The sequence below is a fragment of the Hoplias malabaricus genome, chromosome 12, assembly GCF_029633855.1.
Source record: "Hoplias malabaricus isolate fHopMal1 chromosome 12, fHopMal1.hap1, whole genome shotgun sequence".
In the NCBI taxonomy this organism is placed as follows: Eukaryota; Metazoa; Chordata; class Actinopteri; order Characiformes; family Erythrinidae; genus Hoplias; species Hoplias malabaricus.
Window position 1 is genome coordinate 4,440,733 of NC_089811.1, and position 134,274 is coordinate 4,575,006.

The window sequence follows — 134,274 nt, forward strand, 5'->3', positions numbered from 1 at the left end:
TCAGAAATGGGATTCACTCTTAGACACTCAGTCTGTAAGTCAATCCGTCAGTAACTCGGTAAGTCATTCACTCAGAGTGTACTCACTCTAGGTGATCCGTACCATGCCCGGGCACATCTGAGCCCCAACGTCCAGTTTGTTCGACTAGTGAGAGCGCTCAGTTTATCCACAGGCACGGATTGTGTCAGGTTGAGCGCTAACTGTGCCAGGGCATGGTGCATGAATGTGATCTGAGTGGTCATATGTGCAGGGACTACTGCTGATAGATATATGGTCACATATGCCTCAATATGTAGCTTCATGGGTTTCCTGCGGGTGACTGTCTGTGAGGAGTGTGGTGTGTTCTCCCTGTGTCTGCGTGGGTTTCCTCCGGGTGACTGTCTGTGAGGAGTGTGGTGTGTTCTCTCTGTGTCCGCGTGGGTTTCCTCCGGGTGACTGTCTGTGAGGAGTGTGGTGTGTTCTCTCTGTGTCCGCGTGGGTTTCCTCCGGGTGACTGTCTGTGAGGAGTGTGGTGTGTTCTCCCTGTGTCTGCGTGGGTTTCCTCCGGGTGACTGTCTGTGAGGAGTGTGGTGTGTTCTCTCTGTGTCCGCGTGGGTTTCCTCCGGGTGACTGTCTGTGAGGAGTGTGGTGTGTTCTCCCTGTGTCTGCGTGGGTTTCCTCCGGGTGACTGTCTGTGAGGAGTGTGGTGTGTTCTCTCTGTGTCCGCGTGGGTTTCCTCCGGGTGACTGTCTGTGAGGAGTCTGGTGTGTTCTCCCTGTGTCTGCGTGGGTTTCCTCCGGGTGACTGTCTGTGAGGAGTGTGGTGTGTTCTCTCTGTGTCCGCGTGGGTTTCCTCCGGGTGACTGTCTGTGAGGAGTGTGGTGTGTTCTCTCTGTGTCCGCGTGGGTTTCCTCCGGGTGACTGTCTGTGAGGAGTGTGGTGTGTTCTCTCTGTTTCTGCGTGGGTTTCCTCCGGGTGACTGTCTGTGAGGAGTGTGGTGTGTTCTCCCTGTGTCTGCGTGGGTTTCCTCCGGGTGCTCCGGTTTCCCCCCACAGTCCAAAAACACACGTTGGTAGGTGGATTGGCGACTCAAAAGTGTCCGTAGGTGTGAGTGTGTGAGTGAATGTGAGAGTGTGTGCCGCCCTTTGAAGGACCAGAGCCCCCTCCAGGGTGTATTCCCGCCTTGCCCCCGGTGATTCCGGGTAGGCTCCAGACCCACCGCGACCCTGAACTGGATAAGGGTTACAGACAATGAATGAATGAATGAATAAATGAAGCTTCTTATATCTGCAGTTATAATTTAAAAAAAAAACTTTGCAAAAGTGCAGTGTGATCGCAGACCAGTGGAGAGGGGTGACAACTGTATTCCAGCACGGTTCAATTCAATCGGGACAAGTGTGATCACACCCTCAATCAGTCAGTAACTCAGCACATCATTCATTCATTCATTCAATAACTCAGCACATAATTTATTCATTCAGTCACTCAGTAAGTAACTCAGCACATTATTCATTCATTCATTCATTCATTCATTCATTCATTCAGTAACTCAGCACATCATCTGTTCATTCATTCATTCATTCATCCATTCATTCATTCAGTAACTCCGCACATCATTCATTCATTCAGTCAGTAACTCAGCACATAATTCATTCATTCATTCATTCATTCAGTCAGTCAGTCAGTCAGTCAATAACTCAGCACATAATTAATTCATTCATTCATTCAGTCAGTAACTCAGCACATAATTCATTCAGTCAGTCAGTAACTCAGCACATAATTCATTTATTCAGTCAGTCAGTAACTCAGCACATAATTCATTCATTCATTCAGTCAGTAACTCAGCACATAATTCATTCCATCATTCATTCAGTCAGTCAGTAACTCAGCACAATTAATTCATTCAGTCAGTCAGTCAGTAACTCAGCACATAATTCATTCATTCAGTCAGTCAGTAACTCAGCACATAATTCATTCATTCAGTCAGTCAGTAACTCAGCACATAATTCATTCATTCATTCAGTCAGTAACTCAGCACATAATTCATTCCGTCATTCATTCAGTCAGTCAGTAACTCAGCACAATTAATTCATTCAGTCAGTCAGTCAGTAACTCAGCACATAATTCATTCATTCATTCAGTCAGTAACTCAGCACATAATTCATTCAGTCATTCATTCAGTAACTCAGCACAATTCATTCATTCATTTATTCAGTCAGTCAGTCAATAACTCAGCACATAATTAATTCATCCATTCAGTCAGTCAGTAACTCAGCACAATTCATTCAGTCAGTCAGTAACTCAGCACATAATTCATTCATTCATTCAGGCAGTCAGTCAATAACTCAGCACATAATTAATTCATTCATTCAGTCAGTAACTCAGCACATAATTCATTCATTCAGTCAGTCAGTAACTCAGCACATAATTCATTCATTCATTCAGTCAGTCAATAAATAACTCAGCACATAATTAATTCATTCATTCAGTCAGTAACTCAGCACATAATTAATTCATTCAGTCAGTCAGTAACTCAGCACAATTCATTCAGTCAGTCAGTAACTCAGCACATAATTCATTCATTCATTCAGTCAGTCAGTCAGTAACTCAGCACATCATTCATTCAGTCAGTCAATAACTCAGCACATCATTCATTCAGTCAGTCAGTAACTCAGCACATAATTCATTCATTCATTCAGTCAGTCAGTCAATAACTCAGCACATAATTAATTCATTCATTCAGTCAGTAACTCAGCACATAATTAATTCATTCAGTCAGTCAGTAACTCAGCACAATTCATTCAGTCAGTCAGTAACTCAGCACATAATTCATTCATTCATTCAGTCAGTCAGTCAGTAACTCAGCACATAATTCATTCATTCAGTCAGTCAGTCAATAACTCAGCACATAATTAATTCATTCATTGATTCAGTCAGTAACTCAGCACATAATTTATTCAGTCATTCATTCATTCAGTCAGTAACTCAGCACATAATTTATTCAGTCATTCAGTCAGTCAGTCAATAACTCAGCACATAATTCAGTCACTGACTCACTCATTCACATCCTCCTAGTGTGTGTGAAAGTGTGTGGGTGTGTTCAGGAGGAAGCTCGTACCTGATCCTGGGGTCCTTGGCGATGTTACCTGGTGCTCGGTTTCCCACGGTGCGGACCCTGTTCTGGATGAGACGGGTTCTTGGCTGCAGAACCGGCATGGGGCCCAGAGAGTCACCTGCAGAGAGACAGGCTGCTCTAAATATGTCTCAGAGTAGAAACAACCATGTGGCCACCCGGTTTGCGTGACCTGTCTGATTTGGACTGTGCATGTGCAGACCTTCACACTTGTAGCTTTTTTTCCAAAGCAGAGAGGAGCTTTATCTTGAAGAGTGAGTAACTTTAAACACACACAAACATGACTTAGTCTTTCCTCACTGACCTTTACAGTTTTAAACCACTACTGGCAAAGTGTGTTTATTTACAGCAATTACAGGTAGTCTTCTTTTAAACCAAACATGACGAATTACAATGTGGAACACACACGCTGTCTCTTTAAAATTATGCTCAAATAATAAATTAATAAAGCATCAGAGCTATCAGCACAATGTACAGACACATGATGTTCTGCGAATGCACAGTCCAAACTGGGCAGAAGTACCAAAGAACCATCAACACACCAACACACACAAGTTCATGATTGATGGAGTATAATGTTGCCAAAGCACACCATTCAGAATATTATTACTAACCAGAAGCACCGCTGGTCTGTCTGTGTGACCAAGTGGGACCATGTGGGAATAATGTGAAGACTTTGTATTTGTTTCTTTCCTAGCACCTCATCACGTTAAGGACACTATTTTGGACACTCCCTAAACAGTGTTCTTAAAATACATATAAAACTAATTCTACTACACCACTACATTGGTTACTACATAGTGTGGAAGAAGACGTTTACGATTCTGCCCTAGTGGTGTGGCGGTGTAATTGCAGAGTGACGCAGACACTGCAGAAATACAAAGGCCCACAACGTCTCTACGTTGAGTCAATGCAGAACTTTAAAAGTAGAAACCCACGCAGACACAGAGAGAACACACCAACTCCTCATAGACAGTCACCCAGAGGAAACCCACGCGGACACAGAGAGAACACACCAACTCCTCACAGACAGTCACACGGAGGAAACCCACGCGGACACAGAGAGAACACACCACACTCCTCACAGACAGTCACTCGGAGGAAACCCACGCTGACACAAAGAGAACACACCAACGCCTCACAGACAGTCACCCAGAGGAAACCCACGCGGACACAGAGAGAACACACCAACTCCTCACAGACAGTCACTCGGAGGAAACCCACGCGGACACAGAGAGAACACACCACACTCCTCACAGACAGTCACCCGGAGCGGGAATCGACCCCACAACCTCCAGGCCCCTGGACACTACCTGCTGCGCCACCGTGCCGCCCTTAACCCAACAGTTTTACCCTAAAAATCATGGAGTATGCCCCGTCCTCTGTGTACTGACATTTATAGAAATGTCTGCTGTTAACAATCAAAGAAAAACCATTCAGCCTTTGGCTCCGCCCCTCGACAATGACACACACCTGCAGCTACTCAAGGACACACTGACTCTCAATGAATCTGTGTATCTTTTTCCTAAGTTCTGAGCATTACTCACAGGTGTTGTCCACACACACAGACATTTTTTAAACAAACAATCTTCTGTGCATTTTGTCCTTTTGTCCACATCCACCTTGAAATCTGTTCTTTTGGAAAACTTCACTGACTCAGAAGCATTGTCAGTAATGTAATGTAAACCACTAATAGTGCGGCATTGTCTTCTTTGTTTATATGCGGTGTTATGTTGCGCAATGGTGGACACTGGACACTGAAGGACAGTTCAGTGTGTTTTCAGGTTTCCATGTGAACAGGCTTTAAATAAAAACGCAGGAGGCTGTAAATGTGGACGAGGCCGTAGTGTCTGTGTTCCTGGGTTCCTGACCTTAGCTTTGTGTTGTGATTATGGATTTGCCTGATTTGAGTTTAAAGGCCTGTTTTCTGACCCCTGTGTTCCTCCTGAGACCGTGGAACACAGCTCTAAAGCCTGGTGTCTCTAGGCAGAGCAGGTGAAATGGAGAGTAATTGCTCAGGTGGGTGTCCAGGTGGGAGTGGGAAAGCTCTCATAGCTGCAGTGTCTTAAAAAGCTTTTTTTTTTCCCTTTGCCGGAGAAGACGTGCCATGATCTGACATTCCATTAGGATTTTGAGTGTATTATCACCACGCAGAGGTTTCTAATTCCTGCCCTCCGCTGGTGTTTAGCTGTGGAATTCATTAACCTGCCTCAGCCGTCTCAGCAAGTCCAGAGGCTCCGGAAGAACCCATTCAGAAAAGTGGAGAAAAAAGATACATTTTTTGATTAAATGCTGTCATATATTAATAATCTCTCTCTCTCTCTCTCTCTCTCAAAATTCTACAAATTGTGCTCATTCACTCTTTCTGTGCAGTATTGTTTTAGTCTGTAAGTTGTTTACATCCATCTATCTTTCTGTCAGTGAGAGAGAGAGAGAGAGAGAGAGAGAGTTAAAAAAACAAAGTGTTAAAAAGGGCAACGGGAAAAAGCAGAGGGCTAGACAGTGTGAGAGATAGACAGAGAGAGAGAGAGAGAGAGAGAGAGACAGGAGGAGAGAATATGAGCCAGAGATAGACAGAATAAGAGAGGATGAGAGATGTGGAGAAAGAGCACAGCCAATAGGTAAAAAGAAGAAACAGAAAAAGGCAAAGCCAGCGGATGAGCAGAGCAGAAAAGAGAGAAAGAGAGAGGGAAGAGAAACTGAGCAAAAGTGAGAGAATGATGGGAGAGAGGAGAGATGGACATCATGAAAACGATGAAGTGATTTATGATTCAGCATTGGTGATTGGCTCTGATTGGTCGCCATAGAGACACAGTTCACTAACTCTCCCTGAGAGAGAGAGAGAGAGAGAGAGAGAGAGAGAGAGAGAGAGAGAGAGAGAGTGTGGAGTCATGCTTCACTAAGGCTCCTGAGATTTCTACAAATAAATGGTTTTTAGGAGGAGATAAACCTGAGTAAACCTACAAAAACGATCACTAAAGCAAATTAAAAGAAGATATCCAACTTTTTTTGAGAGGAAAAGAAGTCAGTAAGAAAGGAAAACAAGGAAAAGAAATTCTGGCTAAAGATTAGCTAAAACGGCTAACAGAACCAGAGAGAGATCACCAAAAGAAAGACTTCAAACCTCAGAGACTTTTAATTTATTGAAACTACACTCCAGGAAAATCCAAGGTAGGAACCCTCAACTAAACCTACAACCCAACACAACAGAAAGTGGGGAAATAGTGCTTTTCTATAAGTTAGCTACTACTCTAACAGCACAGTGTGTGTAATGGCTAATGAGACTGAGGGAAAACTCCACCCCCTCACCATAACATTCCCCTCAGACCTGAAAACTGCACAGGCCAAAAAAACATACAAACAAAACCTACTCAGAGAAAACCCAGAGACACTCAGAGCTGACTGCACCCAGACAGAGAGCAGGACCGTCTTTACCAACCTCCTGCTCTACACAGACCGCCCTGACGCCTGGCACAGAGCACTCTGTGCCCACTACACACACCACAGAAAGAAGGGGATCTGCAACGGGAGGCAGTTAGTTATAGAGAGCGAGGACGGAGACAGTACCGTCCTCACTGTCAATCTGTACCACAACGGAACCATCATGTTCCAGGGCAGTGAGTCCAGCCTTAACTCCGTCCAGGAAGATTTCAGCTTTATCAGAGCCCTGGCAGTGTCTGAGTGAGATGGGGGGAAACGGCAGGGGAGGGGAACAGCAGCTGCAGCAAAAGTACAGTTCAGGGGTCGGGGGAGGGGCGTGGAGCACACACACACCCCTCACAGCACAGTACAGTACAGGAGGAAAAAGTACAGGACAACACAGCACAGGACAACAGGGCTAAGCTCAGACAACTGGAGAACACAGTGTCCCAGCTGAGAGAGAGCCTTTCCCTACAGGAAGTAGAGCTGGTAGAATTTAAACAACACATTCTCTCCAACCTGTCTTCCAACGAGCCCTCCCAACAAATAAAAGACCCTCTGAACCATCTGGAGAACTCAGTACTACACCTACAAGGAGAAGTAAAGGAGCTCCAGCGAGACAGAGAGTCACTGAGAAGGGAACTGGCTGCATTAAGAGAAGAGTTAGACATGAGAGACAGGGCCATTAACAATCTCAGAGAAGAGCTGCAAAGACTCAAAACCAGCCAAGAAACACATGGCAAACCACACACCCCTTCAGAAACTAGACCCGCCCACCCTGGACCTGGACCCGCCCACCCTGGACCTGGACCCGCCCACCCTGAACATGGACCCGGCCACCCTGAACCTGGACCCGCTGAAATGGAGAGGGGAAACACAACAGAGTCCAAGCCCAATCACACCCAACCACAGCCTGACCACTGTGAATTAGGACCCTCCTCTTCCAAAAGCAGACCCAGCCTTTCTGGCCCAGAATTCCCCTTCCTCGATACACAACCCACCCACTCAGAAATACAACCCTCCCACTCCAATCCAGAGGCAGACGACAAACTGAATCCCATCCCCACAGACATGGATGTAGTCATACTAAAAGACTCTAATGGAAAATTCCTAAATGCAGAACAGCTCTTCCCAGGATATAAAACTGCCAAAGTTTGGTGCCCCAGAACAAAAGATGCTTTCCGGCTTCTCACCCATGCCATCACAAGTGAGCCACGCCATATCATCATCCACACCGGCACGAATGATCTGAGGGCACAGCAGGAGAGAGTAGCAGAGAGCGTAAGGAGAGTGGCAGAGACTGCCACCCAGACCTTCCCCTCCACCAAAATCACAGTCTCCACCCTCCTGCCCCGGAGAGACTTCCACCCTGCAACCATCCACCGAATAAACGCAGAAATCTCCCGTGGATGTGCCCTAATGGCCAATGTACATCTGGCACATCATCCCAACCTCAGCATCCACTGCCTCCACGACAATGTCCATCTGCTCAAAGACATGGTAGGAACATTTGCTAAAAACTTAAAAGACGTGACCCTCGGACGCAACCCAGGCACCCCACCGAGAAGCAGCAGACCACTCCACCTGACACCACCCAGGATAAGTGGCACCCACCCAATCCTCCATCACTACTACCCCCTACCTCCACCCGGCTATCCCCCACCCAGAGCACCCCCAACAAGCCGGACCAGCACTCCATACAGACACTTTAAAAAACCAGCCCAGCACCCAGCAGAACCCACCCAGCTACACCACTCCTCCCAGCACCCAGCAGACTATACCCAGCAACACCACACCGTCCAGTAACCAACCGACGACACCCAGCAACACCCCAAAAACCAGCACCCAACCCCCCGAGACAGCCACAGAAACAGACCTACGCCAGTGCAGTGAAGGGTCCAGCCCCCACCAGCTCCACAGAACTGGGAGAAATCAGACAGCTGCTCATGCTCATATGCAGCAGACTGCAGAGCTAAGTGTGACTCTGACCATCCATCCACTCACTCATCAATAAATAAATAAATACATAGATAAATAAATAGTTTATATATATACACACACACACACACATGATTGCACATAGTTTGTTATTAATTCATTTAAAAATAAATTAGTTTAAAAGAAAAAATTAAACATTACTTACTTCCTCAAACTACGCAGGTTTATCTCCTTTCTAAAAACCATTGTTATTTTATTATATTTTATTTTACATACCACTCTACACATCAAAGAAATGAAACCCTTCTCTATTTCTATGTGGAACATTCAGGGCATGAAATCCTCTCTGATTGGATACAAAAGTAAAAACATTGATTTCATTAATAACACAAAAAACACTGACATCATCATCCTGCAAGAAACATGGTGTAAATCCGACTCGGTCACTCACTGTCCCGCTAACTACAGAGAAATTATAATCCCATCAGTTAAACACCCCAGTATTAAAAGAGGTAGAGATTCTGGAGGAATCATTATTTGGTACAAATCAGAATTATCAAAATTCATAATTCCACTAAAATATGAAAAATCTCTAATTTGGCTTAAAATGAAAAAAGAAATCACAGGCACCGCAAAAGATATCTTCCTATGCACCATTTACGTCCCTCCCAGTGAATCCCCTTACTACAGCGAGGAGACGTTCCCCAGCCTCCACGACCAGATCAGCAGCTTCCAGGCCCAGGGCAGTGTGCTGATCTGCGGAGACCTGAACGCCCGCACAGGATCTCTACCTGACCTCAGTACAGAGCACGGTAACAATTATATATTTGGACATAATTACCCAAGAAACTTAACTAACCTCCCCCGAAATAACTCTGATTCACAGGTGAACAGAAACGGAAAGGACCTTCTGCAGCTCTGTCAGAGTCTGGGTCTGTACCTGGTCAATGGTAGGACACGAGGGGACTCTTTGGGAAGATACACAATTTGCGCACCTCTTGGCAACAGCACTGTCGACTACATGATCACAGATTTAGACCCTTTCTCTCTCAGTGCGTTCACTGTTAAACCACTAACCCCTCTGTCTGACCACAGCCAAATCACTGTGTTCCTCAGAAGGACAGAGACTAACAGCACTGCACACACACGGCCCAGTGAGCTGTACACCATCCGGAGACCTTACAGATGGGCCCCAAACAGCACCCAAGAGTTCCAGAAAGCAATCGGGCACCAGCAAATTCAAACACTTTTAGACAACTTTCTGGACGCCACCTACACTCACAGTAACGAAGGCGTCAATCTGGCCGTTAGAAACATAAACCACATCTTTAATAAAACTGCCCAAATATGCAAATTAAAACAACAAAAGAACAAACCCAAAAAACCAAAGGACGATCAGTGGTTTGACACAGAATGTCAAAAAATCAGAAAAGAATTAAGAAACCTATCAAATCAGAAACATAGAAAGCCAAATAACTCAGATTTACGCCTTCAGTACTGTGAGACACTAAGACTGTACAAACGCACACTCAGAATCAAAAAAGCACAATACACACACACACAACTGACACTAATTGAGGAGTCCATAAATACAAATCGGTTTTGGGAACACTGGAGCAGTCTCAATAAATCTACAACAGAAGAATTGGTCATTCAAAACGGAGAGATATGGATCACACATTTCAGATCCCTCTACAGTGATATAACCCAAAATTTAACACCAGATCAAAAGAACATTACTGAAAAATTAAACTTGATAGAATTGGCCATAAAAGACTTCCAGAATCCCCTGGACTCCCCCATTACTGCGCAGGAACTTCAAAACAAAATATCCACCCTAAAACCCAAAAAAGCAAGCGGCACCGACCGCATCCTGAATGAAATGATCCGGCACACGAGTGAAAAATTCCAATTGGCCATTCTCAAGTTATTCAACATGATTCTGAGTGTGGGTCACTTCCCTGACGTCTGGAGTCAAGGTCTGATAACGCCCATCTTCAAAAGCGGAGACAAATTCGACCCTAATAACTACAGAGGCATCTGTGTGAACAGTAACCTGGGGAAGTTACTGTGTAGTGTTTTAAACTCCAGATTATTACACTTCCTTATGAAGCACAGTGTCCTGAGCAAGAGTCAGATTGGATTCATACCAAATCACCGCACGTCTGATCATATTTACACCCTACACGCCCTGATTGACTTACATGTTAAAAACAATAAAAACAAAATATTCGCATGTTTTATTGACTTCAAAAAAGCATTTGATTCCATTTGGCACCAAGGTCTATTCTACAAACTTATAGAGAGTGGTGTAGGGGGTAAAACATATGACATTATTAAATCCATGTACACAAACAATAAGTGCGGTATAAAGATTGGCAACAAAAGGACGGGGCTGTTCTCTCAGGAGCGCGGAGTGAGACAGGGCTGCTGCTTAAGCCCAACACTATTTAACATTTATATAAACGAATTGGCCACGATTCTGGAGCGTTCTGCAGCGCAGGGTCTCACTCTGCACGACTCAGAGATTAAACTCCTGCTCTACTCAGACGACCTGGTTCTGCTGTCCCCCACAGAGCAGGGTCTACAGCAGAACCTGGACCTGCTGGAGCAGTACTGTCAGAACTGGGCCCTGACTGTCAACCTGAAAAAGACCAAAACCATCATTTTCCCAAAGAGACCCAGATCTCAGGGACACTCCCCCTGTTTCACACTAGGGACACACAGGTTAGACTCCGGTACAGAGTATAACTATTTAGGGCTGAAGATCAGTTCAACAGGAAGCCTCAGTCCCGCAGTCAAAGAACTGAGAGAGAAAACACGCAGGGCCTTTTACGCCATCAAACACCAAATTCCCATTCAAATTCCAATTCGGATCTGGCTCAAATTATTCCAATCAATTCTGGAACCCATTCTCCTGTACGGCAGCGAGGTGTGGGGGGCTCCGAAACCACACATTTGACCAATGGGACAAACACCCAGCAGAAATGATGCACACAGAATTTTGTAAAAGCATCCTGAAAGTACACAGGACGACACCAAACAACGGCTGCAGAGCGGAATTAGGCCAGTACCCTCTGTTACTGAGAATACAGAAACGAATGATTAAATATTGGCTACATCTAAAACACAGTGACCCCCACTCCTATCACTACAAAGCCCTGCAAAGCCAAGAGTTGAGCAAAGAGAAGAGTTCCCTCACACAGCTGGTCCTGACCCTGACCTCACTAACACACACTAACCCCCAGGACCAGTCTGAAACACCCCCAATCAGAGTCAACCAAATTATAACACTCCAAAAACACAACTACATCACCCACTGGAACACACACACACAGGCACAAAGCAGAATGCAGTGCTATCTGGCCCTAAATCGACAGTACACTGTAGCGGAGTACCTCAGCACAGTGACTGACCCCACACACAGAGCCACACTGACCAGGTACAGACTCAGCGCCCACAGCCTGGCCGTACAGACTGGCCGCTACCGACAGACCTGGCTCCCCAGAGCGGAGAGACACTGCCGGCAGTGCCAGAGCGGCGCTGTAGAGACAGAGCTGCACTTTATCACAGAGTGTGATAAATACAAAAGATTAAGACAAATTTATTTCCCAAAATTTGAAAAACTTCACCCACAATTCAACAGCTTCTCTAACGAAGCCAAACTGAGCGTCCTGCTCGGAGACACGGGGGAGAGCAGCGCCCTGGCAGCGAGATATATATCTGCCTGCCACACACTCAGGGACAGTGAGTGACCAACACACACACACACACACACTCAAACACACATATATACACACACACGCACACACACACACACTATTGCCCTGTCTGTTACCATTCTCACCATTCCTACCATTTATTTTTGTTATAATTTTATTTACTTATGTATTTATTTATAATTATTATTATTATTATTATTATTATTATTTATCTTTATATTATTTATTTATTATTATGTATATATATATATATATATGTATATGTATGTATGTATATATATATATAACATTATTATTTATTTATTACATAGATTGTTTTAACTGGTTCTTTTTATTATTACAGTTCTATAAGATTGTTAATTATTATATTAATAATAACAGAAAAAAAAAAAATTGTGATACTCATGTTCCATGTTATCGTATTAATGCTTTGGCAATACTATGTATGAATATAGTCATGCCAATAAAGCTTATTGAAATTGAAATTGAAATTGAGAGAGAGAGAGAGAGAGAGAGAGAGAGAGAGAGAGAGAGACTGAGAATAATAGTGAGGACAAAAAGGGAACAGGGTTTTTAAAAGAGTGAGCAAAAGTAAGAGAGAAATGAAGAATGTATGTGTGTGTGTGTGTGTGTGTGTGAGAGAGAGAGAGAGAGAGAGAGAGAGAGAGAGAACCAGGTGTGTGTTGTAATCTAACACCATCTTCAAACCACAGACAGGAATGAAGCAGCAGGTGTGAGTGAGATGGTCTCCATTAAAATTTCACTTCCAATCCACACACACAACTGTGTCCAGGCGGGTCGGTCCGGGGGGGTCGGTCCGGGGGGGGTCAGTCCGGAGGAGGTCAGTCTGGAGGAGGTCAGCAGAGGGAAACACACCTTAACACACCGGCGCAAAGCCGTGTCTCCTTCAGGAGTCAAACCACAGCAAAACTGCAACTGATATAAACCAATAATAATCCAAAATAATCATATTCAGTAAAATCTAAATTTGTAAACATCATACAAAAGGTTTGGTCAACCGCTGACCTCCGAACAGGAGTTTGTCTTAAAGGGGACATGTGTTTAGTGCCTGTGTACATTAATGTGTGAATCTGGAGACCACTGATCCACACACTGTGAAACAAGACCCCGGCAGTCTGTCTGAAAACACGGGATTAAACGAGTCGTTCTGATACTGCTCTGCTTCTGTCGTCAAGTGCAGAGACTTTAGAATGGCCCCGCCCCCTCGTCGGAGTCTGTCCAATCGGAGTCTGTGACCGACGCCGCTGTTTTCATGTGGACGGGAGGCAAACAAAAACCCCTCCCTCTGATTGTGCTAATGACTAATACAACACACAGGTGAGGCGGAGTGATACGTGTAGAGTTAAAAGTCCCAGTGCTGCTCTAACATGTAAAACAGAGGAGTGTAGATGAAGATGAGAGGATGAGGGATGTAAGAATAAGTTTAATTAAGCACAGTGAACGAGTGAAGCAGAGAGAATGAGAGGATGAGGTGATGGAGGGAGGAATGTACTGCAGAACAGAAGAGTGTATAAAAGGATGACCAGATAACGGAGGAGTGTCCTGGTAATGCTGCGTCTGAGCTGAAATGTGATTTGCTGCCAAGGGCCTGCAGGAAAAATGCTGCGGTTGCCGTGGAGACGAGGGGAAGCAGATCTGGCTGGATGCTGTAAGTCCCTTCGGGAGGAAAAATAAAGAACGCTGGATATCTGCTCCGGACTCGAAAGCCCACACACTCACCCAGTCACTCACACACTCACCCAGTCACTCACACACTCACTCACACACACCTATGGACAGTTTCACACACTCACTCACACCTGTGGACAGTTTCACACACTCACCCAGTCACTCACACACTCACCCAGTCACTCACACGCTCACTCACACTGTGGGAGGAAACCGCTCACATCACACCACAGCGCCCCCTTGCTGGCACTAAACCTAAGTTCAGGACAAAGTTTCAAAGCAAAATATTAATCACAGAAAAAATGAAGCCTTGACATGTCTCCTTTAAAAAACACCACCTTCAAGTCTGCAGCACAAAGCTTCTTAATCCAGTCATTCGCTGCACTTTAACGGAGCGGAAAATTCAAACAAACGTGTGGTAAATACAAACCAACTTCAGCTTTGGCAGTTTATTCTCTCCTCGTAAAAAAAGCAGAGACACACTCAACCAGTCACTCACACATTTACCCAGTCACTCACACACTCACATCTGTGGACAGTTTCACACACTCACCCAGTCATTCACACACTCACCCCTGTGGACAGTTTCACACACTCACCCAGTCATTCACACACTCACCCCTGTGGACAGTTTCACACACTCACCCAGTCATTCACACACTCACCCCTGTGGACAGTTTCACACACTCACCCAGTCACTCACTCACACACACCTGTGGACAGTTTCACACACTCACCCAGTCATTCACACACTCACCCCTGTGGACAGTTTCACACACTCACCCAGTCATTCACACACTCACCCCTGTGGACAGTTTCACACACTCACCCAGTCACTCACTCACACACACCTGTGGACAGTTTCACACACTCACCCAGTCATTCACACACTCACCCCTGTGGACAGTTTCACACACTCACCCAGTCACTCACTCACACACACCTGTGGACAGTTTCACACACTCACCCAGTCATTCACACACTCACCCCTGTGGACAGTTTCACACACTCACCCAGTCACTCACTCACACACACCTGTGGACAGTTTCACACATTCACCCAGTCACTCACACGCTCAGACCTGTGGACAGTTTCACACACTCAACCAGTCACTCACTCACACACACCTTTGGACAGTTTCACATACTCACCCAGTCACTCACTCACACACACCTGTGGACAGTTTCACACACTCACCCAGTCACTCACACACTCACCCAGTCACTCACACCTGTGGACAGTTTCACACACTCACCCAGTCACTCACTCACACACACCTGTGGACAGTTTCACACACTCACTCAGTCACTCACTCACACACACCTGTGGACAGTTTCACACACTCACCCAGTCACTCACACACTCACCCCTGTGGACAGTTTCACACACTCACCCAGTCACTCACTCACACACACCTGTGGACAGTTTCACACACTCACCCAGTCACTCACACACTCACCCAGTCACTCACACCTGTGGACAGTTTCACACACTCACCCAGTCACTCACTCACACACACCTGTGGACAGTTTCACACACTCACTCAGTCACTCACTCACACACACCTGTGGACAGTTTCACACACTCACCCAGTCACTCACACACTCACCCCTGTGGACAGTTTCACACACTCACCCAGTCATTCACACACTCACCCCTGTGGACAGTTTCACACACTCACCCAGTCACTCACTCACACACACCTGTGGACAGTTTCACACACTCACCCAGTCATTCACACACTCACCCCTGTGGACAGTTTCACACACTCACCCAGTCACTCACTCACACACACCTGTGGACAGTTTCACACATTAACCCAGTCACTCACACGCTCAGACCTGTGGACAGTTTCACACACTCAACCAGTCACTCACTCACACACACCTTTGGACAGTTTCACATATTCACCCAGTCACTCACTCACACACACCTGTGGACAGTTTCACACACTCACCCAGTCACTCACACACTCACCCAGTCACTCACACCTGTGGACAGTTTCACACACTCACCCAGTCACTCACTCACACACACCTGTGGACAGTTTCACACACTCACTCAGTCACTCACTCACACACACCTGTGGACAGTTTCACACACTCACCCAGTCACTCACACACTCACCCCTGTGGACAGTTTCACACACTTACCCAGTCACTCACTCACACACACACCTGTGGACAGTTTCACACACTCACCCAGTCACTCACACACTCACCCAGTCACTCACTCACACACACCTGTGGACAGTTTCACACACTCACCCAGTCACTCACTCACACACACCTGTGGACAGTTTCACACACTCACCCAGTCACTCACACCTGTGGACAGTTTCACACACTCACCCAGTCACTCACTCACACACACCTGTGTACAGTTTCACACACTCACCCAGTCACTCACTCACACACACCTGTGGACAGTTTCACACACTCACCCAGTCACTCACTCACACACACCTATGGACAGTTTCACACACTCACTCACACCTGTGGACAGTTTCACACACTCACCCAGTCACTCACACACTCATCCAGTCACTCACACACTCACCCAGTCACTCACACGCTCACTCACACTGTGGGAGGAAACCGCTCACATCACACCACAGCGCCCCCTTGCTGGCACTAAACCTAAGTTCAGGACAAAGTTTCAAAGCAAAATATTAATCACAGAAAAAATGAAGCCTTGACATGTCTCCTTTAAAAAACACCACCTTCAAGTCTGCAGCACAAAGCTTCTTAATCCAGTCATTCGCTGCACTTTAACGGAGCGGAAAATTCAAACAAACGTGTGGTAAATACAAACCAACTTCAGCTTTGGTAGTTTATTCTGCAGAGACACACTCAACCAGTCACTCACACATTTACCCAGTCACTTACACACTCACATCTGTGGACAGTTTCACACACTCCCCCAGTCACTCACTCACTCACCCAGTCACTCACACACTCACCCAGTCACTCACACACTCACCCAGTCACTCACACACTCACATCTGTGGACAGTTTCACACACTCCCCCAGTCACTCACTCACTCACCCAGTCACTCACACACTCACCCAGTCACTCAAAAACGCACCCAGTCACTCAAAAACGCACCCAGTCACTCACACCTGTGGACAGTTTCACACACTCACCCAGTCACTCACACACTCACCCCTGTGGACAGTTTCACACACTCACCCAGTCACTCACACACTCACATCTGTGGACAGTTTCACACACTCACCCAGTCACTCACACACTCACATCTGTGGACAGTTTCACACACTCACCCAGTCACTCACACACTCACATCTGTGGACAGTTTCACACACTCACCCAGTCACTCACACACTCACATCTGTGGACAGTTTCACACACTCACCCAGTCATGTATATCTTCACCCAGTCACTCAAACCTGTGGACAGTTTCACACACTCACCAAGTCACTCACACACTCAGACCTGTGGACAGTTTCACACACTCACCCAGTCATTCACACACTCACCCCTGTGGACAGTTTCACACACTCACCCAGTCACTCACTCACACACACCTGTGGACCGTTTCACACATTCACCCAGTCACTCACACGCTCAGACCTGTGGACAGTTTCACACACTATACCAGTCACTCACTCACACACACCTGTGGACCGTTTCACACATTCACCCAGTCACTCACACGCTCAGACCTGTGGACAGTTTCACACACTATACCAGTCACTCACTCACACACACCTGTGGACAGTTTCACACACTCACCCAGTCACTCACACACTCACCCAGTCACACACACCTGTGGACAGTTTCACACACTCACCCAGTCACTCACTCACACACACCTGTGGACAGTTTCATACACTCACTAACACCTGTGGACAGTTTCACACACTCACTCAGTCACTCACACACTCACCCAGTCACTCACACCTGTGGACAGTTTCACACACTCACTCAGTCACTCACACACTCACCCAGTCACTCACACCTGTGGACAGTTTCACACACTCACCCAGTCACTCACTCACACACACCTGTGGACAGTTTCACACACTCAACCAGTCACTCACACACTCACCCAGTCACTCACACCTGTGGACAGTTTCACACACTCACCCAGTCACTCACTCACACACACCTGTGGACAGTTTCACACACTCACCCAGTCACTCACTCACACACACCTGTGGACAGTTTCACACACTCAACCAGTCACTCACTCACACACACCTGTGGACAGTTTCACACACTCACCCAGTCACTCACACACTCACCCCTGTGGACAGTTTCACACACTCACCCAGTCACTCACTCACACACACCTGTGGACAGTTTCACACACTCACCCAGTCACTCACACACTCACCCAGTCACTCACTCACACACACCTGTGGACAGTTTCACACACTCACTCAGTCACTCACACACTCACCCAGTCACTCACACCTGTGGACAGTTTCACACACTCACCCAGTCACTCACTCACACACACCTGTGGACAGTTTCACACACTCACCCAGTCACTCACTCACACACACCTGTGGACAGTTTCACACACTCACCCAGTCACTCACACCTGTGGACAGTTTCACACACTCACCCAGTCACTCACTCACACACACACCTGTGTACAGTTTCACACACTCACCCAGTCACTCACTCACACACACCTGTGGACAGTTTCACACACTCACCCAGTCACTCACTCACACACACCTGTGGACAGTTTCACACACTCACCCAGTCACTCACACACTCACCCAGTCACTCACACGCTCACTCACACTGTGGGAGGAAACCGCTCACATCACACCACAGCGCCCCCTTGTTGGCACTAAACCTAAGTTCAGGACAAAGTTTCAAAGCAAAATATTAATCACAGAAAAAATGAAGCCTTGACATGTCTCCTTTAAAAAACACCACCTTCAAGTCTGCAGCACAAAGCTTCTTAATCCAGTCATTCGCTGCACTTTAACGGAGCGGAAAATTCAAACAAACGTGTGGTAAATACAAACCAACTTCAGCTTTGGTAGTTTATTCTGCAGAGACACACTCAACCAGTCACTCACACATTTACCCAGTCACTTACACACTCACATCTGTGGACAGTTTCACACACTCCCCCAGTCACTCACTCACTCACCCAGTCACTCACACACTCACCCAGTCACTCACACACTCACCCAGTCACTCACACACTCACCCAGTCACTCAAAAACGCACCCAGTCACTCAAAAACGCACCCAGTCACTCACACCTGTGGACAGTTTCACACACTCACCCAGTCACTCACACACTCACCCCTGTGGACAATTTCACACACTCACCCAGTCACTCACACACTCACCCAGTCACTCCCTCACTCAAACCCAATGCCAAAAGTTAATTAATGACCTTTAACCTCCCCATTATTGGGGGACTGGGTCCTCTCCAGTGACAGAGCTCTTTGGAGTATTACTGGGACTACTTGGAGTGGTGAAACCAACTCTGGCACCTGACCTCACTAATGCTCCTATAGCTGCCATCAGATCCTCACAGCAATGTTCCAAAATCTAGTAGATCTACGTTACTGCAGCACCTTGTTTCAGAAGAAGTATTTGATGAGCCGGCATGTGTGGTACCCTCCTGGTCATCGTAACTCTAATTAACAAGGCTGGAGACAGAGAGAGATAGAGATGGGGTTGGCTCTCCAGCCTCTGTCCTGTCCTACCCCTGACACCCCCCCACCCCCCTCTACTCAACCCCCTCAGGGTCAGGTGTGGTACCTCAGTGCTTAGGAATCAAGACCCCAAGCAACAAGTTAAAACTCCCCCTCCCCTGCCCATCCAGAGGCTTTCATTTTTAAGATGGAGTGCAGGGTTTGCTCAGAGGCGAGCTGATCAACATGCAAATCGCAAGACACCAACGATAAAAAGCAATTAGAGCGCATTATGCAGGATCATGATGATTAATATGGCAGTTTGAGAAAACAGAGCGTGGGAGAGTGGGACACCAGAGAAATCAAGGCTTTACAGCCTTCACACAAAACATCGCTCTGAACCCGTCAGCGAAGAGTAGAAAGTACATTAGTGTGATGTATTCCACCTTAAAAAAAAAACATCGGTTTCTCCAGACAACATTGACTCTTCAGATATATTCACTGATTCCCTCCTTGTTTCTACAACCACCACTCATCCTCTCAACTCCACTGACCACTGACACAACGGAGAAAACAAGAATGGAGAAGGAAGAGAACCGAGCCAAAACGGCTAAAAAGCTGAGAGAAAAAGCCGGCAATTTTACTCTGAAAAAATGGTACATTTAATCCCCACACCTCTTCAGTGACTGGTATGAGTTGCTTTGATATGTGCCTCGTCGTATTTGTCCCTTTGGACATTGTGGCTTGAGAAAACTCATCATCTGCTGCACGTTTAGCTCTCGCAAACGTGTCCATCTTTTGCTAGCAGTGCGTAGCCTTTGGCTAATTTGGGAACCACTGCATTAACATAGTCATTCACAGTCCTTTAACAAATGATGGTCATGATCCACCTCAAATCACCTCCAAAATGTGGGGTGTGTTCTTGTCACTCAGGTGTGTTTACACCTGGCTTTCCATGCAGTCAATTGAAATTTGAATGTGTTCCAATCCTCACAAACCTATAAAGGCTCAGACATTATGTTAAACAGGTAGGGGACCCACTCTATGGAGCATAAACTGGGTCATTCACGGACTAAACTAAATCATAGATACTTCATCTTACGTGAGCGGCACGTAAATAAATAATAAACAACCCCTTGAATAAAAAAAAGTTAAAATAAATGGCCGTTTCAGATAATTTCACGATGACGTGGGTGAAGAAAACAACAGAAGCCCAGCAGTGTTCGGTAGAGGAGGAGGATGAGGAGGAGAAGGAGAACAGGAGGAAGAAGAGGTATTATCCAGCATCTCAAGCAGCCCCAGGCCTCACAAAGCCGTCAGTCAAACCTCAGCCATGCCCTATTTATCTCTGAGAGATCTACGCCCACTTCAGGAGAGCAGAGCGGTGGAAAACAGTGGAGAAACGGACTGAAAACGAGGAGGAAATTCACAGGCATCAGCTGCTCCTCCAAAGTTTGTCACATTCTTCTTTTTTCAATTAACCACAGTGTCTTCATTTGATGTTATACATATGACTTTACAAAAGTGGCCAGACCGCTTTAAAACTAATTAATTGTAATAAGAAGCCGAGCGAATGGGAGTCTCTGCTTTTTGCCCCACGGGTGTGGTTAGGTAGTGTGTGTGGTGTGGTTTGCTTACTGTGAATTGGTTGGTTTCACTTTGCGGCCCGTTTCCATGGTTACGACATAAACTAACCTTCAGATGAGTCCCAGTTTATGACAGTAATATCGTTTACAATAATACACCCAAAAATAATGCCTCCTACGTTATTACAAAACCCACAGTGACTGCCGTATCCCCCTGGTATGAGATAACGAGTCGTCAGAATTTTGAGATAGTAAGTCATTAATATGAGATACTTAATCATTACGAGGAGACAGTCATCACTTAAGTGTAAGTCGTTATTATGAGAAGATAAGTCCACTGTTGGTTATTAGTTTGTTTATGAACGCTAGGTAAAATAGTTGTGACATTCTCTTACACAGTCCGATTTTGCCCTTTTCAACAAACTCTGGATCTTCAACTGGTTCCGTACAGGACTCGTGAACCTTGGTTCTCTCCAGTGAGTCGGCCCGCATTTCCATCAGTTTTCCATCCGCAACCAAGGCTGCGTTATTCAGAGCTGCTCTCGGTCTAAATCAGGACAGAGCCAGAGACAAACCTTAATAAAATGTCATGGTTTAACCACTGTTTACAGCAGGTTTGGATGATAGTGATGTATCACACACTAAACGACACTCTGTAAGGTGAATAAGGTGCACGAACGGAAACCGAACCCATTCCTCGTTGGTTGAAACCATCCAGGCACCCCACGTCTCCTGTAAGCTGGCATTGTCGCTAAGTACTTCGTGGAGTGAAACCAGAAGAGCTTTGCTTAGAATGCCATTACACTGAATTATATCAGCCAATCGCACTGTGGGGTCAGGACATCCATTCATTGTTGGTAAGCACTTATCCAGTTATAGGAACAGGGCGGGAACACACACTGGAGAGGGTGGCATTTCATCGCAAGGCAATACACACTCACACATTCACACCTACGGACAATTTTAAGTCTCCAGTCCAGCTACCAATGTGTGTTTTAGGAGCGTGGGAGGAAACACACCACACTCCTCACAGACAGACACCCGGAGGAAACCCACGCAAACACAGAGAGAACACACCACGCTCCTCACAGACAGTCACCCGGAGGAAACCCACACGGGCACAGAGAGAACACACCACACTCCTCACAGACAGTCACCCGGAGGAAACCCACACGGACACAGGGAGAACACACCACACTCCTCACAGACAGTCACCTGGAGGAAACCCACGCGGACACAGGGAGAACGCATCACACTCCTCACAGACAGTCACCCGGAGGAAACCCACACGGGCACAGGGAGAACACAGCACACTCCTCACAGACAGTCACCCGGAGGAAACCCACGCGGACACAGGGAGAACACAGCACACTCCTCACAGACAGTCACCCGGAGGAAACCCACGCGGACAAAGGGACAACACACCACACTCCTCACAGACAGTCACCCGGAGAAAACCCACACGGGCACAGGGAGAACACAGCACACTCCTCACAGACAGTCACCCAGAGGAAACCCACGCGGACACAGGGAGAACACACCACACTCCTCACAGACAGTCACCCGGAGGAAACCCACGCGGACACAGGGAGAACACACCACACTCCTCACAGACAGTCACCCGAAGGAAACCCACACAGACACAGGGAGAACACATCCCACTGTCTGTGAGGAGTCACCCGGGAGACAGAGAGAACACACCACACTCCTCACAGACACTCACCCGGAGCAGCACTCGAACCCACAACCTCCAGCTGCTGCACCATCATGTCACTCTAATATTATTATTATTATTATTATTATAATTTTTCAACTCATTTTGTACCATATAATTGGGTCACTTCACCTCAAATGTTCACACACTGTAAACAGCAGCTGCTGTGCTCAAAAGACAAACCAGAGTCGCTCACAACATCTGTCACATGGAATCAGTGTGAGACGAACGTGAGATGAATATGGAGATTAACAGCCTAGAATTTCAGCTGCATCTGGAATCAAACAGCCACAAACCCCTGGCCATCTCTGTGGACTCTGATCCACGGGGAGTAAACTGACAGCCCCTAACATCAACACTGTCAAAGACTCCAGCCATGTGTGTCCGAACCCAGCTGTCACCGGAGCTCTGGATTTACTGGATGACCAACATCTACCAGAGCAGCCTTGTCAGCGGCGCTAGAGGACGACAACGTCACACAGCTCCTGAAGACACCGAGATACACACGGACAACTTTGTGTGACTGTTATATCTGCAGATACAAACTGTAGAGTCACCTTCACACACGTCATCTTACACAGCTCTGTGAATTCACGTGGTGCAAATGTGTCTGTCAGTTTCACACAAACACAACACGTTACATCAGCACAGCTTCTGTCTTCAGAGTCGCCGCTTTTGGACGGAAGCCTGTTGATGCAAAACAACACAAAACACCAGACAACTGCCGGAGGATCACTAGAGACAAGCCAGAGAAGTGCAGGGTGAATTTCTGGAGCTGTGCTGGAGCTGTTAAACACTGGGAGACACAGGAGAAATGCAGATACATGCTGAGGAAAAGTGGCTCAATGGAGAAACTATGGAGAAAAGGTGGAGAAACGGCAGAGAACCAGACAATCTGAGAGAAAACTGATCAAATGCTGGAGCAACGTTGGAGAAACTTAAAAGGAATTTGGACAACTGTTGGAGAAACACTGGACAACATTTAGAGGAAAGCTGGAAAACATTGAGAAACATTGGAAATGATTTGGAGAAAAGCTGGAAAAATGTAGTAAAATTTGTAGGAGAATCGTTGGGAGAAATACTGGAGAATGATTGGAGACACATTTGAGGAAGAGTGTGAGAAACGTTATGGTGGAATGGTGGAAGAACATTGCAGGAGTGTTGAAAACCTGAAAGGAATTTGGAGAACTGTTGGAGAAACTGATAAATGTTGGAGAAACATTGGACAACATTTAGAGAAAAGCTGGAAAATGCTGGAGAACAATTAAAGAACATTTAAAGAAAAGCTGGAAAACATTGAGAAACATTGGAAATGAAAAAAGATGGAAAAATTTTGTAAAATTTGTAGGAGAATCGTTGGGAGAAATTCTGGAGAACGGTTGGAGACATATTTGAGGAAGAGTGTGAGAAACATTGCAGAAGTGTTGGGGGGAAAAAGTTCAAAAAGTTTGGAGAAATCTCTAGAGAAAACCTGGAAAAATGCAAGAGAAATGAAGAAATTTTGGAAACATCTGGAAATAATTTGGAGAAAACCTGCAAAATTGTGTTGAGGTGTTGAACGTTAAAGAAATATTTGGGGAGAAAGGTTGAAGAATGGAGGGAGAAATGTTTTCCACGGATCTGTGCGTCTATACGGAGACTACACACCGACAGCCAGCGTCTCGGGGGTCCTCCACTCTCCGACCTCAGTCCCATCCTCTGTTTACTGTGGTGTGAAGGCTAGTATCACAGTGACAGACACAACACACAACCCAGTGCTTCCCAGTTGAACCCTACAGCACCGTAAGACCCTGATCAGACCAATCTGAGTGGAGCAGACGGTGGGAAACACTTCCCGATCACATTCCATCCGCACGTGGAGAGGGTCTCAGACTTGACTCAGCTCTGATCTCTGAACCTCTCAGAGCATTAATGTGGGTTTACATTTGATCATTTGGGGGCGCAGCCTCTTGCTTTCCCTTCCTCAGTGTATTGCTGTGTTGTTGCTATGACAACCAATGTTTCCATGGCAAATGTAAATACATTAAAATAGTGTGTTGCAAAAAAGTACGAAAGAATTTCCATATTCAAGCCATCCATAGCAGAGAAAACACATACACACACACACACAGGGGAACTGAACATACACCCACACAGTCTCTCCCTCACACACACACACACTTTCACTAGTCATTGATGCAGGTGATTTATGTAGTCACTGATGGAGGTGTGATGGAGGTGACCTACAGTACTGTGTTATTATAATTTCTGTGCGTGGGACGGATGTTTTTTACACAGTAGTAAAATGTTTTTTGGTCCAGTGCCCACCTGCACCGCGCTGAAGGAGACGCTGAGCCTGCCTCTCACTACAGAGGTCCTTATAAACCTTAATGGAGCTCTAGCCTCCTGCTGGGATGGAGCTGACCAGGTGCTGGGGCTCATCCTCGCCCCCTGCTGCTGTCTCTGGGTGAGGACGGCTGAGTGAGTCGGTTTCATTTGGCTGTGACTGATGGAGAAAACCACTTCCAGTCATTCCTGCATAGGCTCAAAGTCTGACGCTGTTTCTCTGGGGCTACACACATTCCACACACACACACACACACACACGCACACATCTCTGGAGCAGCAGAACACAAGCAACAACTCACCATGAGCTCACACTCATATCACTAATATTTCACCTTCACATTACTATAACCCACTGGTACTTCCGTTCTCTGTTGTGTCTCCGGTGTCGACCCGAGGAGGATGGGTTCCCCGTACGAGTCTTGGTTCCTTCCGAGGTCTCTTCCTTGTGCCCCGAGGGAGGTTTTCCCTGCCACTGTTGCTCATAGGAGGCTAGCGCCCAGATCTCTGTGAAGCTGCTTTGTGACGACTTTTTGTTGTTTAAAGTGCTATATAAACGAAGTTTGATTGATTGATTGACCATGCTCAGTGCCATGAGTGGGCAGCACCGTGCTCCGGACTGACGTAGCACCACCCAGTGCCTTTAGGACGTGTTGGAGAGGTGTTTATGATCCGGAAAAACAATCACCTGACATCACTAATGCTCTCACAGCTTCAAAATCACCTGGAAAGCTTTCTCCGAAGAGTGGAAACAACAACAAAGACGGCACGCACTCCAGATTAATGCCCATCCGTTTAGAATGAAGAGCAGAATGTGGGAATAAAGGTACGGTTGAAGGTACAGGGATAACTGTGCCCTACAGAGTACAGTTATCACTTCTACATCATAAGCGTGGTTCAGGAATTGAATGGGAATATTTCTGGAAGTATTTCATGAGCCAAAAACGACGTGCGAAGGCCAGCAGACGACACAGAAGATGTTCAGACATTCAGAAATGATTAAAATATGTGTACAGTGTGATATAATGTCAACATGTTCTATTTAAATCATCTTAAACATAGCATTTCTTTTTTTAAAGTTAGAAGTCATCATTTCCAGGCTGATTTTCCCAGATGGGGAAGGTGATTATACGCACATGGATGTGCACAGGTTAACACTCACTTATTTTGCCTCATTCCTTTTTCAGCAAAGTTAAAGCAATATCAGCCAAACCCTTTGCCTCAGTTACGGACTAAAGCCCTGGTGCGTGGACAGTCGGCCCACTGTGTTGAGCGGAAATGCCCTGGAGGCTGATGATTTGTTTTGTTTCGGAGTCCCTGGGCAGTGCGGCAGGTGCAGGAAGCTCTCTGTTCATTTCTGAAAACAACACAAAGGTCAATCTCATCAGGTCGAACTGACCAGCGGCCAGCAGCCTAAGAGGATCAGGACTACAGGGCAAGCCTCTGTGTGTGTGTGTGTGTGTGTGTGTGTCTGTGGAAACAGGGTAATATTTATCCCTTAAAGCAACACTAGGTAGTAGTTTTACCTTAAAATTACAGCTTCAAATTCACTGTGATGCTCCACTGAGCTCTAACAGGGAGAATACCGCATCTGTTCTTACTGCTCCAAGCTCAGCACTAGAGAAACTGCACTATGTAACTTTTGGAGGAGGGTAGGTGTGTCACTAATTCAATCCCAACAAACAGGAGGAAAAACTGGGGGTGGGGTAGTGAAGGAACGGTGGAATTATTGGGTTAATAACAAAATATAAACTCAACAAAGAAGTCGTAGTGTGTTCGTGGTGTGTTACTCTTCGCTGATAAACGGCGCTGGTTAAAGTGCTGTGTAAAGCAGCTGTCGTGATGTTACCCTGCGTTCGAACTGAGAGCGGCGTGACGTGACGCAGCAGCGAGATGTCATTCACATTTAATGAGAGTCGGTGATTTCCAGCGACAGGAGGCAGAGAGAACATTGAGCTTTAACTGAGTCAGTGACACGACAAAACGGAGCAAACTTTATCTTTATGCAAATTAGGAACAACGTGAGGTGGCGATTACCAACGGCTAATTGATGAGGGTGGTACGGGCTTATCCTACTATAAAACAACACTGTGTGTCAGTGAAACCATGGCAACTGAAGGTCAGCTCGGGTTCGGATACGGCCTCCGACAATGAGCGATGAGTGAGTTGGGCAGAGAGAGAGAGAGAGAGAGAGAGAGAGAGAGAGAGAGAGAGAGAGAGCTAAAGTGACTGCTGTTGTGACAGGGGAGCTGCCTGAGATTGTGGACCCCATAAAAGATATCACAGCGGAGCCTCCATCCATGTTGTAATGGGGGGAGTTAAGGGGTGGGGGGGGTAGAGGGTCACTGAGCTGGCGATGGACCTGTTGCAGCTCCTGATTCATTTAGTTCCTTATTCGCCAACAACTGAGATCTCAAACAAAATGGAAAACAGCAGTCAACAGCACCTGAACGAGTCCAGGTTTTCTTTAAATTAGGAGCGGAGAATGAGTAGGATCTATTCAAACCCAACATGGGTAAGTTCTTCAAAAAGTCCCTCTGGAATCATTGGGCGCAAGGCGAGAATACACCCTGGAGGGGGCGCCAGTCCTTCACAGGGCAACACACACACCTCCGGACACTTTTGAGTTGCCAATCCACCTACCAACGTGTGTTTTTGGACTGTGGGAGAAACCGGAGCACCTGGAGGAAACCCACGCAGACACAGAGAGAACACACCACACTCCTCACAGACAGTCACCCGGAGGAAACCCACACAGACACAGAGAGAACATACCACACTCCTCACAGACAGTCACCCGGAGGAAACCCACGTAGACACAGAGAGAACACACCACACTCCTCACAGACAGTCAACCGGAGGAAACCCACGCAGACACAGAGAGAACACACCACACTCCTCACAGACAGTCACCCGGAGGAAACCCACGCAGACACAGAGAGAACACACCACACTCCTCACAGACAGTCACTCGGAGGAAACCCACGCAGACACAGAGAGAACACACCACACTCCTCACAGACAGTCACCCAGAGCGGGAATCGAACCCACAACCTCCAGATCCCTGGAGCTGTGTGACTGCGACACCTACCTGCTGCGCCCTGTGAGAAACAGAGCTAAGAAAATTAAACGTTTTTGTAGGTTTTGTTTTACACTCCTCACAGACAGTCTAAGGAATCAGTGGATGTGAATAAGTAACTTCAGCGTTGTCCTGTTGGGGCGGGTAAACAGTGGGGAATAGGCTCGTGTTCAGCGTTTCTTATGTTTCTTATTTTTTGGCCCTTAGAATCGTCTTAACCCCCACCTCAACCCACCCCCATACGGTGCCCCTGCATTACTTCAAATATCAGCACCGATGATGTAAGCAGTGACTAATCAAACAGCTCTCTGAGACACACTCGATGGTTAAGCGGTGGTCTCCTTTGGTGTTTAGTAGTTGTCTTGTGTTGGACAGGGGCCTGGTGCCATGTTTAGTTGGGCTCCTTCTTAATCAGGGTCTTTCTTAATAGGGTCCCTGTTTCAGTAGGAGCCTTGTTTATCAGAGGAGGTCTTCTTATATAAGGGTCTTTTTTTATTAGGGGTCTAGTTTAATAGTCATATTCTGACTGTGCCTTGCTTAAAAAAACATAAAACACACACAAACACACACTAGTGAACACACACTCAGAAGAGCAGGTGGCCACCACAGCACCCAGGGAGCATTTGGGTGTGAGGTGCCTTGCCTGAATTGCACTTCAGCTGTGGATGTTGAGGGAGGAGACAGTGCTTAGGCCACAGCTGCCCCTACTACTTTAGTAAGAGTCTTGTTTAAACTCTATGTTCTGATAAAATCAACTGTGTTTGATATTACCACGTTTTTAGTCTTTGTTCATACAAGTAGTGACATGGACACTGTAAACAACCAATAAACATCACAAAGGACTGTGTTTAATGTAGAAAAACTGCTTATATTTGGACGTACGTTTATGTGATTGATCTTTTAGTAAGTTTTACGGATTAGATTTTTTTACAGTGAACTGAATGTAACCTTAAGTGACACTTTGTTCTGAGAGTGTATCAGAAATCAATGGCGCAGGTAGTGTCGCAGTCACACAGCTCTAGGGGCCTGGAGGTTGTGAGTTCGATTCCCACTCCGGGTGACTGTCTGTGAGGAGTGTGGTGTGTTCTCCCTGTGTCTGTGTGGGTATCCTCCGGGTGACTGTCTGTGACGAGTGTGATGTGTTCTCTCTGTGTCTGCGTGGGTTTCCTCCAGGTGACTGTCTGTGAGGAGTGTGGTGTGTTCTCCGTGTCTGTGTGTTGCCCTGTGAAGGACTGGCGCCCCCTCCAGGGTGTATTCCCGCCTTGCGCCCAAAGATTCCAGGTAGGCTCTGGATGAATGAATATATAAAGTGTATATAAATGAATTCAGAACAGCAGACTTGATGGTGGTAACAATTAAATCAGAGAAAAAAAAAAGTCCATTGAAATGTCACAGCACGAATCGTCAGTGATTAGGTGGCGATTTGCATATTTTAAGTTGAACCGGCTCTCTTAAGGAACAGAGCCTGATGGACACCAGCGTTTAAATATGCGCTCAGTGCTGCTTAGTGTTATGGAACGTTTGAAAGGCAATTCATGCTTTATTATTCTCCAGTTAAGAGCATTACTCTATAATTAATACAGCGACAGTCCGGATTGACGAGCTTTTGTTTGACGTTGACGACTTCGGCTTCATTGTGCCGCTCCCAGCCGCCGCTGATCACGGCACAGCGCAGGCAGGACGCAGAGGAGCAGCTGCACATGCTTCAAACACCAGGAATATGTAACCATCATCTGTTAGAGTTACAGAGAAGTAGACATCAGCCGGACTCGGACACCTCTGACAAATGATGTGATTATGTCTGGGATTACATTCGAGGGAAGAGTGAGACGGAGCAGTTTTCCTCATACGCCAGGAAAACTAAACAAGCGAAATTAAGGAATGGCGGGAGAAATGAGAGCCGGTGATGATAGGCAAGATTGATTCTCACCCCTCAGCCTTTTATTTTGTCCTTCGGTGCATCGACTTTCACAGCGACAGCTGAAAGCTGCGGTCAGCAATCATCAAACGCTGCAGTTACACATCAGAACTCCTACTAAAATAGACTGAACGATTACTATATTGTACTGTACCTACACTCTGTCCATTCTCTCAGCTCCACTGACCACACAGGAGCCCTTTGTAGTTCTACAGTTACAGCCTGTTCTGTTGCTCTGCATACTTCCTCCCTGTTCTTCAATGGTCAGGACCCCCACAGAGGTGTGATTTGGTTGGTGACACTGACTGTGTGTGTTGTGCTGGTACGAGGGGACTCACAACAGTAACATTCCCCTGAGGGGTTTTGAAGAGGTTCAAACGCTCCTTGGGACGGTGGCTGATGAAAATCTCCAGCGAAAGATGAACATTAGACAAGGAAAACTGATCTGTGAGAACCGGGGCGCAGAGCCGTGTTCAGTCCAATAAACAAAAACAACAGGCAAATACACGAGTAAATGGCGTCTAACTTTGTTGTGGTGGTTTTCAAAGCCTGCGGTTCTCGTTAGAGAAGGGGGTGTTGTGACATCCCCAGCTCTATTTTGCGGGGAAGCTGCGCTAGTGGAAAAACAGAGTTGATCCTACGCAGTGGAAAACACCATCACAGAGTGGACAGTGAGTGGTTTTAAAAACTCCAGCAGCAACTGTTGTGTCTGATCCACTCGCAGCAGTGCAAGCCAGATACAAGGCAGGTGTTCTTAACATCCCTACAATGTGAGTGTCGCACCAGACAAGACCCCATTATACAGCTCTCCTGACCCCCTCACACTAAACGAGCGAGATGATGGGAGAATGCAGTAACTCCAGCAAGACTCGTGTGATTGAACTGACTTTATTCAGACTTTGGCAATGTGTCTGCGAGAGTGAAATCGCTTGAGAAGCATTATTTAGAAGTCTCCTAGCTCAAGAGTCTTGATGGGACTTTGTTTAGAACGGGTTGAGTGCTGTGGGACCACTGTGTAAGGTGTTGTTTGTTTAGTGGGGGTTATGTTTGGTTGAAAGGCCTCTACTGGGCCTTCAGAGTAGCACTGAGATACAGAATGCAGTCTTCAACCTCTGGACACTTTCCAGATCCTACGACGAAGACCAGATGAAACTGGAATAAAATTGTCTAAATATAAAACGTGTTGCCAAATGAGCTCTGATTAATCGCATCCGCTCTCGTACCCAAGCTACACCCTGTTTCTGAGGAGCTGCAGCTCGCTATCTATCAGAGATGATACAGGTTGTGAATAAAATATGACACATTAGGAGGTAATATCTCACTTCTGCCAGTGCAAAAATAGCGTCTAATTGAGGAGGCCATATATTGTCAGCAGAAGCATGAGAGTCATTTCTCAGTGACACATTCTTCCTCCCACCATGCATCACTGTCACGTCACACACCGTCCTTCCACTTTTAGATCCACCTGCCCAGGTGGCTGCAGAATCAATCTGAAATGCCAAGTGGAGCACACAGAGCCTTCTGCGTTCACTCCTCGCTCTGAGGTGGAAGCTCTGAAGCTTAGCGTCTATTCATTCTCATACTTTCCTTCTCCTGAATGTTACCTGTGAGTTTGGTAGTGAATGAGCTCTGAAGATGCTTTCCTCTGCTGGATTATAGTGGGCGGGGATAATACGTCTTACTCTGTGTTTACTTTTTCACTGCAGGGGCATCCAAACCCAGGCAGACCACAGGTTATTTTTCCCCCCTCAGGTTCTCGCTAGTGCTAGCGCTCCGCTACTGATAACGCATTGTTTATATTACCACGGGGATGCCACTGTCAATTATTCTGAGCTCTGACTCACCCTCAGAGCTCAGATCAGCAGCAGAGAGGGATTCTGAAGCTTTTAACTACGGTCTAAAGTCAAGGTCTATTGTCTTTTAAGGTGGAATGGTATATTTCAGAAAATAAACAACAGTTGTTTGTGTGTAACTTGTCTGTAAGTTATTATTCACTGTTTGAATTACCACAGAAACTCAATTGTAGCTCCATTGCAACTCGAGTTGTTTAGTTTTGTAGCACATTCGCACAATGTTGCCCACCTGTGGAGCAGGAATAGAGCAACATCCATGTTTTTCATGCTTTTCAGTGTTTGGAGGTCTCTTTGTCGAGAGCAGAGAAAGAGAGAGAGAGAGAGAGAGTAATCCCAGCGTACCGAACAGAGACACTGTTTTTATACCTTTCTACAGACACTGGGGCTTTGTAATCACATTAGAGGTGTTTCCAGTGTAAACCAACTGCAGAGCAGCACATGGAGAGGATACACACTCAGAATTTTATAAAAAGTATTTTTTTGATTAAATACAAACTGAACACCAGTAAACACTGTGAGGAACTGTAAAACCACACGAGTCAACTTCCACCCACCTACCCTCTCTCAGGACACGGGTCACACAACAAGATCAGTAGACTGGGGCCATCCAACATTTCTTCTGACACAAGTGAGTGACTGGGCGAGTGTGAGAATGACTGGGTAAATGTGTGAGTGTGTGAGTGACTGGGTGAATGTGTGAAACTGTCCACAGGTGAGAGTGACTGGGTAAGTGTGTGAGTGACTGGGTGAGTGTGTGAAACTGTCCACAGGTGAGAGTGACTGGGTAAGTGTGTGAGTGACTGGGTGAGTGTGTGAAACTGTCCACAAGTGAGAGTGACTAGGTGAGTGTGTGAGTGACTGGGTGAGTGTATGAGTGACTGGGTGAGTGTGTGAAACTGTCCACAAGTGAGAGTGACTGGGTGAGTCTGTGAGTGACTGGGTGAGTGTGAGAATGACTGGGTAAATGTGTGAGTGTGTGAGTGACTGGGTGAATGTGTGAAACTGTCCACAGGTGAGAGTGACTGGGTAAGTGTGTGAGTGACTGGGTGAGTGTGTGAAACTGTCCACAAGTGAGAGTGACTGGGTGAGTGTGTGAGTGACTGGGTGAGTGTATGAGTGACTGGGTGAGTGTGAGAATGACTGGGTAAATGTGTGAGTGTGTGAGTGACTGGGTGAGTGTGTGAAACTGTCCACAGGTGAGAGTGACTGGGTAAGTGTGTGAGTGACTGGGTGAGTGTGTGAAACTGTCCACAAGTGAGAGTGACTGGGTGAGTGTGTGAGTGACTGGGTGAGTGTATGAGTGACTGGGTGAGTGTGTGAAACTGTCCACAAGTGAGAGTGACTGGGTGAGTCTGTGAGTGACTGGGTGAGTGTGAGAATGACTGGGTAAATGTGTGAGTGTGTGAGTGACTGGGTGAATGTGTGAAACTGTCCACAGGTGAGAGTGACTGGGTAAGTGTGTGAGTGACTGGGCGAGTGTGTGAGTGACTGGGCGAGTGTGTGAGTGACTGGGTACATGTGTGAGCGACTGAGTGAGTGTGAGAATGACTGGGTAAATGTGTGAGTGTGTAAGTGACTGGGTGAGTGTGTGAGTGACTGGGTGAGTGTGTGAGTGACTAGGTACATGTGAGAGTGACTGGGTGAGTGTGTGAGTGACTGGGTACATGTTTGAGTGACTGAGTGAGTGTGTGAGTGACTGGGCGAGTGTGTGAGTGACTAGGTACATGTTTGAGTGACTGGGTGAGTGTGTGAGTGACTGGGTGAGTGTGTGAGTGACTAGGTACATGTTTGAGTGACTGGGTGAGTGTGTGAGTGACTGGATGAGTGTGTGAGTGAGTGTGTCTCTCTGATGTTGATCCACACAGAGTTTGATGGAGAGGAGACATAGAACATTTCTGGTGTATTTTCAGCATTAATTCCACTTTGTATTTTAACGGTGCATCTACTGCACTCTAAACTGGAACGAATGCACATGTATCACGCATTAGGATCTGTTCAGCCGCTGAAAAACCTCACAATGAGGAGCAGAGTTCAGTGCCATTGACTTTTAAAGCCGCTGTGTAAAGAAAACAATAGCAGGGGAATGAAAAGTGGCTTCAAACAGAGGGAGAGAGAACAATGATGCACCGCTACTCTACACCAGCCCTTGGATGGAGGGTTTGAATTATATAATAAAAACAGAGCACGGTTATAGGAGCCATTTTCCCCCAAAGTTCTCAAAGAATAAACATAAGCTTTGATAACATTCACGTACCTGTGTTCATAGCGCAGACACAGAGGAGAGGAGGAGTAGTTCCTGCTGTTAGATCTCCTCAGTGTTAAACACAGTGTAGCTCTAACCCTGCTTCCCTCCCTCTGTCTGAGTGAACAAAACTAACAATCCACACCTCAGCGTCTGACAGTCAATCCACAAACATTCCCCAAATTACAACAACGCTCCTGAGATTAAAGCGGATTTGTGGAGGGGACAACCCACCGGATTCTGTCTCCTGAACAGATCAGAGTTCACGTCACCAGAACGCAGATCTAGCTTTAAAAATAGAAAAATATCCTGCTGCTGCTTATAATATTAATATTCACATACAATAACCCTGAGTGTTTTGCAGTAATAAAACCTTAAAAGGGTACTTATTATATGTAGAAAAAATCCCTTATTCAGTGCTTTTGTACAAGTAGAGATCAGGAGCCCTCCAACCCACACACTGTGAAACAGGACTACCCAGTAGACTCAAACAAAACTACCCTCTCTGTGGTCTGCCTAAGTCTTAAAACAGGACATGACGAGTCATTCTTACCCAGTAAACACTTAGCCGTTGATTCAACGTTGAAATGACGTAATGACTGCCGTCTAATCAACGTTCTCTTAAGGTTGAAAATGAAAGTTGAAAAGACGTCCAAACACAAACATTGAAAAGACGACTATTAGACGTATTTTGGACGTCCATTGACGTTATTAATTGGTCCCAAAATAAATTACTTGTATAAAACGCGTCTTGGACGTCCACTGTCGTTATCGATTGGTCACCACTTAACTAACTTATTAAGATGGATTTTTAACGTTTAAACGTCCATTGACGTTTAAAATATGTCCTTGACGGACAGACTACTTTTAGACCTATTTTGAACGTCCAGGGACGTTCCTTGTTTACTGGGTATATTGTGTTGCATCTTACACAGTACATAGACACTTCAGAATTGCCCCGCCCCCTCGTCTGAGTCTGTCCAATCACAGCGCCGGACTCGCGTTTATGTAAAAGCACAAAGACCAAGTTAAATGCAGCAACACAGACACAATGAGCGCTGAGTAAAAACAGAGAAAACGAGAACAGAGAAGAAAGAGAACAGAGCGAAAACAGCTAAAAAACAGAGCTTTGCTGTGCACTCAGGGTCAGGGTGAACAGCGAGCGGCTTTTTATCATGTAAAGAAACAGGCTCTGAACAGGGCTGATAGACGGGGGGAGAGCACTGCTGTGGGGCAAGTCACAGACATTTCATTAGGACCCAGAAGTGTGTTCTCTTTGGGAAAAAAGGGGAGAATATGTCCTCTTAAAGAAAATATGGTTCTAAAAGCGATTGTGCTGCTACTTCTCCATGTAGCAGTTGACAGTTGTTGCAGGATGGTACCAAACGACCCACAGCCCAGTGCCGCTGATGGAGTCGCTTCTCTTCAGTGAGCCACTGAAGAAGGTTGTGGAATAACAGCTATGAGGTGTCGTGACTGGACACTGATGTATCGGTAGACTGCCGTGAGTCTGAGCTGCTATCTTCAGCAGGGACGTCTTGACTGATCGACTAAAATAAACTAACTAAAATAATAAATAAATAAAACCCCAAAGCCACTTAAACCCGGGGCCCAAGCTCTTTGAGAGGCACCTGTGTGACGAAATCTCAGGAGACAGAAAGAGAAGGGGATTAATGAAGCCAGTAATTAATGTTTGATTAAGGAGGAAATAGAGATGGGATAAATCTCTCAGACGCAATAATCCGTAATGTTAAACACTCTCTCAAAACCTCTGCACTTCCTTCTCTATATCTCCGTAGTGTCTCATTAATATCTCTGCAGTTTCTCCTGGATGATACTGAGGTCAGATTGTGAGACAATGAAGGAGTTAGCTGGTGTCTCCTGCTGCTCAGATGTTGCTCCAGAGAGGAAGAGACCACAAGTGTCCCCTGTGTCTCCTCTTGGGTTTGAGTGGAGGTCTCACCGTCGTCTCAAGCTGAGCTCTGCTGTTCCTGCTTCTTTTCATAAACAGTGAAGAGGTGATGAGGCCCAGGTAAAGCAGCTCTCACTCTGAACCTGTCCGAAGCTGTAAACAGCGAAGCCCTCTCTGTCTTTCCCTGCTTTTCTTTTCCACAAACTGCAATGGTTCAATGGCGCCTCCTTGTGGTGATTCTCAGTAGGACCCACAGGGGTTCAGCAGGAACTAGCTGCGCTCGTGGGTACCCAGAGCAGCAACAATAGAGCCTCAATTCTCCCTATTACAGCTCAGGGGCTCTATTCTCCCTATCAGCATAAACAGAGCAGCATCCTCAACGACTTTGGAGGACCCTCCGAACAGAAGGAAAGACCCAAATGGAGCTGACAGTGATAAAATCAGAGCAGATAACAGTGAGTCCAGTGAACGAGGGCCAAGCTGCCTGTGTGTCACTGAAAGGCCACGCAGCAGAAAAAATGAGACACAATTGCTGCCTCCATTGTCTAAAAGGGCACTCCTTACCATAACAAGAGCAGGGCTAGGTGGCCCTTATTCATATTTGTTGCCTCTTTCCTCACTTGTGCGTTGTTTACAATTATAATGAGCGCGCTCATTAGACGTGAACATGTAAATCGACGGATGAAACGGTCTTCAGCCCGATCAAGGTCACCTCACACACAGACCGGAACAGAGCAGACGAAGAAGTCTGGCTTTGTCTTGATTAAACGGATTAACAATGTTTTATTCTGTTGATTAAATGCTGTAGAACTGTTGATTTTATGCAACATTCATTCATTCATCTATCTTCTGTAACAACTTCATCCTGACCAGAAAACAGAATACTTGGGTGAAGGGCGGGAGCACACAACTTTGGACAATGTCACCCAGTCACCTACTCACCCTGTCACACTTGTGGACAGTTTCACACACTCACTCAGTCATTTACACATACACACAGTCATTTACTCACTCACACACACACCTGGACAATTTCACACACTTAGCCAGTCGATCACCCAGTCACTCACACCTGTGGACAGTTTCACACACTCATCCTGTCACTCACACACTTACCCCTGTGGACAGTTTCACACACTCACCCTGTCACTCACAACTGTGGACAGTGTCACACACTCACCCTGTCACTCACACACTCACCCCTGTGGACAGTTTCACACACTCACCCAGTCACTCATACACTCACCCCTGTGGACAGTTTTGCACACTCACCCTGTCACTCACACACTCACCCCTGTGGACAGTTTTACACACTCACCCCTGTGGACAGTGTCACTCACTCACACACTCACCCCTGTGGACAGTTTCGCACACTCACCCTGTCACTCACACCTGTGGACAGTTTCACACACTCACCCAGTCACTCACTCACTCACACCTGTGGACAGTTTCACACACTCACCCAGTCACTCACTCACACCTGTGGACAGTTTCACACACTCATCCAGTCACTCACTCACTCACACATGTGGACAGTTTCACACACTCACCCAGTCACTCACACACTCACACCTGTGGACAGTTTCCCACACTCACCCAGTCACTCACACACTCACCCCTGTGGACAGTTTCGCACACTCACCCTGTCACTCACACCTGTGGATAGTTTCACACACTCACCCAGTCACTCACTCACACATGTGGACAATTTCACACACTCACCCAGTCACTCACTCACACACACCTGTGGACAGTTTCACACACTCACCCAGTCACTCACACACTCACCCCTGTGGACAGTTTCGCACACTCACCCAGTCACTCACACACTCACACCTGTGGACAGTTTCACACACTCACCCAGTCACTCACTCACACATGTGGACAGTTTCACACACTCACCCAGTCACTCACTCACACACACCTGTGGATAGTTTCACACACTCACCCAGTCACTCACACACACACACCTGTGGACAGTTTCACACACTCACCCAGTCACTCACACACTCACCCCTGTGGACAGTTTCGCACACTCACCCTGTCACTCACTCACTCCCTCCCTCCTGTGGACAGTTTTACACATCCACCCAGTCACACACTCACTCACTCACACCCATGGACAGTTTCACACACTCACTCTGTCACACACACACACACACACACACACCTGTAGACAGGTGCCTATTTGAACTGGGTGGTTAGCGTTCTCCTCTGAGCATGTTCAGCTCTGATTATGTTGACATCAGTGTGAAAAGATGTGAATGAGCTTCATGTGTCTCATGACTCTGAAACACAGACTGATGACACATAGGGGGCGCTCATGAGCATTTGTTTAATGCCAAACTAAGAAAGTGACACAGCAATCTCCAGAGCACTCTCAAATCAGGAGATTACCAACTGGGACACGGCTACAGAGAGGAAATTTTACAGATTCATCCTTCCCTTACGTCACATGACCAGTAATACACGACTCCCCTCGGCAACACACGGAAATATAACTTGTTCCAGCGCCCCTGACGTCACCGCAGTAGTCGGATCATTAGCCGCGGTGTTTAGAAAAACGGTGAGTCTGACACCACTGGGTAACAATCTAAAAGAGACACCACAGCGGTGTGTGTTGGGTCTCAGATGTGCTTCTCATTACACACACACACTCATCAACAGTACAGCCATTTACACATCATTACTGTGAGAACTCAAGACTAATACACTATCAAATATACATCAGTCCCCTGTGTCAAGCTCTGAGCAGTTTAGAGAAAACCCCGCCCTTGTCCTGTCTCACAGATCAACAGCGGACAAACTTACACTCACAGAAAAGCTTCTTGGATAGAAGCTCGGTCAAAATACCACAAGCATCAAACGCTACAGCAGCGTTCTCCCCTTTTCTAAACAGCCCTGTTCTGAGCGGCTGGTTTCAGCACCTGTTCCTTTAAATGATAATGAGCCACTCGCTGTTCACCCCGACCCCGAGCGCACAGCAGTGAGGAGCGAGGAGCAGAAGCTCTGGTTTTTAGCCGTTTTGGCTCTGTTCTCTTTCTTCTCCGTTTTAACTCAATGCTCTTATTTCTCATCTTTGAGCTCTCACATAAACACAGGTCCAGCGCTGTGATTGGACAGACTCCGATGAGGGGGCGGGACAATCCTAAAGTCTCTGCACTTGGCGTCAGAAGCAGAGCAAAATCAGAATGGTCTTGTTTCACAGTTTGTGGGTTGGAGGGCTCCAGATCCCCAGAATACTGTATATATGCACACCACACAACATGTCCCTTTTAAGGCTCCTCCAGTTGAACACACACAGAAAAACATTAAATGGTTCACTCTGGAGCAGCTGCACATGAGTACAAATGAAAAGGCTGTAACGCAGCACAGACCCTGGCAGCACTCATGCTAATCTAGCAGCTAACAGCTCTTCAATGTGATTGTGAAAGAAAGGCAGAATTTTATTCCTCCTTAATTGCTCTCTGTCTGGCGTGGAGACAAAAATCTTTAATTGCTTTCTGCGTAGCCGTCCAGCGTTTGTGACTAGCAACCAGGAGAGCCTGGCCGAGGGAAATTAGGCTCCGATCATCGGCGTAATGAATTCCAGGGCTTTGTTCTGCCCACTCCAGCCGCTACGTGCTGGAGGCTTGAAATAAAAACTAAGATTCAGTGATTATGATGCATTCTCTGAAGCAGGAAGACCTTTGTCTCTTTTTCCCAGTTGCCATGACGATGACCACCACCATCTCCTGACACACGGACGTGACCTCTGACATTTGTCCACGTCATTCTCTGTGACGTGGCATTCTTTGTTTTGCTCTTTACCACGAGGACTTAACGTCATTTGCATTTTGGGGAGAAGGTGCCTAGAACCAGACGACGGTCCAGACGTCCTCCGTAAAAAAATTAATGGGTGTGTCTCAAAACACAGAGGGCTGTCTAACTAGAGAGCAATATACGTCAAAGTCAGACACGTAGGCTGAGGCGACGCTAGCCGCTGAGGTAATAAAACACCGTTTGTGTGTGGTCGGCTGGAATATACCGTGACGCAATCGCTCTCTAACTTCAGCATCTCAATAATCTGACCAACGTTAGAACGCTCTCGACTTAAACAGCTGTCTATGCAGTCAGTGAATACCTACACAGCTCACTAGGGTTTGGGACGCACCCAACATAAGAATTAACATTCGCTACGAATATTACTACGGCACTGTTTTGTTTGCTCTTCACTATAGGAAATTAAGATCATTTACATATGTGTAGAGGTACCACTATATACAGACGTTCATCAGGCGATCAGCTCAGAACAGACTAGCAATGACACAAGAAATTATACTATATACTCAGCAGTAATTAAAAATAAAACAGATTTAATAAAACAGTACACTGAGGACTTTAAAGGCTAAGCATCAGCTCTATGAAAGTGTCAAACAAATAAATACAGTGGAGTTTGAGTTCCTAAGTTGTGTTTATTGAGAGTCAGAAAACATGTTATTTCTTACTAATTCAAGGAATAAGGTTTAAAAGACCGGTGGTCCCCCCCCAGCGGTGTTGGGAAACTCTAATAGGCGTCTTGCCTGTGACGTAGATGGTGGACAACAACTCTAGAAGCTGCACTTAATTTAATGCAAAATCACGAAAAGGTGTGTTGTTTTTAGCTGCAATCATTCAATGTACAGTGGGACATCTGTGAACAAATGGCCCAAAGATCCCAAAATATCCAGAAAATGGACTAAATTTGTCCACTTTACACGGGCACTTTGGAAAGGACCATCCGCTCACTCCGTTATCTGTAGCTCATTTCACTGGCGCTTTTCCAACAATATGGGCATGTAAGGACACCAACGAAAGGTGTTCAAGAGCCTCTGTAACATGGAGGTAAACAGGGTAAGGACACTCACTTCGCCTGTTTTAGTTGGTGTTAGTTAACGTTAGCTTGACTCGCTAAACTCGGTGGCTCAGATTATACTCGGCTACGTAACTGCATTACGGAGGTTTATAGCGTCAGATGAATTCGAGTTCGACTTCGATCACATTTACAAGAATAACCGTACCTCTAAATTTGAGTTTAGCTTATTGCTAGGCTATTGTCATGAATAATGTTGGTTATTTAGCTAGATACTGTCATAACAGTCAGTCATAACGGTGTTTTACTGCGGCGTTGTTCAGCTGTTGTCCACCAGTGACGTCACGGTCGCGTTCAATAATTTCTGTAGCGAGCTCGGGTTTTTCCGTCAGTTTAATAAAATTGTCAGTTTTAAAGCAAATAAGCTGCTATTTTCATTTTAATTCATACTTATATCTGTCAGTAACTACAATAATGTGAAATATTCATGGAGGTTCAAGAAGTAACCCTGGGCCAGATGACGGTCAGGAGATCAGTTCAGGACTCAGTATACCATAAAATATAAACTTTAATATTAGCTATTAATTTTACAAAAGCATAAACAGAAAAAAATCAGTCTGTATTATCCACATATGGAGCAGGAATAGAGCAATATTCACATCTCTTTTCATGCTTTTCAACATTCGAAAGTCTCATGAACATCCAAACGGCCCCAGATACTGTTTCTCAGCCGTAGCTCAGCTAGCGAAGCAGAGAGTAAAAGCCTGAGCCATTGCAGGCAGAGACCCTTAGTTTTTTCCCCACCTACTGAGCCAGGGCTGTGTAAACACTGGAGCTTTTTCCAGCATGCAAACAGACTGAACATTTCGAACATAACCTTAAACAGCCAACTATGACACTATCAGGGCAAAGTCAGATGAAGTTCACCTGTCCTTAAAGGGGCAACACTGTGTATCTAACCTTTAAGTGCAAAAATCTAGGGAAAAGAGCTCCAGGGAGGAGAGCAGGGTACATACTGAGATGTTTACCCAGATAATGACTCCTCTGGGGGGGTTGGTGTTCATTAAGAAGCTCCATGGCTGTATAGTCTGGGTAGTTTTGCCTCTCTTCAGAAAAGTCAACCTGTCTATAGAGGTTCAGTGTATAAGGCCAACATTATATGATGTGTTGTGATGGCCATTGTTAGAAAACAGGGCTCTCCCATTGGGAATGACATGATTCTCTCCGCTGGGAGTGTACAGAGTGCACTGGAGTTTAGAGAAGAGTCTCAGGTGAGAACTTAAGAGCTCCGAGAACTCTTTTCTCGTTCCTCTGGGGAAACGCATCACAGTAAAACACCACAGAGCTGCAAAGACAGGTTTGGCCACAGCTTCAACAACCTGATTAGACATCATCACAGCAGGGAATTCCAGCAAAGGAGACACGTCCTCACAGTGGGATGTGGTGTACTGCTCTCAGAACAATTAAACAAACCAAGACACGCACAAACAAACAGGTAAATATCCCAAGAACCACAATGGACAAAAGAAAAGGCAAATTCATGAACAAATAAAACGGTTAATGAGGGAATAAACAATAAAACTTCAATTACCAACAGGAGGGATCTATGTGGGATCTGTTACTTAGGAGAAGTCTTTATGCATTCATGTATTCATAAGCTTTTCTGGGTGTTTTTTGAGTTCCTAATGAAGAATTTGTTCATTCATTCATTCATTATCTGTAACCCTTATTCAGTTCAGGGTCACGGTGTGTACAGAGCCTACCCAGAATCACTGGGTGCAAGGTGGGAATACACCCTGGAGGGGGCGCCAGTCCTTCACAATGCCACACACACACATTCACACCTATGGACACTTTTAAGTCGCCACTCCGCCTACCAACATGTGTTTTTGGAGCGTGGGAGGAAACATGAGGACCCGGAGGAAACCCACACAGCCACAGAGAGAACACACCACACTCCTCACAGACAGTCACCCTGAGGAAACCCACGCAGACACAGAGAGAACAGACCACACTCCTCACAGATAGTCACCCGGAGGAAACCCACGCAGACACAGGGAGAACACACCACACTCCTCACAGACAGTCACCCGGAGGAAACCCACGCAGACACAGAGAGAACACACCACACTCCTCACAGACAGTCACCCGGAGGAGACCCACGCAGACACAGGGAGAACACACCACACTCCTCACAGACATTCACCCTGAGGAAACCCACGCAGACACAGGGAGAACACACCACACTCCTCACAGACAGTCACCCGGAGGAGACCCACGCAGACACAGGGAGAACACACCACACTCCTCACAGACATTCACCCTGAGGAAACCCACGCAGACACAGGGAGAACACACCACACTCCTCACAGACAGTCACCCGGAGGAAACCCACGCAGACACAGAGAGAACACACCACACTCCTCACAGACAGTCACCCTGAGGAAACCCACGCAGACACAGGGAGAACACACCACACTCCTCACAGACAGTCACCCGGAGGAAACCCCTGCAGACACAGGGAGAACACACCACACTCCTCACAGACAGTCACCCGGAGGAAACCCACGCAGACACAGAGAGAACACACCACACTCCTCACAGACAGTCACCCGGAGGAAACCCACGCAGACACAGGGAGAACACACCACACTCCTCACAGACAGTCACCCGGAGGAAACCCACGCAGACACAGAGAGAACACACCACACTCCTCACAGACAGTCACCCGGAGGAGACCCACGCAGACACAGAGAGAACACACCACACTCCTCACAGACAGTCACCCGGAGGAAACCCACGCAGACACAGGGAGAACACACCACACTCCTCACAGACAGTCACCCGGAGGAAACCCACGCAGACACAGGGAGAACACACCACACTCCTCACAGACAGTCACCCGGAGGAAACCCACGCAGACACAGAGAGAACACACCACACTCCTCACAGACAGTCACCCGGAGGAGACCCACGCAGACACAGGGAGAACACACCACACTCCTCACAGACATTCACCCTGAGGAAACCCACGCAGACACAGGGAGAACACACCACACTCCTCACAGACAGTCACCCGGAGGAAACCCACGCAGACACAGAGAGAACACACCACACTCCTCACAGACAGTCACCCGGAGGAAACCCACGCAGACACAGAGAGAACACACCACACTCCTCACAGACAGTCACCCTGAGGAAACCCACGCAGACACAGGGAGAACACACCACACTCCTCACAGACAGTCACCCGGAGGAAACCCACGCAGACACAGAGAGAACACACCACACTCCTCACAGACAGTCACCCGGAGGAGACCCACGCAGACACAGAGAGAACACACCACACTCCTCACAGACAGTCACCCGGAGGAAACCCACGCAGACACAGGGAGAACACACCACACTCCTCACAGACAGTCACCCGGAGGAAACCCACGCAGACACAGAGAGAACACACCACACTCCTCACAGACATTCACCCTGAGGAAACCCACGCAGACACAGGGAGAACACACCACACTCCTCACAGACAGTCACCCGGAGGAAACCCACGCAGACACAGAGAGAACACACCACACTCCTCACAGACAGTCACCCTGAGGAAACACACGCAGACACAGGGAGAACACACCACACTCCTCACAGACAGTCACCCGGAGGAAACCCACGCAGACACAGAGAGAACACACCACACTCCTCACAGACAGTCACCCTGAGGAAACCCACGCAGACACAGGGAGAACACACCACACTCCTCACAGACAGTCACCCGGAGGAAACCCACGCAGACACAGAGAGAACACACCACACTCCTCACAGACAGTCACCCGGAGGAGACCCACGCAGACACACAGAGAACACACCACACTCCTCACAGACAGTCACCCGGAGGAAACCCACGCAGACACAGGGAGAACACACCACACTCCTCACAGACAGTCACCCGGAGCGGCACTCGAAATTGTTTGTATTTTCCTAGCCATGTCTTTTGCACTTTAATGTGTGTGCACTGTTTTATGTTTGCACTAGCTTTGCACTAGTTGCACTTTAAAGATAAAAATACACAATGAAGATTTATTTAAGCTTTTTAGTTTATATTTGTTAATATAATGCATTATTATTTGATGTGAAACCAAAAAAAACCCTTGAAAACCTATTTATCAATAATAGGAATATGTTTTTGCTGATGACTCAGTTTTCTGCCCAGAGACAGCGTGAGATGACGTCATTTGAGTCAAAACGAAACTGAAAGTAAACGCCGTCTGTTTGTTCCTTCGCAGCGTCGTCTTTTTTGATAATAGCGATTATAATTACACCATTTCATGACGAATATGACACACAAATTTTGAAGGAGCACCTTGGTTTTTAGGTGTTTTTTCACACTGGATTACTCCCAGAGGCTTCACAGCACCGCGATGAGAGCGCTATTTTTAGAAACGGTAGGATCTGCGCTTTCTAACGGTATACGGAGCTCACAGACGCATTCAGACATTCAAGACTTACAAAGCTGGTTATATAAGGTGTGTTCTACCCAGCTCATTGCGGGGTTAGAGTAGTTTGGGCTAATGTTGTGTGTTGTTTTTTGTAGCACCTTGGTCCTGGAGGAACGCTATTTCGTTTCACTGTGTACTGTAAACACTGTATACTGCTGAAATGACAATAAACTTCTTGAACTTAAACCCACAACCCCCAGGTCCCTGGAGCTGTGTGACTACAACACCTACCTACTGCAACACCGTGCCACCATAAAGAATTAAATAATAATAATAATAATAATAATTCAAATAATTCAAATAAACAGACAACTCATTTTAAAAAAAACATAAACAATAAAACTGGTGAAATAAAGGCAAAGAGTTAATGCTTGGGGTTGAATGTATTTTATATCTCAATTGGTTACCATTTCTTTTAACACTTTTTTTGATGAAGTTTCAGCAGCTTCAGACGTCTGGTTCCCTTCACTGCCACTGTGAACAGCTCTGACTTTTATATTCTTCTAGGACTGTGTTAAATGTGCCATATGCAATTATTTTTCATTGTACATTGTACAACATACAATGAAATGTGTCTTCCACATTTAACCCATCTTTGGCAGTTACAGACACACACACACACTAGTGCACTAGGGGCTGTGAACACACACCCAGAGCAGGGGGCAGTGGCTGACTCAGTGATGCTCAGTGGGTTCAGTGGATGTTTCTGCCGGTTTGGAGGACTGAACTAGCAACCTTCCGGTACCAAGCCCGGTCTCTAACCATTAGGCCACGGCTGTCCACAAAGAAACACTTCAAATTACAGCTTCAAAAACCTGACCTGTAATAGGGACAATAGAGATGCTGTGGTTGCTACCTCCCCAGGCGAGAGAGAACGTTTTCAGAACATTCCGCAAAGGTTTTTCAAGGTTCCAGAAGATTCAAATTAAACGTTACAGAAATTAAGATCCGGGAAAGACCAGACCGTCTTGATAACCCATAAGCGATGTCTTTAATGTTGCAGCAAAGTTGTAGGAACGTTTATAAACTGCATCTAAATAATCAAAGAATGTTCAAAAATGTTTTCGTAACCTACCAGTGAGGTTCTAATGTCTAATGGGTTCCAAGAACATTAAGAAAATGTTCTGAATGTAACTGAGTAACATAAAAATGTTCTAGTAATGTAGCAGCGATATTGTAATGATTACCAACTCCATGTACATTAAAAATGTTTAGGTAAAATACAAACAAAGTTCTAATAATGTTAACATTCAAAGAACTTTAAGAAAAACGTTAAGGTTCTAAGAACATACAGAAAACGTTTGGATAACATACAAATGTTTTTCTAATTACTTTGCAGCGCTGTTATGGGATTGTTTGTAAATGCAAGCACACAAACATTGTAACGTTGGAAGAACGTTCTGCTGATGACCATAACCTGCAGTCTGTGTTCCCAGGTTTGAGAGTGAAACGTTAGCCCCGTTTGAAGTGCTTCGCGCGCCTCAGGTGTGTGCACTCACCTTGTTCCAAGTGCGCCGAATGCGTGCGCGCGTCCACGTGCCCTGCAAACGTCGTGTCCTCAGTCCTTGGCTCGTGCTGGGGGTCTTTATCGCTCGCGGCTGTAATCTTCCTCCTGACCAGAGCGCTGGATACAGACCCCATCAGGCTCCGCGAGAATCCCCCTGAAGCCCCTCAGAGACATGAGGGAGCAGACCCCCAGCTCTCGTGCTCTTTACACACCTTTAATCCACCGTTTTCTCAGAGAGAAAGACAAACCTGAGGAAAGTGAACACTCCCCTCCCTGAGGGCTGCTCTCTGGGGCAGTTCACACAGCGGCCGCTAGGGGCTCACTGGGTACTGACTGTGTAATCGGCTCTAACCGTCCTTTCAGGGAGTAATTTCTCTGAGGTGTCATTTTAATCATACTTATATCAATAATAAATACTTAATTAGTTTACTTTTGGACATGAAACTATATATGATTAATTAATTTGATGATAAACAACATAAAACCATAATTATATAAACTATAGCCTATGCTAGGTTTAGCCTGTCTAGCCTAGCCCCAGGTTCTTTTAAGCCTGAAGTCAAGTGTGTCCAGTAGGAAAAGTAATTGAGGGTTCTTGGACTATATCTCAACCTTGAGCTTCTCAGGCTAACCCAAGACAAGACAACCCCAGCCAAGAGAGAACATTATCACAACATCCAGCCACATTTTTAATTGTTCAAATCTAACAGAACCTTGCTGATATGTTCAGAAAGTTTTGGTAATCTGGTGTTGATGTCCTTAATGATTATTTATTACTTATAAAAGATATAAAATCAAAGTTTTTTAGTATCATGTGAACGGGGTTCTTAAAATTAAGGCCCTTAACGTTCAGAAAATGTTTTGGTAACTTATGAATGTGTTTCTAATACTGATAAGGTTCTTAGAACGTTCAGAATATGTTTTGGTAGCCTGCAAATGATTTTCTAGTAATGTTGCAATGTTGAATGCTTATAAACTACATTTAAAGGTTCTAAGAACGTTCGGAAAATGTTTTGTTACCTACAAATTGGGTTCTATAAAGTTAAGGCTCAATTAACACAACACAGTAAGTGCCTGTGTGGGTTATATATATAGAGAGATAATGTTAATTGGGCACCCATTTTCATTCCATATAATCAGCTCGCCTGGGTTCCACTAATAGCCCATGTACCAACCCACTCAGAGCCCATGATCACCTTAAACTGGTGTAGCACATGTTTAAACCATGTGGGCCGTACTAAGATGTAAAGACAAGTCAAACAAAAAAAAGTTAGAAGCTATGTAGTTCTCCTCAAAATCTACACTTTGGTGATGTCAGCGTCATGCAGTCCCATCCGCCCATGTGTATAGTCTTTTAAAAAACATTTACCCATTTTGAATTTGATGCAGGTTTGACCGGGGCATGTTTAACACTGTGTTGCATCACATATTCTTTTAACAACACTCTGTAAACCTTTAGAAATTGAGGAGACAGACAACTGTAGTTTTGAAAGAGGAATGTTTACCATTCTTGATTGTTATAGTATTATCTGTTACAGTATTTTATATTTCATCATGCGTCAAATGTTTTGAATGGGTGTGAACTAGTTTTACTAAAAGACAATGCTGTTGTAATCCAATGTGGACTGGCCTTGTCTTACTGGAATAAGCAAGGCCTTCCCTGATATAAATGTTGTCTTTATAGCAGTGTCTTGCTCCAAAACCTGTATATATTGTTCAGCATTAATGGGGCCTGGTGTCACCCATGCCTTGTGCTCTAATACACCACCCCCCACCTCCCCCTCACAATACCAACCCAAACACTGTTTTTTAAAATGTTCTATAATTAAATCTTACATATATTCACCGCTCCTTCTGGAGAAAAGAATGTAATGTACCATTGGGAACACGACTGCACTTTAAAACCTCTGTTGTACCTTTAAAGATACTTTACACCATGTGTAACTTTATTGGCCAGTAATGTACCTCTACCGTACCTTTTTTTCTGAGCGAATACAACAGAATTTCACGTTAAACCACACATTGTTCACATTTAAACAATTTAATTTTGCAGGAATTTGGGGAAAATCTGGGAAAATCTATAGGGAACACCAAAGCAAAGACCACAATGTGCCACTATCTGGAAAAACACAATTACTGGTGGGTCCAGCAAAGCAGGACATGACACAGTTGGCAAAAATAATGATAATCCATGGGGAAATAATTAATATAAGAAATGTGTAATTCCTTCTGTGCAGAAGGAAACAGCATAGACCATCTACCAGCAGAATAAGAGGGTGTTGTGCTATGGATGCTTTTCAAGTATCATGACTGTCCTGGGTGACAAGCTAAGCCTGTTTAGACCAGATCAGACTAGCTCAGTTTAAAATAGCACAGACAATCTTAGGCCAGTTTCAACAAGTGTGAACCAACTTAAACCAGTTTAATCTTGTTTAAACCAACTTGGACAAGCTTCCACAAACAAAACAGCATAGCTCTGTGTGACAAGTACAAGCCATCATAAAGATTAGACCAACTTAGATTAGTTTAGATCCGTTTAGACTGACTTAGAAAAAAATTGACAAGTGTAAACTCACTTAAACCAGATTAAACCAAAATAAACCAGTTTAATCTTGCTTAAATTGAATCTGACCAGCTTTAGCCAACATTCATTCATTCATTCATTATCTGTAACCGCTTATCCAGTTCAGGGTCGCGGTGGGTCCAGAGCCTACCTGGAACCATTGGGCGCAAGGCGGGAAGACACCCTGAAGGGGGCGCCAGTCCTTCACAGGGCAACACACACTCACACATTCACTCACACACTCACACCTACGGACATTTTTGAGTGACCAATCCGCTTTAGCCAACATAAACCAGTCTAATCTTGCTTAAATTGAATCTGAACAGCTTTAGCCAACAATATAAACCAGTTTAGACCAGCTTTGACAATTATGGACCAGTATAAATCAGCATAGTCCAGTTGGACTAGTTCTGATCAGTTTAAACTGACATACAGCAACTTAAACCCGTTTTGACAAGTATATATAAAACTAGATTAATGCAGTATAAACACGTATACATCTTGACCATCTTAGACTGACGTAGACCAGGTTTAACAAGTAATAAACCAGCATTATTCCACTTAAACCAACACACAAGGGTAAACCAGCAAAAAGCTTTGGCCAAATTAGATTAGCATAGATCAGTTACAAACGTATAGCAGGTTAACTCGTATTCTGACAATTACAAACAAGCATAATCTAGTTTCAGCAAGTGTATACCAGCTTAATACTTGTGTAAAGCTGTATAGCATAAACAGTGTAAATATAAACCAGTGTAAACCTGCTAAACCAACACAAACCACATCAGATCAGTTTAGACTACAGTATAAACTAACACTAGCCAGTGTAAATCAACATGAAACCAGCTTAGACCGGTATAAGAGTTTACACCAGCTTTCATAGTGGTCTATGCTATTTTCTTCAGCAGAGTTATCAGTCCATTATTGTTGCCTCTCTTACATTTGCACTCATTCCCTGTGGGTCAAATGTCAGGAAATAACTAATTGTTGGAGGTGACTTGGAGAAGAATCGTGGTAAAATGAGCAATCCCATAATTCCCTGATTCCCAACACTATATTCGCACTTCAGCAACTGAATTATGGTGGCTCTGTTTAAGTCATGTTGACTTGCACTGTTTAACGATCAATGAAATTACTGCTGGTCACTGCCATCTTAAAATACTCTCATAAGGAAGCACTGCCGGTTGTTGTTATGAACGTTAACCATGGAGGAGGACTCAGAGACCACACTTCAGATGTGATCCAGTCCGTTTGCATGTGTGCTGCTCTGGGGTTTGTAGTTTTTTAACTGTTCCAGGAATCCAGGGTTCGGGCACGATGTCGGTCTCTTAGATTTCACCAAAGAAAAGGCATCGTCAAACGACAGGCCTTCTCTGGACATCAGGTATCCAATCACGATTGCGACTGAGCGAGAAACCCCAGAGTTACAGTGGACCAGCACCGCGCCTTTCTGTGTGAGAGAGGGACACATGTCATGTTTATGTCAGCCATAGAAACACTGTGTCACAGATGTGTTCCTATTTGTGTGTGTGTTTACTGCCCTTAGTATACTATTGCACGCTTGTGTGTGTGTGTGTGTGTGTGTGTGTATGTGTGCATGTGTGTGTGTGTGTGTTTACTGCCACAGAGGGAGATTAAATGCAGAGTAAAATTTTGTTGTACGTTGCACAAAAAAAATAACAGCAGGCTTAAGCTGATGTTGGAGGATTAGTATAAGATCACATTCCACTCCAACTCATCCCAAAGATACTGGCTCAGGGAATCAGTTGAGTTGCCCATGATTATGGGCACTGTTTGACAATATACATTGTATATCCAAACAGACAAAGGTCATTCATTCATTCATCATCTGTAACCCTTATCCAGTTCAGGGTCGCGGTGGGTCCGGAGTCTACCCGGAATCACTGGGCGCAAGGCGGGAATACACCCTGGAGGGGGCACCAGTCCTTCACAGGGCAACACACACACTCACACCTACGGACACTTTTGAGTCACCAATCCACCTACCAACGTGTGTTTTTGGACTGTGGGAGGAAACTGAAGCACCCGGAGGAAACCAGCACAGACACAGGGAGAACACACCACACTCCTCACAGACAGTCACCCGGAGGAAACCCACGCAGACACAGGGAGAACACACCACACTCCTCACAGACAGTCACCCGGAGGAAACCCACGCAGACACAGGGAGAACACACCACACTCCTTACAGACAGTGACCCAGGATGGAGCTTGAAACCCATAAGCCCAGGACCGTGGAGCAGTGTGACAACAACACTCCCCGTTCTGCCACCGTGGTGCTTTTCCAGTGTTTTTTCCATTTTTTTTTTCTTTTTTTCTTTTAAATCAGGTAAATCTGGTCCTGGTCCTGGACCTGTGGTTCTTGTTTAGTGGCTGTTCTCTCGTAGTTCAGAGCGAGCCGAGTAGGGACTAAACCGTGGCGTGTAAACCTTGCAGAGCGCTGATTGTCCAGAGAGAGTCGTCACTCTACGCCACGCAACGCAGACGACCAGCACCAACTCTCCATCTGTAAAATCTCCAGCTGCAGCAGAGATCACGTTTGATTTTATCCGACTCACGACGGCAGCTCGTAAAATGACGCCGTGGTCTTTTGAAGAGGTTCAAACGCTCCTCGGATCGGTGGCCGACGAAAAAATCCAGCGAGTGCTGGACGCTGCAACAAGGAAGGAACAAACTCTACTGATCTGTCTGAACTGATGACGGAGCTGTGTTCAGTCCCAAACAACAACAACTCGCCAATACACCATGAGTAAACACCACTTAACGTTACCACCGCCGTTGTTGTGGTTTCCAAAGCCCACTGTTCATATCAAAGAGTGGATCAGACACAGCAGTGCTGCTGGAGTTTTTAAACCCTGTGTCCACTCTCTGTCCACTCTGTGAGACACTCCTCCCTCGTTGGTCCACCTTGTAGATGTAGAGTCAGAGACAGTAGCTCATCTGTCGCTGCATCAGTGACACAGGACGCTGTCGGCTGGATGTTTTTGGTCGGTGGACTCTTCTCAGTCCTCCAGCATCATAGCTGTGTCTGATCAACTCCTAACAGCACAACACACACTAATGCAGCACTACCCAGATCTTACCTGCTCTGTGGTGGTCCTGGGGGGTGGTCCTGACCACCAAAGAACAGAGTGAAAGGGGGCTAAAATATGTGAAGGACAACAGTCTGTATTTGAATGGTCAGTGAAAACGGATGAGCTCAGGAGCAAAGACTTACTTCTCATAGGTTCTAGTATTTCTGCATAAATACATATTAAACGGTTGGTTATGCAGACGTATAGAGCTTGGTAAACACCTCTATACAATTTGTTTATTTAGCTCCTTTAATGAGCATGCACTGTGGACACGGTCATTTGGCCATGCACTCACAGTTGGTATTAACTCCATAGAAATGTGATATTCGGGAGCAGCTGCATAATCCCCAATGCCAAGTGTCTGACAGGGGGGTGTAAAGTCCCCCAGTAGTGGAGCTATATTCTGTGGAGTGATGAAGCACCATTTAATACCTTTGGGATGAGCCAAAGTGGTGTGTGATCCATAACTAATCGTCTAACATCAGTATCTGACCTCGCTATCAAATTCTCACAGCAATGTTCTCACATCAGATCAAAGCTAGTGAAGCTAAAGCCTCTGTTAATACCCTTCACTCCAGAGGAGAGCGGAAGACCCCCGGGGTCAGCACTAATGGAAAATGTCTGTTTGGAACAAACCCCAAAATGAGGATCTGGAAAAATCCAGAAAAGCGAGCCAGAAGCAAGAAGACTCATCTTTCCGGCGTCCAGACATATTGATTACAGCCCAATAATATGCATCAGCGTTCTTCATGTAACAAATACTATGCTAATCAACACACGAATGGCAAAATTACAAGTGGTAAGGTGAGAGAATGAAAGTTCACCCAGCTGAGGGGAACGAGGGGGGGGAGGACGGCAAGCCATGGGTTGTTTAATTGACAACCGTGACCCTACCATTCACCCCCCTCCAACCCACTCACTCACTCCATATCATGCGTTACATAGGATCTTATCCAGGGGAAGGCTGCATGCTCATTTTACCCAGGATTGGAAACTTATTTCCAATAGCCATTGTAATCATAGCCCCTTTGCTATGAGAATTTGCCTCATGTGACAGTGTCAGGTTAAGGGTGACTGCCGCTACTATTTGGTAAAGAGCTTGTATGACAAACAATGACCCGGCAGTGATATGATCTTTCTACAACGTGGTGAATAATGCATGGTGAAAACTCAGCATCCATTATTTAAGGCGTGCTTGGATGCCCAGTATAAGAGACACTCAGCCATTGGCTGAGAGGCCAGTATCAGATACGACCAACACTCAGGAAATTACACTGAGAACATTAAATATCCCTCTAATAACACTCCGCGACACCGTGTCCTGGAGAGGCACCGTCTCCATTTAAGGCAAAAATACGTCGTAGAGATATTACACACCGCTAAATCACGTTTAACCCTTTCTTATTTCATACCGTGATGTGAATATTTCTTACGGCAAAGGCAGAAAACACTGAAAGGCAGTCTTTGTTGTCATTTTAGGACTCAATAAGATAAAACGACGAGTGCCGAGTTCATACAGTGTACAATGAAAAATGTTTATAATTTTATAAGAAATATAATACAGTACACTGCTGAAATATAAACGCACTATACGCAGCAGTGTGGAAGGCACAGGGGCAAAGTTCCTGAGTTCAGTGAAGGCCTGTGTGTAATAAACAGTGTGTTATTTGTGTGCAGTTATATTATGTAAACATGATTATTATTCAAAATGAATTATGCAAATGTGGTAATGCAATAAATAAGACATTTAAAGAAGAATCAGTGTTATATCTTGTAAAAAGTAGAACCCATGCTTAGTATCTTTTGTACTCTACATTCATCACTGCATCTACATTAAATTTACTATTATTCTTTTCTAATTTAACTTCAATTCGCTTTAATCATTTTAGCAATTTGGTGATAAACATACGCTACATAAATACATCTTCATGTTAAATAACTCCCTACATGTTGTTGCTACATTTCCTCTGGGATCAGTAAAGTAGCTATCTGTCTATTTATTATGATATGATTATTATTGGATATTTATGAGATATGGTTTCAATAATGACAGAGGGGCGTTTATGACGTCGGTGTAAATGATAACGCTGTGTGAGGTCTGATGAAGCACGCTGTACCTCAGCCTTTGCCTGGTCTATGAACTGTGAGCAGTCGAGCAGGTGGGAGATGATGTCCGTGTCCGGCTGGTCCAGGATACTCAGAGTTTTATAGATGAGCAGATCGGTGAAGGCGTTCTCCACACCGTACGCTACGTTCAGCACATGTGTGATCTGAAATCAACAGCAACAGCCTTCATCAGAGACAGGGCTGATGTAGACTTACAACTTACTGACCGTAAAGTATGCCATAAGAGACTTATCGTTTATTTAGAAAGTACCCTGTATTTCCTTAATGTGCCAAAGTCATGGGCCGCGTCTTGGGAACCTACAGCGTGAACACCACGGACACAACTTATGAATGTAAACAGTCGACAATACAATACAGAATAAATACTTATTATTAATTATAATACTTTTACTATAATGCTTTTAATTATACATAATGCTCTTACACACACACACATATATATATACTACAACATACATACATACAATATACAACATATAACACATACTACAAGTGTTAGTTTAGTTGTGTGTGTGTGTGTGTGTGTGTGTATGTGTGTATGTTTATAATTCACTGATTTGTTCCATTTACACTTTTCTTAATAAAATTAATTTCTTTAAAACATAATACATTTGTAACTGTCTGTTTGCTTATTAACCCCTTAAACAAATAAAGAAGCAAACCCCCGGGGGCGCTGAGGTGGTCCTCACTCACCGAGCAGTAGGTATGGCCTGATGTACCCGACCTGCAGGTCCCAGCTGTTGTCCTGGACGTATCCACACGCCGTGTCCGCTTGGACAGTGTCCTCCAGCACCTGAACCGTGGAGCCCTTCCAGGTCTCGATGATCCGCCGGCCGCTCAGGGTGGTCACTCGGGTACATTGCTTCCTCAGGTTGTTTCTGGAGAAGGACTTGATCTCCTGAGCCAGAGACTGCATCACATGAGTGTGGAGGCTCCTCTGTAAAAGCAGAACAACAGCCCTGATCCAGCTGGCTCTTTAACTACTGCTCCTCCGCTGACCACTGACCCACACACTCCTCTTTGTTTCTCATCAGTGCCTGAAAACTGAGAGGGGCATAATCACCTGGGCAGCATCACCTGGGGGCTTCAGGACAACATCGCCACCTCGAGGATGGAACTGTAACAGTAGGAATACTCCTCATTTTTATATATATACTTTAGAATATATATGTGTGTGTGTGTGTGTGTACGGTGATATAATTCAACACACAAATACATTGTATCCTTTCAAATTAAGACATTTATATAACAATAATGAAGTCTCGAGCATCAGAACCCTCCACAGAAACAAGACACCGCTGTAATTAACCAAGACCATCTCAATAAAGACGATACACAACATCGGTGAAATTCGGAACCAATCGGAAACAGATCGGAGACATTCGGAAATGTTCGTCTATCTTCGTGTGTGCTCCTCCCTTGCAGCGTTTTGAGGGGCGTTCCGACTCTCTTCGGTGAATCAGACTATGAGTCGACTCTTTCGCCTCACAAACGATTTTTCATTCAGTAGCACTGCCGTTTTTTTAAATTCAAATTTAACAATGATATTGCCATTGATTGTGTGCATTTTTATGTAAAGTTGTTAAATGACGTCATAGTTTTGCTAGTAATTAATCTAACAATATTACAATTAATGTTCTTTGTTATATAAACTGACATGGGCCTTTAAATCTCCTTACACCACTTTGTCGTTATTATAATATAGAAGGTCATAATTATGAGAAACAGGCTCATTGTAAACTGGTGTTAACTCATAAGTCATTATTATGAGACTGTACGTCTCAAACATAAAGAGATGTACACGAATATACGGCCTTTTTAAGACAACGGGAAGATTTGGAATCGTTCGGAAACGCTCGGAAAATGTCGACGGGGCTCGACGCCATTCGTGGGCGAGTCTTCGGCTCTTCGGGTGTGTGCTCCTCCCTGTTGCAGGAAACGGGAATGAGGGAGAGAGGGAGGGAGGCAGAGAGACAGAAAGGGAGAGACAACACCTAAACCCGGAGACAGCTCGGAGAATGGACCGAACTAAACACTAAATACCGCTCAGAATAAAGTCAGAGCCGTCTCTCGGCACCGAGGAGAGGCAGTGAGGGAGCGAGAGGAGGGTTAATCTGGTTCTGTATATATATCTGTGTGTAAGAGAGTGTGTTTGTGTGTGTGGACGCCATGTCGAGGGCAGTGCTGCAGCCGAGCCAGCAGAAACTGGCAGAGAAACTCACCATCCTCAACGACCGCGGGAACGGCATGTTAACCCGCATCTACAACATCAAGAAGGTGAGCGCGTGTACTCTCGCTGGAACACGACTGGAATTCTATATCGATTTGAATTTTGTGCGACCGTTAGAAATAACGACATTGCTAACGCTTAGCATGTTAGCGCCCCTGTTACACCTACAACGAATAATGACGTCCCACAGCCCACATTCATTCATATCAGCCCAATTTAAAACGTTTTCGCATTTTCCCTCGAATGAACATTACATTATTTAAGTGTTTTGACTTAGAAAATAAAGCATTGTAATGTTTTCTAATAACCGTAGCTGCTGCTGGTGCTAACATTAGCTGTTAACGTTAACTGATTTATAAACCCCCTCTCGCCCTGCTTTATTTATCTGTTCTTTTTTTTCTACCCATTTATTTGTTCTTGTTGTTGTTTTTTTAAGTTTATTTTGCATTTTCTACACTACCATGTGTGTTTAATGATTTTAAAAATAATTATTACACAGAACGTGTCAGTTCCATTCAATTTGGATTATTTTTTATTTATTTATTAATTTTTTTTTTGTGCGTGTCTGGTTTAAAGTCTCCCTCCGGTCATTGATTAAAAATCCCTTGGTAATTACTCATACAGGTTATTTCCATGAAAAATGGCTTGTTTGTCACTATACCATTGCCTTCATTTAGCATATGTGGAACGCCCCGCCCACCAATTTAATGGGATTGGTCCTTTAGGTTTGTGACCTAATAAACACTAGCTGTCACTTTTTTGAGACTGTTTTTCGGAACACTACAGTTTCAAAGCAAAAATATTTGGCTGTGATTGCTTATTTTGCTTGCGATATGTCTTGTAGCTTATAAACACCACGACAAGGCCATGTCAGTGAGGTTTAAACACCTCATTTTCACTGGAGGGAGTCTTTAAAGCTAAACAATGGTTTAATTCATCTCTGACTTTGCTCTTAATCTGAAGACAGTATTAAGGGTTACTCATTACACAGGTGTTATTATCACCGGCTGATCCGACAGTATGTTCTTTCTGTGATATAGACCATGAATTTAATCAAAAATTAGAATGAAATAGACAGATTAGTATACAATAGATTCAGATTTATTCTAAAGACAAGGCTGGAAATTGATGTGATGAAACAGATATGATAAAAACATATCGTCTTACTCCAAAATCAGGTAGTCAAGTCAGAAAACACATTATGTACACATTTATTTGGAGGGGTGCAATCATATTTATTTTCTGGGCTAATTTCCAATATATTTATAAGTATGAATCTGTGCTTGAATCCAAGGATGACCAGCTAACAAAATATAAGAAAGGTGATGTGCAGGTTACTCAGGGTCAGCTAAACATTGTGCTCTCTTCTGACACCTCTTTGCATCTGTATTTATTGTTTGTAAATGCATCCTGCCAACATTTTTAAATGTATTTATCTCCACCCTATTGGGTTGAAATGGATTTTTAAATTTAACAGACTAATGGGGTAATGTCGTTTTGTGTAGCACTCCCCAGATCTGGTCTTGTCTGCAGGTGGTTTTCTAATCCTTGTGAAACCATATTTTTAGTTTCTGAGGAAAAGTTGCCAAATCTGTTCGCTAGTAGATGAGTGGCATCAATAAAATTCATTATGACTATAATTCCCTGTGAGGAGTTGGTGTGTTCTCCCCGTGTCTGCATGGGTTTGCTCCGGTTTCCTCCCACAGTCCAAAAACACACGTTGGTAGGTGGATTGGCGACTCAAAAGTGACCGTAGGTGTGAGTGTGTGTGTGTGTTGCCCCGTGAAGGACTGGCGCCCCCTCCAGGGTGTATTCCCGCCTTGCGCCCAATGATTCCAGGTAGGCTCTGGACCCACCGCGACCCTGAACTGGATAAGGGTTACAGATAATGAATGAATGAATGACTATAATTCCATAAGTAGTTTTAGTATTAAACCTATTTATTCACCCTTGCTACTAATGTAAGCTTCCTGTTTCATTTTCTTATACTTAACCCTACAGATGGCACGTTTAACTGAAAGAAATATATTTTTCTTATTTTTTGTAACTCTTTCACCTTCCGTTTCCAAAAACACTCCCAATTGCTACTTATCTCAGTTGGATTACATTAAAACTAAACAAATATTTGTAAATTAAAGAGTGTAAAAAGAATACAGTACACACCGTTTGCCAAAGCTAAACCTCAGATTTATGGTGGTAATTAAAAAAACAAACAAAAATATTTTTTGTAATTCCAGTGCCTGGTGGCACAGTGGCACAGCAGGTAGTGTCGCAGTCACACAGCTCCAGGGACCTGGAGGTTGTGGGTTCGATTCCTGCTCCGGGTGACTGTCTGTGAGGAGTGTGGTGTGTTCTCCCCGTGTCTGCGTGGGTTTCCCACGGGTGCTCCGGTTTCCTCCCACAGTCCAAATAAACACACGTTGGTAGGTGGATTGGCGACTCAAAAGTGTCCGTAGGTGTGAGTGAATGTGTGAGTGTGTGTGTTGCCCTGTGAAGGACTGGTGCCCCCTCCAGGGTGTGTTCCCGCCTTGCGCCCAATGATTCCAGGTAGGATCTGGACCCACCGCGACCCTGAATTCCAGTGCCATTGTGCTTTAGTGGTCTCAACCCAACCCATCCTAAATAGACCCAACTGTTACTGATAAATTTGAAACTGAACCAGTCCTGAATGTGCTCGTGCTGTAAACGACTTCTTCCAAGGTCTGCTGTTTGGGAGGAAATGTCTAGTTGTGATTGTTCTGATTGATATTGAGATTTTTCTTTTTTAAATCACTACTTTCTGTAAAGTAAGCTTCAGAGCCCTTTTCCATTAACAAAAGCAGCACATCCATTTTTCAGACTTAAGGCTAAACTCTTAATGTACCAGAAAAGTGACTCGGTGAGTGTGTGAAACGGTCCTCAGGTGTGTGTGAGTGTGTGAGGCCCTGTGATGGACTGGCTTGTCAAATGTGTTTTCCTGCCTTGCTCCCAATAATTTTATCCAGGCTTGTCACAACCGCCATTGATTGTTGTAGATATATATATAAAAAAAGGGACATAACGGAAAATGGAGGGCCCAGAGAAAACTAAAGAACAGAACAAAGGGAGCAGCAAAAATAGTGGTGGTGTATCACAGAAGTGGTACTTTGACTACTTTTACAGAAGCGTGTACAGAATAAGTGAATTGATACATGCACAGATAACAAAGTATTAAATCAAAAATCAGAAACTGATTAAAATCTTGAATATAAAATCACAAGTAGCTGCAGCTTCCAATTGTTTCCGTAGATTTATTTAGGAAACCTTATGAATATATCTTCCCTACCTCTGAAGTTCAGTCTTGGGGGTGTGTTTTTGCCTTCTCTGCTTCTCACCTTCCAGGTAAATTCCAAAGGCTTACTGTGATCTTGAGGTTTGGGCTCTGGAGTGGTCCGCTCATTCCTCTGAGAACACCAGCGTCAAACAGCATCTGTTTGATTTGCTAATCTGTCAGTTTCCTTTTCTCTTCAGTTCCACGTTCTTTCAGACCCACAGCATTGGGCTGTTCTCACAGTGGAAGGATGGACTCAGACAGCTGTGGATGTGTTCAGATGTGAAACTAGGGTGGAGCCTGATATTCTCTCTCTCTCTCTCTCTCTCTCTGAGATCAGAGCTTTTAGTGCTGTGTGGTGGGGACATTTTTTGGTGATGATACTGAGCCTCATTTACTCTTTACCCTGTAATCATTTTGGAAACTCTTGTTTTGTAAACGTTTTTTAATTAGCATTAGTTTGACTCACATCTTTCTTTGACAGGTGGATTATTTTATGATAAAATTATGGATGACTTGTACCTGATGGCCATTTTATTTGTAAATTAAGTACGTGAAGGGTCTCTGACATTGGCAGAGTACTGTATTTTCTGCAGCTAAAGTCAGACACATGAGGTAAATATATAACTCTTTTGAAAAGATTAGTTTTGAGAAGCAGGTCTCTTATAAATGTACCTTGTCTGATTAATGTTTTTCTACATCAATGCTTAATCTATCAGGACAGGATTCCGATGCTATGATATTGTTGTTAAGTTGGTGGCACTGATTATGTGCTCCTCACTGAACAGCAGTTCTGTTAAATACATCACTGTGTTGTTATCATAGGCTGATTTTGGCTCTGGTGGAGCCTCACTGGAATAACTCCAGCTCTTTCTATAGAGGAAAGCAGGACAAGAGCTTCACCCTTTCACCCCAGGCTCACTAACACATTCTCGCTCTCTCTCATCCTCTCTCCTAATTACCTTCACTCAGTTACTCTTTTATTCCTCACCCTCTGTCAATCTCCTGCACTCTTTCTTTCATTTACCATCACTTCTCTCTTTTACTCTTTTTTTTTTATCTCGTTTTCCTCTCGTGCACTTTCACACTTTTTCTCTCCTTCTCTTACTGACTCATCTTCAGATTTCTCTCTCTCTCTCTCTCTCTCTCTCTCTCTCTCTCTCTCTCTCCCCACTATCATTCTGTGTGTGTGAGTGTGACTAGGCTGGGGTGGATTATGTCTTGGAATAAATTACACTGACAGTGTTGATTTGTTGTAGAAAATCCTCTTTAGACCTATCTGTTGTGGGAAGAGGTGGGTGATATGACAATACGATGAGGTTTACGATTGTCTTAAGAGCTTGTCATGGTTAACTTGAGCAATTTCACAATGTAAATTAGCTGCATCTTTCATTACGTAGAGATTTAAGAGGAGATCACAACTGCTTAAATCCTGAAAAGCAGGAGGTACTTTAGGGAGAACTGATTCAGATTAATTGGATGTAGTTTTGTAATGTCAGAGATAACCACAGGCAAAGGGCAAACAGGAATGTGGGGCAAAATATACAGCTTATTTTATTAAATATTTTAAAATGCTCCTGGTAGTATTTGACTTTACACACTATGGTCAACTTTGGAGTTATTCATTTGATTTATGCATTTTCACTCTGAGGGCAAGATATCAGATCATGGGTACTACCACTGCTGGTACCTTAAAATTATTATTAAATGTTTCTTACATTATTATTTATAACATTTACTACACCTTGCTTCAGTTGTAGTAATCGATTGTAAGAACCAGTGTCAGAAATGTAAGGTGTTTGTTATTTTATTTGGTTATTAAATTTGTTTCATGAAGCAGGGTAGAGCTGAAGTTGGTGTCACTCTCTCACAGCTCCGGGGTTCTGAGGGTCTGGGTTTGATCCCCTCCTAGGGTCACTGTCTGTGAGGAGTGTGGTGTGTTCTCCCTGTGGCTGTGTGTGTTTCCTCTGCAGTCCAGAAGCACATGTTAGTAAGTGTATTAAAGTGTGTGAATGAGTGACAGACTTGGTGAGTCTGGGAAATTGTCCACAGGTGTTTGGGTGAAATTGTCCACAGGTGTTTGTGTCTGGGTGATTGGGTGAAATTGTCCACATGTGTGAGTGTCTGGGTGAATGGGTCAATTTGTTCACAGGTGCGAGTGTCTGGGTGAATGGGTCAATTTGTTCACAGGTGCGAGTGTCTGGGTGATTGGGTGAAATTGTCCACAGGTGCGAGTGTCTGGGTGAAATTGTTCACAGGTGCGAGTGTCTGGGTGATTGGGTCAATTTGTCCACAGGTGTGAGTGTCTGGGTGAAATTGTCCACAGGTGCGAGTGTCTGGGTGATTGGGTGAAATTGTTCACAGGTGCGAGTGTCTGGGTGTTTGGGTCAATTTGTCCACAGGTGTGAGTGTCTGGGTGAAATTGTCCACAGGTGCGAGTGTCTGGGTGATTGGGTGAAATTGTCCACAGGTGCGAGTGTCTGGGTGTTTGGGTCAATTTGTCCACAGGTGTGAGTGTCTGGGTGAAATTGTCCACAGGTGCGAGTGTCTGGGTGTTTGGGTCAATTTGTCCACAGGTGTGAGTGTCTGGGTGAAATTGTCCACAGGTGCGAGTGTCTGGGTGATTGGGTGAAATTGTCCACAGGTGCGAGTGTCTGGGTGATTGGGTGAAATTGTCCACAGGTGCAAGTGTCTGGGTGAAATTGTCCACAGGTGCGAGTGTCTGGGTGATTGGGTGAAATTGTCCACAGGTGTGAGTGTCTGGGTGAAATTGTCCACAGGTGCGAGTGTCTGGGTGATTGGGTGAAATTGTTCACAGGTGCGAGTGTCTGGGTGTTTGGGTCAATTTGTCCACAGGTGTGAGTGTCTGGGTGAAATTGTCCACAGGTGCGAGTATCTGGGTGATTGGGTGAAATTGTCCACAGGTGCGAGTGTCTGGGTGATTGGGTGAAATTGTCCACAGGTGCAAGTGTCTGGTTGATGGGGTGAAATTGTGCACAGGTGCGAGTGTCTGGGTCATGGGGTGAAATTGTGCACAGGTGCGAGTGTCTGGGTCATGGGGTGAAATTGTGCACAGGTGCGAGTGTCTGGGTCATGGGGTGAAATTGTGCACAGGTGCGAGTGTCTTGGGTGATTGAGTGAAATTGTGCACAGGTGTGAGTGACTGGGTGAGTGTGTGATGACTTTGGAGGACTGGTGCTCTGTCCACTGTGTGTTCTTTTCCCCAGTGACTCCAGGTAGGAATTGGACCCATTGCAACCCTGTTCAGGATGAAGCAGTTACAGAAGATGAACAAATGAATAAAACGTTGTGTCTCCAAGTGTCGTCCTTGTATTAATAATGCAGCATGGCATGAGACAGACCGGAGAACCCAGCCAAAATCGAGCCATCCTTCGCCAGGGTGCGTTTTTCCTCTCTCTTGGTTCAGATACGCTCTTCGACTAGAGCAGGCTTTTGCCTGGGCGCTTTTGGCAGTCCTGTTGCCTAGCAACTGCTCGGCACTGACATCAGCACGGCAAAATCTGCCGTCCTTTTTCAGAGGTCTAAGAGCTGGAATCGTGACAGGGATTTTTTGTGCTTATGTTAGAATAAATACAATTCCAGTTGCAAAAGTGCAAAGCCTAAAGGGATTTATCTTTAACGATGCACTTGTCACCACCGTAAACTGATCGATTCACTTCACTGTGTCTGTGTGTATCAGCTAGGTTTGTATTTTCAAGGTTTTAAAGTGGGGTTTTATTTTGGGAAATGTGTTTAGAAATGATCGTTTCAAATGATATTAGGTTTGTTTGTCTGTAAAAGAGCACATTATGCTAGATGTTCCGTGCTTGGTGTCTAACAGAGCTGTTGTAGTTCATTGCCGTTCCCAGTCTCTGTTTTTTTGATTAACTGCAGAAATGGAAAACCTCAAGGCTCTGGGATTGTGAGCTTATTTGTCAACAGGTGCGAGTGTGTCAAACTGTCTACAGGTGGTGTGTGTGTGTGTGTGTGTGTGTGAGAGAGAGAGAGACACAAAGAAAAACTGTCCAGAGGTACGTGAGAGTAACTAACTAGGTAAGTGTGCGTATGCCACAGGTGTGAGTGACTGATTGTGTGTGTGAAATTGTCCCTAGGAGTGAGTGTGCCCTGTGAAGGATGTGATTTTTGCCTTGCACCCAGTGATTCAGATCAGGAGCTGGACACCATGACCCTGAACAGGATGAACAGTTACAGAATAAGAAATGAACAAATGAATTACAAAAGCAGATTGTGGGCAAAGCACATTAAGCTGGAAAGTGACTGTTATGCAGGGCTCTCAAACAAGCATCGCAAAGGTCTGTAGAATCAATTAGTTCAATTGACCAAAACGGTTTCTCATGAGATGAACCCTTGGGCTTATTCAACCCAGCAACAGTAGCTATGAACGATTACTTTTTATTTTTTGGCTGTTTGTCATTGTAAAACGTACAAGGAGTGCAATACATCTGTTGGCAAAGAATTTAAAGGCCAGTTTAGGGGTCACTGCTGAGGATTATAAAGTACTGTTACTGTGGCATTTATACTACATGCCTAACTAATAACTGTTGCTGAATGTGAAACGATAGATTCTTTATTTGTAATAGACCTTGCTGTATACCTTATAGTAGTTGTGGAATAATTTGTAGTAATAACTGAACCGAACGCTATGTAATTGTAGTTACAGAGTAATTCATCAGTTCCTGAACAATTCATAGAAATTGCTTTGCAATTAATAATAAACACTGAGCAATTTGTAGTTCAAGGAAGTCCTTTTTTCTATGTTTCTCCTGACAGACGTTCCCCGTTGACAGATAGCTTTTGGCCTTTCAGTGTGACCTCCATGATTAATTCAGGACTAGGCATGAATAGTGCAGCCAGCGAAATTTGCCACAGGAAATGACAGCAGAATGAGTCCTCCCTGGAAACGGAGAGGCTCAGGAAGTCAACTCTTATCTCCAAAGTGTGCTGCTTCCAAGACAAGGCAAATCATATCAGCCAAGCCCTCGGAAGCTTGTTCTCCAACATTCGAACCTTTCCCAAGTTAGTTTTAGACTGTTTATAGGTGTCATATACACCGAATATATCAGATAATTTGGCATTACGTTCTGAGCCTAGTTTGCTGAATGCACCATAGCCTTAAGATAATCTTTACCCTTTAATTATAATATTAACATTACTAAACCCTGTAGGTTCATGTGTGAGGAAAGCGTCCACACTGAATATGATAAATATATGGAAACATATCAGTAAGGTTTTGCTTCTGTTGGTGAAATTGGTGCGAGTGTGTTGTGCTTAGTGTTCACAGAACTGCTGTGATGTGCTGACATCACTGAATGTGTCAACTGGCATAATTTAAAGTTATTTCAGATCTTTTTATCACGCTCCACAGCAGCACACAATCAGCTGGGCTAGAAATTATGGGATAATACGCCTGTCTGGTATTTTTTATGTAGATATTTCCCCCGTGTCAATGTTAATGACAATATACAAACATTTATAAAATGAAGAAATAATTGCTTTTTCTTTATGTATATTCTTGCTTACATTCATGCAGCCATAAAATCTATAAATAACTGTTTCACTCAGTAATCACAGCCATCCTGCAGATGCAGGGTTCATTTCATGTATAACATAGTGTCCCACGTTTGCAGACATTACTGTAACTTCGTCTACATGAACGTGGAGGGAGAAATTGCATCACTGAACTCGTGTTTATACGCCTCGCTGAACTTCTCAGAGTGTTAAAATTACTACTGGGCTGCGTGAAAACCAGAAACACAGTGCCCTGGGTATTACTTCCAGTTTGGGATTCTGCTCATTTCTGCAAGAATCCTACAGAAATCCACACAGATGGATATTTATACATCATAAACCAAAATCGAAGAAATATCTGCTCCAAATCTTAATGTCATTTAGCATACGTGCCTTAAATGGCAATAAGGAGCCAGCTTTTAGGTGATTTAATTGATTGAGGTTTAATTTGTTTCTTTGTGTTTGACAATGCAACAACGAACTGGCTTCACTGTAAAACACGGTTAATCTCATAACAGCGGCCTCTTTCAGCACCTGTTCCTTTTAAATGGCAACGAGCCACTCACTGTTCACCCCCGACCCAAGCACACAGCAGTGTGGAGTGAGAAGCGGAAGCTCGGGTTTTTAGCTGTTTTTGCTCAGTTTTCTTTCTTCTCCGTTTTTACTCGGTGCTCTTATTTCTCCACGGGTGTTGTCTGTTTTGCTGCTTTTAACCTCGTCTTTGTGCTCTCACATAAACCCAGGTTCAGCGCTGTGATTGGACAGACACGGGTCTCTGCAGTCCTCGTAAGGTGCACTCAAAACCAAAGCAGCTCTCTTTAAGTGACTGGGTGGATGTTTTCTGACTTAGACGGCCCACAGAACAGTGGCAGGCTGGGCTTGTTTCACAGTGGGTAAAATGGTAGGAGCTCCCAAATGTTTATGCTAATGCACTCAATCCAGTTTTAAGGCTTTGGAGGCTGGCAGGTTTGCTCTCTGTAGTTGGAGAATCTATCTGGGATCGTCCTATGGACTCTGAGGCTTTGACCTCAATCTGTTTATCAGCCTCCAGTTACTTTGTTCTTTCTCAGTGGCCAGGGATTCCTGTGGCCACAGTGGAGATTTGATCTGACCTGACATTCTGGTCCCAACCCAAATACATCTGAACTACTGTCCATAGATGACCTGAAAGAAAGGTTGAAGAAAACTCTATTTCTGATGGTTCCTACATAACATTATATATATATATATATATATATATATATATATATATATATATATATATATATATATATATATATATATAAGAAAGAAACATTATTGATTTTAAAAGAATATTTAAACCTTAACAAATTTTATTTTCTTAATGTGACCTATATCCGAGTGGGTCAGGACGATTGGGTGGAAAGTGATTTCGAGAGTTGATTGGATTGTGAAAAGATTGCATTTTTAGAAGTGTCACTTTCCTGAACAGATTCTTTTTTTAAAAAAACAAATACAGTGGAACCTCTACCTACGAACTTGATCCGTTCCGTGACCCGGTTCGTAAGTGGAAAAGTTCGTTTCTCGAGTCAATTTTCCCCATTTAAAATAATGGAAAAGTAATTAATGTGTTCCAGCCCCCACCCCGAAAGTCACCCTTTTTGCACTGATATATGTTTACAACACTCTCAAATTAGTAAAAAATACATGTAGCGTTACTAAAAATAAAAGAGAAATACAGTGGAAACAGTAATAAAAAAGAAATAATAAAGTTGTAAGTGTTTACACATCGCTACCTTGAAGACGTGACGACTGGCTGGAGGAGTAACACAGGCACTGGCTGTATGACGGGAGGTGGGGGGGGTGGGGGGGGTGGAATAACGGAGAGTAGGCGGTGAATGTGGGGAGACGAAGCGTAGATACGGTTTAACTTTGCACGAATTTCAGTGTCTGCTATTTACACTGATGCTAAATTGCTAAAGCTACAATGTGCTAATCTTAAAAGCTCACTCAAGTCTGGGCGCTGGGAGACTCGCCTATTGGGGTCAGTGGCCATTTCCAGCCGCCGACTCGGCGGAGGCTCTGGTTCGTTGGTGAAGGCAGAAAATATTCAAATGCCTGGTTCGTATCTTGGAAAGTTCGTTAGTAGAGGTTCCACTGTATATAAATAATTCAAATGAATCCGATAAATTTTTTTTTTCTTTTTTGTTTCAACTTGCTCTTACAGCTTCTAAGGCATTATTTTCTGCATCAGTTCTTCACTTTTCTTCAGTCCAGACAAGTCTCCAGCCGTAAGGCACATTTTCCGGGTGAATCCCAGTTCGTGGTCAGTGTGATTCAGTGATCAGTCCGGCGTGAAATCCATCAAATACAGCCTCTCCCACTTATTCCACCCTTTTCAAGATGTGGGAATCAGATTCCCTGGGCACATAGCTGTGGAGTGTTAGGGAAAAGGGTGAAGAACAACCATACACACCCCACCTGCTCATTTTTTCTGACCTTTTGTTGACTGGTCATGTCCAGACTTGTTCACGTTACTGACCACGGTCTAGTTCACGTGTCCTTGACTATTGTTTAACATGGCAGTCAGGGCAGGTATATACGATGCTATTATGGATCCGATACATTTTCTGAGCTCACAGGCTGTCGTTTTCTTCATCACACGTCAGAGGGAGAAAATTCAATGCACTTTGTTTTGTATTTTAAAAGATATGGTACAATGAATTGTTTTTGACAGGAATTACCAAAGAAAACATGGTTTATTTTGAGTTTAAACTTTATTCTAGTGTTCTGTTTAATTGAAAGTATTGTATATTTGAAATATATTTTATTTCACAGCTCTGAATGTGTAAAACACTCCTAATGGAGATCACTTTCGACACTGCCTTGCTGTACTCTAACAAAATGAACCCAAACAGTCAACCCCCAAAATCCTTCTCACCTTTTTGAGAAAGTGAATAGGTCCATAACCTAAGCCCCACCCTAACGTGTCCACTGTACTCTGATGGCATGCCTTTAGAGGCCGAGCTCTGATTCTCGACAGTGGTTTTCATTATTATTCTCTGTTGGAATTGTTAAACCCTTCCTCTCTAAACTGTGTTGCTTTGAATTGAATTTGAAACTGAAGCCAATTTTCTGGACTTGAGTTCAGAAAAGCACAAACAAAACCGGGGATGTTGCGCTAGGTTTTGATGCAGATTTTATCGGGTTCCATGCACGAGAGGCTCAGTTTTTTTTACCTTTGTACCCTTTGTAATTAAATTACTTTGATTTGTGGAGTTTGTTCTCTCTTTCCTCATGATGTTTTAGTTTTCTTTAAAGTTTTTTTTTGATCATTTTTGTTTCTGTCGTGAATATGTTCGGCCATGGCCTTGCATTGTTATGATTGATTTCCTTTACTTGCATGTCTTGGTTCCTTTTGACTTAATCACGATGCCTCCTAGTCTTTTTTTTTTTCTTTTTTCTTTTTCTCTCAAACCCATGGACTGGAATCCTGGCTTGGACTGCAGTCTCCCTGATGGTGGAGGAGAGCTCTGCATGGGTGTGAGTGTTTAGCTCTGGGAACGAAAGCGTCTCGATCTCGATGCTCAGTTTTACCCAAGCAGCCCCCTGCGTCCCTCCTTTGTCTCAACAAGACAAACAAGCAGACGAACAGAACAGTCACGAAGATTATGATCTAGTTCCCAAAGCTAATTTGTTTTGCCATAGGTATGCATGGTAGAGATTGGAAAGTTGTGTTTTATGTGTAATTCTCTCTTTTTCTGTTACAATGCTTCCCCCAGCAAGGACAAGTTTGGAAGGTTTGCACAGCTTTTCCACCTTCCCCAAATCTCGTTTCCTCTCGTTCCCTCCCTCCCTCCTTCCTTATCCCCCTTTCCTGCTTCTCCTGCCAGTTTCATGTCCCATGATCTCTCTCCGTATGCAACTCACACAGCGCTCTGGTGGGAAGAAACGCCTGTTCCCAAACTGCAGTAGAATCAGGAGTCTTTCCTTTTTGTTTGATTGATTTTGCCTTGTTTTGTATTTGTTTACTCTTCATTTAAATGTGTGTAGTATTTAATTATTTGGCTATGTTTCCATTATACCTGGGATTTCTTTTGTGGCACCTATCCTGCTAGTTAATGCTAGTTGATGTGCATGGACAGGATCTGTTTGGGTCTTGAAATCAGGCTATTAACAATCAGCTGGAGAGGGGTAGATAAGAATATCACAACTGCATGGCTTTTTTCCACATTTTATTTTTATTGTTTGGCATTCATTTAATTTGTCACCACATCTAATTTGCCACACGTTTGGTTTAATCTGCATCAGTTTAACAACCCACCGCTTCCATATCTGGGAAAAAAAAAACTAAATGGAGGATGCTTATCTAAATGGCAGCAAACCCCCTTAGGGATCCAGATTAGTACATACACAGTGACAGGACTGATCGACCGGTTAATTAAAAATGAACGAAAGGATTGTCAGGGTCATTTAGTGTGGTCAAACAAGTGCACAGAGCATTGACTTTCGTTTTTAAATCTATCTCGTGTCCTGTAGTTGTACACCACACAGTACAGAGTAGGACACAACACTTCTAATAAATATATAATCAATAACACTTTTACCGAAATTGATTTTCAGGTATAATTTTATATTGCCAAAGATTAAACAGACTTATTAGAGTTATCTATCGTCTCAAGGCCTTGTATAAACAAATCAAAACTGGCAGCGGGATCCTGAGTAAGATAACATAAGGAAATATTATCGGTCCTTCATCGGTAGAATTTCTTGAAATGCCAGTTTGTGCAAGCTACCAGTATAATTTGGGCTCTACTGCCTAGTTTTGCAGATTGTGCGCAGGAGCTTGTGGTGTTACTGTTTTTAGTCTGCCTTAGAAGACATTTTTAGCATGTACTTGTCTGTGGCTCATGCCTTAGAGAATAGGGTTTCTTTGTGGACAATTAAAGGCCAAAGCACACTGACATAATATTCTCCAGCAAATGCCATCATTTACATCTTGACCGATAACTTTATACCATTCCCGGATAAAAACGAATGAGTCAAATTATTCAGCGCAGACAGAGGGACGATAATCTAGACCAGTCCAAATACAGGGACAATATTTTAGACCAGTGTGAATTATAATGAACAGTACTCTAGACCAGTGTGAATTAGAGTGAACAGTACTCTAGACCAGTGTGAATTAGGGGAACTGTACTCTAGACCAGTGTAAATTATAGTGAACAGTACTCTAGACCAGTGTGAAGTAGAGTGAACAGTACTCTAGACCAGTGTGAATTAGAGTGAACAGTACTCTAGACCAGTGTGAAGTAGAGTGAACAGTACTCTAGACCAGTGTGAATTAGGGGGACAGTACTCTAGACCAGTGTGAATTAGGGGGGCAGTACTCTAGACCAGTGTGAATTAGAGTGAACAGTACTCTAGACCAGTGTGAATTAGGGGAACCGTACTCTAGACCAGTGTGAATTAGGGGAACAGTACTCTAGACCAGTGTGAAGTAGAGTGAACAGTACTCTAGACCAGTGTGAAGAAGGGGAACAGTACTCTAGACCAGTGTGAAGTAGGGGAACAAGAGAAACACCATTTTAGACTTGTTTGAATTAGGGGACACTATTTTAGACCAGTGTGAAGAGAAGGACACCACTCTAGTCTACTCTAGTTGTATAAATTTAGGGAACAATGATCTAGACGGGCGTGAATTAGGGAACGACGATGTAGACCTTTGTGAATGAGCCCGGGCGTTTTTGACACAGCTGCCGCTCGTGGGTCCGGGTGTGTTGGTGTTTGTTGGAGAATGTTGTCCAGGGTGCAGGGAGCAGTAGCACCACCAAACGTGTGCTCTTCCAGAAATTTCTAAATGAGTCGCCAGGCCTCGCTTCAGATAATCGCTGACATCTAGACCTCATCCACTGCAGCTGAAATTAAATTAAAAAGAAATATCTGCCGATGCATTGCTGGGATTTTTTGTGACCTCTGGGATTAATTTGTGGTGACACTGAATGTCAGGTACAGGTGCATGTCCAGAGTCATGTTGATCATGTGACCACCATAAACACTCGCCCTACCTCAGCTGCACGCCTGCTGACCTGTTGCAGCCCCTCACCTCTGTAAGACGCCCATCACTTACAGAGCAGCTGATCAGCCGGACGCTCCGTCCAAACAGCTAAACACTCCTCTACACTTGTTTCTCTCTCTCTCTCTCTCACTCTCTCTCTCTAGGAGTGAGTCGGCTGTCATACACTGCTGTTTCACTAACTGCCTTCCAACTTTCTCCTCTCTTCTCAACAAGCTCTGTTCTCTCATCACTCTTCTTCTCTTTCATCTGTCTCTCTTCTGTTTCTCTGTGTTCTCTCTCTCTCTCACTCACTCACATTGCATTTTCTAGCTGTGATCAATTCCCTGCACCGTTTGCCTCATCCTCTCACTTGTCTCTAACTGTTTTACTCGTTCCCACTCTGACCTCTGAAAATCACCATCACGTGTTAATATCTGACCCCTTTTTGAAACAGTGTTTTGAGCATTTTTTTTTCTTTCTTCCCTCTCTTGTTCTCTGTTCTTTCCAGGCATGTGGCGACCCAAAAGCAAAGCCCTCTTACCTGATAGACAAAAACCTGGAGTCTGCGGTCAAGTTCATCGTGCGGAAGTTCCCGGCCGTGGAAACACGCAACAATAACGTGAGTGATGCCTCAGTGGCTGAGGCAAACCGGTGTAATTACAGTGACTGGAAATGTGTGATGGTGTTTTCTTTTAAGACGATATTTTTAACTCCAGGTATCTTTTAAATTATGTTTAAATTATGCTTGATAAACAGTGCTATAACAGCTTTTTTTGTGGTTATAATTTCATCCAGGGCTGGGTCTCGGAAGCGTTTTATTTTTTACTGTTAACCAAACAAATGATTTCACCCCAGAGCTTCTGATTGTTCTCGTGTCAGTCAGCAATCGATTTCAGAATCTGAGCAGTCAGCATTAAGCCATTGTCATGTTTGTAGTGCAGTTAGCAGTCCTTTTTGGGGCAGTGAGCTAACAATCCTGCTAACTCTCAAACCCTCTGAGGTCTAAGGACATTTTCTTAATTTTACTTCACATTTACATCCATTTTATCTCAGAATGTTTTATATCAAACTATTCAGAATCATATGGAGATGAAATGCATGTAAATGTGAATTTAAGAAGACTTGCAGAAGTTGAGAGAACGTCCATCTGAAGGCCATTTCAGTCTGATTTTGACGTACCGAAGAAAAAAACACACATCAATGTTTATAGATTAATACACAAGTATATTAACAGTGTCTTTCAGAAACTGACGGACCGCAACACTGTGTCTGATTCTGATTTAGATCCTGTTCTATTTTCTGTGTATTATGGATGCGTTAAAATCAGACCGACCAATCAGAGCGCCGTGGTCATGGTTATAGACCAAACACACGAGCAGGACGACGGTGGCTGAACATTTGAAGGCAAATGAACACGCTTCTTTCCAAATCTGATCTGCTGATGGCAGATGGCTGTTTAAATCAATGGCATCACTTATTTTTGAGCAGTCTACAGTCTGTTCCTGTCAGTGAACGCAGGGTTGGGCCAAAGTCTGATCAAAATTGTATAAAGTCGTGGATGTAGTGCATGGTGAACATCATTTACATAACTTCTTAAATATGAATTAGCGTTAGTTTAATTAACTTAGTTATTCAGTTATTGAACATTGAGCATTCACTTGTTCCAAATAACAACCCGTAGATAAAACTTTACAGTTGTTATTAAATGTTATAACTACATCGATGAATAAGAAACTAAGAGTGTTATGCGTTTATGAAATGTTAAAAACAGATTCTCTCGTCTCAGTGTTTGGTCTTTGTGGAGCAGCTTATTATTCTTAATAATGACCCGGTTTTGGTGTCAGTCGTGTTTTATTTGTGTGAATAAATCAAACATTGATTTCAGACATTAAATCTCATCTGGGTTCAGAGTAGTTCTGAACTGATTGATTGTTTCTATAATGAAATTGCAAGTTAAAAGAGGGCGATTTAAATTTGCAACAGCTGCATGTTTTATTGTAGCCTTTGGAGTTCGCCGGACACTGCACTGTGTACATCGCACCAACAACAACTGACTGATCATCTGGCGCTCTGAATTCAGCACTCAGAACTAAGGCCAGATCTTCTTGGTTATAAACACAGCCCTGTTCTGTCATTTAAAGACAGAAGTCACAGATTAAATCACAGCTGCAATAACTGTCAGAAAAATCTTAGCCAGAACAATATGGAGTGAATATCTAGTTATGACCAGAATTGTATTAAAACAGTTTCTTGCCTCTTTAGTAATCACTAAATTCAGCTGCTTTTAGGTGTCCACATTGAGGACAGACATGTTTATATTATCACTTTATGGAAAAGCATGAAACCATGTGGCACACTCTGGAGCAGCTGTGTGTTAGCTTAAAGATAAGTGCCAATCATCTGCCCAAAAAGTATAAACTCCTACCTGTGCTGAGCAGTGAACCGATGTTCTCAAGAGTGACGGAGCTTCATCAAATATATCTGGATTTAACTGGAGTAGTGTTTATGACTCAGAACTAATCATCCATCATCCTTAACCTGATTTCACTAATGATTTGCCATCTGAGTTTCTCAGATATATTCCCACGTCTACTCTAAAGGTTCCCAGAATATTAGAAGCTGCTACTGCAGCAAAGAGAGTGGTATCCTACGTATAAATACCCTCGCTGGATGAGTAGGGGTCCACAGATATTGGTGATTGTGTATTAATAGCTAGCATTATCCCGTTTCCAGGAAATGTTGGCAGTTGGTGTAGTTCTATAAAAACAGGAATCTGAAGTGTTAATCTTGAAGCTTTGTTCAACAGGTAAAATCACAGACTACATATTTTCAATGTTGTCTCCGAACAACTCCGTTTGTGTTTTGTGAAAACAAACCTATTTCGTTAGAATGGAGGCAAATTTCCCACTGTGTTACAGCACCTTTCCTTTTAATGACACTATTAAGCGTTTGGGAACTGAGGATACCGATTGCTGTAGTTTTGCAAGTGGAATATTTGATCACTGATACAGGACGGTAACTGCTCTGTAGCCTGTGGTTGCTGTTGTCTGATTCACCTCTTAAAACATTTACAGTAGGTAGATGGTGAAAGATTTAAGCTCCATATTTGTGTGAAGAAATATTCTTTTAATAAACTTTGCCTCAATGTGGTGACCACGCCCCCTCTCTGCTGCTGATGCCTGTACTGAAGGGCCTTGTGAGGGACCGTTTTTAGAGTGTAGGCGACAGACTGGACAGCACTGAGATTTTTACTTTTGATTAAACATAACTACAATTTTAGCCACAGTTCGTTTTTTGGGTCAGAGGCTACAATCTGGTATTAAATGCCTGCTAGGAGATAATCAGTGTAGTTCAGTTTATAGTGAGGTAGTTCACCAGGGCCGAGTGTGAAGACTATGTGCATGTTTGTAGGTGTCAGCTGTGTGTGTGTGTGTACACAGGCAGGGAGAGGAATGTGGGCGTGACTCTCTTACACACTTTTCAGATCACATTCCAGCACAAGGCTGGATTCTGCCATTGAGTCTGTTCCTGTCAAAATATTAACAGGAAGTCAGCTGTGTTTCACACACAATCTCGTCGTACGAGAAGACAACAAAACACACAACTTATACATTAATTATTTATTCATTTAAACCAAGAAATTAATAAAAGGCTTTTTTTTCTGTTGCTCATTTGTGTTATGATGTTTGTGCACTCAGTATTCAGTGTGTCCTGTCTGTGTGTGTGTGTGTGTGTGGGACATTTTTATTTTCCCTTTGTTCCTTTCTGTAATAACTGATCAGCGTTCTTGTCTTTTTGAAAGTGTTTGTTGTATTTTTCAGATGCTGCTTCTTTAGCTTTAACTTCTGCCTTCTCGGCTCTCTTTTCTGTCCGAGATGTTTTTAACCACTTCATGGAATGATGTGGAGCTGCGTCATGTTTAACTGTGTTTTGAGTTACTTTTTGTGTTGGTTTTTATATATGTTTTTGTTCTTTTTTTGTGTTCTGCATTTTTTTGCATGCTTAACATGGCTATTTTCTGGATTGTTCTTTTGGTAAGTTTCGGACCCATTTCAGGGTCGCATTTTTGCTTTGTTTGGAGCTTGCACATACTTCTATGTAGCTTTAAGCTTTTCTGTTACATTCACATACATATATACATCATCTTTTGAAGCTAAAGTGGGCTCAAGGAACCTCAGAATACTGTAGAGATGAGTTTCTGTTAGTTTTAAGTTAACAGACGTTTTGTCACTGGAGTGGAAAGGTGCTTTTCAGACCAGCTGTGTTTCACAGTCCTGCTTTACAGCCGTAAAGCAATGTGTTTTGAGGTTCCTTGGTCTTCCGTTGCATGTTTACATGCTTGCTTTAAGGTTTTTATTCATCTCAAGCCTGTTACATAATTCAGACACCCACCAATAAATCCAACACATTGACTTAAAAGATAAAGTACATTAAAAATAACAAGGATGGTTTAAATTGAACGTCAAAATTGAAGCTATTTTGTGATCATTATTAATGGCCTCTTGGACTGGGTAGATCTTCATCCTTGATATTTTCCCTATGGTGTGTGTGTGTGTATATATACATATACATATATATATAAAAAAAAAATACAATTAAAATGCTTAGGAGCATTTTAATGTTTTTGTAAGAGTGAAAAGTGGAGAAAGAATGGCGTAGTGTCCAGAAAATGTACTAACTTCCTTTCTATTAGACATATCTATTTATAGCCTTTATATGTGTTTTATGTGTCTTTTAGGTTTTGTATTAAACAAAAATAAATAATTATTTAAACACGAATACAGTGCTACGGGCCAGAAACCTCATTTGCAATAATTAGATATGTCTAATATTACAGAAAAAGTGGTACAACGTTTATGAAATGTGCTAATGTCTTTAATATTATGGGTTGTCGGTGGTTATGGCCAGTGCTGGGCATTTGGACATAACTGTAATGTCTTCTGTTGTTGTTAATTCAGTGTGTGGGTAGAACCTTCTTGGTCGACATTTGCACAGTGATGTCCTGCACATCATTAATGCTGTTAATGGAAAACCTGCTTAATTGATGATCATGATACACATCAGACTTTTAATTACTAACGTAACTCCAGAGCTCATTTGCATTGCCTGAGAAGTGAAGTGTATATTTATTGACATCATCCGCCTCCAGTATTTTCAGTCTGGGGTTGAGGGCTGAGTCACGTGCTAAGTTCTAATATTCTAAACTCAACCAGTAGAAACTGCACAGCGATTTACAAACGTGCTGATTATATTGTGTAATTTTCAGTATGTTACTATTTTTCTTTTAAGTAAAAAATCAACAGACAAAAGCGGGGATGCCCTGAGCCTTTTGCCTGTGACTGTAAACATCACAATGATAAATATTCCACATACATGGGTCCTCCAGTGTATTTTCAGCATTGGTTTTGAGCTCTTGTGCAATGCAGACTTGCTCTGGAGTCAGCGGTGAGTTGCAGCTGGGCCTTCCCTCAGTCGAATGACCTGGCAAGTTTGGACTTGATGCAGGGTTCAGTCTCGAGTCTAATTCCACTGTTGAAACAGGGACACAAGCTTTGTCACGTCTCGGCTGATTCCAGAAACAGAAACATTCAAGCCACCAGCAGCTTTCCTTTCCCTGAAAACGATGTGATAATTTATAGCTGTGGAGAGTAATCCATTTTGGATGGACCTTTCATGCTCAATTGAAACGTCGTCATAATTCCAATCATTAACTCAGCTCTGAGCTAATGAGACTGGAATGGAGGGAGGAATGCAGTCCCTCGAGTGGAGCTGTAGGGGTGTTAACCTTTATACAATCACTGGATTTCTGTATGAACGGCTTCTTAAAAGTGATCACTAATTTAATTTATAGAGACTAACACTGTTATTTCTTAGAAAGTGGTGTAACCCAGGTCAGTGCAGAATGCAGCGAGGCAGAGTTTAATAATTGATTTTGTAGCATTGAATATCTTTAATGCAAATGAACAATTTAGAGTCGTCTTGCTCTTGGCTTTATAGCTGCAAGGTGTTTATAATATTCAATATGCTGAATTTCTTTAACTATATTGATTGGTGATCTTTACTAAGTCACTTGCCAGTGGGAGACGGTTCATTTCAATGTATGTAGTTTACATTAGGATTCAGATTATTTTTGAAGAAACAGAACCCATAAATCAGCTCTAAATAACACTCCCTTGTGAAGCAGTTCCTAAATGTGACGAAGTGAATTAGTTACCTGTCAGTTTCATGAGGTGCTTTCCTTTCTAAAGAATCATTAGATATGAAATGAACAGAGATTCTTCCTGGTTTTACAGTATTCCATAAGGTTCCCTTCTGGAGTCATAAAGGAAAAGTGGAGATCTTTCAGAATAAGCCTGTGTTAGATTTGGACTCATTCATTTTAACGGTGTTCACAGTTTAGTTTTCTTAACGTAGACTTCAGTACAGTGAGCTGAACAGTGTCTGAACAGTGATACTGAGGTGTATTTTGAGTTTTATCAGTAGCATTAAAAATATACGTGAACTGAAGCAGCCATTTAGAGATTTTGTCGAAGTTGGTGCTTAATCACTGTTCAATACAAAATCAACAGAAACCAGGTTTGCAATTAATATCAGTAAAGGAATTTAAATAAAGACTCGAGAAGACAGTGACGTAAATAACATCAAACAATACTTTTGTGCAGAAATCCAGTTGATTCCAAACTAATAGATTTTCCAAACATCATGGTGAAAATCCATCAACGAATTAGTGAAAAGTCATCAGCAAATAAATCAGTGCATTTATTTAAGCACATGCATGTATACTGCCTTTGGCTAATACATGTGAGTTAAACCTTATATTTCAGTCCAAACACTCAGAACCCTGCTGACAGGTCCTGTTTGTCTTAAATGCTGTACAATGTGGTGAGGTGCCTCCTGACTCTTTAATCTCATTCTTTTTAAAATTGCAGCAACAGCTCGCACAGCTACAAAAAGAAAAGTCTGAAATACTAAAGAATCTAGCTTTGTACTATTTCACATTCGTGGATGTTATGGAATTTAAGGTATTTACAGCTCTTTTTGATTTCACTTTTCTCAGTGGATGTTTTGTTGAATGTGAAAGCGACAGTTTTAATAACGCTCTCTCTCTCCTACCCTTCCTTCTGTCTCCTTTACAGGATCATGTTTGTGAACTGCTAAACACTATTGACGCTTGCCAAGTTTTCTTTGATATTGTAAGTTCACGTTGTTATTGATTGATTGATTGATTGTTTATTGCTATTTAAGGGATCTTTGGCATAGGAAATGTACTTTAGAAATGAAACAAATGAATGAATAAATGCTCTTAGATGTTTTATTTAGTAAAGAGTAAATCACTGACCCTTTAACGGTGGATTAACTGTGTGTTTTTGTGCCATGGACCAAGTTCCACTCAAGTGTCAGAGAAATAAAGTACCTGGTGTGTTTGTTTGTTCCGATAAAGATGGCGTATTGTAGATTTAACTTTATTTAACATTATTCCTGCAGACTGTAAATTTTGACCTCACAAAGAACTACCTTGACCTGGTTGTGACCTACACTACATTGATGATGCTGCTGTCTCGAATTGAAGAGCGTAAAGCCATCATTGGACTCTATAACTACGCACACGAGATGACACATGGGGCAAGGTATTACTCATCTTACACCATTACCATTACGCTAATTAAAATGAACCTGAGAGAGGTTTGGCTGTTTTTATCAGTAAGTTGTGTACTTTATTAATTATTTAAGTCTGGATTGTAATTAATAAAATGTAACACATTCCTTTCATTTGAGGGGGAACAGTGTCACATGACACATGGAGAAAGGTGGCACTGAATTATACTGTTACACTATTAAAAAATGATCTGTAAATGATTTGTGATTTCCGCTACTCACAATACATTACAGGTGTTATATTCCCATGTGGACTGAAGGATAAAGATAAACTGGTTGTGTTCATGATGATGTAAAATACAGTGGAACCTCTACCTACGAACTTGATCCGTTCCGTGACCCGGTTCGTAAGTGGAAAAGTTTGTTTCTCGAGTCAATTTTCCACATTTAAAATAATGGAAAAGCAATTAATGTGTTCCAGCCCCCATCCCGAAAGTCACCCTTTTTGCACTGATATATGTTTACAACACTCTCAAATTAGTAAAAAATACATGTAGCGTTACTAAAAATAAAAGAGAAATACAGTGGAAACAGTAATAAAAAAGAAATAAAGTTGTAAGTGGTTACACATCGCTACCTTGAAGACGTGACGACTGGCTGGAGGAGTAACACAGGCATTGGCTGTATGACGGGGGCCGGGGGGGGGGGGGGGGGGGGTGGAGTAACGGAGAGTAGGCGGTGAATGTGGGGAGAAGAAGTGTAGATACGGCTTAACTTAGCACCAATTTCAGTGTCTGCTATTTACACTAATTCTAAATTGCTAAAACTACAATGTGCTAATCTTAAAAGCTCACTCAAGTCTGGGGGTGCTGGGAGACTCGCCGATTGGGGTCAGTGGACATTTCCAGCCGCCGGCTCGGAGGAGGCTCAGGTTCGTTTCTAGAGTCATGGTTCATTGGTGGAGGCAAAAATATTCAAATGCTCGGTTCGTATCTTGGAAAGTTCGTTAGTAGAGGTTCCACTGTATTTGGTTTTATTGACATTTATTGTTTGTCCATTCATATCTGTACAGATACTATTGTTAGAACAAATTATCTTGCGGTACCAGGAAAACACTGCCATCCCTTTAATTTATTTAGTGGCATTACCATTAGACAAATATATTTATATCTCAACATACTTTATATAAAGAGGTCATAGTATGAAAAAACGACGGTCAACACACACACACACACACACTGTGTAAGAAATCATGGGAGAAAACGAGTGGTTCTGATTCTGCTCCGCAGTTGCCCCGCCCCCTTTTCTGAGTTTGTCCAATCATAGCCCTGGACTCGCTGTCGAAAAGGGGGAGAATACATGACCTTTTAAAAACACCTGCTGAGAAACCAAATTTAGTTTTAAAAGTATTGTTAATGTTATAATATTAAAACATGTTTTTTTTCCCCTCCTCCCAGTGATCGAGAATACCCCAGACTTGGACAAATGATCGTGGACTATGAGAACCCTTTGAAAAAGATGATGGAGGAGTTTGTTCCCCATGGAAAGGTGAAAGAACTGTCAGCAGATGATGTGTAGTGGAGGTTTAAAGTCACTGACTCCTGATTAACTGTGAGTTCTGTGGTGTGTTGTGGTGCAGTCCCTCTCGGACGCGCTGATCTCTCTGCAGATGGTTTATCCTCGCCGTAACCTGTCGGCCGACCAGTGGAGGAACGCTCAGCTGCTGAGTCTCATCAGCGCTCCCAGCACAATGCTCAACCCAGCTCAGTCTGATACGGTGAGACGCTGGCTGAGACGATACTGGGAATTATGAAACGGGCTTTTAAACCTAAAACGGGACCCTCGAAGAGGCTGAGATGTTGAGAAATGTAGATCACAGTGGGTGTGGCAGAGTATTGTTATCTTGGTATGACGCTGCAGCACCCTGGTTTAAGACGAAGTGTCTTTGAATTTTGGAAAGCCATTTTCTCTTGAGCAGATTGCCCTTTTTAAGTGTGCATTCTGAATTATAACCACGGCTTGGAAACAAATCATCTGAGCATTTTTGTTGTTTTTCAGATGCCATGTGAATACCTGTCTTTGGACACAATGGAGAAGTGGATAGTGTGTAAGTGTGCCACTCTACGTACATTAAAATCACTTCATACACTGATTATTTAGTGTGAAATACACAATAAACACAACTGCAACACCTTACCACAATAAATGCTGAGACCTGGGAAAGAGAGACAGTTCAAGACGTTAAGAAAATTCAAGATGTTAAGTGCAGGATTAGTGGTCAATAATATACTGCGCAGAGATGAGACCTTGGTGTGTGTTTGAAGACAGTCAGGCACACTCTATCACACTGACCAAAGAGCAGTGAGGGGCTGTGCTGTTTGGAGGTTGAGGGACTGTGCTGTTTAGACGGTGAGGGGCCGTGCTGTTTGGTGGATGAGGGACAGTGAGGGACTGTGCTGTTTAGACGGTGAGGGGCCGTGCTGTTTGGTGGATGAGGGACAGTGAGGGACTGTGCTGTTTAGACGGTGAGGGGCCGTGCTGTTTGGTGGATGAGGGACAGTGAGGGACTGTGCTGTTTAGACGGTGAGGGGCCGTGCTGTGCGTACAATGAGGGACAGTAAGGGACTGTGCTTCTGACAGTTACAACATTGAGGGACTCTGCAGTTCAGAAAAAGAAAGACAGCGAAGGCCAGTGGCAGTTTGCTCCACCATCTGGGTCCAGGACAGTGTGACAATATACAAACAGGACAAAGTGCATTACAAAGCTCTCACACTCACTGCTGATGCCTGGGAGAGAGAAACAGATCAAGAAATAAAGAAACTTCAGTGTGATTTAATGAGCTTGGAATGTGGCCTATTTAAATACTGCACAGAGATGAGCCTTCAGTCTGCATCTGAAGACATTGAGGGAAGTGAATGCCTGTGGACATTTGTCCCACAATCTGGATCCAGGGCAGAGAAGAGTCTTTATGCTGGTCTTCCTCACCACTTGGTGTGTTCTGGCACTCGAGTCATGGGTTGGGTTTTGCCCATTGTTACCGTGATCATTAGAGTTTACCTCTTTATTTGTCGCAGTCACTGTGTTTCAGCTTCAGTTCTCCTTCTGCTTGGACTGAGCAGTGTACGTCAAACTGGTTTTTTGAAGAAAGTTTAAAGAGGAGGGTCATGGAGTGTGTGCACTCTTGTCCTCAATCCTTGAGACCACTTCCAGGACAGATTCCACACAGGTGCTCATTATCATTCCATCCAATTGAGCGATTGTGTGGTTCTATACGTCCATTTGCGGTTTTTGATGATACAATCGCTCAAGCGCCGAAGAACAGTGGCTTTGGGAGACGAGGCATTTCCACCTACCAGGAGCTCCTGCAGAAAATGGAGCTGTTCTCGTATAAGTAGGTTTTAGCTATTCAGTGCAGTGTGTTTTTCTTCATTCTGTCAGTACACACACTCACTCCACAGAGCTGATCTTATTACATACAGCAGCATTGCCCCAGTCCTGTGAAAGTGTGGCTTTATTAGGCATGGGAAAGGGAAGCAAAGCAATAAGTTGAAGCGGTCACAGAGCTTCCACACCTGCGAACCCCAGATCCCCAAATTCAGAAGGGCCAGAGGTCAGTGCTCGGACTCTCACCCGGGCTCAGGAACAGCTTTCACTCTTGACCAAATGTAACGAACCCACGGAGCAAATAGACCTGGGTCCAGAAAACAGCTCTAGTGTGAAAACACCTTATTCACAATGACAGACATGATCAGATTTATCTCCTGAGTATGATGATCAGACTACATTTCCCTGTTGTGCTTTCAGGCCACTTACATACCTTTATGACCCAGATCTATTTACACGTTTGGAGCACTTATCTAACTAAATGAAAATGCCATTTACACAATCTCATACTGAATAGACAAGCTCAAAGCATAATCTGATATTTAACATTGTCTGATGCTTAATGTCTATATTAGTTTGTTGTTTTGGATATATGGATCTCTCCTTAATATATTGTATTTGATTTATATTCTTCACTGGTCTTCACGTTTATCTCCCTGTGTGTGTGTGTGTGCGTGTGTGTGTGCGTGTGTGTGTGCGTGTGTGTGTGCGTGTGCGTGTGCGTGCGTGTGTGTAGTCGGGTTCATCCTGTGTCACTCGGCTCTGAACAGTGACCCAGCGGCTCTCAGCTTGTGGAAGTTGGCTCTTCAGAGCAGCTCCTGTCTCTGCCTCTTTAGGGATGAGGTCTTCCACATCCACAAAGCTGCTGAGGACCTGTTCGTCAACATCCGAGGGTCAGTTACTCTTTTACACATAGTTCTGTAGTGTCATACCCAGTAAAATCAGCTGTACTATAGACAGGTTTCCCACCAAGTTCATGTTGATCACAAAAATGATTATAGCTTGCTGATATGTCATGAATTTAACCCAACTGATGTAGTTTTGTTGAGTTTGTCTATCCCCTCTGTATTTGAAAATATGAGCGTAGCGGTATAGTTGATGTCACGTTGCTAATTTACAGTAAATATATGTGCGATAGGTGTACTTTACAACTTGACACAATTGAATTTGACAGATGCTGTAATCATAAGGTCTGTCCCAAAACCTAGTGAGCTGTCTAAATAGGCACCGACTACCTAGGGTCTCTCCCAAAAGCTAGTGAGCTGTCTAAATAGGCACAGACTACGTAGGGTCTCTCCCAAAAGCTAGTGAGCTGTCTAAGTAGGCACCAACTACCTAGGGTCTCTCCCAAAAGCTAGTGAGCTGTCTAAATAGGCACAGACTACGTAGGGTCTCTCCCAAAAGCTAGTGAGCTGTCTAAGTAGGCACCAACTACCTAGGGTCTCTCCCAAAAGCTAGTGAGCTGTCTAAATAGGCACAGACTACGTAGGGTCTCTCCCAAAAGCTAGTGAGCTGTCTAAGTAGGCACCAACTACCTAGGGTCTCACCCAAAAGCTAGTGAGCTGTCTAAGTAGGCACCAACTACCTAGGGTCTCACCCAAAAGCTAGTGAGCTGTCTAAGTAGGCACCAACTACCTAGGGTCTCACCCAAAAGCTAGCGAGCTGTCTAAGTAGGCACCAACTACCTAGGGTCTCTCCCAAAAGCTAGTGAGCTGTCTAAATAGGCACAGACTACGTAGGGTCTCTCCCAAAAGCTAGTGAGCTGTCTAAGTAGGCACCAACTACCTAGGGTCTCACCCAAAAGCTAGTGAGCTGTCTAAGTAGGCACCAACTACCTAGGGTCTCACCCAAAAGCTAGTGAACTGTCTAAGTAGGCACTGACTATGTAAGCAGCTGTTAAAGTAGGCAGCATTCTAACAGTTGTCTGTTGGTTCCCGCCCACTGGTGCTAACTTGCCTCAGGATTTCTTAAATTTACGATAAATGTCACTCCTGTTGCAGCCTGTTATTATCATTTTCTTTAAAGTGTCTTTTCTTTTTTTTTCCCCCTTCCCCTCTCCAAACATTTTATCTGTTGCAGCTACAACAAGCGTGTCAACGACATCCGCGAATGCAAAGAATCAGCGCTCTCGCATGCGTAAGTGCAGTTTTGATAGTTTAGTTTAACTTTACCGCTGCATCTGTGAGGCTAGTGTATCTAATACATCATGGACACACAAGAATCAGCCTAATGTGGGTTATAACCCGTATAAAAAAAGCTTTGTTCATGTTGCACTTATTTTGCTGTCTTTGATTTCTCCAGAGGATCAATGCACAGGGAGAGGCGCAAGTTCCTGCGTTCTGCTCTGAAGGAGCTGGCCACTGTTCTGGCCGACCAGCCGGGATTACTGGGCCCTAAGGTACTGCCCACGGCCCTCTGACCTCCAGCTGTGATATTGAATTCCTGTAACAGTTAGAAAGTATATGAATTTAAAGGAGCAAAGTGTCAATTTTATCAACAAAACAAGATTTCTGAAAGTGCTGTTAATACTTTTTACTTTAATTCTATGAAGTACATCTCACACGAAATGAAGAATCTGACTGTTTTCTACTTTTTATATGAACCAGTTTATGCTCTGTATAGAGAAGAGAATATCTTATACATATATTCCACTAGGTATTAGTGCAATGGCTGTTTTATAACATGAAGAGAAATCACTGGAGAAAAGGATTATTGCTCTTTTAATGTTTTATTTTCTGTGGCTTCCAGGCCCTGTTTGTGTTCATGGCGCTCTCTTTCGCTCGGGATGAGATCATCTGGTTGCTCCGGCACGCAGATAACATCCAGAAGAAAAGCACAGACGACTTTATTGACAAGTAATTCGCCTGTTTACACACCTCACACTCATTCAGTGAACAGATCTGTTGAGTATTATATTATTAACCTGGAGTTTGTGCCACTGAACCACTGCTGCTTTAGCGATTGTGGCAGTTGTGTGTGTGATTCACTTGTACCTCATACATAGAGCTGAACGATACAGCCAAAATTCGCATCGCAATATATTTCTTAATTTTAGTCGATTCAATATAATTATGATATTGATATGAACAGTTTAACATTGTGGGACATTTTATATTGTATTGTTATTAAGTTAATTCTTGATCACAGTTGTGTTAAGGCTGTGGTGTAGGTTTATTGTGGGATCAGAGCTTAACATCTGAAAATACTTCAATATTGTTTAATAAAAACAAAAATCAGTGGTTAGAAATAGCGTGAAACAAGTGCAAGAGCATGATGTGACTCTGTGATTGTGTTCTTCTCAGGCACATTGCAGAGCTGATCTTCTACATGGAGGAGCTGAGAGCTCACGTGAGGAAGTATGGGCCGGTCATGCAGAGATACTATGTCCAGTATCTGTCCGGCTTTGACGCCGTCGTGCTCAATGAGCTCGTTCAGGTGGGCACATAGAGTAGAGGCTTTTGGAAGACTCCTGCTGCAGATAACCAGCCTATAGGTTGTTTGTTTGTTTGTTTGTTTATTTATTTGGCCAAACAAACTTACAACTGAGTAAAATAAATAAAGAGCATTCAACTGATAATTCCTATGGACCCTGTAGTTTTCTCTTCAGAGTCTCTCTGAATCTGTCATTAATATCACTGCGGTAATGACACTCCTGACCACCAGAGGGAGACCAAGTGCTATTTATTTCTACTGTCCATCCTGAAATACCTCTGTTCAGTGATTTCCCCCTGGTTTTAAACTGAGTTCCGTAGCTCGTTTGTGTGTATGTGTAATATCCCTGATGTGTTTAACCCTTTCAGAACCTGTCCGTGTGTCCAGAGGATGAATCCATCATCATGTCCTCCTTTGTCAACACAATGACTTCTCTCAGTGTTAAACAAGGTACTTGTTTTGTTGCTTATAAAAACTCTTAATTTGAGAGAAGTGGGAAAAGCTTTTTGTTTAACTTCCTGGGTTCAGAACAGCTGTTGTAACTGAGTAAAATATTTGGAATAAGGGAAATGTGTAGAAATGTTAAGAGCATGGGGCTGTCCATCCCTGCTCGTTATAACGAATGAGATACGACTTGATACTGCACGGTTACACGTGAGAAGAATGTGGTGGCTGGATGCGAGAGGAATCTGTAAGCGAACACCACGCCGACTATCGGTCGGATCCCGAAGATCAGCTCTTGGTAATTCGGGAAAACATTCGTAACTGGATCAGAAATTTTGATCGCACCTCTACTCGTAACTCGATTTGTACGTATTCGGAACACTTCGTAACTCGAGGTTCCACTGTAATTGCACACAAGACGCTTCTAATTAAAGCAGAGAACAAAAGCAGTTGACAGGATTGTTGTTTTGATTGAGGGGGTTGAAATTTTTACTTCTACTATTTCAAATTTTTTATCCCTGACTGCACTGTCTCAAACCTGAATACATGGAATCTCTCTCTCTCTCTCTCTCCATCTCTGCTGCAGTGGAGGATGGAGAAGTATTTGATTTCAGAGGGATGAGACTGGACTGGTTCCGACTGCAGGTGAGTGAAGACACAATGACAGCAGTAAACTGAGCCTAAGCCCTTCAAGCCATTGATAAGATAGTGTTCCTGTTCCCTCAGGCTCTATAATAATGACCAGGGCTCTGTATAAATAGGCCAGATCCCTTCCTCTGAACTCCATCAGGCAGAATTAATCCGGCCCTAAACCTGGTGCTAGGGTCATATCAGGTCCTGGACATAGGAGCTCTATCAAGCATTTATTAACCAAGCTGCAGCACAAAGAGGGCAGCGTTTAAAGGTTTGCTCCTCTGGGCTCTTCCAGGCATGATTAATTGAGCCGTGAGTTTGTTTGTATTCCAACAATGGTAAAAATGACCAGCTGTATTACACTTGTGCTTCAGAGTAGAGGTAGGGAATACAGCAACAGTATAGCTTCACAATTCTTGAAGACTATTTAATGGAGACCTCCAGTGAACACAGTTCTGGGGCCTTAATGAAATGTCGGTGACCCTTCTGTCTTTTCAGGACGGCTTGTTTCAGCTCCTGTTCCTTTAAATGATAATGAGCCGCTCGCTGTTCACCCCGACCCCGAGCGCACAGCAGTGAGGAGCGAGGTGCAGAAGCTCTGGTTTTTAGCCGTTTTCACTCGGTTCTTCTCCGTTTTTTTCTCAGTGCTCTTATCTCTTGCCTGTCCTTTGTCAGTAGCAGGATACAACCTGAACAGCTTGTGTTATCCAATGTTTTCTGACTTTGGCGGCCCACAGAAAGCCGACTGTGAGGTCTTGTTTGAGAGCGTGTGTGTGTTACTGGGCTCCAGATGTACTTTTCCATATAATATCTGTCATATGCTTAGTCTTCTCCTCACGGATGGCCCTCCCTCTCCTCTTGTCTGTTAGCTGATATTTACAGAATTATTTATTGAAGTTCCACTCTAAGTGTGTCGCGCTGTGCGTGCAGCACTTTTAAAAAAGATGCGGCGGAGTTTCAAGTGTCTTGAAGAAAGCCCGTGCGTGCCTTCCTCCTCCCAACTCGCGAACACGGCCATTATGTTCATAACATCCTCAGGGCTGTTGAGCATATTGTGAAACCTAAGTGTTACAGTGTAGTCATCGGGAAAACGATGTCACTCTGCCAGGTCGTCCACTCTGAGGGGAGAGGGATCTTATCAAGATAAGTGGATGCTGCGAGTGAGAAAAACACTATATCCATCTATAGTCAGAGGAAAGGTTGTTGTGCATTTGTTTTGAATTATTCTTTTTGATATATGGCTGACAGGTGAAAAATTAGTTATTGCACAGTTTGTGTATAATTTGAAACAGTTGGAAAACAGTTTGTGGTCGCCTTCCTGGAAGCTTGAAGAATAATGGAAACTTCTTTTGATATCAGCTCTGAGCTACATCAGAATAATAGATTTGAAGTGCCTTAGATTTGATTAACCAAAGGGAGCATATGCCTTTGATCAGAACTCCAATAATTCAGCCATCATCTCTGAAAAATATCTTCATTTTTTGTTTTTCATGCGTGCGCACAGTCACGCAAGAATTTGCATACGTTTGTATCGCTCCAGTCCTAAGCACTTTGTTGAGATGCGTACCATATGTTATATTTATTTCATGACTTATTTGCTGTGGTTATGCCTTAACGTTAGACATCTGTTAGGCATCCTCCGGTCTAATGGGCTGTTCACACTTGGACTGTTGGGTTCATTCCTGATGGGATTGCTAAGCTAACGTGGTTCGTTTGAACAGGTGAGATTGCTGGCGTTTGACTTGTTTGGCGTAAGATGCGATACAGATCAGACAGAGTGCACATTTACGTCAATCATTTAGCGTCAACAATAGTTCGTAGTTGTTGAATTGAAAGTCTGTACACAGTTTTATTATCATTTACTTTTTATTAGGGGTGAGAATCTCTGCTCACTTACAACCGAATTAATTCAATGTAGGACGGGATTGATTTTATTTTTTATTTTATTATTATTACAGTGTAGGCTATAGATAGAAATGCAGACACTTTTTAAACAGCCTGGTCTCGATATCCCACCCTCTCATCGGAGTTTGTGAGAGCACGAAGACAAGGTTAAACGCAGCCAAACGGACACAACGAGCGTGGATCCGGGTGAAGAGCGGGCAGGGCTTCTTTAGACAGGGGGACAATGCTGTAAAGTAAAATACAAAATAAAAATAATATGCAGTATTTAAGAATAAATAGCATATGAGCGTGTGCTGTAATCGCAGGATGCCTGTTGCTGTATGAATACACACACGGATTGGAAATAGAATTTCTTTTCCTCTTTTAAAGCTACAGTTTTGGTGAGGTTTGGTTTTGTTCAGACGGCAGGAATAATAAAAACCAGCTACAGGTTTTTGGGTGAGGACATGCTTCAGGACACTTACGTTCTTTTTGTAAAACAGAAACTGAGAAGACCTGGCTTCATTCCTTCTCTCCTCTCAGCTTTCTCCATCTCACTCTCACTGAGCTGAGGAGAGGGAGTAGAGCTGGGCTGTTTTCCCACACCTGAATAATTATTTTTTCAAGTTTGGTGTTTACACAGCAAGGTTTCTGTCCTTCAGGCTGCTGCTGGAACAGATCCGCTGCTCATTTCTGACTTCTGCAGCAGCTCGCAGAAGAATTTATTTTAAAGCAATTCAAAGGACCTTAGAAGGACCCCCTTTGTCTCTCTTCATTCAGGGTTAATATTTGCTGGTTGGTCAGGAACTAGTTAACCATGAAAATGCACTGTCTGCTGTCCACATTTTCAAAGCCGTTGCTAACTGTAAGATACAAACTATTTAACTCTCTGCATTTTATTAGAACAGTAAGCTAGCTAGGGTTATTAGTGACATGAGGTAACTGGCTAAAATCACTGGCAATAAGAAATGCTAGATCGCTATCTAAATGTCTAGGGCTTCTCACTAGAAATATGGATTCGCTTAAAGAAAAGAATAGCTGTCTTTAGTCATTCGAAAGAAGATTTAAATTGCTACAATCTTCTATGTAAAGTTTGCAGCTCACAGCTCAATAAATACTTTCTAATAGAACACAAGCATACATTAATTTAAATGATAATTATTCAAAAATATGTTCATACGTCACATTTTCTATACGCCAGGGTGTGCTTAAAAAGTTACCTACCTGTTCCAAACATCAGCAAGAATGATGCCGTCATTAACTACAAGAGCATATCCCTAGCTGTCCACCTTATTTTGAAACACACTTGTTAGAGATGGCTCTTATCGTTATTATTATTACTTCCTGTTTACTGTGTTAGTTATAGTCCAGAGTTAAAGGCAGGGAGTGAATTCTCAGTTCACCACAAAGAAGGAAACACGGAGTCTTAACAACATCCTCAGAGTTATCATCCAGAGTGAGGAAGGCACCAAGAACATAACAGAGACCGCTTTAACTTTTCATTGTCGTCTGATGGAGTGTGGGAGACCTGTGCCCAGACTCATCAACCCCTGGGGGGGGGGGGGGGGGGGGTGAGCACCAACAACAACACAGACAGTTGTAGAGATTTGAATTTCAGTCCGGGGTATAATATCAGACGAGCACTGAGTGTGGTGAAAAACAGTAGCTAATTCAGTCTGGGATTTTCCCCAGAGGAGGAGAGGGAAAGACACAGAAATGGCAGATCTGGATAGAGGTAAAACACAGCGGATGGCAGTGAACTAGTGCATTAGGGGCTGTGAACACACACCCAGAGCGGTGGGCAGTCATCCCCGTCAACCGCAGAGCAGCTGTGGGTTCGGTACCTTCCTGAAGGGCACCGCAGCTGTACATTGAGAGAGGAGGAGGACAGTGCTGTTTCTTCGCTCCCACTGCCCCTAATTTTCCTGCCATTGTGGGAATCCAACCAAGGACCTTTTCAGTCCTAAGCCCTGCTCTCTAACCTTTAGGCCACGGCTGCCCCCTCTGAATTCTCTCAACTGGTCAGAGTCCCGAAGAGCACTAAAAATAAGGTGGATAGTTAATAACTGGATGGGGAGTTAATGGGTGCTGTCAGTAGCTAGAAGTACATAACATGCACCTACCTCACTGGTTATTAATAGTCAACACAAATGTGATAGCAGGATTATGCCACACCCTCAGTTTAAGGTAAAGTCAAGCTTAAGGTGTACATTTTGTAGTTACCATGGACAACAAGAGCATGAAGTAGTTTGATATTAGTTACGACAACATTGTGAAAACGTGCCCGCTCCCAGTCGTCAGCCCACGGTACGCTCGTGTTTCTCAGCAGAAGAGGAGATACTTTATTAGGACTGAAGTTGATTAAATGTGTGCATTGGGTTTATTGGGTTTGCGTGTAATCAAAACAAACAGTTGAAGCTAACAAGGCACTTTCTCTTAAAGTTTATACCACTCCTATAATCATCATTTTGTAGAGCTCTTAAAGGCGTTGGGCAGATTCTCAGGGCCTCAGACTCAGTGTGTTTGGATGGCAGCTGGAGTGTGATCTGTTACACAAGATATCTCAGCTTTCAGAGCCTCAGAGAAACTCACTCTCTCTCTCTGAATCACTGGAAGCAATCAAGGCTGTGAAGGGGTTGCCAGCACCATCATAAACCTTTCGATTCTGTTTCCAGAGGAGCCCTGAACTCTGCTCCGCAAACCTGGCTGACCTGCCTGCGTCTCACCAGAGAGATCCAGCACCGGGCTGGAGCCTGTGTGTGTGTGTGTCATTGTTTTACGATAGACCCATATCACTGAGAAAGCAACTTACATAATGACAGACGTGTTATATATTTTCCAAACATTGCTATCGATCGGGTTCCTTGGCAACACTTGACCACTGATGACGGGCTAAAGGCCAACAGAACCGATAAGACATCATTTACTTCTAACAAAAGTTTTGTGTGGGTATTTTACATTGTTTTCTATAGACCAGTCCCACAGTTAATCACGTTACACACACGTTAACGTGTTTATTATTCATAAAATCATGCATTTAAATGGTTACAGACCCATCAAATTAAACCAAACCATGAAATGTCTGCTTTCTCCAATTTCTGTTGGGCAGAATGAAAGGTTCACACGGTTTAGAGGGCGGCTGGTAGGTCCAGTAACAGTGGGGATGAGGTTTTCTTATGAAAGTGATGCTGAGTATTTTTGCTTGTGTCTGTCTGTGTGCGTGAGTGAGAGAGAGACAGTGTGAGAGAATCAGTAGAGTTCACTCAGTTCACTGTCTGTTCCTCGTGTGTTTTCTGTGCTGTTGCTCTGCCATGGCCGATTAAAGCCACCAGCAGCAGTCTGTAAAAAGAGCTCAGAAAATAAGCTTCTGATTTTTTTAGGACTTTTCCTGCTTTAAACAGGAGCTGAGCCCCATGCGCTCTGTTTATTGTGTCATCCACGTCCGTGTAACCACGAGAACACACTCATTTTAACACCTGCCTTGTGTGTGTGTGTGTGTGTGTGTGTGTGTGTGTGTGTGTGTGTGTGTGTGTGTCACAGCTTCTGCTGTTTATTTTTTATTATTATTTTTTTAATGCCCATGATGTAAGTTACTTTTGAAGTGTTTTAAATGATTATTATATACAGTATGTATTTTATCTTCTGCCCCCAAAAAATAAATCTTATCTGTGAAATGTATTAAATGTATTAAAGCAACACAAGGTAATATTTCACCTTAAAATTACAGCTTCAAAACCACTGTGATACTCAGCTGAGCTGCTGTAGGGAGAATAGAGCCTCTGTCATTGCTGCTCCAGGCTCAACATTTTATTGTTGTGAGTCCAGTTCTTACCTAGTGTTCCTTTGAGTTAAATATTAACAGAAATATTGGTCTTATTTACTATTAATATGCCTCCTCTCAAATTGTTTTTCTCAAAACTACGAATAATTGAACCAATTTTATAAAATCTATTGTGAACAAATTTTATTAATGGTTTATGAATATATCGTTTAATTATGTATTTCTTCCAAAAGGTGAAATTGAAAAATATTCCTGTTGCAATGAATCAGTTTCTAAGGAATTGTTATTGTGTTGAATCATTTACCAACTCTGAAATGTTCGTCCTTGGTTTTGACACAAGTTACACCACTGTAACGTTTACTGAAGAAGGTTTTAGTGTGTGGTTGCGGTTTTGTGTGTGTGTGTGTGCTCCGTTTCAGTTTCTCCCTGGGCTCAGTTCTTGGGATCTCACAGCTGTTTTGCTCAGCTCCGTCTGGAAAAAGCTTAAAAAGTCTAAAAACGTTGGGGTTTTGGGCCCAGATCCTTGTCTAGGCAATGTAAGCGGTTCTCACATCAAAGCTGAGTGTCCTCCAGCCCGGTGCTGTCTGTTTTACAAACTCACTTCCCTCCATCCCCCGAGCTCTGGAGGAAACTGTTGGTTGGCCCATTGTCTGATTCAGCAGTATCAAGTTTAACATGAATATTTCCCAGAAATCCTCCCCAGACGTTAATGATATGGTAAAACATTGAACCACACCGTTTCCAGCCTCAGTTCCGCTCCTCTGCAATGCGTCACGTAATAGAGCCAGGCGTTAGCCTTCAGGTCTGAGGCCTTTTTTACTTTTAACTTAAGGTTGTCAGGATGATGAATGAACTTTGACTTGATTGCTTTTGGATGTGTAGCGGTGATTGTGTTTGTGTTTTGTGAAATGGATGTGAACAGCAGCAACTTCTCAAATCAGGAAAAAATGCTAAGAAGGTGTATTTACTTTGTTTTTATCCAGTTTCCTGCCCAATTCTAGTCATTTCCAATTCCACACGTTAGTTAGGCCTTCCTCCAATTGAACAGTTACATTAAACTGGGAGACTCAAAACACAAGCTAACTCTGAGACACTTGGAGCTCTTCCACTTCTTCTTTCCAAACGGCTGCTAACGTAATAATACATGTGAACGTGTTTGGAAGACAGAACTAATGCTAACGTTGGCTACGAGACACGTGCACTGACTCTCACTGTGCTGAGAGAGAGAGAGACTGGGACCCGTTGTGATCTTGAGGTGTTGTTTTCACTGATCGGTGCATAGTCTCCACCCCCCCCCCCCCCCCACGCCTAGAGACCTGTACTGTACTAGAGTACACAAGCACCCCTAGAGATGGGCTACCAAGTGTGCAGAGCAGGACCCTATAGTTAGTTATACACAATCACCACAGGATCCTCGGCCCAGCCACAAACCGCCATGTTAAAAACCACTTCTGGCTCGTTTATACTCCCTTTATTTACATAAACGAATACATCCGCTTCCCACTTCGTAAGGGTCACTGCCCACATACCCATCTTTTATATTGGTATTGGTGTTGGTGTTATGTAACATGGCTAATACTTTGCGATACATGGATGGAGAATTTTTGACTACCCCCATGGTTTCCAGTGCTACTTTAGTTACTGACAGATATAAGTATGAATTAAAATGAAAATAGCAGCTTAATTTGCTTTAAAACTGACAATTTTATTAAATTGATGGAAAAACCCGAGCTCGCTACGGAAATTCTCGAACGCGACCGTGACGTCACTGGTGGACAACAGCTGAACAACGCCACGGTAAAACACCGTTATGACTGACTGTTATGACAGTATCTAGCTAAATAACCAACATTATTCATGACAATAGCCTAGCAATAAGCTAAACTCAAATGTAGAGGTACCGTTATTCTTGTAAATGTGATCGAACTCGAACTCGAATTCATCCGACACTATAAACCTCCGTAATGCAGCTACGTAGCCGAGTATAATCTGAGCACCGAGTTTAGCGAGTCAAGCTAACGTTAACTAACACCATCTAAAACAGGCGAAGTGAGTGTCCTTACCCTGTTTACCTCCATGTTACAGAGGCTCTTGAACACCTTTCGTTGGTGTCCTTACATGCCCATATTGTTGGAAAAGCGCCAGTGAAATGAGTTCCAATGTTCTACTAAACAGTGTCTCTTCCCAAACGCTGAGTATGAGGTGAATCAGAACCTGAATCTCCTCCTCCGCTGCTGCTGCTGTTTGCATTAGTGTCACATGAAGAAATCACAATCAACAAAACCCAGCTTCCAGATGCTCCGCCCTTTCGTGCTTCCTTTCGGTGATACGAAATGAACATGGCTAATTCAGCAGTGTGTGGGTAGCTCTGGGTTCTGAGTCCCTACAGACAAGTCTGTCTACCCCGCATCCATCTTTGCAGTGCCTCAAAACAGTTATTAACAGTTACACAAAATCAAGCCTTGGCCGCATGTTTTCATTAAAGGCAGGACTTTTTCTGTGAACAGACTCCATGTTGGGTGTTTTCAACCAGTGACCACTCTCCTCGTTTATGACCTCCTTGGTTTGGATAGGTATTAGAACCATGCCGTACTGCAGGGCCCAGTGGATAAACACGGTTGGGTACTCTGTTACAAATGAGGCCAATACGTTGACGGTTGCGCTGCTCCAAAACCCAAACTATACAAGATTTTCAACATGAAGCAAACTATAAACAGTGGAGAAAATGTTTTGTCTCTACATTTGTGTGTGTTTTGTTTGTTTTTTTTAAATATCGGGATGTCATATGTTGTTATTATCCACATAAACAAGTGTGTTAGAAGTTTTTATTATACAGTAATGTACAAAAGAATGATGCAAACATACACTTTTAAAGAATGCTAATCTGTGTGGTTACAACAATCATATACTTCCAACTGTTTTCAAAACACAATGATATCACCCAGTCCTGTCTACATAAACTATACCTTGTTTGTGTATTGTGTGCAGGCCTACACCAGTGTGTCCAAGGCTTCGTTGGGCATTGCAGACCACCGGGAGCTGGGGAAGATGATGAACACCATAATTTTCCACACCAAGATGGTGGACTCTCTGGTGGAAATGCTGGTGGAAACCTCGGACCTCTCCATCTTCTGGTACGGCCTGAACTCCTCTCGTCCTTCCCTCGGGTCAGATAAACCCGTCAGCTTTAACGTCCCACAGAGGACTCTCCATCTCCTCTGTAAAATGTCTGTATCTCCTCTGCGGTTGCCAGGGCAACGCTTTGTTGGGGCTGTGTTTGGCTGTTGTTCCCGCTGAGTGGTGGGTGGAGCAGCAGGGGGTGTTTTAGACTGATTAGATATAGCTGTACCAGAAGGAAACTCAAGCAGTGTGTTTCTCTTTCTGTCTTTTTTTTTTTTTTTTTTTTTAAATGGTTGTTCTTTGCTCTGTTTCTTTTCCCTTCTTCTCTCCCCCACCAATTTTCTCCGTCACTTTCCTTTTTATTTTCTGCTGTCTGATATTTCATGATTCGTCCTTTTCCTTTTTCGGCTTTTCTTTTAACTCTATCCCTTTACTCACTTTTTCTTCATCTCTCTCTCTCTCTCTCTCTTTCACCTTTGCTCTGATAGTTTCTACAGTCGGGCGTTTGAGAAGATGTTCCAGCAGTGTTTGGAGTTGCCTTCTCAGTCTCGCTACTCCATCTGCTTCCCGCTGCTCTGCACACACTTCATGAGCTGCACTCATGAGCTCTGTCCTGAAGAGGTGAGTCCTGTTACACATAAAAATACATACAAATATTTACCCATATATTTATAAGAATGAGTGGTTGCATTCATCACCAAACATTATCTAACGCAGTGGCTCCAGCAGCACTGCTGTGTCTGATCCACTCACACCAGCGCAGCACACACTAACACACCACCACCACGTCAGTGTCACTGCAGCGCTGAGAATGATCCACCACCACACCACACCTGCTCTGTGGGGGTCCTGACTATTGAGCAACAGGGTGGAAATGGGTGGGATCAAAAAGATGGCATTGAAAACAGTACATCTCACCAGTCTTAGACAGTAAATACATAGCAAACAGTGTATACTCTCTAATCCAGCCTCATGACTGGCTGTGCTATACTTTGTGTTTACACATGGCTACAAAACACATTTCATTCTATTGGGATCTGTAGTGCCGTTTCCAAAGCAGTGGTTCTTTCGCTGAAGGATGCAGATTTGCTTTTCAATGTTCACCAGACCAGAATTCAGCGTAGGTTTTTACCTGGGAAATGTATCAGTCTTTCCCCTAATTCCGGCCACTGCCATATATGGTGCAATTCCGCTCTCTCTCTTCGCCAATCACATTGGGTAAAACAATAAAACGTAAGTTCAAGCCTTAGCAGGGCATTTAAACATCAGTCTTGCAAGAAATCACATATCCAAACAATATTTAAGTCTCTCTAACAGTGTTGTAATTCTTTGTGTGCAAAACTTCATGTGGAACACAACACATTTCCATTTCTCGACAGATATTTCCCTCAGTGTAAAAGCTAGCTTAGCAGTTAGCTTCCTTTTCTCTGAGGGGAAAATCTACCGCCATTGTAGTCCTTACATGTAGAGTATGGAGACCAACACAGGACAAACGTAATCTCATTGTGAACCTCTCAAAACCACTGAATGTGGTAGCAACGGTCTCGTTTGACTGTCACAAGCAGGGGAGGTGGCCGAAGTTAGGGGGCGCTAATAATCTTAGCAGTGTTGGCACCTACTTAAACAGAAGCGTTTTTATCTAAAAACATAATTTATTTCAAAGTCAAGCAAGTCTTGGACATTAATCTACACACATTTGACTCCTGAAAAATGTTGATTTGAGTGAGTAAAGTACTTCTATTAATTTACAGTTAGCTAAGATTTCCAATACTGTAATTAAAGTGGCTGGAACTTGGGGTAATTATGCTACTTAAAGAGTAGTGACATTGAATTGTTCGTGGCACTCAAAAGCCCAATTTCTGTCTGTATTATGTTCATACACAGACACTTGAACAACTGACAGTCAGAGGTGTTTGTATTCTCAAGTGTGTGATATCCAAAAAATGCCATTTAGTTTTAAATAGTTTTTGAATGTAATTTTATTTCCATTAGTGTGGCTTCTTAATGGACAGCCCTCTTATTGTGTCTTTGCCATGAAACACACAATCGTTTGCTTTTCCTTGGAGTATTTTCAGCATTTGGAATTGGGGAACAGATTCTAAATAAATAAACCCAGCGAATTATTCAGTATCAGTGTTTATTTTCAAACCAGGACTCATTTGGTTAATTGGTAGACACAAGAAAAATACTCAGTCTGTCATAAACACGGGTGAACTCATGAGTGAGTGATTTAGTTAATACAGCAGACAGTAATATGTAAATGGTGTTTGCTCAGTCATAGTGTGTGTTTAAGTGTGTGTGTGTGTGTGTGAGAGAGAGAGAGAGAGAGTGAAGGACTCTGTGTTCTTACAGAAGAGCAGCAGTTTTATATGTCCCTTAGTGAATATGATCAGTGTTTCCTCTAAAGTAACAGCAGGCTGAGGATATGTACATGACATCGACACTGCAACATCTCTTGCTCTTTTAATTTCACTTACTCTTTCTATGTTTCACACACACACTATTGTCTACCTTTGCTTAGTACGTTTTATTCTCTCTCTCTCTCTCTCTCTCTCTCTCTCTCTCTCTGACCCATATGAGAGAGCAGGAAGGCCTCTTACTGAGTGTGTGGAAAGCAGGATCCAGTCTGGAAAAAAAAAAATGAGTGCTGAAAAGGCTGATTTATTAAACGTCTAATTGAACCGTACGCTACAGCAGTTAGCTACACTCCCTCGAGCCCATGGCCCCAAAATATGCTCCACACAATCCGGGCCCCTGTTCCCCAGCCACGGTGCTAATACACTCCGAGTTTGTTCCTGTTAACCATCGCTGCCCTCCAGTCCCCAAACCCATGTGGTAAATAGCCTGCCTGTTTTTCTCGCCTATAATTGCTTGACAACACGGCACCAATACGAGCATGTTCACGCAGGGCATGCGAGCGGAGGAGAGCGGGGACCGCGCCGGCCCCGCTGCCTCTGAGCTTTTAGAGGAATAAAAGAGATTTATTGAGGCATAGAAGGCTTGGGTTTCCCTTGTTCAAACACGAAAGTCCCTCTCTCAGCACGTCTCCGAAATGTGCCTCTTCCTATGTCCACTTTCACACAGCTTTGGACAGCTGCAGGCTTTGTTTATGTTGGAAAAGCACTAAAAAGTTTCCAGGAATATTTCCACTCCTAACACAGGAGCTTTTTTTTTTTTAAGGCGGTTTATAGTAACACTAACAGATCAGGAAGCTTCAGCAAGGGTCAGTGTTGCCCTCGCTTTCGACTTGAACTTTTTTTTTTTTTTACAGTTGGCTCCTCCACCTGAGCCTTTAGCCACAGTGGCGGATCCATCAGATCCATGTGTGCGGGATTTAGCTTGTGGTTAGAATGGCAGGAGTTTGCTCTAGGAGCCTGTGTAGGTTCTCATGTGTCTCTCTAAGCTTCAACCTAAGGCCAAAAGCATGGCTCTTACTGCAACCTTCTCTTTCATTTCTTAATCTTAAATTTGTCTGTTCTTCATTCTCTGTTCCTTCTCTCTCTCGTGTGAACACAGTCTGACTTTTTTTTTCAATTCATCTTCGAGTGCTTCTGGCTCTCCAAAATATCAGATACACAGCCCTGCTACTAGATGAGACTTCTCAAACTGCGCTTTAATTCTGTGTAGCGTGTGCGGGTCCTTTAAAGCATAGTTGTGTTCATATGAACGGCAGATGTGTGTCCACTCTTAAGCATTGTTGTCTTCTTTTGTTCTCTCTTTCAGAGGCATCATATCGGAGACCGCAGCCTGTCCCTCTGCAACATGTTCCTGGATGAGATGGCAAAGCAAGCCCGCAACCTCATCACAGACATCTGCACAGAGCAGTGCACCCTGAGTGACCAGGTCAGTAACATCGCTCTGACCACAAACGTTTTATTTTCCCCTAACCATTATCCGTACCCACTTCCAAATTCCAACCACATCCCTAAACTGGAGCAAACTGCTTCCAAGGACAGAGTTAGGAGCAGCAATTTCTCCCATTGGTGCTCTGGATACAGTCTTAGTCTTTCATGTGACCACACCCAAGTGTGTCCAAGTTCATAGTCCATCTTTTTACCACTGGCTACACCTTCAGAAAATATACCTCTTAAGAGTTCAAAGATGTTAATGATTTAATCTGCTCATGTCAAGGAAAATGCACCTCAAACTTTCCTTAAAACCATTCAACTATTCTCAAGTGCAGCTATACTACCTCAGAAATATTCTTTAAATCTGTATACGCCATCTTGCACCTTCTCTGCACCCCAGTTATTCCATTTTAAACTCTACCCAAACCCACTTAGCTTTCCAAACCCTTGTACACTACTTCAGATGTAGCTATACCTCTGTAAATAACCCTCAGATTCAAGCTCCCCCCAAACTTGGCAATACAACCCCACCTCAAACCCTTATGACAACCAACTATTCTACCCTTAGCCCATTATTTCCATCCTTAACCCTGCCCCAGGCAGAGCTCTACTACTATTTAACTTCAGGTACACCACCGCAAACCTCCCGCAAAGTCAGCTATACCGTATCTAACTTACCAAATACAGCCTAAACTCTGATATACCACCTATAACCCTCTTCGGACCTGCTATACCCCCATTTATTCCATTATACTCAGCTGTACCACCTCATACTCAAATCCAGATATACCTCAGTCCCTTCTGAAGAAGCAGTTATTCTATCCCAACCACTACAAACCCATCTATACCCACTAAACACCCCCACCACCCAACCCGACTCTACCTACGCAAACCCTGTACGGTCAGCTGTTATACTCTCTGAAATCCCTTCTCAGCTATCTTCAGAATCATCTATACCAATGAACCCCCCACTCCGCTTGAAAACAGCTGTTCTTTCAAGTCCTCTCTCAAACTGTGCTATCCCACAACTATCGTCAGAACCACTGATACCACAAAAACGTCCCTCTGTCACAGCTGTAAGGCTTTAGAAACCCCTTTAAACTCAGTTGTAAACCTGCAGCTCGGTCAGTATCCCCACCCTGACCTTAATCATAACCCTGTCCGTAACCCTTCGGTGTCCTGACCCAACCTCAGCCCTCCTTACAACCATAATCCATGTCCCCTACACAGCCACACACACACACACAGCTGCCGAACACTGACAAGAGTTGCGCCAACGTCTCTTATAATAAACTGGCATGTTACCAGGAGCTGAGAAAAATTAACTTTTGCAAACGCTGCAGGGTTTCCACAGCCTCATGTGGAACAAATCCTCCCCTTCACAACCTCTGTCCCCTGTTTTCTCTCTTAAAGGGTGTGTGTGTGTGTGTGTAGCTTTAGGAAAGCAAAACTTCCCCAGATGTTTTCCTCCTCTGCCAGTCCACAGGGCATCGTCACCTCCTCCTCCTCATCCTCTTTCTTAGCTAATGACCCAGTTAATGCTCAGGGAGATCTTTCCTTGTCTTGTTTTAGCAGTAACATCAGCAAACAAGACAAGGAGCCATAACTTTTGTGAGAGTGGTGCTCATGTCTCTTTGCTCGCTTGCTGGGTTTATGGATGTTAAAAAGCGGGGGACTTTTCCTGTTCCCCTCTCCCACCCATGCAGCTACTGCCAAAACACTGCGCCAAGACCATCAGCCAGGCCGTGAACAAGAAGTCGAAGAAGCAGACGGGGAAGAAGGGCGAGCCGGAGAGAGAGAAGCCTGGAGTGGAGAGCATGAGGAAAAACAGACTCCTCGTCACTAAGTAAGCTTGGACAAAAGTGTCCATTGTGGGGGGTGATTTATGAAGAAAAAAAATGTGAAAATAAAAGGGCAACTACAAAATCAGTGCCAGCAAATAGGTCCCTATAAAAACTAGTTTTTTTTTTTTTTTTAATAATAATAAAATAATCATTTTTTGTAGAAGATTTTTTTCATTTTCTATTTTACTGAAAACAGTAATCCTCATGTTGAAAGTGGAATAAAATTCCTTTAACACTTTGTGGGATTTGTATTAAATTTGATTGCATTCGAGTAATAAATATCGGATAATTGATGCATATTGGCGTGTCCAATTAAAATCCATCTCCGTGGATTTTGAGAATTTTTAGTTTACTACATCATTTGAAACCTTCAGATGTCCTTCACATTGTGTGGAAATTTCATGATGAATGAACCAGTAGAAATGCTACATATTTATATTGATAAATCATTTTTTACATTGACTTCCATTAAATTAAAAAGGTTTTTTTTTTACTCTTGAAAAGGTTTTTGGGAGATGCATGTTTTTCATTGGACATCGACAGTATTATAACATTTGAGTGTATTATTGCAATTGTACCACAGTTTATCACCGTTTATTATTAGGTTTTAAAATAAAGAAAACAGCAAAAAATTATTTATCAGCCGATAAATAGTTTAACTCCATCACACACAGATTATTGCCCCTTTTTGACAAACTCAGGATTCTGAATCTTGAACCGTTCAGGACTCGTGAACCTTGGTTCTCTCCAGTGAGCCGGTCCGCATTTCCAACAGTTTTTGATGGGAACCAAGGCTGCGTTATTCAGAGCTGCTCTCAGTCTAAATCAGGACAGAGCTAGAGACAAACGTTAATAAAGTGTCATGGTTTGATCACTGTTTTAAACATGGATTAACCGTACTGATATATCATACACTCTCCTAAGTTCTCTCTGTTTAAGTTAAAAGTAGGTATTTTGGAGTATGACTCTAGAGCCGTCCTGCTGAGCTGGTAAACAAGAGCAGCGAAGAAAGAAAAAAAGACGCAACTTGAACTCAAGTTAAGCACCGTCACATAAACCACACTGATGTAGCAATTTCCTGTTCATTTTCTTTTGTTTACAAATCAGAAAGCATATAATGGGTCCACAGCACCATAACTCTTACATTGTTTAAAGTAAGGTGCGCAAATGGAATCCGAAATGGTTCCCCGTTGGTTGAAAAATTCCAGGCACCCCACGACTGTCTTGTAAGCGCTGGCGTTGTTGCTAGGTTATATATATTTTGCGGAGTGATAGGTCAAAGTGCTATTATCATGCAATAATGGCACTGGCGGTACGTCACCCAGGGTCGTAACTAACTGGTATAGTATATATTACAGTACGTTTATATTAATAATACAATATTTTGCCAAAAGTATTCACTCACCCATTCAAATCATTGAATTCAGGTATTCCAGTTACTTACAAGGCCACAGGTTTTTAAAACCAAGCACCTAGGCATGCAGACTCCTACAAACATTTGTGAAAGAATGGGCTGCTCTCAGGATCTCATTCGTTCAATGTCTGTAAGAGCTTATCCAGTTCAGGGTCGCGGTGGGCGTACCTGGAATCATTGGGCGCAAGGCGGGAATACACCCTGGAGGAGGCGCCAGTCCTTCAGAGGGCAACACACACATTCACACCTACGGACACTTTTGAGTCGCCAATCCACCTACCAACGCGTGTTTTTGGTGCGTGGGAGGAAACCGGAGCACCCGGAGGAGACCCACACAGACACAGGGAGAACACACCACACTCCTCACAGTCAGTCACCCGGAGTGGGAATTGTCCCTGGAGCTGTGTGACTGCGACACACTACCTGCGGCCCTCTCAGGAGCTCAGTCAATTCCAATGTGGTGCTGTGACAGGATGCCACCTGTTCAAGTCCAGTCGTGAAAATTTCTTGCTGCTAAATATTCCGCACTCAACTCTCAGTGATATTATAACAAAGTGATTGGGAATGACAGCAACTCAGCCACGAAGTGGTAGGCTATGTAAAGTGACAAAGGCACACAGAGTGCAGAGGTCACCAACTTTCCGCAAAATCAATCGCTAAAAAATGGGTTTCCACAGCCGAGCAGCTGTGGCTGAGCCTTACATCACCAAGTGCAATGCAAAATGCCTGTGCAGTGGGTGTAAAGCACTGCCACTGGACTCTAGAGCAGTGGAGATGTGTTCTCTGAAGTGATGAATCATGCTTTTCCATCTGGTGATTCGATGGATGAGTCTGGGTTTGGCGGTTGCCTGGAGACTGGTCTTGTCTTACTGCATTGTGTCAAATGTGTAAATTTTGCAGTGAAAAGATCTCTTGTGGGAGCAGTTTAGGGACGGCTCCTTCCTGTTCCAACTTGACTGTGCACCAGTGCACAAAGCAAGGTCCATAAAGACGTATGGTGTGGAAGAACTTGACTGACCTAAACCTGATAGAACACCTTAGGGATGAATTAGCGAGGAGACAGTTAGCCAGGCTTACACTTCTGTAAGAATTTTTAGAAAAGTCCAATAAACACACTCCTAAACTCGACATCATATTAAACCCTGTGGGTTAAGAATATATAAATATGTCTTATAAAGTCTAACAAGGGCAGTTGTGAAATAGCCCTCATAGATCCCAGTAGTTGTGTAACTGCGGTCACAAGCCCAGTCAATTTCACAACACGCACTCCTAACCCTTTTTTATTTGTCTAAGTGTATCTCCTTCGGGCATGGGGCTGGCATTTTTCATCAGCTTCTAAAGATACCTGCTCGTTTATCCCAGTCTGCTGGAGGTCTCAGCTCTAATATCCTATCTCTCACACAAACAAATCCCCACACACATGTCTAGATCCCCCACGAATAGAAAGAGGATCGTCCACTATCCCTAATGTGCAGTGTTAGCTGAGACATATTGGAGGTAAAGCTGTGTTCCTGCGTGATTGATTTGGCTCTTTAATCTTGACGGAAATTATTTTTTAATGCTAGCTGCGGTCTGATGTGAATGTTGTTGTGTTCCCAGTTTGGACAAGCTGCACACAGCTCTGTCAGAGCTTTGTTTCTCCATCAACTACGTCCCCAACATGGTGGTGTGGGAGCACACTTTCACCCCACGTGAATATCTCACATCACACCTGGAGATCCGCTTCACCAAGTGAGTATCTCTCTCTCTCTCTCTCTCTCTCTCTCTCTCTCTCTCTCTCTCTCACACACACACACACACACAAAATGCAAAGAGCAGCCCAGGGGGCAGACCACCACTTCACTTTTTAAAACAGTCTCCTCTGAGAAGCACATACAAGGAAAGCTTACATAAACATACAAGGGTTTATATAAGTGTATGTGGAGTAGAGCAAGAGGTTCCATAACTTGTTCAAGCTAGAAGTTACGTACAGGTCCCAAGACCCAACAGATATTTAAAAAATCACAGTAAAACATATCCTTAAAGTCTTATTTTCATACTCTTCAGAAGGGAAACGCCTGATTAAAGTAGGTAATATGCATACGTTTATTTTTTTACATTTGTTTTTTTAGTGGTAAAATGCCTTATTTAAAGTTGCCCTGATTTTTGTTCGCGCTGATGCTTTTATTAGATGTGTTTATTATAAAGTTCACTAAAACTGCACCAAGAAACCACAAGCCAAAGGCATGAAAGACATGTTACTCACTGTATATCGCTTACAGAAAGTGGCTAAAACTGACTTGAAGTTTTGAGTGTAGCAGTGATTCATTGTCATTGACTTCATACTGAGGTCGCCTCTTTCAGAAAATCATCAAATACATATTAATAAAGCCTCCTCGCACTTTAACTTTAGTCCTTATTTTGCTACTTACGGTGAGTTATTGCTTTGGTTTGTTTCATATTGTTCTCTTTGCTGTTAATGAAGTCATGTTTGCCCACAACCCTCTTGCACCAACACTGCACACCACAATTTGAAAGCTTCTGGAGTTATTACTCTCATATTATTCACGTTTAAAACTGCCTTCTCCAAAAAACACATCCAATATTGCTTATATAAACCCAAATGTTTCTTTGGTGCACACACATGCACCCTTCCCACACACACACACACATACACACATCCTACCCACACACAGAAGCGCACATTCATTTCATATCTGTCTTTCCTCCCCCATTATTCTAGTCACATTTTTTTTGCCCATAATTTCCCTAACTCACTTTGCTACTTATTAATTTCCCCCCCAGCGCGAGTTATGGCCATATTTTATTTCATATTGTTTCGTTCTCCCCTGTTAATGGAACCAAGAATTGAAAAATGACTGTGAAGGGCCCTCTTTCAGCTTCACTGTTCGATTCGTGTGATTTATTGGTCCAGCCGACAGAGTTTTGGTTAGAGTGAATTTTGATGCGGCTCCAGATCCGAGGCCTGTCCAACCACATAAACACGAGCTGAGGAATAACAGGTATTTTCCACTGTGGGATTCAAAGGCTCTGACGCTGATTCGCTGGCTGGCCCCACTCTCCCGGGCTGTGAACCCCTCAAAATGGTTTTGCTCCTCTGTGATGAGAGGCCCTATTAGCACTGCTCGCTGCTGTGCCCTCTTCCAGCCTCCCTGTGGGTCAGTCTGGGTAAAGGCTTTTACTGCCTGCTACTTTCCCAGCCTTTTTCTGACGGACCTCAGTAAGCTGCCTGCGGTGTGTACACGGTCATTATGCTCAGCCAGAGTGTGAAAAAAGAAAACAAACTAACAGTTTTATCGTCTTTTTAACGCTGTCATGTTTTGATAGCTTCACAGTGCTAAGGACGCCAAATTATTTACCAACTTGGAAAGGTCAAACTACAATACAGCCATTGTTTAAAATATACACACTTTCCTGTTGCTTGGCCCTTATTCCCAATATGTCATACGTAGTCACGCAGTACTTACGCAGTTTGAAGGTCATAGACTTGTAGTTGAAAAGGACCAAATCACTGCAATTTAGTCATTGCACCTTGATCCAACACATGATTCATCTCAATTATGACTGAATTTATCATTGTATATTTATGAAGGATCCAGTGTGTTGACACTAAAACTCTAAAACCTTATTGTGACCACCCTGAATCAGATCTGAGTTTGAAAACCCTGCTCTGTGTACTGGAAATATCATGGCTCTATTTGTAACAGATTCCTAGGTCTATGTTAAGCTTTAAAGGGGATATACTTTGAACATGACAGTGCAGTAATACATTGTTTTTAATCTCAATCCCTCAGGTCCATAGTGGGAATGACCATGTATAACCAGGCCACACAGGAAATAGCTAAGCCATCTGAGCTTTTGACCAGCGTGAGGGCCTATATGACCGTGCTGCAGTCCATTGAGAACTACGTGCAGATCGACATCACCAGGGTGTTCAACAATGTCCTGCTGCAACAGACACAGCACCTGGACAGTCATGGAGAGCCCACCATCACCAGCCTCTACACTAACTGGTGAGACAAATGCTTTTATCTGTTTGTGAGAAAACAGAAGTTAATGTGATAAATATTAGCCTAATTAAACTTTAAATCTAAACATTTGCCAGACCATAATCTTAAAAATAACATGTTCAGGTGCATAGTTAACAAATTAGATTTCCCTTTATTAAACCATTATTTCAGCTTTTTACTGCATGGTCCAGTAGGTTTGGAAATATAGTAATCTTGGCTTGCTCAACTCTTAGTGGTGTGCCTCAAGGCTCTGTCTTAGGCCCAGTATCGTTTGCTGTGAATAAAGAATACACAGCATTACAGATGATGTATGGCTGTGTATTGTGTACTACTAATATAAGCTAAGTAAATATAATATATTTTCGTTTAAAAATGAGCAACTAGATGTTGTGTAAATTATTTGATATTCAACTCTTTGCACTACACTGAATTGTAATTCTGCACTGCTTTAAAAGCTGAAGTTTATCACTTTATTTTTAACTTTATCACTTATTTGAAGATTCTGTAGTAATTTGTTTTACTGATTTCTGTAAAGTGCCCACTTTGCCGAGTAACATTTGTGTTGAATTCCTTCCACTTGTTTCTGTCTGATTTATGGAAGCCTAAGTTTTTGGAAGTCTTTTCCCATCCCCTGCAGAAAGGGCTCAACCTTTCTCACAATTGTATTTCATACAGCTGGATAACCTCCTTGTCATCTTTCATCATTCATTATCGCAAAACTCACGCAGCAAGCGTTTTCCCTTCGTTTGATTCCTGTTATTTATGTTCTGAGCACATGGAGACGTGCATGTTTAGAGGCCAGAGCCAGAGTATAATCTGGCACTAGTAAACACAGCCCGATCTGCTGTATTAGAGTAGACAGGTCAGTTGTTGCGGTGTGATCTTGTGAAATGACCTAAGGGTGTTTTGGCTCTTCTCACAGGTATCTGGAGACTTTGCTTCGGCAAGTGAGCAACGGTCACATAGCTTACTTCCCTGCGATGAAGGCTTTTGTCAATCTGCCCACTGAGAACGAGCTCACGTTCAACGCTGAAGAGTACTCCGATATCTCAGGTAGTGTCTGTACAAGCCTCACATGAGTACGCCACCCACAAGTGCTTATGCTGATAAAGAACGTTTTAATCAGATTAATCAGATCTTGCGCTTTCGTCTGCACCTGTTGATTATTTGGGTGTTTTATTGTCGTTGAACTGTTCTTTTGTACTGTGTCTTTAAACGTTTCCTTTGCCTCATGGCAGTGTAATGTGAACATTATAACAGTATAGTATTCAGTGTATGTAACCGTTCTGTTATTCATTTGTTATTACTCGTATGATGTTTCTGATTACCCCATGGTGATAGATTGTGTAATGTTAGTCTTCTGCTGGCTATAAGATTGTGAAACATCTGGCGTCTCTCTGATTCAGAAATGCGTTCACTCTCTGAGCTGCTGGGTCCATACGGGATGAAGTTCCTGAGCGAGAGCCTGATGTGGCACATCTCCTCTCAGGTGGCTGAGTTGAAGGTGAGGAAGACGCAGATGAAACACATACTCAGGGTTTTCCAGTCGCCCTGGGGATAAACACTCAGAATTAGACCAACCTTGTGTTTTGATGTAATATTCAAAAGGAATTACTCTAATAATTAATGTAATATTGGTGCGAATTATTACATTTTTGTTGCTTAAAAACAGGTCTGAGCCTGAATTTCAGGCTTTGTTTTTTATTAGGTGTTCAAATACATTTTTAAGCATATGTGGTGATTGTTATTTAAAATTCAAACATGACTAGCATTTAAAAGGGACAATTGCCTTTATATTTAAAAAACAAATATGTATAAATACACTCTGTTCACAATCGCTAACATCGAAATCGCCATCTGTAAATCGTGTAAACTCATAAGGAATGCAGCAAACAATAAATTCTTCTTACTCACCACTTTCAAACCACTTATTTTTTGTTTTACTTTAAATAAATAACAATTGTTATTTAAATACTGCACAACAGTTAGAGTAAACTGAGAAAAGAGCAGGTGAATGTTTGTATTTTGAGTTACAATTACACAATTTGGATTGCGTTTCAGAAAAACGCTTTAAAACGTATTTGTACATTTAATGGTTTTGCTGGGCACCTGTCGTAGTACTTCACTGTAAACTCCACTGAATTTCTCAGCTTCATTCATTGGGGCACAGATGAGGTATCATGCACCTTGTTGGTATTTTTGCTGCCGGTTGCTGTGACTTCTAAGGATTAAAGGTGTAACAGGTGGGTCGAGTCATGGCCCGTGGCACAAAATAACAGGAAAGGCCCAGTGCAGGTTGGCCTACTTCTCCCAGCTGGCTCACAGCGTTTCCAACTTTCCAGTTTTCTTCTGGAAACTGCCTGGGAGCAATTAGAAGCTCTCCTCATTATTGCTTAATGAGGTGATTCCTGGAGCTAGCGGGACTTACTTACCGGTAATTCTGTTTACACCCCCCTCCTCCTCTATTATTGAGTAATACATGGGAACTCTCAAACATTGTTCGGGATCGAACGATGCATTGTTTATGTACTGTAATGTGCAGTGTGTTGTATAGTAATAGGAATAGACTGCGCTGAATTTGTGTTGCTTGGAAAAGAAAATGTTTGAAATGTCAGCAAACCGAGAAATGTTTTCTCAGAATTCGAAGCCTCACAAGGTTTTCTTCCGCTGGCCTGTGGAAATGTGCTTAAAGGTACTTCTGATAAAAATGCGCAGTGTTTTCTAACATGCACGCTGCTTACTCCCCACATGAAAACAATTTGGAAACTGATAGTTTTCCTATCTGATTTTTGTTTTCATTGCTGCTTTCTACACTAAATCACTTTTGACATGCAATCTGGTCACTTGAGCTGCCTTATTTGTTTTTCTTCAGGACTTGGCATTTGCTCGTTTCTAAATTTCTACGTAGCCAAGTCCTTCACGTCACATAATCTCATTAATCTGCAGAACAATGTCCGTTTTTTGGTTTTTTTTTTTTTCCATCATGTTTGGAAGAGTTTGGTTCATGCAGCCCTGACCTCACCCTGGTTTTTGTGTCCTGCTCCAGAAACTGGTGGTGGAGAATATGGAGGTTCTGACCCAGATGAGGACCAGCTTCGACAAGCCCGAACACATGGCAGCACTGTTCAAAAGACTTACGTGTGAGTATCCAACTGCCGACGCTAATATCTCCGTCCGGAGGGCTTTGGTTGGGCTTGTGGAGGGTTACTTTTAATAAAAGTCTTAGCTGAGTGTCTTCGTCTATCCCACTGCATCTTGTTCATGTCTCGTTGCCAGCTCAGTGTTTGTTGTTCTTGGTATTTTTAACATTCTTATGTGATCAGATATCAGTAATTTAGTGTACTTGGTTGAGCTCTGTGCTTTTGAATGGATGTTGCAGCGTATTCTCCCTTGGCTGTACTTTCTATTGTGAGGCCTGCAGGGCTGTTAAACTACCGTTCAGTAGCGTGACATTACCTTTCCACATTTGGAAGTCATTTTAGTAAAATAAAAACGATTTGGCTGCAGATGGCTCTGTAAAATGTATTCTGAAGTCTTTTTTTTTTTTTTATAAAGAGTTAGCATATAAAAAGCTACAACATTTTAACAGATTATAATTTGTGAAGATGTATGATGAGTTAGTCTTCACCCACATCCTCTTTGTTGAACCAGGAGGAGTCATGTTTGCGAAGCAGAGGTTTTGCTCTAAAACAGAACTCAACAAGGGCCCCATCCACACAGATCTGGATATTTTTCTGGATATTAATCACCACTTAATGGACCTCCATGAATATTTCACATTATTGTAGTTACTGACAGATATAAGTATGAATTAAAATGAAAATAGCAGCTTAATTTACTTTAAATCTTACAATTGTATTAAATTGACGGAAAAAACCGAGCTCGCTACAAAAATTCTTGAACGCGACCGTGACGTCACTGGTGGACAACAGCTGAACAACGCCGCGGTAAAACACCGTTATGACTGACTGTTATGACAGTATCTAGCTAAATAACCAACATTACTCATGACAATAGCCTAGCAATAAGCTAAACTCAAATGTAGAGGTACCGTTATTCTTGTAAATGTGATCGAAGTCGAACTCGAATTCATCCGACACTATAAACCTCCGTAATGCAGCTACGTAGCCGAGTATAATCTGAGCACCGAGTTTAGCGAGTCAAGCTAACGTTAACTAACACCAACTAAAACAGGCGAAGTGAGTGTCCTTACCCTGTTTACCTCCATGTTACAGAGGCTCTTGAACACCTTTCGTTGGTGTCCTTACATGCCCATATTGTTGGAAAAGCGCCAGTGAAATGAGCTACAGATAACGGAGTGAGCGGATGGTCCTTTCCAAAGTGCCCGTTTAAAGTGGACAAATTTAGTCCATTTTCTGGATATTTTGGGATCTTTGGGCCATTTGTTCACAGATGTCCCACTGTACATTGAATGATTGCAGCCAAAAACAACACTTTTCGTCATTTTGCATTAAATTAAGTGCAGCTTCTAGAGTTGTTGTCCACCATCTACGTCACAGGCAAGACGCCTATTAGAGTTTCCAAACACCGTTCCGAAGTTAGGAACTCAAACTCCACTGTATTTATTTGTTTGACACTTTCATAGAGCTGGTGCTTAGCCTTTAAGTGAGAGACATCAAAACACCACCACGCATGAGAGAAACCGGTTTAATCCCAAATCACTCCATACTCCCTATGTAGTGCAATAAGCAACTAAATCTAGATCTTAAGTGCGTTATATATTTGTAATGCAGCATTATTTAGATTTCTTCATGTGTGAGAATCTGAAATCTAGGGCTATTTGTGTGTGTAATTTTATGACTCATACACCCTATAGTGAGGAGGTATGAATTTCAGACAGAGAGAGAGGCACGTTCATTGTGTATGATTTGAAATACAAAACTCTTGCCTCTTTATAATCTTTAACTAAAATATAGAGATTGATCCTTCTTGTGAAATTCCTCCTTGAATTTGCCGTCAGTTTGAGTGTGGTGTTGTGTTAACAGGCAAAACTGAGTTTTGGAAAATGCTGACATCACTCCATGAGCCACGCAGAACTCTTTCTGTTTACATTAGCATAGCGTGTTCAGAAGGAGCCTGGAATATGTCGAGCCACTCAGCTGGCTCTGTTGTCTCTGCGGTTGTTGGATTTGTGGATTGATCTCATATTTGCTGTCGGGGCTTTTGAATCCAACTGTCCGAAGGTTTGTGGTCAAGGCCGTGACAATAAAAACGCTGACAATATCAGGATGTGTGGGGACAGGGCGCAAGAGCTCCACAAAGAACATGGTTCTGTTTTGTTCTTTGCATCAGTGAGGGTTTGTCCTTGTTTCCTTCTTTAACTGACGTTACTTCTGTCGTTTCTGTAGCGGTGGACAGTGTGCTGAAGAGGATGACCATCATCGGGGTCATCCTGTCGTTCCGCTCCCTGGCTCAGGAGGCACTGAGAGATGTAAGTGTTTCTGGACCCACCCCCTCCTCTTCCCCTCCTCATGACTCAGCAGAAGTGTGTGTTTGGACAGCTCTGTTCTGCTGAAGGATGCTGTTCATCTCTGCGGTGCTGTTTGCTTTGTGTTTGATGCTTGACCGGGTGCTTTGGACCGTTCTGACCGCTGGCCTCCTCTTGTCCCCCTGCAGGTGCTTTCCTGCCACATCCCATTCCTCGTGAGCTCTGTGGAGGACTTCAAGGACCACATTCCTCGGGAAACTGACATGAAGGTATACAACATGATGCGCTTGTCAAAATGCAGAGAATTCACAGTGGTGGGCTTCTCCAGCAGAGAGAGAGAGACACGGTGAAGCTGCGTTAGTTCTGTATTCACACTGTTCAGCTACAAGATTAAACCACTCTCAGAAGAATTGAGTAACACTGATACTTGTGTCCCCTGTCAGGGAGTGGGATATATCCGTCTGCTATCGAACAGTTAGTTCCTGAAGCTTCAGAGTCAGAGCCACTTTGACTGACAAGGACCGCAGCAAAGTGCTGGTGGTATTCTCATTCACCAGAATAGACTCAATTCCCAGTTGCTTTTTGGTCATTTACACAGTAGTTCTCCACGGCTGTGCCCTCACAAACATGTTTAAATCCCAAGCTGCTATTGCTCTGTATTAATAAAATAATACAAGTACAGCTTCAAACTCATAGTGATGCTCCACTGAGCTGTAATCTGGAGAGTACAGTCTCTGTTGTTACTACTCTGGGCTCAGCACTGCAGAAACTGCATTATGTAACCCTTGTAGGAGGGTAGGAAGCCAGTGAATCACTGGCAAGAAGGAGCAAGAACACCAAATTAGTGTTCCTTTAAATCTTGAAAATATTCTTGAAATGTGCCCTGCAATTAAAGTTGTTATTAATAATAATAATGATAATAATAATAATATTTAACACTGTTTTGGACACTAACACCCCTTTTCTTTCTCTCTCTTTCTCTCTTTCTTTCTCTTTCTCTCTTTCCTTCTCTTTCTTTCTCTCATCTCTTTCTTCCTCTCTTTCTCTCTCTTTCTCACTCTTTCTCTCTTTCCTTCTCTTTCTTTCTCTCATCTTTCTTCCTCTTTCTCTTTTTCCTTCTCTTTCTTTCTCTCATCTCTTTCTTCCTCTCTCTTTCTCTCTCTTTCTCACTCTTTCTCTCTTTCCTTCTCTTTCTTTCTCTCATCTCTTTCTCTCTTTCTTTCTCTCATCTCTTTCTTTCTCTCTCATATCTCTTTCCTTCTCTTTCTTTCTCTCACTCTTTCTCTCTCTCTCTCTCTCTCTCTCTCTCTCTCTCTCAGGTGGCGATGAATGTGTATGAGTTGTCGTCAGCAGCAGGGTTGCCCTGTGAGATTGATCCCGCTCTCGTGGTTGCACTGTCCTCTCAGAAATCTGGTACATTTTTATCAACATGAGACTTTTTAATTATCTGAGGTCAGGTCTCACAGGTAGAAATGGGAAGCAATGATTAGGGAAATAACTTCAAGGGGCTCAATCTCCTCATTTTAACATAGGTCTGACTATAAATAACAAACAATAGCTCTGTGTACTATACCTACATATTATTAACTATGAATATATATATAAACATAGAGGCTGTACTTTGAGCACAGGTCCTGAAGGCATTCAAGGACTGCCCTCATTCAAACCTTTAATGCATTTCTTATCATAAAATATCACATAACACACACATACTTGAATGATTTTTTTTAGTGAAGACTTAGCAAACTGAGAAAGAAACATTGATGTGCGCAGTAAACCTGTCCCAGCTGTGCTGATGTCCAGTCTAACAGGACAGTCCACATTGTTAACTTCTAAGTGGTTCTCTTCAAAGAGTTTTAGTATAAGAGCTCCTCACATGCTTTATCAGGTCAAACCAGTGCAAACACTGCAGCAGGAGAGAAGTCAGGTCAAACTACAGATCCACCCAACCCCAGTCAACTCTCACACAAAGAAACCCACATAGATCAGACCATCTCACAGACCCCAAACACAATCACGGATCAAAGAACAGACACAAAAATGATATTTCACTGTCTAAAGCGACAGAGACTTTTCAACAACTGTTACTCTGTCACCTCACATTTTCAATAAGGACCATACGCCACTTAGAAATCCTTTCCAGAAACCTTTATTCATGGGACCGGATCTGTCTTGTTACTCCAGGACACAGGGTTCTTCTCACAGTCGCACAGACTCACTCTGTTTTGTTTGGCCATTGGAAATTGCCCTGCATTTAGTTGCTACAGACAATGTGGGTTTTAGTCACAGACTGTGATTTTGCGAAGACTTACAGGGCCATTGTTTTGCGAAAGCCATGACTAAACACACTCGATAATAACAACATGTTTGATTTTATCGAAACGTCAGCATGAGATGATGACTGAATTATGACCTCACACTAAATGATCAAGACGACAGGAGCCCCGAGATTTCATTGAGGCTTGGGCAATGTCTGTGACGGTGGAATCATTAGGGAGCCGAGAAAGACGTGAGCCCACGTTTTCAGCCACAAGAAAATCTTTGAAACAGCTGTGATCTCTGACTTGGTCATTTGCTGAGGGTGGGCCTCGCCGCAGTTGAGCAGTTTTGACATTGATTTGAATCGTGAATCATTTGGGCATGATATTATTGGCTAATGGCTTTCTTCACTCACTGGGGTATGATGGTGTGAAACCAGAAGGCTTGCGGGAGATGTAGATTTAGATGCTATTTTAAAAGACTACAATCCACTCCTCGACTGCGCTAACACTGTGGAGCCGTCAAATTCTGCAGAATTCATTACACACTCTTTGAGAATGAGGAGAAACGTGGTCTTTTGGCCCAGTCTGCCGTTGGTTCTACTTTCCGTGTTTTAGCACAGATCTCCGCTTATTTACTCTCAAAACAGTGCGTCACCTCTCTCCAAATAACTCCCAGAGCGCTAATATAAATAAGAGTTAATTGTTGGACATTAGCGGGATTTTTCTTGGCCCCTTGGCCCAGCTCTTGGACTGTGCCTGGTGAGAGGCAACGTTCTTCCCTGAGGTTTGCACTCTGTTTTTTCTCAGCCAAAATAAAGGTGTGTGTAAGGACTGGTGGAGTAATTCCCCTCTCGCCCATGTCTGATAACAGAGAACATCAGCCCAGAGGAGGAGTACAAGATCGCCTGCCTGCTGATGGTGTTTGTGGCCGTTTCACTGCCAACGCTGGCCAGCAATGTGATGTCTCAGTACAGCCCTGCTATCGAAGGTAAATAGTTTGTAACCTGTACCCACAAGAAAGCGCTTTCGAGATCTGGTTTTGTGCACAAGCTACAACAGTGACGTTCTGGCTGTGGTCCTTAAAGCGTTCCTGCTTTTCCTCTCAATGGAATAGATTAATTGTGATTAAAATAATTAAAAATATAAACCATTTAAGTATTTTTGAAAAGCCGCTCCTAAAAATCGGAGCAGAACATTAAAATATAAATGACCAGCCACTGTTATTGGTTGTGAAGGAACTGTGTTTATTTAGGTTTAAGAGACTGCTGTAGATGGACATGGGAAGGAAGCTTAAACCAATACACGTGGTGATTACAAGCTTAAATGGTCACACAATGATTAAGAGATCTCCTAAAGACTTGATTATGTGGTTTCTGACACCGTAGGTCATGTTTTAACAGGGGCAAGAATTTATTTAGAGTCATTTTGTAAGATTAAAAAGATTTTTGGCAGGGTTAGCCCTTATTAGCCCTTGTGTAAAGCTGAATAAATACATTTCAGATGCTAGAAATATGTCGTGGCTGATTGACTGCTTTTGAATTAAAACAGAGAAACGAAATGTGAGGGGGTGTTTGTCTCAGACAATTTGCTTCAAGCTTATTTTTCAGTGCACAACTGTTGACTCTGCAAATTTTATTTTAGGCCACTGCAACAACATCCACTGTCTGGCGAAGGCCATTAACCAGATTGCTGCTGCACTTTTCACCATCCACAAGGGCAGCATTGAGGACCGTCTGAAGGAGTTTCTCGCAGTGAGTTCAGCACATCTGCAGACACCATGCTGCTAAACTTCTTCAAATTTAACAACTCCAGGCTCTCAGGTTTGCTCAAGTGGTTCTCAGGCTCAGTTTGGCACTGCTGCGCTGGAGTGTTTTACTTGCAATAATGCACCTATTCCAGCTCTTCTTCAGCTGAACGAGGTGCGTTGGAGCAGAGGAAGAACTTAACAGTGCTCCAGGACTAGGGTTGAGAAATAATCGCCTTCTGTCGGGGGCTGGTTTATTATTTTTTTTATTCGTTTGCCCTTCTGAATAAGGACGTATTTATTTTCTTTTATGCTCGTTATACGCTGTCCGGACATTTGAGTTTCATCTGAAATGACAGTAATATGGAGGTGGTCCTTGCTTTGCTGCAGTAACATCCTCTAACATTTTAGGAAAGATTTACACTAACTTTTGGATTGATGACAGCCTGAGAGCATTAGTGAGGTCAAGGGTCATCCCAGAGGAATCTGATGCAGATCCATGCTTACGAGTGTTAGGGGCTTCAAACCCCCAGCCCCACGGTAACCTTAGGCTCATGTGCAGCTGCTCTTCTCTATTGGTCTGTCATTGTCGGTGGAAATTATACAACCACTGTATGTAAGATGGGCAAGTGTCAGCAATGTGTGGACCTTAATGTAGCTTGTGTCTGTTTTTTTTTGCTCTACCCATTAGCTGGCCTCTTCCAGCTTGCTGAAGATTGGTCAGGAGACGGATAAAACGACCACCAGGAATCGCGAGTCTGTTTATCTCCTCCTGGACATGGTGAGTGCCCCTCATCTCCACTCACTCTGGTGAATTGATCTCCATTATTTCATACAGGAGTGTAACAGGTTCAAGAGCGCATTCTTGAAGTCACTTTGTAGTTACTGTTGTTGTTTACAATATATGTGTTACATTTACAGGAGACCTATAATGGAGGGGTGGGTGGGGGTCATTTCTCCAGTTTATTTTCACATTCATTTAGAGTTTTGAAGATAAACAAACCACACTCTGTGAAGTAAGACCACTCAGACCTTTTGATCATCTGCCTGAATCTGAAAACATGGGATTAAATGAGGTGTTCTGATTCGGTTCAGCTTCCGTCGTCATGTGCAGAGACTTTAGAATTGCCCCGCCCCCCTCTTCTGAATCTGTCCAATCACAGACCAGGACACGCGTTTACGTGAGAGCGCAAAGACGAGGTTAAACGCTACAAAACAAGCAGTGCTGTGGAAAAACACCATTAGTTTCATGGAAATTAATTAAGGATATTATACTGATTTCACCACTGATTTCAAGACTTCAGGTCAGGGGTTAAGCTCTGAGAACAGTCTGTCCAAGCTATCAGAGGCGAAGCGCACCTGTGCACAGAAATCAAAGGCCAATTACTATCAATCAACCATTCAATCAGTTAATCACAAGTATTTCCACACTGCGTTTTCCAGCTGATGTCTCAGAGCAGCATGACGTAAGTCCAGTTGTAGTAGACAATAGATCAGTAACGTGAAAAACCCAGATGAGCAGCCAAAGGCAACAGTAGCAGGAAAAACTCCCTTGAAGCTGGAAGAAGAAACCTCGGGAGGAACTTACGAGGGGGGACACTTCCTTATAAAATAATTCTGCTGTTATGTCCTGATATAAACACAATAGTGTTGATGATTTAAATGATTGTAAGTAGTAGAGGTTAATGGGGAAAACGTGCACTGAGTCAACCATAAACACACAGAATGTACATAAACATAGCTCACAGAGTGCTCCAAGGATGTGGAGACTAGTTGGCACATGTTCTGATTCACACCTTCAACATTTTTCTGAGCAGCAGAGTCATCCACACATGCTCCAAGACCACCACCATCACCCTTGCGGCAAAGATCAGTCAAACCGATGAACAGACAATGCTATTTCCACCACCCTTCACCTGCCATTTACCCACCTGACTATAAAGATCCCACCGTCTCTGCAGTTCGATATTTAACAGGTGGAGAGTTTGTGCTGGACGTCTGCGTGGTGTGGAGTGACGACTCTTTGTCCACGTCACGGTTTAATCCCTACTCGGTTTGCTTGGAATGGAAAAGCTGAGTAGAGTAGGTATCGTGCATTGGAAAAGAGCCAATACTCTTCATGCCTTCAGACTCCTGAATCACTACACACTCACAAAGTTTTCAGACCCACACTCTGTATTATTCAGTCGTATTTGCTAAGAACTGTACTCAAAGGAAAGGTTTACTGATTCTACTCCCACAGTAACGGCTGAGGTCTTATCTGTTATACTCTGACCTCAGGTAACTTACATGCCACGCTGTATTACATAGCTCTGTCCCGCTGGTCTGTTGTGTTTTTCTGCCCTCGTGTTTGCACTTTTGTGTAGAGTTGTGTTGCTTTGTTACTCCCTGATCCAGAAGAAGCTATGTCTTGTGTCACTGTGCACATGTACGTGGATGAAACAGTAAACCTCTTGAGTTTTGAACCTTGACTCAAATGTCTTTCAGCGACGAATAGAAAAAAGAAGAAAGTCAGTCAGTGTTTTTTTATAAAGTGGGTGTCCTGGCACGTTAGCATGTTAAAATGAAAAGCTTTCACAGGGATTTGTATTTGACTGTACATCTTAAGTCATGCATATGTATCTGCCGTCTTTTGATCAGAGAAGCTTGTGTGGGATTTAGCCGCAGGATTATCTGCCCTTTGAAGTGTAATCTACAGGCAGCCGGCCGCTATTGTGTAATGGAAAGTGACAAATGTCTTTATCAGACTGAGGACATGTGTGTGTCTCCTCCACCGAGTGCCAGACACACACACACACACACACACACACACTCACAGCTCTATGGTAGACTTGCAAAATCACCACTAAAGCCCTGAAATCTGTTCTCACAGCTTTTGGATGAGTTGGGTGGGTCTGTGTGACTGTAAATGAAGCCCTGCACATGTGTGGGGGTGTGCGGTTGCCATTTCTTGGTTACCACAACTTTAGCTTGTTGTTAGATTGTGTGCAGTTGATCTGAGAGTTCTTAGATGTGTCTTGGGTTTGCATTAATAATGCATTGAAATGAAATTTCTTAGCCACAAACTAAAAAGCTCTGACAATAAGTAAAAACAGATTGCGTAAAATAATTGTACTCGGGCCACAGTACGTGCCGTGAAATCCAAAATCCCCAACATCAGAATAGTTTAGTGTCCATAGCAAAAAAAAAATAAAAGAAAATCCATTTTTCTAGTTATACTTTGCACTTGAACGCTGTCATTTGTGAATATTCTCAGTTAGTTCAAAGGCTGTGCCTGCGGATGATGCTAGAAGGGGCTTTATGTATTATGTATGAATAGCAAGAAGTTTCCAAAAGGGACATCGGTCAAAAAATTTGTACTTCAGAAAGAGATGCACGTTTTATTCCATATGAAATAAATATAAAACAAAAAGAATACAAGCAGCAATGTATTAAAAATGTATAAATCATGTGATAACATATGAAAATGTGAAACCAATTAATACTAATTCAGCGTATACAATTGTAAAAAATAATTCACCAGCATTTTTGACCCCGGTTTGACCACAAACTGTTTGACCAGTAAGAGATCTAGGACTGGTCTGACCAGAGAGGGAGTTTGATTGGTCTAATCACAGCAGTTTTGGCGCTTTTCCACTGCACGGAACCTGCACAGCTCTTTTGCTTTTCCACTGTTCTAAACTGGTACCTTGCCCTGGAACCAGATACTTTTGTCAGTCCCTGCTCGCTCCGGGTTCTGACCGTGCCTAAATGTACTAAATAGTGACGTGTAAACCCTGCAGAGCGATGATTGGCCAGAGCCATGTCAATCCCCACAAAATGTCTTAAGTTACCGCAGCTTTCACATTTATTTTTATCGGACTCACAACGGCAGTTCGTAACTTTACCTCGAGGTTTTTTGGAGAGGTTTAAATGCTCCTCGGGCCGATGGCAGACAAAAATTTCCAGCGAAAGCCGAACGTGCAACAATTAAAACTGATGTTTGAGAACTGGGGCACGGAGCCGTGTTCAGTCCAAAAAACAACAACACACAATGTGTAAACCGGGGAACCGAAGTTCTGGGTTTTAACCGTTTTTCCCTCGGTTCTCTTTGTTCTACGTTCTCATTTTGTCTTGGTGCTCTTACTTCTCCTGTGTCTGTTTTGCTGCGTTTAACCTTGTCTTTGTGCTCTCACATAAACACTGGTCCAGCGCTGTCATTGGACAGACTCAGGGAAAACTTGGGCAGCCCACGGCAAATTAACCAAGACGGTCTTGTTTCTCAGTGTGTGAGAAACAGTGTGTTGGTGGCCTCCAGATTAGCATTGTGACTTAATTTTTTTATTGTATGTCCCCCTTAAACTTGCTGTTTTTCTTTTTTGTTTTGCCTTAGATTGTTCAGGAGTCTCCGTTCCTCACCATGGATCTGCTGGAGTCATGTTTCCCGTACGTTCTGCTACGGAACGCCTACCACGCCGTGTACAAGCAGTCTGTCTCCGCCTCTGCGTGAGCCGGACCTGGACCAGCATCATTCCTCGCTCTCCTGTAGGAATTTCTTACAGTCTTATGGTCTTACAAGACTTTACATGGGATCATACCTTCTTCAAAACACTAAAACAAACTACACAGAATAGTTGTGATCCTGTGGGAAGTCTTGTGAAGTGTCTTATGGGATCAAACCTTCTTCAAAACTCTAAGAAACTACATAGAAAAGGTAAAATAACCAGAGTTGTTTATTGACCAGTTACAGTAATCTACAAGTTTGGTTGTCAGGGACTAGTAACACTAAATATAATTTTTTGATCCGGTTGTTTTTGTTTGTTTGTTTTTGTTTTTGTTTTTTTGCGTTTGGAGTTTTATTTTTTCTCTAAAGTGAGGGAGGGTGGGATTTGCAATGGTTTACGGGAAACAAAAAAAAAAAGACACTAAAGTACTTGGCTGTGTGTGTTGGTTTGGTGGGGGAAGGTGGTGGGGTTTGGGAGGGTGGGCCAAGGGGTGAAATACTACAGAAATAACTACAAGACGCTAAGATGCTCGTTAACAAATGCCTCTATGAAACACAGTGGTTCTTTTTTTCGATGTCGTTCTAGCTCTAATCTTTGTGGGTTTGCCGCGTGCATTTTCTCTAGCTCTGTGAATTCTTTTTTTTTATTATTATTATTTTACAATCACACATTTTTGTGTTCCTTTGACACATTTGCCAAAATAATGATATGATATTATAGCATCTCATTTGAATCAACAGAATTGTGGGTAACTACATGTTATAAAAGCAACCAATGGTGTTGTTTGTATAAAGCATAGTATAATTTTTTAACTAACTTTCATGATGCCGACAGGCATTTAGATTCCATTGTAACTTTGTGTGGTATGATAAACATTCTTACATATTTATTGAATGTTTATAAGTTGTTCACTCCCTCCTCTGACCCCTTATCAATTTTATATGTTTTGAAATTTTTGGAAATGACCATGTATCTTCCATAACATAAATAAAAATTGGGTCATATGCACTCTTTGGTCTTACGTTTTCTTACAAGAATCAAGCAAATATATTACATAATTAAAAAAAAAAACTGATAATGTTTAATTGCATTCCACTCTGTAGTTAATCACGATTAATCACAATTTTAATTAGTTTTATTTGCTTATATTTGACAGTATAGGTTTTCATATCAGTGTCTTTTGTTACAGATTAAAGTGGACAAAGCGAGCTTCATCAAAGTGGATTTATTACATTTCAGTGCTGCTTTGGGTCGTTAATTTTAGCAGTTTACAAGACGCTTCTTTAGAGGAAATTACACAATGAAATATACAGGGCACTGTTACAGCTGTTTACTCCTCCATACAGTTACGCTACAGAGCCGTTTAGAGGCTGAATCTCTGCCCATGTTCCTTTCTCGCTCTGCAGTTTGAGTGTATCTTTAATCTTCCAAGCACAGGTTTTGGATGCTGTCAGCTGCCAGTTAGTGTAATTAAATAGTTCACTGTGATTGGCTGAGAAAATATATATTTCATCACTGTAACATATCACTCACATCCACGTACTCACTCGCAGTTAGGAATTGCACCATAAACTCGAATTTAGGCACTGTTTCAAAAGAGGGCGCTAGTGTACTTTACATAACTGACACTTTGTTACTTTGTTGAAACAAAATCATTTGTTTATAGCATCGGGGCAAAAAAGGCCAGCAACATTTATCAGAGAATAACACAGAAGCCTCCGTTACTACGATATTTTCCACACCTCCAAAGTTCAGTCTTAGAAGTTGCTTGCCTTTTGTTTCTGTTCTCATTGTGTTCTTCTGTCCAGCTCCATGTCCTTTCAGACCCAGGGTGTGGAGTTATTCGTCTCGCGGTGGAAGGAAGGATGGACACAGACCGCTGGGGATGTGGTCTGATCTGAAGCCAGAACGGAGCTTGATTTTCTTCTCTGTTAAAGATGAAAGCTGTATTTAATCTAATCTCCTTAGTCTAGTTCACACAGGAGACAGATAAAAGCTGGTCTCTTACTTTTGCACTGTGCTGTAAATAAATAATTAACACCACTACCTGTTAGTTCCTATTGTGAATATGTATTAACCTCTGTTGTCTTTTCCTCAGCTGATGACAGAGAGCAGTGAACACTGCTAAAGCTTGCGTGGCTGTGGTACGTGAGGTAAGAGTTTGTGCAGACACCATGTCCTCCTCCATTCTTCTCGTGTGTAAATTTCTGTCCTCTCTGACAAAAGCAATGTGTTGGAGATCTGAACCGAAGCGGATCTGGTCTAAATCTTCTCGCGGCGGCTCGGCCAAAGCTCACATTTCTCTCGAGCGTGCTGTGCTTTTGTTTCAAACAAATCATATTTTACTGTTTTATGAAGCTTTCGATTTGGTTTGTTCCTCGTTTCGGTTCTGGATCGGCTTTGTTTTTCCTCCCTTCGTATCTTTTGTTTAATCAGTGTTAGCTTTTGGATTGATTTATTTAACGTAATCTCTTCCCTTTGGAGACGTTACAGCTTGATTTAATTACATCTTTGTTAGTTTACTTTTATGTATTATACAAACTTAATTCCAAAATAGTTGGTACAGCTCGTGGAATACAAATAAAGACAGTGATTTGTAAATCCGTGTTGACCTCTATTTACACTTGAGATAAGTAATGTTTGGCCTTGGTGCATTTCTCTAAATGTAATCTCATTCTGAAGTTGACACGAGTCAATAATAAAGCGTAGTGCCTGGTTCTAGGAGGTTTTTATGGTGTTCACTCTCTACAGCACCTGATTTAAGAAGAGGACAGAGAAGAAACCATGAAAACAGGAGCAGAGAAATGAGACGATGGGGTATGGGAGCGTGGGTGAACAGCGAGCGGCTCATTATCATTTAAAGGGACAGGCGCTGAAAGCGGGCGTTCTGAACAGGGCTGTTTACACAGGGGGAGAACACTGCTGTGGGGTTTGATCCTTGTGGGTGTTTGACTAAAGCAGTCACAGATGTGTAAAACAACAGCCAGAACTGTGTCTCACCTGTGGAGACGAGGGAGAATCTGTCTCTTCGTTGTCTGTTTTGTAGCATTTTAAAGGAAAACAAGGTAAGATTTTTTCAGTTTTGCTCCTGAGCCCCCTCTACAGTTGCAGAGTGTAATTCAACTTTACAGCACTGTCCTGAATTCAAGGGGGAGGGTGGAGGGAGGTTCCTACCCTGCTCCAAAATCACATAGTGCAGTTTCTGCAGTGCTGAGCTCGGAGTAGCATCAACAGGGGCTCTATTCTCCAGTGAATCATCACAATGATTTTGAATCAGTAATTTTAAAGTAAAAATACCACCTACTGTCGCTTTAACTGCAGCATTGGTATAAACAAGACCACGTTAAACTTTGTTTTTGTGATTAGCAGAATTTACAGATCCGTTTTCTGCTTTTCAGCCTTTCACACGCGGTCTCCACAAAGCCGCCCCTCCCCCGGCCCAATATCTAGTTTAGCCTCCAGCCACAATCCCTTCAGCAAACAGTTAACACCCCGTTAAAGCTCTGTCGCTAATTGTCAGTAATTAGAACAGCTGTTCGCACTATGTGAACATGTGCAGTGGCTCTTAGCTCTGTCCTGATGTTCCCCAGCTGACCTCAGATCTGTCCTGGAGGGGGTGTGGTGTCTCAGAGGGAACCTAAAGCTGAAACCTCATTTTTCTCATGAGCCTCGAGCAGCACACATTTGTGGACATCTCATCCTAAGCATGTCTTCTGAAATCGTGTTGGTCTCCCTTCACTTCTTCTGCTCTTCTGGGATAGCTTTACACTAGCTGTGAGGATTTGATAGCAGCCATAAGAGCATTTTGAAGTCAGGTGCTGATGATTGATGATCAGTACTGTACCACAGACACCACTCCAAATCTCCGCAAGAGTATTAGAATGGGGGGGGGGGCTTTGTACTCCTCTAGTCCACACATAATGACCTTAAGCTCATGTGCAGCTGCTCCAGAGCTTTCCATATCACATTCACAACTTATGTGGAGGTTATACACTCTATACACAACCGGACAACATAGTTTAACAACTTCGTCAACAACAACTTTGGGGCTTCTGATCCATAATAAATGAAATAAACAAATAAAACAACCTTGTGTGGATAAATTGAGGTGTTCTGATTTTGTGTGCTTCATAGGAAGACGACAGAGACTTTGAGTTTGTCCAATCACAAGAGCTAGACCCACGTTTGAGAGCACAAAGGCGAGGTTAAACGGAACAAAAACGGAGAAGAAAGAGAACAGAGCAAAAACCGCTAAAAGCCTCGCTCCTCACTGCTGTGCGCTCGGGGTCGGGGTGAACAGCGAGCGGCTCATCATTTAAAGGAACTGGTGCTGAAAGCAGGCGTTCTGAACAGGGCTTGTTTACACAGGGGGAGAACACTGCTGTGGGGTTTGATCCTGGTGGTGTTTTGACAAAAGCAGGTCACAGACCTCATTAGGATCTCATAAGAACTGTGTTCCATTGTGGAGACGAGGGAAATTATTTCACATTAAAAGTGTGTAGGGAAGTCAGTAATAACCTCTGCCTCACTGAGGTGAACATTTAAGTGGGATTATAGACCAACTCACTGGAGTTTATTTTTATATATATATATATATATATATGAAGATCTCAGTTTTTCATTAAAACTTATTTTATATAAATTCCTGTGTGATTATTTCAGTCTTCTACCCACCTAAACATCCCATTGAATTAAAGCTGGCTCTATGAGTGTGTGTGTGTGTGTGTGAGAGAGAGAGAGAGAGAGAGAGATGTGGGGAAACTACCCAGAGGTGCTAGTGTCTTGCTGGCACCAAAACTGTCCACAGGTGTGAGTGAATAGTGACTGTGAGTGGGTGAAATTAATTGAGTGGGTGTTGAGTGACTGGGTGAGTGTGGTGCACTGGTATAGGCTCAGGATAAGGATGAAGCAGTTACAGTGAATGAATGAATAAAAGAAAAAGCAAAAAAAAAAAACCAGCACATTCTGGTGTCTCCATTCCACCTTAAATGATGTAGTTATAGATTGTTGCCTACAATGCGTCAGAATGTAAATACAGCACCATTTAAGGTGGACTAGCAAAAAAAAAAAAAAGAGTCAAGTCAGTCAACCTCTGGACCACCACCCCGCACTAAAACGTCCCCCGTCCCCCTCCCCTTCTCCACTCCTCCGTCACTCCTCCATTTACTGCCGGAGGTGGAACGCGCGGTGATCTCACTTTACTCGGCGCGCACCAGCGGAGAGGAGCGCGCTCACGGAGTGATCAGAGACAGCGAGAGGTGGGGGGGCGCCACGGGGCCGTTTGCGTCACGGCGTGGTCGAGGTAGGGGTCGAGGCTGTTGCTTTTGGGTGAGAAGCGAGGGAGGGTTGTGACGCACCGTGAAGGTGGACCGTGTCTTTTTGGGTGTCCTTTTCTTGCGTCTCCATGCGCGTAGTACCCGGAGGCACGCGCCCTGGGACCGTGTGAGAGGGTGAGGGGTGTGTTCTGTGTTTTTTAAAAGACAGAAGAGGAAGGGAAACGCGGCTGCAATCACAGAGCTTGGAGAGGGTGCGCGTAACACTCAGAGACCACTTTTACCAGGGGACACTCGCTCTCTCGCATCAGGTCTGCTTCTGGCGAACCAAGGGGGATTGGAAAAGACACGAAGAGGGGCTGATTATATATCTGGGGAGGTCTTTGTAGTTCGGGAAGGTTACTTTAAAACGCTTTGATCTGCTCTTTGATCTCCAGGACTGTTTGTTTTTGTCCTGGCGCGAGAAAGGACAGTGCTTTTGGCACAGCCCTCTCTCTATCTCTCACTGTGCCTGATCACCAGCATTGCTTGTCCTCCAGGGAAAGGAAGCGGGGGCTGAATTATGATACGTTAATACATGTATTCTGAGAAAGCCCCTTTTTATATCTGCTCCCAGACCCCCAGGACGGAGAGGGCTTGACTAGATCTCTCTGCTCAGTGGTCTCCAGGATCGCTTCTCTCTCCACAGGGACAGAAAGGGTTAAATACCGCAAAGCCTCTCTTAGACAGTCGTCTGATCGACCCCCCGGACTATCTCCCCCTGGAACAGAAGGTGGTCCCCAGCATGTTCTCTCCCGCCCGTCTCCTGTGCGCGCTGGCGCTGGTGGGCGCGCAGTACCTGGGGGGCGCCTCCGCCGCCTCCTGCGAGCCCGTGCGCATCCCCATGTGCCGCTCCATGCCCTGGAACATGACGAAGATGCCCAACCACCTGCACCACAGCACTCAGGCCAACGCCGTGCTCGCCATCGAGCAGTTCGAGGGGCTGCTGGGTACGCGCTGTAGCGCGGACCTGCTCTTCTTCCTCTGCGCCATGTACGCGCCCATCTGCACCATCGACTTCCAGCACGACCCCATCAAGCCCTGCAAGGCCGTGTGCGAGCGCGCCAAGTGCGGCTGCGAGCCCGTCATGAAGCGCTATAACCACACCTGGCCCGAGAGCCTCGCCTGCGAGGAGCTGCCCGTGTACGACCGGGGCGTCTGCATCTCCCCCGAGGCCATCGTCAAAGCCGAGGGACCAGGTAAAAAAAAAAATAATTAAATGAAGGACACAGGAGAAAAAGAGGATATATTATTATTATTATTATTATTATTACAAGTGAATTATTATTTGTAGCAGCAGTTATAGGAGCCGTACTTGTAGCTATAGCACTACCATTCTCATAACTAATTTAGTTGTAGTAGCATTCTTATTCATATTCATATTATTAATATTAATAGCCGTGGTGAGCCATAAATTGTTGCTTTCCAAAGAAAAACGTGCCTTTCTATTTTTGAGGATGTTTAATTTACTGCATCCTTTAAACACAGCAGTTGTTCTTCACACTGTGTGAAAAGTTCATGTTGAATGGACCAATAGAAATGTTCCAATTTTACTTGGGATTAAATCTTTTTACATAGACTTCCATTGAAAGCAAACAATGTATTTTTCTTTTTATATAAATATAATAATTTGGAGATACATGTTTTTCTTTGGAAAGTGATGAAATGTTAGTCACAGTATAATACACACACACTAATTATAACAGAAATAGCAACGTTCTCAGTAGAGTAAAAACAAGTGGTAGTAGCACGATCGGTATCACACACTCTTAGTAGTAGGAATAGTACTGTTAGTAGTAATAATAATATTTGAAAAAGTACTGTTAGTAGTAATAGTACGGCTAGTAGGATTAGTAATAGTACTTTAAGTAGTAATAGTACGCTTAGTAGTAGTAGTAGTAGTAGTAGTAATAGTACCATTATTAGTAGTAGTAATAGTACTTTTAGTAATAGTGTTGTTAGTAGTAATAGTACTGTTGGTATTAGTAATAGTAGCACTACTTTTAGTAGTATTAATAATAGTATTGTTGTTAGCGGTATTAATAGTACTACCATTAATAGTAATAGTACTGTTGATAGTAATAGTAACAGTATTCTTAGTAGTAGTAGTAGTAGTAATAGCAATAGTACTAGTAGTAATACTGTTTGTAGCAATAGTAACAGTGCTGTTAGTAGTAGTAGTAGTAATAGTAGTAGTACTGATATTAATGGTAGTGATAGTAATAATGCTAGTAGTAGCAATTGTCATAATAGTACTAGTGCTGATAATAGTAATAGGTAGTAGGAATAATATTATTACTACTACTACCAGTATTATTATTAGTAGTAGTAGTTTTATTACTGTATCAATGGTCATAGCAGTAGTAGTTACTGCTTAGTTATTAGTAATATTAGTTATTATTATCAGGGTCAGGGTGTTAGTGTTATTAGTTGTTGTCCCTGGCCTGACTAGTACTCGTTGTTGTATTAGATGTATTAAACTAATCTTTATTAGTGTTAGTTTCAGCAGTGGTGTTAACTCTAGTGTTTAGCTGCTATTGTGTACTGTTGTGTGCAGAAGTGTGTGTGCCCTGCTCTACAGTCTGTGTGGAGTGTTTACGTTCCCTGAAGAGAACACACTTTAATGTGGCATATATATATATATTAATTACAGCGGGAGGCTTCTGTGCTGTGTGTGTGTGTGTGTGTGTGTTTTACTTATAAATGTGCCATTATTTTACATATTTATTTTAATCTGAACGTGTTTAATTCACAAACGAAGAGCGCGTGTTAAAATGTGCTGAAGTGTTTTCATGCGTGTGTTCAGCAGACCACGGCTGTAGTGGTGATTTGGCCGGGCGTGACTATACCTTTATACACCACTGAGAGCAGTTTAAATGTTGGATTAGTGGCAGTAGATCTTTGTTTATGTATTGTATGTAATTATGTATGTGCTTTTTAGTTTGTATAATATCATCACTAGTTGCAGTAGTAACAATTGTAGCTGTTGCAGATTTATTATTAATTTTAATACATATTATTTTACTAATTTTATGCTGCTTATGTACATTGTCTCTAACAGGTTGGTATTAGTAAATTTAATACATTTATTCGTTTAATTATCATTCAAATACAACTCAGACTGTGGTGTTTAAAAGTTGATATTTCTCTCTTAAAGACGCCTACAATCAAGACCCTTCTAAATGCAACCCTGGTAAGACCCTGCTGTTTTTCTCCTGTATCTGTCGCCCTGCTGTGGCGTGACCAAAGGGCAAAGAGAAGTAAAGTAGTACTTTTAAAGGGAACGTGGGCTGGGGCTGAATTTGCCGTAATTAGGGCACAAACATGATCATAAGACTCAGAAAGTGTAAGATGATCTCGCCCCTGAGCCGCTCAGGTCTGGACTGACCAGGTCCTGAGGAGGGGTTGGGGGGGGGGGGTAGTGGTGGTGGTGGTGGTCCGAATACTTTTGGGTGAAACCCTAAACTCACTTCTCCTCTGTTACAGAGGCGAACCCAGACTTCCCCATGGACTCCAACAACGGAAACTGTAAAGGAGACAGTGGTATTTTACACAACTTCTATTTCTCATTCCTTCCCCCCCACACACACACACACACACACACAGACACACACACACACACAGTGCTTCTCTCCATTTAAACACAGGGATTTGATGTTTTTGTTGTTTATACACATGTATAGAGAGGTATGAAAGAGGAGTTATAAAGAGTACACAGTCGTTTATAACCTCAGGTTATGAGGGTCTTTAGAGCTGTGTTAATGGACGTGTTTAAAGAGATTTTATTCAGTGTAATTTTGATGCGTTTCTATTGGTCCGTTCATCGTGTTCAAAAGCCACAAACATGGACGTGCATGTTTTTAATTGGACAGTATTTAATTCAGTATATAGTTCACTCCACTGGTCCTCATTTTGTAAGACTTTCTAATACATCCTCCACAGAGAAAACACATCACACGCCCCCAAATTCAGCGAATGAGCAGTGACCGTCCCTGACACTGCGCTGAGAAAGTGAACACTATTAGTTTTCACTTACAAAAGCAAGCGGGGCCTAGCTGTGTATAATTCACATTCTCTTTCACATTACAGATAAACAGTGAGAGAGAGAGATCAGTTCTGCTGTGGACTGATGAACACCCGGGGTGTTTCTAGACTACCTTCTTGTACTGGGGCACACACAGAGTTAGAGGGGCACTGCTGCACCACTCTGTTAAGCACTTATCATTAACCGGGGGATATTCAGCGATGGATGAGAAATGAAGAATAAATCAGCACTAAATAAATGTGCATTCATTGCATTCCTTTTTTTTTCATGTGCATTTTCTTGTACAAATACAAACAGGAACTGTATAAATTTCTGCCAAAACTGCATCCACTTTCCTCTGACGTACACAGAGCACAGAGCAGAGCAAGTGTAACTTGTCTGTAAGTTTTTATTCACTGTTTGAATTACCTCAGAAACTCATTTGTAACTGGAGTCGTTTAGTTTTGTAGCGCATTCGCTCAGGGTTTACTTTCATGCAGTTAGCTCACTGAGGTTCACTGAGGTGTGAGACGTGTGTGTAATTAGATTCCTAATTTAAAACATGGTCTAGAGTTGATCGATTCGAGCATGATCTTGAGAAGTTAATTTTGGGTGGTGTTACCTGCTCTTCACATTATTTTCTGTGGCCAGCGACTGTGTCAGAACCTAGGGAGTTTACACAGTTATAAGCCTCTACAACCAAATCCTTTAGCTCCGATCCATCCGTGCCTCGTCTGTTGTGTGACTGATTTACTCTGAAATATTTACAAATGCCCGTTACATAGCAAAGCAGAGCTTTTGGAAAGACACAGGGGCATTATGGGAAATGTAGTGCTTGTAGTGAGTGTGTGGGGCGTGCCCTGTATTTCTTCTCAGTCGTCCGGGATATAATTTTACCACCACGATTTTAGAGGGTCACAGTAACATTTCCCTGGAGCACATTCACCAATAAATTTGCTCTAATGAACCCCTCGGTGTGGACTTGATGTAAGCTGTAAGTTAGTATTTCAGTCTGTTTATAGATAAGTCGTAACATGTCTGCGTGTGTTCTCTGTGTTTTCAGATCACTGCAAGTGCAAGTCTGTGAAAGCGGCTCAGAAAACCTCATAAAGAACAATTATAACTACGGTACGTCTTCCTATCACTTAAAGAACGCTAAGCCATTTTCTAACCTTAAAATTACAGCTTCAAAATCATTGTGATTGCTCTACTGAGCTGTAATATGGAGAATAGAGCCTCTGTCATTGCTACTTCGGACTCAGCACTGCAGATTCTGCAGTGCTATGTTACTGTTGGAGGAGGGTAGGAACCACCCCCTTCTTCTTCTAACCCTCCCACTGATTTCATGCCAGTGCTGTAAAAAGCAATTACACTAGGTCCAGGAGCACAAACCCAAATTCTTACCTAGTGTTGTTTTAAAGAAGATGTCTACGATTGTGGGGAAACGTTTCTCTGGTTTGTTTACGTTCAGGAGCTCTGTGTTTTTTAAGGTGGAACAGTATGTTGTCTGTAAGTTTTTATTCACTGTTTGAATTACCTCAGAAACTCTGGAGTCGTTTAGTTTTGTAGCGCGTTCGCTCAGGGTTTACTTTCATGCAGTTAGCGCTATCGCAAATTTAGAGTCAGTTACATCAACAGCAACAACATGTCAATAATACCCACCAATGAAGCAGGAGTAGAGCACATCCTCATCTCAGTTCGTGCTTTTCAACATCTGGAGGTCCTTTATTGTCTAAAATGCTCCAAATGGTGCTTTCCGCCGTATACAGAGAGAGAAGACCTACTGAGACACTTTACACTATACAAACGAATTCATAATGTATCCGGAATAATTCCTAATAGTTTATTCGTAATTAATATCAGATTCTGATATTTCATTGACCCCCCAGTGATCCGCGCAAAAGTGAAGGAGGTAAGGCACCGTAACCATGACATCAGCGCCGTGGTGAAGTGAAGGACGTGCTGAAGGTCGTCTCTGGTGAACATTCCCCGGGAAACGGTCACTCTGCACTACAGCTCCAGCTGCTTCTGCCCCCCTCTCAACCTCAACGAGGAATACCTCATCATGGGCTACGAGAACGAGGAGCGCTCCAGGTAACGTCCTCCTCAGACCGCTTCAATAAAAACAGTTCCACAGGGACGAGGGAGTGCTACACGGTGAGCCCTGAGTCCCTGAGATCGGTTCTAAGACTAAATCAAGGCAAGGTTCATACTCTCATCGGGTTCATTGACTTAATACGTGCTCCTTTTTGTTCTGTGTTTGATTTCAAATTATTAAAACACAGTGAAATCAAAGTGTCAGCCTCCCCTTTCACAGGTTAAGCCTAAACCTAGTGTTTTCAACCGACAAACTCGATTGTATTTCGTAAAATTAACTATAACACACTCCAAAAAAATTGGGACAGATGTGGGTTTCCCGCTGTTGCACTTTTCTATTTACTGACACTCTTTAAATGTTTGTGAACGGAGGAGAGTATTGCTAGTGGATTTATATCTTCAGCTGCTCAAAGCTCCATGGTGTAATTCCCTGACATGGCAATACATCAGCACGACGGCGTCTTATGAAGTGCCATCTGAGGCTCGAAGGTCAGCCTTGCCCTACACAGACTGAGATCTCTCTGGGTTCCTGAGTACGCTGTAGATATTCGGCCCTAAGTGGTCTTTGGTGGATGCCCTTTTAACACATTTTTATATTCTATTGCTCACAGTGAAATGATTCCAAACAAAGGAACTGAATCTTTTATAAACGATTCCGCTGCTATTTTGCCTCTGTGGCTAATTTTTATGAATGTTTTGCTGGCGTCAGATTCCAAATGTATTTATACAATCTGTATTTTATAAACACAACACTGGACATCTGTTCTTTGTGAATATTTTTATTAAATTAAGCTGCAGGAGAATGAATACCTCACAAATGATTGTTTCTACTGCATTTTATGAAACACCAGACTTTCCAGAAATGGAAGGCTATGACAGTTACATAATACAATTAGCGCAGGTCAATATCACATTCAGAATTTGTACAAACAGGTTGTAAACTCGTTATTAGTAACAATTACGGTATTACTTACTATTATTATTATTATTATTATTGTGGCTCTTTTGCAGATTGCTGCTCATCGATGGCTCCATTGCACAGAAGTGGAAGGATCGGTTAGGAACCAAAGTGAAGGTACCACAGACTGGGTTTGTGAATGGACCAGTGTCTTTCAGAGCCTCAGTCTGCTGTGTAATGGAGGACTAAGACGCTTGTTTACCATGTTATATCTTTATGTGAAGAGATGACCATCTGCATTATCACATTATTCACAAATGAACAAACACTAACTCTAAAGGGCACTAAGATGTTATAAAGCTGGAATAACACTTAGGTTTTTTTTTAAAAAATAATTATATTTAAGCAACATGTTTTTATTGATGTGATGGTGATTTCAGAGCCTTCTAGGGTTCTTCCGCAGCTGAGGTCCACTGCAGCTGAGGTTGTGTTGGGGCCGGATGGACAGAGATGAGGGTAGACAGTCAGACTCTGGATGAAGCAGTTAAAATCACACTTTTCGACTGGTCTAATCCAGTTTTGCATCTGAAATGAAGGGTTTAATCAGGGGTCTGTCCCACTCTGATCTTCTGAGAAGGATTTACACTAGACGCTAAAACACTGCTGTGAGATCAGGGTTGTTCTGCACCGATGCATCTCAGAGGGAGCTCCATCACTCCAGATAGTGCCGTTTTACAGCTCTGTGTGTGTGTGTGTGTGTGGTGGGGTGGGGTGGGGGTGGATATAA

At 43.3% G+C, this 134,274-nt stretch overlaps 3 protein-coding genes across 8 annotated transcripts; 2 read left to right on the plus strand and 1 right to left on the minus strand.

Annotated features, from left to right (window-relative positions):
* Window positions 1-49,052: 49,052 nt before the first annotated feature.
* On the minus strand, window positions 49,053-57,058 carry dusp19a (dual specificity phosphatase 19a). Of its 2 annotated transcripts, XM_066686128.1 has the most exons (6): window positions 56,983-57,058; window positions 55,824-55,877; window positions 55,454-55,697; window positions 55,011-55,057; window positions 54,751-54,903; window positions 49,053-50,988 (listed from the first exon to the last, which is right to left on the minus strand). In XM_066686128.1, exons 1-6 carry the CDS (start codon window positions 57,019-57,021, stop codon window positions 50,770-50,772), a joined length of 756 nt encoding a protein of 251 aa, XP_066542225.1. In that variant the 5' UTR covers window positions 57,022-57,058; the 3' UTR covers window positions 49,053-50,769. The 2 variants fall into 2 exon arrangements, with proteins under 2 accessions (XP_066542225.1, XP_066542226.1); XM_066686129.1 differs by lacking the exon at window positions 55,824-55,877 and having other exon boundaries at window positions 56,983-57,040.
* nckap1 (NCK-associated protein 1) lies at window positions 56,691-121,607 on the plus strand. Of its 5 annotated transcripts, none has more exons than XM_066686122.1 (32): window positions 56,692-57,037; window positions 69,552-69,569; window positions 72,336-72,446; window positions 78,757-78,849; window positions 78,964-79,020; window positions 79,313-79,455; window positions 80,881-80,971; window positions 81,063-81,200; window positions 81,482-81,530; window positions 83,545-83,701; window positions 84,888-84,944; window positions 85,110-85,206; window positions 85,557-85,663; window positions 86,111-86,243; window positions 86,609-86,690; window positions 87,271-87,329; window positions 95,971-96,116; window positions 96,591-96,723; window positions 99,826-99,945; window positions 101,657-101,796; window positions 104,808-104,939; window positions 107,003-107,221; window positions 108,141-108,271; window positions 108,625-108,722; window positions 110,265-110,358; window positions 112,588-112,670; window positions 112,856-112,936; window positions 113,987-114,080; window positions 115,800-115,916; window positions 116,570-116,679; window positions 117,364-117,453; window positions 121,045-121,607. In XM_066686122.1, exons 1-32 carry the CDS (start codon window positions 56,930-56,932, stop codon window positions 121,159-121,161), a joined length of 3,405 nt encoding a protein of 1,134 aa, XP_066542219.1. In that variant the 5' UTR covers window positions 56,692-56,929; the 3' UTR covers window positions 121,162-121,607. The 5 variants fall into 5 exon arrangements, with proteins under 5 accessions (XP_066542223.1, XP_066542219.1, XP_066542220.1 ...); XM_066686123.1 differs by having other exon boundaries at window positions 78,763-78,849; XM_066686124.1 differs by lacking the exon at window positions 69,552-69,569 and having other exon boundaries at window positions 121,045-121,606.
* Window positions 121,608-126,378: 4,771 nt separating this feature from the next.
* frzb (frizzled related protein) lies at window positions 126,379-133,772 on the plus strand. Its single transcript, XM_066641091.1, is given in 7 exon segments — window positions 126,379-127,667; window positions 129,626-129,661; window positions 129,955-130,011; window positions 131,556-131,594; window positions 131,597-131,620; window positions 132,382-132,586; window positions 133,601-133,772. Coding segments are annotated over 7 exon segments (951 nt in total). The 5' UTR covers window positions 126,379-127,213; the 3' UTR covers window positions 133,737-133,772.
* Window positions 133,773-134,274: the final 502 nt, after the last annotated feature.

Coding starts and splice junctions, on each gene's coding strand:
- nckap1 (XM_066686122.1), top strand. CDS start 56,930: ATGTCGAGGGCAGTGCTGCAGCCGAGCCAGCAGAAACTGGCAGAGAAA. Junction 84,945..85,109: donor GAATCAGCGCTCTCGCATGC/GTAAGTGCAGTT, acceptor TGATTTCTCCAG/AGGATCAATGCACAGGGAGA. Junction 112,937..113,986: donor CTCGGGAAACTGACATGAAG/GTATACAACATG, acceptor TCTCTCTCTCAG/GTGGCGATGAATGTGTATGA.
- dusp19a (XM_066686128.1), bottom strand. CDS start 57,021: ATGCGGGTTAACATGCCGTTCCCGCGGTCGTTGAGGATG. Junction 55,698..55,823: donor CCCCAGGTGATGCTGCCCAG/GTGATTATGCCC, acceptor CTGCTTTTACAG/AGGAGCCTCCACACTCATGT. Junction 54,904..55,010: donor GCACATTAAGGAAATACAGG/GTACTTTCTAAA, acceptor TGTTGATTTCAG/ATCACACATGTGCTGAACGT.